This window comes from Glycine soja, chromosome 17, assembly GCF_004193775.1.
Source record: "Glycine soja cultivar W05 chromosome 17, ASM419377v2, whole genome shotgun sequence".
NCBI classification, from domain to species: domain Eukaryota; kingdom Viridiplantae; phylum Streptophyta; class Magnoliopsida; order Fabales; family Fabaceae; genus Glycine; species Glycine soja.
The window spans coordinates 407,686-547,626 of record NC_041018.1 but is presented as its reverse complement, the minus strand read 5'-3'; the positions used below and the strand labels follow the sequence as shown (position 1 = coordinate 547,626).

General features: G+C 33.1%; 17 protein-coding genes, 2 long non-coding RNA genes and 2 pseudogenes across 35 annotated transcripts in view; 17 read left to right on the top strand and 4 right to left on the bottom strand.

The window, feature by feature from the left end:
* LOC114393390 (oligopeptide transporter 3-like) overlaps window positions 1-6 on the top strand; it is a 4,317-nt gene extending 4,311 nt beyond the window's left edge. The window contains exon 6 of the mRNA XM_028354718.1: window positions 1-6. This exon is cut by the window's left edge and continues 754 nt beyond it. The gene's annotated coding sequence lies outside the window, so the exon portion shown is untranslated.
* Window positions 7-2,123: 2,117 nt separating this feature from the next.
* LOC114392442 (SNF1-related protein kinase regulatory subunit beta-2-like) lies at window positions 2,124-4,708 on the bottom strand. Its single transcript, XM_028353585.1, has 4 exons — window positions 4,361-4,708; window positions 3,951-4,129; window positions 3,713-3,875; window positions 2,124-2,734 (listed from the first exon to the last, which is right to left on the bottom strand). The coding sequence occupies exons 1-4, from the start codon at window positions 4,493-4,495 to the stop codon at window positions 2,402-2,404; spliced, it is 810 nt and encodes a 269-aa protein (XP_028209386.1). The 5' UTR covers window positions 4,496-4,708; the 3' UTR covers window positions 2,124-2,401.
* A 3,068-nt stretch (window positions 4,709-7,776) lies between these two features.
* On the bottom strand, window positions 7,777-10,106 carry LOC114392846. Its single transcript, XM_028354081.1, has 2 exons — window positions 9,791-10,106; window positions 7,777-8,321 (listed from the first exon to the last, which is right to left on the bottom strand). The coding sequence occupies exons 1-2, from the start codon at window positions 10,017-10,019 to the stop codon at window positions 8,020-8,022; spliced, it is 531 nt and encodes a 176-aa protein (XP_028209882.1). The 5' UTR covers window positions 10,020-10,106; the 3' UTR covers window positions 7,777-8,019.
* A 1,824-nt stretch (window positions 10,107-11,930) lies between these two features.
* LOC114392661 lies at window positions 11,931-14,673 on the top strand. The gene is made up of 3 exons (XR_003662359.1): window positions 11,931-12,238; window positions 12,767-12,859; window positions 13,799-14,673. It is a non-coding gene; the product is annotated as an uncharacterized LOC114392661 (long non-coding RNA).
* A 232-nt stretch (window positions 14,674-14,905) lies between these two features.
* Window positions 14,906-17,518, top strand: LOC114393451 (annotated as a pseudogene).
* An 8,206-nt stretch (window positions 17,519-25,724) lies between these two features.
* Window positions 25,725-28,085, top strand: LOC114392687 (nuclear transcription factor Y subunit B-6-like). Its single transcript, XM_028353901.1, has 2 exons — window positions 25,725-25,843; window positions 27,215-28,085. The coding sequence occupies exons 1-2, from the start codon at window positions 25,792-25,794 to the stop codon at window positions 27,841-27,843; spliced, it is 681 nt and encodes a 226-aa protein (XP_028209702.1). The 5' UTR covers window positions 25,725-25,791; the 3' UTR covers window positions 27,844-28,085.
* A 5,869-nt stretch (window positions 28,086-33,954) lies between these two features.
* LOC114392729 (sister chromatid cohesion protein PDS5 homolog A-like) lies at window positions 33,955-55,157 on the top strand. Of its 3 annotated transcripts, none has more exons than XM_028353953.1 (33): window positions 33,955-34,223; window positions 35,054-35,257; window positions 35,411-35,592; window positions 36,173-36,299; window positions 36,408-36,626; window positions 38,022-38,238; window positions 38,339-38,484; window positions 38,594-38,736; window positions 40,128-40,277; window positions 40,386-40,434; window positions 40,514-40,705; window positions 41,422-41,604; window positions 47,228-47,382; window positions 47,460-47,586; window positions 47,832-47,981; window positions 48,078-48,134; window positions 48,295-48,431; window positions 48,534-48,651; window positions 48,827-48,961; window positions 49,051-49,247; window positions 50,118-50,274; window positions 50,369-50,512; window positions 51,294-51,365; window positions 51,453-52,067; window positions 52,158-52,265; window positions 52,415-52,494; window positions 53,053-53,104; window positions 53,224-53,310; window positions 53,434-53,459; window positions 53,710-53,766; window positions 53,856-53,995; window positions 54,177-54,586; window positions 54,667-55,157. In XM_028353953.1, exons 1-33 carry the CDS (start codon window positions 34,140-34,142, stop codon window positions 54,715-54,717), a joined length of 4,971 nt encoding a protein of 1,656 aa, XP_028209754.1. In that variant the 5' UTR covers window positions 33,955-34,139; the 3' UTR covers window positions 54,718-55,157. The 3 variants fall into 3 exon arrangements, with proteins under 3 accessions (XP_028209754.1, XP_028209756.1, XP_028209753.1); XM_028353955.1 differs by having other exon boundaries at window positions 52,406-52,494; window positions 53,880-53,995; XM_028353952.1 differs by having other exon boundaries at window positions 52,406-52,494.
* Window positions 55,158-56,425: 1,268 nt separating this feature from the next.
* LOC114392731 lies at window positions 56,426-57,743 on the top strand (annotated as a pseudogene).
* An 836-nt stretch (window positions 57,744-58,579) lies between these two features.
* LOC114392730 (probable acetyl-CoA acetyltransferase, cytosolic 2) lies at window positions 58,580-63,471 on the top strand. 3 transcript variants are annotated; one of them, XM_028353957.1, is made up of 15 exons: window positions 58,580-58,770; window positions 58,860-58,929; window positions 59,110-59,208; window positions 59,298-59,471; window positions 59,568-59,673; window positions 59,958-60,096; window positions 60,491-60,568; window positions 60,660-60,725; window positions 61,307-61,392; window positions 61,614-61,713; window positions 61,794-61,904; window positions 61,976-62,017; window positions 62,169-62,255; window positions 62,442-62,527; window positions 63,137-63,471. In XM_028353957.1, exons 2-15 carry the CDS (start codon window positions 58,905-58,907, stop codon window positions 63,165-63,167), a joined length of 1,230 nt encoding a protein of 409 aa, XP_028209758.1. In that variant the 5' UTR covers window positions 58,580-58,770; window positions 58,860-58,904; the 3' UTR covers window positions 63,168-63,471. The 3 variants fall into 3 exon arrangements, with proteins under 3 accessions (XP_028209758.1, XP_028209759.1, XP_028209757.1); XM_028353958.1 differs by having other exon boundaries at window positions 58,580-58,774; XM_028353956.1 differs by having other exon boundaries at window positions 58,596-58,627.
* A 2,218-nt stretch (window positions 63,472-65,689) lies between these two features.
* On the top strand, window positions 65,690-68,381 carry LOC114393896 (WEB family protein At1g12150-like). The gene is made up of 3 exons (XM_028355379.1): window positions 65,690-65,827; window positions 66,149-66,329; window positions 66,561-68,381. The coding sequence occupies exons 2-3, from the start codon at window positions 66,177-66,179 to the stop codon at window positions 68,130-68,132; spliced, it is 1,725 nt and encodes a 574-aa protein (XP_028211180.1). The 5' UTR covers window positions 65,690-65,827; window positions 66,149-66,176; the 3' UTR covers window positions 68,133-68,381.
* A 180-nt stretch (window positions 68,382-68,561) lies between these two features.
* Window positions 68,562-73,348, bottom strand: LOC114393897 (phosphatidylinositol/phosphatidylcholine transfer protein SFH2-like). 3 transcript variants are annotated; one of them, XM_028355381.1, is made up of 12 exons: window positions 73,219-73,348; window positions 72,972-73,101; window positions 72,846-72,874; window positions 72,063-72,146; window positions 71,905-71,958; window positions 71,612-71,689; window positions 71,231-71,284; window positions 71,044-71,103; window positions 70,867-70,962; window positions 70,375-70,476; window positions 70,159-70,239; window positions 68,562-69,093 (listed from the first exon to the last, which is right to left on the bottom strand). In XM_028355381.1, the coding sequence occupies exons 2-12, from the start codon at window positions 73,024-73,026 to the stop codon at window positions 68,812-68,814; spliced, it is 975 nt and encodes a 324-aa protein (XP_028211182.1). In that variant the 5' UTR covers window positions 73,027-73,101; window positions 73,219-73,348; the 3' UTR covers window positions 68,562-68,811. The 3 variants fall into 3 exon arrangements, with proteins under 3 accessions (XP_028211182.1, XP_028211183.1, XP_028211181.1); XM_028355382.1 differs by lacking the exon at window positions 73,219-73,348 and adding an exon at window positions 72,296-72,343 and having other exon boundaries at window positions 72,972-73,211; XM_028355380.1 differs by having other exon boundaries at window positions 72,972-73,220.
* A 3,651-nt stretch (window positions 73,349-76,999) lies between these two features.
* LOC114392833 (U-box domain-containing protein 35-like) lies at window positions 77,000-78,682 on the top strand. 2 transcript variants are annotated; one of them, XM_028354063.1, is made up of 4 exons: window positions 77,000-77,347; window positions 77,805-77,929; window positions 77,998-78,140; window positions 78,222-78,682. In XM_028354063.1, exons 1-4 carry the CDS (start codon window positions 77,083-77,085, stop codon window positions 78,463-78,465), a joined length of 777 nt encoding a protein of 258 aa, XP_028209864.1. In that variant the 5' UTR covers window positions 77,000-77,082; the 3' UTR covers window positions 78,466-78,682. The 2 variants fall into 2 exon arrangements, with proteins under 2 accessions (XP_028209864.1, XP_028209865.1); XM_028354064.1 differs by having other exon boundaries at window positions 77,005-77,347; window positions 78,025-78,140.
* A 1,343-nt stretch (window positions 78,683-80,025) lies between these two features.
* LOC114392922 lies at window positions 80,026-82,826 on the top strand. Its single transcript, XR_003662420.1, has 2 exons — window positions 80,026-81,651; window positions 82,269-82,826. It is a non-coding gene; the product is annotated as an uncharacterized LOC114392922 (long non-coding RNA).
* Window positions 82,827-83,694: 868 nt separating this feature from the next.
* LOC114392054 (DEAD-box ATP-dependent RNA helicase 21-like) lies at window positions 83,695-86,320 on the top strand. Its single transcript, XM_028353091.1, has one exon. The coding sequence runs from the start codon at window positions 83,710-83,712 to the stop codon at window positions 85,969-85,971; it is 2,262 nt and encodes a 753-aa protein (XP_028208892.1). The 5' UTR covers window positions 83,695-83,709; the 3' UTR covers window positions 85,972-86,320.
* A 3,259-nt stretch (window positions 86,321-89,579) lies between these two features.
* Window positions 89,580-97,143, top strand: LOC114392015 (C2 and GRAM domain-containing protein At1g03370-like). Of its 5 annotated transcripts, XR_003662225.1 has the most exons (11): window positions 89,581-90,499; window positions 90,807-92,066; window positions 92,872-93,054; window positions 93,407-93,690; window positions 93,805-93,921; window positions 94,037-94,299; window positions 95,422-95,590; window positions 95,703-95,972; window positions 96,122-96,355; window positions 96,557-96,700; window positions 96,808-97,143. XR_003662225.1 is itself a non-coding variant. In XM_028353053.1 (10 exons), the coding sequence occupies exons 1-9, from the start codon at window positions 90,154-90,156 to the stop codon at window positions 96,311-96,313; spliced, it is 3,057 nt and encodes a 1,018-aa protein (XP_028208854.1). In that variant the 5' UTR covers window positions 89,581-90,153; the 3' UTR covers window positions 96,314-96,355; window positions 96,557-97,143. The 5 variants fall into 5 exon arrangements, 4 of the variants coding, with proteins under 4 accessions (XP_028208856.1, XP_028208855.1, XP_028208854.1 ...); XM_028353053.1 differs by having other exon boundaries at window positions 95,422-95,563; window positions 96,557-97,143; XM_028353052.1 differs by having other exon boundaries at window positions 96,557-97,143.
* A 6,893-nt stretch (window positions 97,144-104,036) lies between these two features.
* LOC114392379 (BTB/POZ domain-containing protein At5g47800-like) lies at window positions 104,037-110,418 on the top strand. 5 transcript variants are annotated; one of them, XM_028353499.1, is made up of 8 exons: window positions 104,037-104,297; window positions 104,408-104,475; window positions 106,802-107,136; window positions 107,511-107,622; window positions 107,713-107,782; window positions 107,874-108,278; window positions 108,367-109,110; window positions 109,750-110,418. In XM_028353499.1, the coding sequence occupies exons 4-8, from the start codon at window positions 107,564-107,566 to the stop codon at window positions 110,227-110,229; spliced, it is 1,758 nt and encodes a 585-aa protein (XP_028209300.1). In that variant the 5' UTR covers window positions 104,037-104,297; window positions 104,408-104,475; window positions 106,802-107,136; window positions 107,511-107,563; the 3' UTR covers window positions 110,230-110,418. The 5 variants fall into 5 exon arrangements, with proteins under 5 accessions (XP_028209300.1, XP_028209299.1, XP_028209298.1 ...); XM_028353498.1 differs by having other exon boundaries at window positions 104,389-104,475; XM_028353497.1 differs by having other exon boundaries at window positions 104,037-104,475.
* Window positions 110,419-113,450: 3,032 nt separating this feature from the next.
* On the top strand, window positions 113,451-120,311 carry LOC114391788 (calcineurin B-like protein 3). 2 transcript variants are annotated; one of them, XM_028352745.1, is made up of 10 exons: window positions 113,451-113,640; window positions 113,877-114,014; window positions 115,200-115,354; window positions 115,675-115,757; window positions 116,011-116,070; window positions 116,937-117,045; window positions 117,237-117,289; window positions 118,037-118,117; window positions 118,700-118,812; window positions 119,651-120,311. In XM_028352745.1, exons 3-10 carry the CDS (start codon window positions 115,231-115,233, stop codon window positions 119,706-119,708), a joined length of 681 nt encoding a protein of 226 aa, XP_028208546.1. In that variant the 5' UTR covers window positions 113,451-113,640; window positions 113,877-114,014; window positions 115,200-115,230; the 3' UTR covers window positions 119,709-120,311. The 2 variants fall into 2 exon arrangements, with proteins under 2 accessions (XP_028208546.1, XP_028208545.1); XM_028352744.1 differs by lacking the exon at window positions 113,877-114,014 and having other exon boundaries at window positions 113,452-113,640.
* Window positions 120,312-125,357: 5,046 nt separating this feature from the next.
* On the bottom strand, window positions 125,358-126,274 carry LOC114393919 (40S ribosomal protein S15-4-like). The gene is made up of 2 exons (XM_028355423.1): window positions 126,135-126,274; window positions 125,358-126,063 (listed from the first exon to the last, which is right to left on the bottom strand). The coding sequence occupies exons 1-2, from the start codon at window positions 126,135-126,137 to the stop codon at window positions 125,599-125,601; spliced, it is 468 nt and encodes a 155-aa protein (XP_028211224.1). The 5' UTR covers window positions 126,138-126,274; the 3' UTR covers window positions 125,358-125,598.
* A 4,911-nt stretch (window positions 126,275-131,185) lies between these two features.
* Window positions 131,186-135,604, top strand: LOC114393449 (subtilisin-like protease SBT5.4). The gene is made up of 9 exons (XM_028354808.1): window positions 131,186-131,296; window positions 131,395-131,492; window positions 131,602-131,760; window positions 132,540-132,645; window positions 132,996-133,424; window positions 133,781-134,026; window positions 134,122-134,236; window positions 134,338-134,536; window positions 134,731-135,604. Exons 1-9 carry the CDS (start codon window positions 131,202-131,204, stop codon window positions 135,267-135,269), a joined length of 1,986 nt encoding a protein of 661 aa, XP_028210609.1. The 5' UTR covers window positions 131,186-131,201; the 3' UTR covers window positions 135,270-135,604.
* A 1,090-nt stretch (window positions 135,605-136,694) lies between these two features.
* Window positions 136,695-137,075, top strand: LOC114393448. Its single transcript, XM_028354807.1, has one exon. The coding sequence runs from the start codon at window positions 136,695-136,697 to the stop codon at window positions 137,073-137,075; it is 381 nt and encodes a 126-aa protein (XP_028210608.1).
* Window positions 137,076-138,964: 1,889 nt separating this feature from the next.
* LOC114393133 (probable galacturonosyltransferase 4) overlaps window positions 138,965-139,941 on the top strand; it is a 4,909-nt gene continuing 3,932 nt past the window's right edge. The window contains exons 1-4 of the mRNA XM_028354395.1: window positions 138,965-139,246; window positions 139,318-139,474; window positions 139,605-139,681; window positions 139,803-139,866. Coding sequence (XP_028210196.1) covers window positions 139,372-139,474; window positions 139,605-139,681; window positions 139,803-139,866 — 244 coding nt within the window. The 5' untranslated portion in view covers window positions 138,965-139,246; window positions 139,318-139,371. The remainder of the gene's footprint in view (window positions 139,247-139,317; window positions 139,475-139,604; window positions 139,682-139,802; window positions 139,867-139,941) is intronic.

Here is a 139,941-nt window from a genome sequence, read left to right as displayed (position 1 = left end):
TTTTAATTTACTTTATTATTTAAATACTTTGTTTGGATAAATCAATTCAAATTTTTTTATTTTAAATTTTTTGTTTAGATAGGATAATTTAATTTCTTTCATATGTAAAATTTTAATTTTATATTTTAAATTGATGAAATTTTAATATTAAACTTTACATAAAATAAACACAATCTAATTTTGAAATATTATTTAAAAAATATTTTTAATTTCTAATAATTTATAAATACAAAATATTGATAATTTTAACTAGATGAAAGAAATTGAGATTGATGGCTGTCCAGTATTCAAATAGAGAACAACCATAATGATAATTGCTTTAAATTAATTGTTCAGCAATTCTGTAAATCACTAAATGCTTGCTTGTCTTTGTGGATGGTTTTCGTTTTTTTGCACTCTTCTTTCGATATCTCCATGATCTTTATTAGAAACTGTTTTAGACACGGAATTGCAATTTTATGGCCTTTGAATCCAATTCCAAAGGGAATAAGATGCTTGTAATATCAAATAAGATGGCGTGCCGGTGTTGTAACTCACTCCATTGAATAAGAACACATAATTGCTAGCTTTGTTTTCTTCCTTTCTCCCATCCCCACCACAAAATCAACCCTTTACCAGGTTTCACACAACGAGACCTAGGTAATAAGATAAAGAGCATATAGATATGTAATATTTGGAGGAGTATTATCATAACATTTTTAATACTCTTTCCAACACGTTCTTTTAACATTCTCATATACTAATGAAAATTTATCAAAAACCATCAAATATAAGTGAAATTCAACAAATCAATATGAAGTAAAACTCAAAAAATTATGATTTCTATTAATTTTTTTTATAATAATAATATGTTAATAGCATTTTTCTAATAAGCCGTTCTTGGAATTCGTACGTGCTACTGTTATATTGGAATACAGATCTTCTACAGTATATTAGAACAGTATTTGAAGCATTAAAACCTTTATTGAGCGATCTTAGCCTTAAATCATACAGCTAATGACACTAGATTCATTCTCTATAATATTCATAGATATAGATTGCTTTTAAAAGTTTAAGAAAATGGATTTTGATCCACGTTTAAAGAACATAAAATAAATGAAATGATACATCTATGAATATTATAGAAAATGAATTTAGTCTGATCAAGTATATGATTTAAAGCTAAAATTGACCAATAAAAGTTTTACCGTTTCAAATACTGCTATAGTCTACTGCAATAGATTTGCGCTCGTCATGCTGCAGCAGTAGGTAAGATCCTTCTCTAAACTTGCATCATTTTAGAAAATGAATATTGAAGTATTGAAGTTACCAAGGTAAGAAATATGAAGCTTAATTACACCGTACTATAAGCAAAAGCTTGCTTGGCCAAAAAAATAATAATAATAAAGAAGTAAAAGCCCAAATTTTTTCATCAGAAGAAAACTCCTTAGTACTCCATCAAACGCAAAACTTAAAGGGCTATAATTCTACTGAAGATCTCGTTGACCATTAATATTCCACTTTGTCAGTCCTCAATAAAACCCCAATTCCTTATTCTAAAAAAAATAAAAAATATCGCAATTCCTTAAACAGAAAAACCTGAGCATTGGAATAACTTGCATTCAACACTGCATAAGGTAAGCAAATGAGGACACTATAGATGTGGATTCTTAACAATTAAACAGATTTATAAGAGAGAGAGAGACACAAGAGACGAGTTACACTGGATTTTTAAATAGCAGAAAATTTGTGCATCCATCTCTCTCTAGAAAAGGAAGGGATCCATATATGGAAATTACATTAGAAGTTTCCACGGGTTTCATTCAAATTTTAGAATTTCCAGTATCAATTTTCATTTTCCAAAATTACGAAAAGCATCGACAAACAAATTCCAAAACACCCTCCCAGTAATTATCAGATTGAAAATTAAGCAGCGAGCATCATGTTATATTTATATTTAAGCTTTTATATGAAAATATAGGCGAACATGAATATGCACGTGTTAAACTTCGTGGCCAATATATTTAAAATAGAGCACCAAACCCAACCATCAGGGTACGCAGAAAATTAGAAAATAAAAAAGGGAACGGAAAAAAAATGCTAAAACAGAAAATGCATATGTGGAGGTTATCCTATCCAACAAATTGCTCTTCCAACTATATGTGATTAAAAACTGTTATAAATTATTTTTATCCTTTGAATCACCCAACCAAAATTCCTATTGAAAAGCATCACCAACTATGTAAGAATTGGAACTGAATTGTCAGATGATTGTCCATCAAGCAATGCATTATATATAATACAATCTTGACTTACTTGTAATGATACTTATGTAGCTTCTCATTTCTCTCCTATAACTATACTACGTGACGCTCTATAAACTAATAGAAGGCGTTAAAACTGTGCTCCATGTCATTTACGTTTATGGTTTACCTTGCAACGACTTGTACAGCACAACAGTGACATATTTGGCTAGAAACCGATGAGTTGTACCAAGGCCAACCACTGAAGGACTGCTCTTTCCTTTTTGTGCGTAAAGATGATTCAGCACTTCATGTCGAGGTCTTGACATAGGAGGTTGGATTTTCATATTTGTTGCAGGCACATTTAGCAGTGTCATTTGCAAGAGTGGAGGAACTAATGGTGGCTCCTTAGCATAATCTTCAGAACTAAGATATAAGTTATCATAACTCGAGTCTGGTGATTGAGGAGGCTCAAAACTAGAAATGCTTCCAATGTCTTCAGGAACATAATCCTACATATATATTAGATTAAAATAGTTACCCTCAATGTAGACATCAATGGCTTTCAGCAGTAAAATAATGCAGGCACTTAATTTTAATCATAGAGGATATTCTACAAGATTCATTAAAGGCTACCATTTACGTGTTACTTCAATGTCATGAGACTATATTTGAAAAATAAGTTGCTATATAAAAATGAAATAATTCAAATAACAATATGGAAAACTATTCTACAACTATTGCAAAAACAGATTCATGCAGATTAAAGGTAGCTATCCGATAATTAAAAAAGACTTCCACAGTTACCCAGCTACCAAGTGAAGAAAAAGTACCAAGAAGAGGCTAGAAGTAGACCGCAATTAAGGTGGGGGCTAAGAGTGGCCACAATAAGGAGGCTTTCCCACACTGTTAGCCTCCAAAAGAAATAACAAAACACGAGTTATCATCTCATCACCCCAGTTGACTTCCCTTCACAAGTCAAAATGAATGGAAAATATTCACATGGGACTACAGTTATGACAAGGCATCGGTAGTATATATTGGGACACATTGAAAAAGTATGTTCCTGAAATGAGTTTGAGATCAAATGCATCTGAAACAAAATTCTTGCATGAAGATAAGGGACATGCAGTCAAGGAGTATGAAAAGGAAGAAAATAAAAGACATCCAGCAGTCCAGGGAGAATGCTCAACCGCAGGGCAAAAAAAAATGTGAAAATGAACAAATGTTTGTACTCTTCTAAAAGGAGAGAAAAGTGCATTCAATGCCAAGTTTCTGAAAAATATTAAGGCTTTCCCTTCACAATTTAATCACACTGGATTCATATTTTTTGCACAAATCTTGCCATGTTAAGTTAATGATCCTTAACATAAGCATAATTCTTTTCCCAAAGACAAAAAAACTTCATCATATTAATATGAATTGACCATCATATATTGATTTATTTATTTATTTTGTGTTCAAAATAGGTCAATATATAAAAGAAATACCTGTAAGTCCAAGATGTTGTAAGCATCCCCAGCATCATCTTGGGCCCAAGGCGAGTCTGGAGTGTACCTCATCCGTCCATCCACAATAAATCTGTACTGGTAAACACCAGATGGCAGAACCTTCATTATTGCAAAGTCCTTCCCTGATCTCTCCAGGGGCATTCTGATGAACGAGGAATATAAGAATCTAAGAAACAGACAAAGCAGTCAGTGAAGATAAATGCTAAGGTATCCAAACCTTGTTTTCCAATTATCCCACGATCCCTCCACAGCTACTTCCTTTCCATCATAACTCCAAGTAATCACTGTTGGAATTCCTACTTCGCGGTACACATCTTCATACCCTGAAGTTGTCTCCATCCAGGAACAACTTGGAACATGCATCTCATCAGGTCTTTGTAGCGGAACCACCGGAACCTATACAAGGGAAAGGGAATTCTTGCCAATTGATGAAAACAGAGAGTCCACGAGAGAAAAGGTAGCAAAAGGGCCACATCCAATAATATATAATCAAGTGAACAAACCAGAGACCAAACAACACATCTAAATTACTCGGAAAACAAATATGAGGGGGATGGGGATTTGCATCAAATAGGTAGTGTGCGGTGTGTGAGGGCGGTGCAACATTGAATGAAATAGATACCATACCTGAGGAGCGAATATGAGGGGGAAATGGGTAGCCGTAGGAGAGGTGGGAGGAGACTGAGGCATGGCGTTCTCATCGGTTGCCCTTGCACTTGCAGAAACTTCTTCTTCTTCAGGAGTCACGTTCACATTGCCCATCCTCAACTCAAGGCAAGAGAAGAATAATGAATGAAAGGAAAAAAGTTGCAAACTTACAGAACAAGAATAAGAAGCCAAGCACTCGTCTCATTATTATTAATTAATTAATACTAATAAGAATATTCTCCGACGACTTTGGATTTGGAGGGGTGAGCATTGAGCCACACAACACCATCACCACCGCCTCGCCTCTTTTCTTCCATTCAGATGCATACATACATACGTTATTCGTACTCATTTAATGTCGTCAAAATTCTTGAATATCCTTAAAATTAAAAACAATTTTAACATATTTTGAACAACTGTAAAATATTACCATTTTATTAGTTTTGCTGACCGGAAAAAAATAAGAAATAATAATGAAAAATTATTGATTATTTAAAACCTTTTCATGAACACTTATAAATAAGAAAAGATGAAATAGTTTTTTTATAAACTATAATTTATGCATTAATTAAATTCAACTTTTCAATAATCTAACATGAGAGACTTTTTAATTTGAGTATGAATTAATTTTAATTTATCTATAGGTAACTTGTCGATCATGTCACTCATAAGTGTTTGACATAACAAGTCAAATCATTGTTGAGTAGTCCTTTCGTCACAGGTGCAGGGCCTAGCGACGGAAGACTATTATAGGATCATGATGATGATCGTGATGGTATGGCGGCACAACGTAATCTTGTTGAAGTTGGTCAAAAGAAAAAAACATAGCGAGAAAAAAAAGGTGATAATGAAAACATTTGAATAAATTAACAATGAAAGGGAAAAAAAATAAGCAAAAAGGAAACATCAGCCATTGAATAAATTAACAATGAAAAAGAGAAATAATGACCAAGGTGCCCACGCCGACAATAGAGGATGCAAGCATTATCGGGAATGGTTGGGCGTAAAGCGTCTGTAGGTGGCTTTTTAAGTTCGCCGTCAAATCCCAGGGCTCAACCCTGGACAGGCGGTGGAAACTACCAAGCTGGAGTACGATAGGGGCAGAGGAAATTTCTGGTGGAACGGTGAAATGCATAGAGATCGAAAAGAACACCAACAACGAAAACACTCTGCTGGGCCGACATTGACACCAAGAGACGAAAGCTAGGGGAGCGAATGGGATTAGATACCCCAGTAGTCCTAGTCGTAAACGATGAATACTAGGCACTGTGCGTATCGATCCGTGCAATGTTGTAACTAACACGTTAAGTATCCCGTCCGAGGAGTATATTCACAAGAATGAAACTCAAAGGAATGGACGGGGCCCGCAAGCCAAGGTGGCCCTCGCCCGTGGTCAAGGTACGATATTTGGAGAAAAGATTAAGAGAAGGAGACACATGAAAAAAAAAAATAAGTGTGAGATAATGAAAAACCAAAAAATATGAATAATATTGTATTTTTATTTTTGTTAGATATTGGACAAAAAATTATACTTTACAAATTCCTGAATATTTATACAATACATCATTTTTTATTTTAGACTATTCTTTAATTATTTTTTAAATGAAACATTAGATCAATATTTTTGCATTATACCATACTTTTTTTAAGCAAATCAAACACATCCATAAATCATTTATTTTTTAACGAATCACACGCACGTATAAAAATCTGATTGGTGAGATGCTTGACAAATAATTTGGATGATGTGTTAGTTTCTTTCGTTGATGTTGAAATTAGTTTCACGCAATTAAATTACTCCTCTTATGTATCAAATAAAAAATATGACAATAAAATTATAGATACATGCATCATGTGAATGATAAGGCTAAAACAACACACTTTAGTTTATACCTGAGGAGGAAATGTTTAAAGTTGGTATGCTCAACTCATTTTCGAAATAGACAATAGGTAGTTATTAGATGAATTCCCATCAAATAAGGAATAGAATAGTTCGGCTCCAAAAAAGAAAGAAACAGGAACTTGGAAGCATAAAGGTATCCACGACTGATTCATCAATGCAGTCTTTGAGTGACACAACGATTCCCTTTTGACTTTGTTACCCAAGACAAGATTGATAGAGGGGCCATGCTGGATCCACTAACTACGGGCCAGTCCTCTGGGTCCTTGGCATGATGATTAAATACTACATTGGGCTATATGCAGAACCATAACCTTCCTTTTTTTTCATCCCACGAGAAAGGGTTTTTCAACTTTCCACGTGGAAGAACTATGAAGCATGGGAATCTCTGAGGCAAGACATCGAACACGTAGCCGACCAATCCCACTTGTCGGTGAACCAATCTCAATCACTCCGCGAGTGCCCATTTCATTCTTTGAGTTTTGGCCAATACCGTATTACGTGCCAATTGGTTCTGACTCCTGAGACGTTAGTTTTGGATTCCCGGTTTTGTTCTTGTTCTTGTTAAAGTAATTCCTACTCAGTATGCCAACATAGCATTACATCACATTCTAGATTCAAGGGTGGTGCCAATGGTGCCTTAACTAGATTTCTTCATGGCCTTTTGAAACCTTCCCTCCAGAAATGCATTAAGGTTCATTGGCCATTACATTAAATTAAGATCAGTGGCGAGATCCTGACTGAGCTTGGTGGGCCGTTACCTCGGTCAGTCATGGGCCAGACCTCAGTCGTTGGTCCCTTGGCCTCCGTAAGATGGTCAAACCTAAAAGTCGTAGGCGATTACTCATGAATATCCACTAAAATAGAAAAGGATGTGACATTTCTTGAAAAATTCCTATTCCTGATTTCCTTGATCCTAATGGCAAGGAACAATCACCAGGATTTTGACTAAACTTCAAGAAGACAAAATTACAATATAGGTTCTAAATAGTGACTCGTGATATCTTGCTTGACAAGAGATAAGTTAAATTAGTATAGACATTTTGATCCTCGATCAATTATGTATGGTCATTTATTGAGCTACAATCTTTACTGATCATAACCAAGACTGTAGCTTGAATTTACAATATGTTAAATTCATCTGGAGGTCTTTCAACTATTTAGCAATTTTCAATTAATAGGGTCATTGAATTTATATTTATTTTTTATTTAGGTTCAACGGATAAATTTTCATAGTCTTTGGAGCCACCAGTATGAGCCAACGCTGACTTCTCAATAATTACTGTAATTCTTAGGTTGGTGCATACAATTTTTTTATGGTTGAGCTATGCGGGTCTCTCCTAAGTCTGATAACTTGCAAATATGAATGTTAGTTGAGCTACTCTACATTAAGGTGATTCTTGGTAGAGTAGACAAAAATTCTCAAGGTTTCCGTGGTGGATATTGCAAGTTGAAATAACTGGTTTGAAAAATATTAATTAAGGAACAATTCAGATAAATTCTTTCAACAAATATTCATATTATATATGTGACCAAATAATAGTGGTCTTCACACAACAATGTACGTAACAACTCACGCAAGTCTCAAATTTGAGCCGCGTATGCTTTACAAATTAAGTGATGTATATATGTATAGAAAATACTATGCAGTAATGTACGTGTACAGTGTATGTACCCATGCAACCCAATACTGTGACTATAAGCGCCATAGAAATGAGCCATGCATGGTCTTAATTAATCATATATGTTGGATCCTTATGTTTCCTGCATTGTAGGTGCGGATGCCATTCCCAAAGGAAGAGAGTGTAAGTCCCTTGTGTTTCTTGATCACATGAGCTGGCCGACAAAGTGATGCCTTAGGAATCCGATGAATTTTCACTATGCACACCTTTTCCAAGTTAGGAATAGCATGAAGGTGGGAAGGGAGGTCGATCATAAAGTCTCCAAATTCATCTGTTACACCTGTTGCTACCATTGACTTCCCCTTATTCCACTTATTATTCCTGCCATGGCTCTTGCAGTTCACACCAACAGAAGCTCCTGCATCAAATCATAAATGAAATTTCGTGTATTCAATGCATATATAACGCATCATATGATTCGTAGAATCGTAGTGTACAGAAAACTTGTAGGGGACTTAACCTTGTCAGCTTAAATGTCATATGGTTGTCTTACAATAACTTATTTTGAAACTCTTTTATTAGGTATGTTTATCCATATCATATGTTATTAACAATGTGTTATTGCTGTAAAAAAAAACAACAGTGTGTTTTTGTCCGTGATATTAACAAATAAAATGTCTCAAAAGCTAGTTGGCGGTGTTTACTTATTTTCTTTTTCTTGGAAATCAAGTGCTGGTTTGTACGTACATAAATTATTATTATTATTAGTAATAATAATAATAATAATAGATTAGTATAATAGACTTTAATTATAAGAAAAGAAGGTGTGAGAAAGCTAGGGAATGAAAAATGATTGGAATATTTTGCAAAGATCAAACGCGCAGTACTCGTAATTAATATTCATCTTTACTAACTCAATTAACTGAACTTATTTAAGGGAGCGTGTGTAGTACTATTTTCTGATATATTAATGTCTCTTTATTTCAAGGATTGATTTTGAAGATATGAGCTTCTACATTCTGCAAATTAATCTTTAGTAAGAAAATATGATTGGTTAACTCGCATGTTTATGATCTCCACATCACTAATGAAAAAAAATTTGACATAAATGAGTAAATAAAAAACCACAATATTCTCACAAAATAAGAAAATAATAATTAAATTATTATCATCATAACATAAAAATAGTGCTTATTAATTAATTTATATATATATATATATATATATATATATATATATTAATTTCCATAAACCACAACTTATTTTCCCTTGACGTACCATTATTATTATATAACGTGAGGTAAAAAAGAATTTTCCTTCCCCCACCATTTGACAGAAATTAAGGTTGGGAATCATTGTCATGGTATTTTATCTGTGGCATCAATTAATTTATTTTTTCATTTATGTTACAATCAAACACAGACAGCTGATCAATAATATGTCCAATGCGATTTAGTGAATTAGAATCAAACCTAGCTTAGCTTGTATTGTTTTTAGAAGAAGAAATTTTACCAAACAAGCTTTTGCTTGCCACCAAACAAGGAACACCAACTACCGCATATCTTCAGTTTTTTAGGCAACGATGTTTTCTTCGGGGGGTGGCCGGGGTGCAAGAATCTCTTAACCCAGCCAACTTAATTTCTAATTTATATTCATTCTTAGTTTGATATACTAAGTTCATAATTAGCAATTAACAAGCTACTTAATGAAGTTAATATGGAGAATCAGAAACTGTATATGCCCTCTAATTAATTAAACTGGTCTATTTTGCTACAACCTTATTTATATAATTATTTATAAGGCATGTAGGTTGCATTACTAAACTTGATCCTTAATTAATTAGAAGGAGCTAGAAAGAGGTATTAGTTTAGAAATCCAGATATATACCTTGTATTGGCCATGCATGAGGTTGAGGTCGGTGTGGTGCCTCACAAGTAACTGAGCCTGTAATGAGGACTGTGGAAAGCTTCTCCTCTCCATAGCCAGCAATTTGCACCACTTCATCTCTACTTGATAATAACTCCAACAAAGGGTGGTTGTCCTCTCCTTCTGCCGGAGATGCAATTAGCACCAAGATGATCACAAGGCCGTGGCAGCCGCAAAAGTAGTTCATCATCTTTAATTTGTTTATATCAACTTTTTGGCTTTACGTAAGATATGTTGAACCCCCCCTCTAGACACACGACAACACAATATAATAACTGCTACTTCCTTTGCATTTATATAGCCCAATCCATTCTACCATTGCCCTCTCAAATTTACCAAATAACAGTTTTGCCCTTATAGGTTTGACTTTGAATGTTTAGCTAACCTATCTAGCCCCCATTCATTAATCAATCAAATTTATATATCCGGACGTCAAGTAACAAATTTTCGTGTGGTAACTAACATTAGATTAGTTCAAGTAGAACCAGAGACTTGATTTTTTTAAGAAATGTCATAAAATGAAATTTTTGTATAATTAAAAGAGAACTAATTTTTTTTGATAAAAATTAATTATCAACAAATTAAACCAAATTTATCAACAACAAATATTAATTATATTATTAGTTAGAGTTAAAATTAATTAAATAAACGGAAGAAAGATAAATGGTACTGTAATAAAGACTTTATTGTTGCCTCAATAGTTCTTGTCAATTTTTTTCAATCATTTCCACTTTCATCGAGCATAACGCTGCATATATACATATATCTTCTGCACTGATAGAAATAGGTAATGAAATTCCTCAATGCTTGATATTAAGATGGGAAGCATGGATTGGACAAAAGGAATGCAACGAGAGAAAGAAGAAGTTGGAAGTTAGAAAGGGAAGTTAAAGTATTAGGTTGGTGGCCTACTTTAATCGCTACGTATATATATTCAAGTCTTCGTTAATAAAATTAGTTTAAGAGCAGACAAAGCTTTAAGCAAGGACACGCTTATAACATAATCTTGGTGGCATAACTTTGAGCCTCTGTGTTTATATATTTGATGTATTTTTTCAAGCCTGTCCCAACTATATTATCTCTTCATATCGTAGCAATTCACAATTTTTGTCTAGCTACTTCAACGTAGTCAGTCCCCAACCCCATCTTCCCCCCGCCCAAAGGAAATTAAAAATTAGAGTGGCTGGTGAAATTATTTATTTTAACCACATCAATAAATATTGACCTTCCCAATTGTGACAAAAGTCATCCAACACCTCCTTTGGCGAAATACTAATAAATAGCATGATATACAACTTTACCAATCTAATTCACCTTGTGAATTGAAGACGTTAAGTTGGTAAAACTCAAATGTTGATCATAATTTTAATATTTTGACAGATATTATCGATTTATCATAAATCAGTGAATTAAACAGATTATATTGATCATTAGATTGATCATATGATCAATTCAATATAAGCCGATGTAATCTAATTAGATTTGTGATTGAACTAGTTATTGACTCAAATTACTCAAAAAGACATTACTTTATTGTTGTAATGTGGTTGTTGATTTGTTTTTGTTTTTTTATATTACTTATTCAATTTGTTGTGTTTAAAAAATTTCTATGTTTCATTATTTTAGTTACTTGATATTGTGATTATGTTTATAAGTAGTGTTTTTTTTAGGATTTTTTTAATATAGGTATAAAATTTTCATATTTATTTCCATTAATTTAATCATTGATCTAGTAAATCACTATCCTAATAGGATCGATCATCGTATCAATTTTTAAAGCTATGATACTAACATTCGTTTCCTTAAAATTTGAAGACTTCAACTAGTAATGTCGTATACCAACATGAAAGGTAGTATTACCTCAAATTCAAATAGTAGTTAATATAAATGGTGGATGAGATATTTCCCTCGGAAAACACAATTAAGTCCATTAAAAGTTATTTCATTTTAAAATAATTATTTTTTAAATAAGTCCTTACTCCTTATAACAAATCCTATTCTATTGAAGAATTTCTATGGAACAATTTTTCTTGTAACTAGAACACAAAATTCTGGATTGGTGAAACCTTTGGGTGTTTAAGCTCACCCTTCAATAGGATTGGTGGAACCTCATCCTTCAAGCTTCAATTTGGTACGGCAAGAGTTACTCTTTTTATTAACGCCGTTAAGACTCCGTTGGGAGCAGTTTGCATTGGTTTAACAGCTGTCAAAATTTCTGTGTCAAGGAATTATTGGATTGGACCACAGAAGATGTGATAGTCCAGGAGCAGGGGAATAGTTTCTCTATTGAAGCGGGAAGACCGAAAGATCATAAAATGAACAAACGGCATACATATAACATAAAAATCACCTCCTTCAGCAAGCGTGATCTCGCTCTCTCTTCCTTTTTCACCTATGGCTCGAAACAAGGTACAATTTTTACTTCATTTCTTGATATCCTTTTGCATTTCTCAACTTTAGTTATCTGGGTTTAGAATTATACTTCAAATTTACACTTTTTCCGGGAAACCCCATTTAGAATGTGCCCGAACTAAAATGATATCAGAGTACAACTTTTTTGTGCCTCAAAACTATCTTCCTGTAGCATGCACTTGCTGCTTATATATATTATACAATAAAAATAGAAGCTTTGATTTTCTGAACGTGGCAAATCCTCCACGGCACACATTTTCGAATAGGCATTCCATCCAAGAGTAGAACATAACCTGGAAATATTTAATAGCAAACCCACTTGGCAGCAAACCTTTGGGGAAACAAGATGAAAGCCACCTACGCCCACCACCAAATGTCAAGATTAAAAAACTGATTTTGAGAAAATAATTGCTTATTTGCTTATTTGTTATCATCTTTCTTTTTATTATTCTAATTTTTATTACTTCTAAATGCATAAATTTTTATTTGTTTTTTATTGTCACAACTAAATTATGGAAAAAAAAGGAAGCGTTGCTTTTGCTGCTTGATGTGGGCCCATCCATGCATTCTGTTCTTCATGTAATTGAGAGAGTCTGCTCCATGTTTGTACAAAAGAAGGTATTGGTCATTCCCACTCTCTTTTCTATTTTGTTTTTGTTATTTCAATATCGTATGCTTGACTTTGTTAGTTGATAGCTTCAATAACATTCACTTTAATCCTTACTATGCAATGAATCATGTTGACTTGGTGTTTATTGGTTTCGTTAGTAATTGTGTTGTCATCAGATTACCAAGTTTTCCTTGCACTAAAAATGGTAACTATCTGTAATGCAGAAACGGGGAGCAAGAACTAAGAAACTATCGCATCTTCCTTGATTTTCTTGTGCTTCTTTTGTGTTTCATTTTCATTCTAAATTGAATATTTGTCCTAATGGCTACCCAGAGTTTTTTCATTTTGATTTCCTTAGTGTCACTGGAAAAATCCTGCCTGGACTGTTATTTGTTTTCTTTAATTCTGTCATTTTCCTGTGATGGAATTTGATTAAGGGTACCAACATGTTGTGGTTTTGAAAAATACTAAAGTTGTGGATGAAGATACTGTTGAGGCTTTACAACAACTGCCTCGACGAACAATTAGCGGTGATTGTATCGATAAAGTTATTGGTTTTATATTATGCTAGTTTTTACTTGTTAATTGTTATCTTCTTCTGTTTTAATATTTTGTCAAAATATTATATGATTTTGAGTTTTGCCCTGCATTAAAATATTAGCACGTTTGCTTGCTTCTGGCAAAAAGTATTTTCTTTTGCAAGTTCTTTACTTTCAGACTATAATATCTCAGATATTTGTGTTTCTGGTTACACGGTATTACTTAAATTACTTAATGCCATTGATTTTTCATTTTAGTTCTTTTATTTTCCTTTTCTAATACTTAGCCATATATCTCTAATTGTGTTTCCTTTTACACTGTTTGATATAGTTTTTAGCTTTTTAGTTTCTAATAATTAGCTATATATCTCATGTTTACCCTTTTCTGTATACCTTGTGTTATGACAGGAACAAACCAGCAACAATACAGACAGCAAGCAGGCACAAGTGACATTATGCAGCAAGCAGACAGGGTGCTTGACACGAATCAGAGGCCTAAAAGGAAAACCACTAAGCCTCAGCACCTCAAGGATTTTGTATAAACAATCCTTGCAAAGCGTGCTGAGCTGGCAAGACCTTATTGGCCACAGAAACATAGACTGTCTGCCATTTATCTTTTTTCTGTTATGGTTTATTCCTTTTCTGTTGTTGAAGATTCCACTAAGGCCGGTAGTGCCATTCTTGTTAGAAATCTGTTAGAACCTTTTGTCTCTGTAAGTAGCTGCAGTGCCTATAAGAATGAATGATGTATCGTGATGAAGCAAGCAGAAAATAAAACTTCCCTTTCTTACCTTCTTCTCTGGAGGTTCCTAGACCTCGAATGCTAGGAATTACTAAATTGTTCTTGTTTTTATCCCTGATCATATCACCTTGACTTTGATGTTAGTTCTTGATGTTGTCATTGTTGGCGTGGATATGTTAATAAAAAAATTTGGAATGACAAACAAGGGAAAGAAACGTCTCTGTCTTATTACAAATGCCCTATGTCCATCAAAAGAATCTGATGAAGGAACAAAGGAAGAGCAAGTTACCACCATTGCCAAACAAATGACTGCCCATGGTATGAAAATGGAAAGTATAATTCTGAGAGGAAAGTTCAGTATGGCTGCCTATTGGTATGAAAATGAACGCTTGTTAGATATTTTTTCAAAGGAAACATCAACAAGATTGTCGTGTGTGGAGAATCCAGTTTCTTTGTTTGGTGCTCTTAAAACAAGAAATATAACTCCAGCTGCAGTTTTCAAAGGGGATCTTGAATTCAGTCCAAAACTGAGGATTAAGGTGAGATATCTGTATATAAATAAATTTAATTTCCAGCCCATGATGAATAAACTTTCTAAATGTCATTAATATTCATTTATCCTATGATAAGCCATGTCATTTTGCTTGTTTTTCATTTTCATTGTCATATTAATCAATTTGATATTTAACGTCTTATGTCATCTTACAAACTATTTTTCTACTGTAAATGATTATCAAATATGAAATGCTCCAATTTTGAGTTGTCCATGTACCATGACACTCCAAGGTGACTGTGGAGGAGCATAACCAATGTTTTCTCTTGCATCTGCATCTCAATATTTAACATCATATTTCTTTTAATTTTATGTTAGAATAATGAATATAATTTGTTTGGGAGTTATGTATATCATGATTTGTGCACTGAATTTACAATTGAAGATTACTTGTTTTCTGTGACTTTATTTTTCTTTCTTCTCCGTCTGGCAAGTAGGTGCTGCATGCAAGTGGGTTATTTATCCAATTTGTCTTTTAAATAAAACGTTCTTAGTAAAAAAAAATGTATTTCGTTTTCATGAAAATGTTAAATGATAATCAGGTAAAACAGCAGAAGACAAATTTCCAAGTCTGAAGAAATATTCTGATAAGGCTCCTCCAAATGATAAATATGCTAAACATGAAGTCAAAGTAGAATAAGTACAGGAGTTCTGAAGACCCTGACAAAGTTGTCCCCCCACACCAAAGAACTAAAGGCTATCCTTATGGATCTCAAATAGTTCCCATATCCTCTATGAGTGGGATGCTATTAAATTCAAACCGGAAAAGGGTGTGAAACTTTTGGGATTTACTGATTCTTCTAATGTATTTAGGTAAGATAGTATTTGCTTTAAAAGAATATATTTGATTCTAATTTTTAATGGAGATTTCCTGACTATTTGTTCCTGTCTGAAAATGAAATGTGCATTAAAGGCACCATCACATGAAGGATGTATATGTTTTCCTACCTGCATCTGGAAATACAAAAGCCATGCTTGCACTTTCTGCAGTAGCAAGGGCTATGAAGCAAATGAACAAGGTCGCAATAGTACGTTGTGTTTGGAGATGGGAACAAGCGAATGTTTTCATTGGGGTCTTAACACCCAATTTATCCGTTAGAGAAAATATTGTAGGTTTTTCTGTCTCTGCTTCTTGTATTTTTGTATTGGTTTGCTCTTCATTTTTATTTATTTCTTGCTTCTCTGATTATGCTGTGCAGCCTGATTCATTTTACTTAAATGTACTTCCTTTTGCTGAGGATTTGTGAGAGTTTCAATTCCCTTCACTAATTTCCCAGCATCGTGGCAGCCAAATGGATTACAGCTAGAGGCTGCAGCTAACTTGATAAAAACGCTTGATCTTGCTCCACATGGGCAACATGGTGTTTTGCTACCTGACTTTACTTCAAATCCAGTGTTAGAGGTACTTGTTTCTTTTTTCTTCTGTTTTTTCTCTCAAGGATTTGAAGTTTTAACTTTGACTTGGGATTTTTTTTAACTCAAAAAAGATAATCTTAAGATAAAATCAAACATAGGATCCAGATTTCTTCTCTCCAAATCCAGATTTTTTTCTCTCCAAATCCAATGGAGATTTTTTTAACTCAAAAAAGATAATCTTAAGATAAAATAAAAAATAGGATCCAGATTTCTTCTGTTTTTTCTCTCCAAATCCAATGGAGAATTTTTCAACTTTGACTTGGGATTTTTCTCTCAAGGTTGAAGTTTCAACCTTTTCAGTGCTTTTATTGTCATCTTGAGCTGAAATTAAAGGATCCAGATGCGGCAGTACCTCCTGTTGATAACACACTCAAGAAAATTACAGAGCCTGATCATGCTGACTTGCTTTTGCGAAAGAAATCTGCAATAGACTCATTTTGTAGCTCTTTTGAGCTAAAAGGAAATCCCTTGGTAAGAATGTGTGTGTTTTGCTCCTTTTTGTTACAAACAAACATCGATTATGATCTACAATACATTTGAAATATCTTGCTGTAGAAAAAGTCAAGGTGCTTATTTGGATGAAAGAGATATTTTTCAAATGATCAAGAGGTTATGGGAGCTCAACCAGCCAATCTCATTGAGAAAATCGGGGATCTGACTCCTGTCCAAGATTTTGAAGCCTTGTTTTCACGCAGGGATAGTCCAGATTGGGTAGAAAAAGCAATTAATGAAACGAAAAAGAAAATATTTGATCTGGTGGGGTACTCCCACGAAGGCGATAACTATCCTAAAGCACTGGAATGTTTAGTTGTGCTTCGCAAGGGTTGCATCCTTGAGCAGGCAACCATCTCCCATATTCCGGCACATAAAAGATGCTTAGGATTTTCCTTGTTCAACCTTTAATTTATTTGCTATCACTCTTTGAATTTCTTTTTTTTATCGGCCTTGGCTTTTTAACTTGTTATATTAACAATTCTTTTTGTCTGTGAAGGAACCAAAACAGTTCAATGATTTCCTTAAACATCTATGTAATTTCTGTCAAGAGAAAAATCTTCATAGTTTCTGTAAATATTTTGCTTCTAAGGAACTTACCTTGATCTCCAAAACAGAAGCTGTTGACATGTTTTTGTATTATCACTTTTCTCATTATTCAATTCATATGAATGTTTTTTCTTATTTATTTGATCATAATTTGTTACTTGGTTTCTTTATACAGTGAAGTTACTGATGACGAAGCCACAAGTTTCTTGATGACGAAGCTGTTGATTGATTCCTTCACTACATGTGCTGAAATATCTGAGAGCTTCATTTTTTTTGACTCAGTAATGAGTATGAACAACTGTTTTGGAAAAAAAAAATATTGTAACTCATTGTAAATATTATTTGTACTCACCTTAGATTCTGGCACTTGATTTCATTTGTGAGAAATCAGAATTTGCAAGCTTGAATTCATCAAGCTTGCACTATAGTTTGGGATATGATGTCAAAACCATACTGTAGAAATATAAGGCAGTTATATAAATCTCTTAAATCTTAAAGCTTGTTGCAATGATTGTTCACATGATAACTAATATTCTTATTTAGGAGAAGTGCTAGGAAGACACTGGTGTTTAAAAGATTGTGCTAGAAAATGTGTTGATAACACTCTTCTCTTATTTAGATATATAATTAAAGCAATGTTATCATTAATTCTAATTAAATTCATTAGTTAATGAATTAAAAAAAATATTATTAATGCACTTCATAATTTTTTGATGTGTGCTGAAAATGAATAGACAGTCACGAAGACATAAGATAAAATAACTTTTGTGGAGTGATTACGACTAGACAGGATCCAAGATAACATTTGAAAAGAAAATAGTGTCTCGGGTTTGTCTTTTTGGGATCTCTTCATTAGAATTACTGGGTTGCGTCAGGTCTCCTGCACAAACCCTGACCCTTTAATTTAAATTGGAGAAGTGGCCAACAGTTGAACCCTAACTCTTTCTTAGCTTTCTTTGATCTAAGTTGTCAAGCCAGAGAGAAAGTCAGTCTTAATTTTAATTTGTTGCCTGCTTGGTGTTTGATTGATTGAATTTAGCTGCTTGAATCTTCATTTTTCTGTCATTGGGTTTGATTTGGTTTCAATTAAATTGTTTGGTTGAGTTGAAATAATTCTTTATTTTTGCAACCAGATTTTTGTATTGGATCATTAGACGTGTCAGTCCCTAATGGTTTTAGAATAAGAAAGTTTACCAATTCAGGCTTAAGAAACTTGTTTCTGGCTCAGTCTTTTACTCAAATTCTACTAATGTAAATTTTGTTGACTTACCTAATGTAGATCCGCGTTGTTCACACCATAAATCAAATAATAATTTGTTAGGATTGAATCCTTTCTAACTGTGTAAATCTTTGTCGAAGCCTTACAAAGATTTGCACATCTTTAGGCCTCCAACATTCAAGTAAAGATAGTTCTTGTTCTCAAAGAAGTTCGATGTAATGGATACAGGAGTAAATCCGAAATATTGTCCATCAATCTTTGCCAAGTAGATATCATTGGTGTACTTCAGAAGCTCAAACATTTCCATAAATGTTTGGGCTGCATATTCGTCGAAGGGCATCCACTGTGGCAGAGAACAATATCAAGAATCAATATGTGCATTTAGGTATAATGATTTTACATTTCCCCAAGATCGTTCTTGTAAGATATTAAATTTATTGCCAAACTTGCATGGGTTAAAGTAAAGTAATCTCAGAAAAAGAAAGTTCCAAATGCACAATAATGAAAGGAATAAGAGATCCAAATTATGGTTTTATGATCCTTAAATATCTAGCATTCAACATTTTAAACGACAAATGAAGAACACTCGTACATTTGCAACCTCTATCTCTACCTCTTGTATTTGAATGCTAAAAGAAAGAGGGCGCAACAGACACACAAATAATAGATCTGACTTCTCAAAGAAAGACATGTGACTTTGTCTGTTCAACAGATATTCAAATAACATTACAAAGGAACTCCAATTATCTAAATTTTAAACTCGACAATAATAAATAAATAAATGAAAGTTCCTAAATTTTCCAACAACTAACAATTAAATGTGTAATATATACATAAGTACCACATAGAGATTACTTACTATTGTTTCTTATTTGACCTCTCTCACTGTTGCTACACAAATATATCTTGTAGGTTGAATAAGTAGAATACATACACATAAAATAACTTCCTAAACTATAATTGCGAAAGATATTCAAACATTTACCTACTCAACAATTCCATTAGAGTGTGTTTGGATGAAAAAATTTAAAATTCTAAGAAATTTTAAATTCTAAGAATTTCAAATACTTCAATTGAAATTCTTTTATTTTTAAAATTGTGTTCGAATAAAAAAAATTATGAGAATGAAAAAAATGAATGAAAAAAAAAAAGAAAAGATATGATTGGTGTGCTAGTTATACGTGTTCCTCTATGTTCACACCTATGTTCACGCCTGATCGATATTTTAGGAGCTCAGACAGTATTTCTTGAAGAAAACTGTAAGAAGAAAATTTCAATTTTTCATTTTTAAAAGGAAATTAAAATTCAAGATTTTTAATTGTTTAAAATTCTGTTTTAAAATTTTAAAATTTTAAATTCTTCGTAAAATGCATCCAAACGCACTCTTAGGAAATTTTTAAATATTTACTAATGTATACAATTTTTTTTAAATATTTACTAATGTATACAATTTTTTGTTTTTAGTTAAAGTATGTTATTAGAAAGCTATACCATTAGTATATTTTAAGATAACTTATTACTTAGTAAAATACTCCAATAAAAAAATAAGTAACATTAACAAATTTCTCTCTCAATATATATAATAACAAATGAATCTTTAACAAAATCCAGGACATATTTGTCTAGTTAGTTCTAAATCATTCAACATAAATCTAAACACGCATTAAAAGTCTTTAAAAACTAAATACCGGTGATTATGGGATTTGTTTTGCGAAAACAAAATAAGCACACCTAGTTATCAAAGAGCCACTTCCATTCATCATTCTAGTTCTCCTGGAGATTATAGAGGATATGAATAATTGTAATTGTTATTGATCTGATGCAGTCACACAATGTACATAAATAGATGTGTTTGTAACAGAAAGACAAGCTGCTGACAACTAGACGATTACAAAACAAAATGATAAGTTAACTACAAAGTGAATGATAAGCTAACAACTAGATGACTACAAGATAATAGCAGAAAGATAAATGCTCTGTTGTTCCATTTGTTTTCATACCATACATATTACTTGGATTCTCTTACTCTTTCATTTCACACCCAAAATTCAATACACAAACCTCTTTTCCACTAAAACAATGAGAAGTAAAAAAAAAATCTTGTAATTTTATCTAAATTCGTTTCATTGGTTAAGTCAACCTATGTCTATAACAAAATGTCATTCATATAATTAGGACAAATTATGCGAGTAATTTGTGTTTTTATTTTTTGTTAATCTTTGATTCACTTTAATTACTGTATTTTAGGAGTGCGATGATGATATTGTGTCAACAATCACACAAGCCCTACACGCGAACATCTGAAATGGTATGAAGCTGCAATTAATATTTTATAAAATAAAATTGAAAAAAGAGAGTAAAATAAACGAACATAACACCAAGAGGTTGGATTTGATCATACAGTTCTCCCAAAAAAAATATTTCAATATAGAAATGGGGGATTTCAAAAGATGATATTACAATAGCTTTCTTACATTGGTTTTCCTTGCAATATAGAACAAGAAAAGACCTAAAACCTCCAAATTATCATTTGCCAAATACGTCATTCAAGCTTTATTATGAGAAAATCATCAACCGATTGCGCCATTTCACCAAATGAAAAGTGCGAGATAAAGTGAATAAAGGATAATAAAAGTAGGGATGGAGCAAATCCACAGAAGTGAGAAAACTGAAGGTTCTGGCGCCACATAATAAGGGAATATCAGAATTAATGACACTAGGAGCATAAGTATCAGCCCAATTGCAATCCTCCTGCAATCGACCAAGTTGCAAATTGTCATTCTATCAGATAAAGTGTTCACGCCGTTCTTGCTCATATGATTCCTTGTCACTGAATTTATAGACATTATTATCTGAAAACTAAAGAGTACACTCAAAATCATGGGTCTAACTTAATTGGTTATGTGAGTATTATAATTTTTTTTTTATTTTTAATTCCTACATATTAAAAAAAACTCAGAATCTGAATTTAATTAAGAAAACAAAGGTAAAAATTAGAAAAAAATATTTTTCTTTCCAAAAGTGCAATATACTATTTGGGTAAGAGAGCCTTTAATTAAATAGGCTTAAATTCACTTATTGCACATTTGTGCAATTTTAGTTTCTCAAAAAAATTTCATTCCACATTTGATGTGTCATATTTTTTAAATTTAACAATTTTGATCCACTTTGATTGTGTTGTCATATTTTTTAACAAAAATAATTAACATCACACATTAGTTGTGATGTGACATTAACATACTCACATATCAGTTTAAGTATATGTTGTTGATGTGACATTAATAATATGCTACATGATTATTTTCTTTATGTACAACATGTTGTTAGTATCACATCAACATATGTGTTAAATTGTCATATAATATATCATGTCAACATGTTAATGTTACATCATCACTAATATGACAATAATAATTTTAATTAAAAATTTGACACCATATTAAGAGACGGTCAAATTTGCTAAACTTTGCAAGCATGGAAAACTAAATGTGCAATATAATTTTTTGAAAGATCAAAAATGCACAATCATAGGGTAAGGACTAAAAGTATATTTAAGTCAATTAAATAAGTTACCTCAATGCAACTATATGCTTCACATATATTATGTGGGACTTTGATTTTTAAACACCTAAAATTTGATACTCACCTTACATGTTTTGATATTTTATTCTTTGCTTTCACATTATATTACTTATAATATTTTTGTATTTTGTTTCCTATTTCTTTCTCTTATGTCTGTATAAGTTACTCTACCAAAAATGTATCTACAAAACAAATTTTATTTTATTCCATGAGGATGTGGTAACAAAAATAATTTTAAATACATGTATTTATTTATTTATTGTTTAGCTAGATCTTTTGGTTTTATCAAATAGATAATAAATGGTGTATATTATATGGTAAGACAAAACTAAAAAAATAAAAAATAAAAAACTCACATTAATGAATAAGGCTATATATTTAATAAAGAGAAAAAGAATTATATTTTGACATTGTAAAAAGTTTTACACTGTCATCCAAATACAGTCCATCATACATGATAAGAATGATGACTTTTATGATAACTACTTTAAAAATTATACAAACGATGATTTATAGTTGGATGATGGTGTAAAACTATTTTATACTATCAGTACATACTCATTAAACTCTTTGATAAAACTAGATAAAAAAAATTATCTGAAAACTGAAAACTAAAAATATAATTAGAAAACTCCAAAGTTTGTTAATAGTTGAAATATGGTATATGAAAATTATTAAACTAACTTATTAAATTATAAGTGTTTGATAAATTTGTCTATTGAAACAACCGATAAAGGTAGAATAACATTAGTAGACATGCTTATAAGATGATTTTATATAAAAATTATTTATTTTATTGATAAAATCTTGTGATTTTTCTTCTTTTCACACAATAAATATTATGCAACCAAGCGAGTATTTATTTAGGATTTTTTTCTTCTAAATTGACATTTATTATGAAATGGAGGGAGTATTAAATATTAAATAGTAGTTATTGGAAAATTATTTTTTTTCTTCTAAATTGACATTTATTATGAAATGGAGGGAGTATTAAATATTAAATAGTAGTTATTGGAAAATTATTTTTTTTCTTCTAAATTGACATTTATTATGAAATGGAGGGAGTATTGAATATTAAATAGTAGTTATTGGAAAATTACTTAAAGAATACAATATTAAATACCTTTTTAGATTCTTATTAAATTATTTTATTTCTTACATACATTTAATATTTAAACACTGAACTATAGAAGGAAATCATTAATATATAAAACATGGTGTATATTTTGTTTAGGTAACATGTGAAAAATAAATTAATACTCCCTCTCTTTGCATTCCTTTTTATATGTCTTTTAAGATTTTTATGTTAAAACTAGGAAAAATATAATATTTTTTATTTTAATAAAATATTTGAGGTTTTCTATTTTATTCTTTTTCATTTCTACTTCAAAATAAATATATATGCATAAATTAATTAAATATTAGGTGAAAAGTAAGGGTATATTTGATAATTAATGTTGTCTATAAATTAAAAAAACATATAAATGGAAAAAAATTAAAAAATTTGACAATTAGAAAGAATCGATGATACTAATTAATTAGTTTGGTGTTAAATATCTATCGACTTTGTCGATTAATAAATTTAAGTTGATTTTTTTCTCATAACTATATTTTTTCATCTACAAAATTTCAACATGTGATGATAAATATTTATAATGTTCCAAAGATTAGATTTATCTAAAAGAGCAACCGAGCAACCGGCTGAGGTCTTACATTGTCTCCATCAACAACATTAATGTAAAATTGTTATTTAATTAAACATGGTAATAAAATTTATTGGTAGGTATTTTTTATATGATTATTTTAGGTGAATCAACTCATTTATTTCGTGTACATATAGACTCACCAAAAAGTGAGTCAAGTTAGATTAATTCACCTTTTAAGGAATCACAATAGATTGGATTGGACCACTTTAAACCCTCTAATATATAAGATTGTAATATGCTATTATTTCTTACCAAATAATGATTTTTATAAAGCTCTCACAAAAATAATAAATAAAATACATAGATACACTAAAACATTTCCACCAAGCTCCATTTTTTCATAACACTTTTTTGTTTCTTTTTAGAAAAATCTTTAAAAAATTTGTCTTAGTCCCTTTTTCACAAGAATTTTGTTAAATTGTTTTTAACAAAATAAGTCCTTATAATTTTATTTTGGTCAATAAATAATAAATGCGAAAATTTAATTTTTCATACTGTATCTTGATGAGAACAAAAGAAGATAAACTTCAACCGCCTCTTCCATTCAATTTACCTCTTCATAAACTGTCATTACTTAAGTGAAGGTGCACTGATTAGTTATTTAACTAGATAAAAGAGAATTATAAAGAAAAATAATTCAATTAATTTTATGGGTAATTGTTAAAAATTATATAAATTATTAACAAATTTAATATTAATGAAAAAATTCATTAATTCTTGTAAACTTGTCGAATGGATTCATTAAGTATCCACTATGAAAAGCATTATTTACATCAATTTGTTCAAGCCGCAAGTGAGAATAGATGTTAAAAATATGTTTCTAGTCCTTCAAAAAGTAAAGATGACACCATGTACTGGTTGATCGACCCAACACATTGGACCAAATGGTCAAAACAGGTCTCAGGCCATGTCCAATTCATATTCTCGTGGAGTGTGCTTTTTTAGGTTTAAATGAATTTATCTAAAATAAAAAATATTCTATATAAAAATGAAAAATAAATAAATTCAAAAGGCAAAACATTCAGTTGAAAAAAAAAACAAAAATTTATTCATCCTGTTTATGAAAGTTCAACTTGTGTATGGATTTAAATAAAATAAAAACTCTCTGTGATTTAGCAAGCAGGGATGTGGAGTTGAGTTGTAAGTGGAGAAGCAAAGCAAAACAATTAAGTTTGAGAAATGTGGGTCTGGGACTTGAAAAAAAAAAGGGATGAAGGCCCACGAACGATAATAAACTAATAATATTACTAATTTACTATATTATTATTAGTGCATCTTTTATTTTATAATTATATATTGGACTAACCAGTAACCAGGCCACTAGGCTAGGCTAAACGGATAGGAGCAAAAAAGATCAGCCTTTATTGGAACTATATTTTGTAGAATCCAACCCAGTTCTAATTATGGATTGATAAGATCAGTCCATCGATTCTGATCCATATTGTCATCTCTATTTAAAATAAAAGCATGTTCAACACAAAAGATACAAATGAATGTCTTCTATAAATACGTCCACCACCCCACTAATGAATTTCCAAATATAGCCAAAGTCCCTATATTGGTATATTTTATCATTGTCCAAAAATTAATTTGAAGATTTTTTTTAATATGTGAGGAATAATTTAGTGTATTTGTAATACTTGAAGGGTCATTTTTTATAATTTGTTTACTATAAAAGTAGTTCATTTAAAGTATTAAATATCTATCAACTTAATTCTTAAGTTGATATATTTTATCAACGTTAAAGAATTAATTTGGAGAATTTTTCAATATTTAAAGGACTATTTAGTATAATTTTCAATACTTTAAGGATAATTTATATAATAAATAATGAATTTGATTTATATTTGAGTTGAGAACAAAAGATTAGCCGTTCATTTGCCAAAATTGATGAGGCCTAACTAAGATCTAAAGGGTAATGTGACAGAGGAAGGAAACAACCTACGGGTGTCGGTCTTGTCATTTAACGGATGTCTAATTGTCTGTTGACCGGCTATTGCCCATTTCGGTGTTCCTCGTTTACATCGCCCCCGTTGACACGTTGTTCCCAAAATTTAAGCACTATAAATCTCGACACTTGCCAAGTACTCCAACGCCTACTTCATCTCTCTTATAATCACACACACACCTACCTTAATAGCTATGGAAACTGGAGGCTTTCACGGCTACCGCAAGCTCCCCAACACCACCGCTGGTAAACCATATAGTATTACATTAAAATAACCATACTAATAGATACTATATGTTATACCTTAACATTCTTTTTTATGTTTTTTTTTTCATCTATTCAATTTTTCTTTTAACTCTATATACGACTTGACTCGTGCTGGATATACATTACTAATATACTTCTGAAATATATCAATGTATATTTAATACCATACTATATATAGTAGCTGTCTCGGTGATTCTACCATGCATGCAACCTATTCATCTCTTCAGTCTTCACTTTTTCTTGTCAATTCCACTGAACCCTGATGTCATTTGGTGGAATCAGTTCTTTCATTAATTTCTAACATTTAATTTGCCGATCTCTTTCTTCTGCGCAAAATCTGATATCCTCCTTATCATATATATATAGCTTTTGAACTTGTAAGCTATATACTAGCACTATAGTTCTTTTCCGCAGATGATTTTATTTTCTTGATCCGTTTCCCTATTATAAGGCCTAATCTGAGTGTGAGGTGTGAGGTGTCTCTTCCACCCTACCTAGGTGGTTTCAGTAAAGCGCATAAGGTGAAATGAAGATGATGACAATAGTGGGTTATGGCTTTATATTTTAGAGTGGAACAAGTGGCACGCATGCATGCATGCAGTTACTGACTTGTGAGTTACAAGTGTCATCCATGCATTCTCCAAACATCAAATCAGAATACAAGGATCTGTCTCCACTACAAACCTTTTCATCTTCTTGTCTTCTTATTATACCCTCCTTCCCGGCCCTGGTGCGTTGGAGGGACATATATGTACATGAATTATGCAGTTCGAAGAATAAATATTACTGAACAAGCCCTAAGTTCTAACTCTTTTTGAAGGGTTTTTTTTTAAAAAAAAGGTGACATCTAGTATTGAGTGTGGATGAATTATATAATTTTTTATTCAAATAAACGTTTGTCCACATGAGGAGTACTCTCGATCTGATTGTTGAGTTACGATAATTTGAAGCAGAGAAAATGAGTGTGGACCATGTTGGTGCGTTACATGCAGGCAGCCCCGGGCCTTTGAAATGCGTTTCAAACTGACGAATGCATGAAAACAAAAAATAAAGGCATGAAAAAGAGGACCGTGGTCTGTCCCCTTTAATATTAATGTTATGACTTGAGAGCTGTTTTTTTGTCCTTTTCCCCATACATACTAGTATTACTCTTATCAAGAAAGCAAGCAGGGCAAGTTGAAGGTCTCAAGTCTCAGTACGTTTCACACCGGCCTTCAATTCAAGTGTATCCGCTAACTTTACCTATCCCTCCAGTCCACCACCACCACCACCACCGATTCATTTTCAGTTAGTTTTTTCGATAGTAAATTAAAAAAGTAGTATTATATATAGCCTGAACGTTTTTGACAGGGTTGAAGCTGTCAGTGTCAGACATGAACATGAGGCAGCAGGTAGCATCATCAGATCACAGTGCAGCCACAGGAGAGGAGAACGAATGCACGGTGAGGGAGCAAGACAGGTTCATGCCAATCGCCAACGTGATTAGGATCATGCGCAAGATTCTCCCTCCACACGCAAAAATCTCGGACGATGCAAAAGAAACAATCCAAGAGTGCGTGTCTGAGTACATCAGCTTCATCACAGGTGAGGCGAACGAGCGTTGCCAGAGGGAGCAGCGGAAGACCATAACCGCAGAGGACGTGCTTTGGGCCATGAGCAAGCTTGGATTCGACGACTACATCGAACCGTTGACCATGTACCTTCACCGCTACCGTGAACTTGAGGGTGACCGCACCTCTATGAGGGGTGAACCACTCGGGAAGAGGACTGTGGAATACGCCACGCTTGGTGTTGCTACTGCTTTTGTGCCTCCACCCTATCATCACCACAATGGGTACTTTGGTGCTGCCATGCCCATGGGGACTTACGTTAGGGAAGCGCCACCAAATACAGCCTCCTCCCATCACCACCACCACCACCACCACCACCATGCTCGTGGAATCTCCAATGCTCATGAACCAAATGCTCGCTCCATATAAAATTATATAATTATGACTAGGATTCAGAACAAGACTTGATGATGATTAGCTTAACTCTCAGTAATTGGTGCTAGAGTACTACTGTTGTTGAGGATACTTTATTTTATAATTAAGGGCTGGGAAGGGAGTTAGTATATTCCTAATCCTAACTATGTGCATCTTTAATTTATGAAATCACTTTGTTTTAACCTTTGATGATTTCGATTTTCTTGTGTTTAATTAAATTGCTTTGATGAATGTTATGTTGTTCTAGTGATGATAAGACCTGCTATTTTTGTTTATGCCTAAAGGCACTATTGATCAAAATTAGAGAAATTATCATTTAATAAGTGTTAAGTTCCATGTTAATTTCAGTCCACTAAATAAAAAATTTGCGGCTAAAAAGACAAAAAAAAAAAAAAAAAACCAGTAAAAAGCTCCACCTTAAACTCACGATCTTTCGCTTACGAAGCTAACGCACCACCACTATGCTATGGAAGCTCCACCTTGAAATTTTTTGACAATCAATTAAAAAGTTGGATTGTATACCGTACACAAAAACTTGCAAAGGGTAGGTTTTTGCGTAATTAAAGACCTAAATTTTTATTCTTTGACTAGCTCGACAGTTTTTTGTATTTTTTTTAAATTCATTTTTTAAAAAACATTATTGATTAAATTAAAAAGTTACTTCCAATATTTGAAATTATTATTTCATCTTAATATTTATACAAAATAATAATTCTACGTTTTAATTCCTGCCAAAAGTTGTCTGTAGTTTCAACCCTTTGTTCATAAAATGTTTTATAAATGATATTATATTTTTTATGTGGAGACTAAATAAAAAAATGCATTCTTAAATTTAATATATAGTTTTTTGAATAAGAGCTAAGATGAAGTATAATATTTTGAAAACCTTTGGTAAAAAAATTATGAAGATCTAGATATAAATTTTCAAATAAGAACAAAACAAAAAATATTAGTAATTTAAGAACAAAAATCCAATTTAACTAAAAATATTTTATAAAACATGAATTAAATATATATATATATATATATATATATATATATATATTAATTCTACTATCATTGTTATGGTGTGAGGTTGGTTGAAGGCATTGACCAATTAGTTGACTTGACTTAAGAAATGAAATCCTTGAAATTCGTTGGACTCTCTTCTTTTGTTGGTAATTAATGAAGGAACTATAAGTATGTGATCAGTGGAGGCAAGCAGCAATTTAATGTCACTGATCTTTCAGTGAAATAGTACACAACATTTCCCACCCTATCTTGCAGTTACAGCTTGCAGGTCCTTCATATTTTCCTACTCAATTGTCCACTTATGGAGCCCTTGAGCAGGGCATTGCGTCTTCCATTTACGGCATATATATAACAATAATATAATCTACAGGTTCGGTTATTTGAAGGGGGAAAAACTCCAATGGTTAATTAGCAATAAAGAACGATTAATTAGTTTTTTTTCCTAAAAAAATAACTATCAAAGTTTAATAGAAGAAATTTGAATGATTTATTAGCACAAAATGAATCAAAAACCATTGCGCTGGACCAATTGGCATGGACAGATTTAATCGAAGAAATTAATATTTGATAACATGATGAATCAAAGTTTAATTTTATATCCGAAGAGGTATTCATATATTTAATATGAGATCATATTAAAATATTTATCTATAATGTGTCTAATTAAAATAATTATCTTTATGAGTCTATAAATAAGAAGTTGGAATGTGTATTATATGCTATTCAGTCATTTTATGATCATGGTTGATTAAATCCCTTAAAAACTCGAATTGTAATACAACTATACTTATGTATTCTAGTTTATCTTTTTAATAAAGTTCTTCGATTTTATTTGATTAATTGTATCTTTCTATTGCTTTCATTTCTATATTGGATTTGATCACTCTAATTATTAATTAATTGTGTGTTAGTGACAATTTTTTCGTAATTAACTAACCTATAGGATGATAGGGTTCATAAAGTTTGCATGACCAAATTTGACAATATGAATCCCCTTTTTACACTCTGTTATTCATCATTATCCTAAATTAAATTCCAAATGATTAATGCAAGATTGATTTTGGGAGAGAGTATTTACAGACCTTGACCATAGGCTAATAACTAAAATAAGAGGTATTAGACAATTAATTAATAACGGGGAGTTCTTAATTAAAAAAAGAATTAAGACAAAAATGGTACATGTGAAACAATAATCCAAGTCGCTTTTATTCATAAGTACCTCTTTTTTGAAATTATTGTTTGTCTTTAATTTTATTTTCTGAATGCAAATACAAACAATCTCCAACTCAAGATAAAAACTCAAAATTATTTAGTTTATGTGATTTAAATTATTTGAAAATACAACTAATCTCTAGGATTGATATATATCTAGACTTTCGAGTTTATTATTGATACTATATATGTACTTGCTCTTAACGATTACATATTTTGTGCATCAGTCTACAATTTACAAAGTTGACGTTGTTAAATCTTTTGTTAATGTGACTAATAATGTGTATTTTTTTTTTACCATTCTAGAAATATGATTTATGACTATTTTAAATTTGCAGTATTTAAATTAATAAGTAATATTTTAAATTATGTGTTGTGAAGGTTTTAAACTCTCAAAATCCTAAAAAGCAAAACTATAAAATGACAACTTGTTTTCTATTAAAACTCAATTCTATTTTTCAATCTTCATCGTTCAAACCTCAACAACCTCCATCAATCTTCTTGTTTGCGTTTTCTCTTGCTCCTCCAATTTCACTCACCTTTTCTTTTTTCATTCTCGCTCTACCCTTCTCAGGTGGTCATTGCCACCACCACCATGACAATGTAGTTATTTTTTGTTTTCTTTATGCTCGTCTTTGTTTCTCTCTATCACCCGCTTTATATCTTGCTTGGCACTCTTACCTTTCTTCATCTTTCTCACTCATATTCCCTTTCTCTATTTTCCATGTTCCTTGTCACATTGACGTGGATGGGGTTTCAACTTGCATTTTTCTTTTTCCGACTAATGTATGATGACCTGTGACTGGAATACGTGAACATGGTATTTGATTTTGCTTTACTAGATTTTGGGGTTTAACATCATCACATAAATTAGTTTACAACATTATTCTTTAATCTAAATTTTGGGATTTAAAACTACCATAATTATGTTTTAGAATCCTAAAAAAGAACATTGTTAGCCATGTTGACATATTTTTAATAATGTCAATTATGATAACCAAAATATCTATTTCAGTATTAAAGGATTAAATAAGGAATAAAAAATCAAGAGACACAAAAATATATTTAAGTGTTCGGTGTGAATCAATTGAATATAATAATTATGTTAAATGACAACTTGCTTGGGTTATACTTAAGGAAATATAAATCTTGTGGTGAATACCTAACAAAAGTTGATTCTTGTTTAGCTAGATATTTATAAATCCTTAATAATCCTCCTAAAGGATTGAGTCTTGCCCTCAGTATCTATGTTATAGACATTTAAGGTGTGTTTGATTTGTTAAGAAGACAGGATAATCAGACTAACATTGAAATAAGTAATTGAATCACAAGATAACTTTTGTGTATTGTACAATAATTATCGATAAAATATTTAAATAAATTAACAATTTATGCCAACTGTCAAGGTGGTCCTCCCTCGCGACCAAGATACCATATTTGAAGAGGGGGACACATGCAAAAAAGAAAAAAAAAGGTATAAGATAATAAAAAGTCAAAAAATAAGAATAGTATTGTATGTTTATTTTTGTTAGATATAAAACAGTTTGTACAAGTTAATGAATTACAAATTTTTTGGATATTTGTGTAATCTATTATTCTTTATTATGTACTTTTTCTTTATTATATTTTGAATTAAACTTTAGATAAATATTTCTGTATTGTTCATATCCTTATTTTTTAGAGAATCAAGTACATTGGCATGTGTTTGTGTATGCTTAAAGATAACACAGTGAAAAAGCAAAAATCAAGTTGCTTTGACGTTCTTGCATTGGAACGTTAAATCTTTCTGTTGAACGTGGTTTTAACGTGTATTTAAATGCAACCTTAGTTTTCGTGTTTGTAATTATTTTTCTTTATTTTTTTCATTTATTAACTTTTCTTTGTCTATATATAAAAAACATATTATATTATTTATCAAATCTATTATTATTTTTCTTTAAATTTCTCTTTTTTCTCATAAAAAATGTACATTTAACAATTTTCAAGAACGTTGGAACAGGAATACAACATTACCGATTCACATAAAGGTAAAAATTATAATACGAAGGAAAAATATCAACGAACCTACTAATCAAACATCTTGCACAAGTAACTCTTGGAATTGGATTATGCTTCATAATACGCCTTTGATATTTTTTTTCCATACGGTATATAATTTTAAATAAAGAAGGAGTACTTAATTTGTTTGTGAAGTGATGAAATGCATTGTGTCAGAACTGATGCCACATCACACGATCAACCAATGCAAATAAAGGATCTACTAGAGTAGTGTCAGTATACTCAGTTGATTAAAAATAATTTTTTATATGTTTTTTTAGTTCTGACGAAATATGAAACTTGATTTTAGTGACTTTTTTTTAATTTTAATTTTATAAATCTAAAAACTTTGAAAAATAATTTATTAATATTTACTGATGTCATGACATACATTTAAACATACTATCTCATAACAACTGCATAATATACTTACTATGTAATCACAAAACGATGATAGTGACCATCAAAAAAATATATATGAGAATTAATTTGAGCAATTTTTTTAAACGTTGAAACAAATATTTATTTATCTTATATATATAAGTAAAATTTACTTAAACCTTTAAGAGCCATTGATCAAAATTTTAATTTTATAATAACTGCTGATATAATTTAATCATGATGCATATCAAAATTTTAATTTTATAATAGTTATTGATATGATTAAATGTGATTTAATATTAATGAAAAATTATTAATTTTTAAAACTTAATATTATATATATATATATAATTATGAATTTAATATTTTTTGATTTATTATTTTTATTAAATAGAAATAAAGATAGCTAAACAAATAAGAGATCATGTAAGTGTTTCAAAATAGTATTCATTTTCACTTTTTCATTGACATTGTTTATGCCTCTACTGCTCTCACTCCTCTCATCAACAATAATAATAATAATATACAACCTTAATAAATACACTAAACTTTAGCATTCAATTTATGATACAAGTTAATCAATTTAAATCTTCAATAATATCATACAATAAAATTAATATTTTTAAAATTATTTTAAACATTATTTTAAAATAGTTAACAACAATATCCATTTAATAAAAAAATATAGTTTTCAACAAATTTAAAACAAATTTTTACTTTGCTGATAAATAATTTTAAAAATTACTACATAATAACATTAGATCATTAATCAATAAAATAAACAGAAAATTTTAATAATTACATAATATTATATATTCATATTTATTATGTTAATTTTTTTAATTATTATGATATAAGAAAAATAGACATAAAAATGAAAAATAAATGTTTAATAATATTTTTTCCCATATTCGTATTGATTATGTGAATGAGATGATATATAAGTGTGAAATTTTATAAAATCATTTATTTATGATTATGATCTATAAAATTAGATTCATATCTTTCAGAGTTAATTATTTTATTTAAATGTTAATACATTTCAAATATATAATTCATAAGAAAATATTTGATATGTAGTATTTTTTAATCATAACCTCATGAAAAAATTGATAGCATGTTTAATTTAAAAAATATACATAATACTTAAAGATTCAATTTACAAAGAATTGGTTATAATAAATTATAGACTGATAACAGTCTTCCAACAATATTTTATAATACATGAGTTTAACAATTATTTAAAAATAATAATAAAATTATATTTATTATTTTTATTTTAAATTTATACATTTCACATATCTATTACATAATTTTTTTTATAAATATTATTACATGACTATTATTATAAAAAAAAAAGTGACGATAAGGGTGCGATGCGAGAGAGATTAGAAAAAGTAATTAATTAAATAATAAAATTACTGTATGTAAAAAAAAAAAAAAAGAGATGGAGGATTTTGGAGTTAAGTTCGGTTCGGTGTTGGAAAATCGGAAGGCGAGTGGCTGAGTGAACAGAAGAAAACATAAACATCGGAGCGGAGCTAAAACCAAAACCCTCTTTTCTTTTCTCCTCTCTTCCGCTTCTTCTAAGTCCGTCCGTCCATGAAGAAAGAGCAGTGAAACAACACCGTCTAATCCAGCGAGGAATTATGGCTCACTTGCAACTGAAGGAGCTGGGATCCAAGCTCCAGACCCTTCCTACCTCCAAAGACGCTCTCGTCAAGCTCTTGAAGGTTTTGCATTTTAATTCCCCAATTCTCCTCATTTTTTTTTTGCCTTTTCCAATTGAAGATTTTGTTTTCTCTTCTCGTGTTGCTGGTTACTTTCCGTTTGGTCGCTGCCGAGTCGCTAACAGGAACTAAAGGAAAATAGAGTCGCAATTTCTCTCTTCAGCTGATTTGTGTTTTTAGGAAAATATTTTTTTTTTTAGCTCAAGTGCCTTCAGTTTGGTGGCCTTTGCTTCCGCCGATTTTTTTGCTTCTTATGTTCGTTCTTTGATTGAGAAGAACAATTAATAGATTTACTATGTTTGAGGTGAGAGATATTTTTGTTGATTTGGATGAGAATCTATTTAGTTAGGTCAAATTTTGAATGCTCGCTGAATTTGTGTGCTGCTAACATAGGAGAAGCTGTTAACCTGGGCGTTTAATTATCTTGTGCAGTAGTTTATTAATAATAAGTTGTCTATACTTTGGATAATGATAATACTGATAAAAATAACTTGTCATTTACTCTTCTTCTTTCCTATTTTGCAACATTCATGCCTGTGATTTAGAATTGAATGGAATGAAAGGAAAGAAGTTGAAATAGGAAGGAAGAAGTGTAATTGAGGGATTGTAATATTCATTTTTATATGCATGGGAGATTGAAGGGGTTGTTTACTTGAGTTGGATTATGAGATCAACTGGAAAGATTTTTAGTAAAAAAAGGTGAAGAGAGAAAATATAGGTTCAAATACTACTTCATGTTTCATGGATCTAGTCGTAGTTTGTTATAAAGCTACCAGGCTTTTAGTTTGGTAATTACTAATCCACCCCACCCCTCAATATTTTTCCATATGCAGCAAGCCACCACGTGCCTTGCAGAGTTGGACCAGTCACCTTTGACCTCAACATTGGAGTCAATGAAGCCATTTTTTAATGCAATTGTTAAGCCAGAATTGCTGAAGCACCAAGATAGGGATGTCAAGCTTCTAGTTGCAACGTGTGCTTGTGAGATAACTCGGATCACGGCACCTGAAGCTCCCTACAGTGATGAAATTCTAAAGGTTCATTTCATTTACTTAGATTATCTAACTATAGTTCATGTTCTTTTTTACTGATTAAAAATACAATCATTTTGCTTTGTTTCAACCACAAAAAAGTTGGGAACATAATTTATGATTATCCTTTGTCCTGATCTTTGTTAGACATCCTTGCAGGATATCTTTCAGTTGATTGTTGGTACTTTTCGTGGTCTAAGTGATACCAATGGTCCATCCTTTGGCCGGAGAGTTGTCATATTAGAGACTCTTGCGAGATATAGATCATGTGTTGTGATGTTGGATCTTGAATGCGATGATCTAGTGAATGAAATGTTCCGAATTTTCTTTGCAGTTGTCAGGTTTGTTTATCATGACTTCTTTATTTATTGAATTATGAGATGTGTATGCAAAGATCACAAACTAGATAATTTGTAGTATTTTTTTTTTCTGGATACTTTTTTCTCTTTTAGCCGACCTCACTTAGCGGGATAAGGCTTTGATCCTTTTTTCTCCTGTCATAAAAAAAATAATGAGAAATGAATTAAAGATTATGAGACAAAGTATACATCTTTGTGTCCTTGGAATGCGATGTTTTGATAGGCAAGTAAGTGAGCGTCTTGCTATATAAACCGATCATCTAGTTGGATAAGGCTTGATTGTTGTTTTTGTTGAAGCTTTAAAGTGTTAGACACTGAGGTGAGAATTAAGAAGATATGACTAACCATCTCTTCTGTGTCAGATTTTCTATGTTTGTTCCCGTTGGTCCTAACAATGTCTTGCTATATAAACAGTCCACCTAGTTGGATAAGGCTTGATTGCTGTTGTTTTTGTTGAAACTTAAAAGTGTTAGACTTGTTCATTTCTTGTATGTCAGATTTTCTATGTTTATTCTTTTTTGGTACTAACGATGGTGCCTATATATTTTTGTTTCATGCTTAGAGATGATCATTCTGAAAGTGTTCTGTCATCCATGCAAACTATAATGGTGGTTCTCTTAGAAGAGAGTGAAGATGTCCGTGAGGATATTTTATCTATTCTACTGTCTAAATTAGGTTGTGAAAAAAAAGTAAGTATTTTTTTCATAAATTCATTTTCCTGTTAAATGCAGATAACTGATTCTCTTGCTGCTCTAATATTATTCAAGAAACTTGATGATGTAAGATTTTAATTACAGGGTGTTAATATGGCTTCGAGGAGGCTTGCTATGAATGTCATACAACAATGTGTAGGAAAACTTGAACCCATCATTAAACAATTTTTACTATCATTAATGTCTGGAGATAGCAAGCCGGTGAACAGTCAAGTAGAATACCATGGAATTATCTATGATCTGTATTGCTGTGCTCCTCAGATCCTGTCTGGAGTTCTCCCTTATGTGACTGGAGAGCTACTGGTAATTAGTACTTTAATGTTCTTTCCTGACTGATGTTAGAGTGATAGATACTGGTTCTGAGAATTGGAACTACTATGAGAAAGAAAAAAGAATTTTATTGGTATTTGTAACATGGATTGTATGTTTGATCATTGATAATACAAAATTATACTTAAACATACATCACATATATGCATAAAGCAGCACAAATAACAAAAATCACTGATAAATCACAAAATTTAACTACTAGTAATCTTAAATTGAAAATTCATACCCATAAGTTTACATATAAATCATAAGTACATAAAGTACTAAAAGACAGAGAATAGAGAGATAGTGATGAGATAATCTTCGATGCCGAAATCAGAACACAAGGCAGAGATGCAAATGACCCAAATTGGAAACCAAGGAAGAGACCAGAATGCAGTTGCAGATTGCTGAAATCAGCACACAAGGCAGAGATGCAGAAGGCCAGACTGCAGTCTCAGATGGCTGAAATAAGCCCACAAGGCAGAGGTGCAGATGGCTGAAGTCAGAACCCAGGGCATGGATCGGAATGCAGGTGGCTGAATTCAGAACAGAGAAGGCCAAAGTCAGAATTCAGAATGCACAAAGAGAAGACAGAGAGTAGAGAGATGCCCAGAGTCAGAATTCGCAAACAGAAGGCAGAGAGTGGAGAGAAAGAACAAGGAGTGAGAGGGTGGGGGAGATTTGAGAGTGCAAAGAGGGAGAGACCATGATAGTAGGGCATGAACGAGGCAATCATAAGATTAGGGTTGTTTTGCGAAATTGAGATGCAAAACCTGACCTGTAAAACCAGTTGCAATAAGCTAAATTTGCTTGCAAAAGATTGCTGATCCCACAATCCTAAAAAGATCAGTAATTTCACTCTGGTCCCACAATCCTTAAAAAGTGCAAGATCAGCAATTTTACGATCTTACTCATGATTTTTTGACAATATTGCACAAAATGACGTGATTTGAAGTGTGAAATCTGGTGTGGTGTGGCAGCCACTCTATGAAAAAATGCAACACTATGGCTTACCCATAGCTGTCTCCAGCCACATTACAGTATATGCTGCCATAGGTTGCGTACTATTAATAAATATGCTGGCTAGGTCTAACTAACTGGGCCCGTCCTTATTTCTCCTGTTGTACACGTTCCTAATTGGGAGTTGGATGCTAACATTGATGGCTCATGTCTTTTTGAGCAGTGCCATTTATTTCCATCATAATAACCTTATTGCTATGATAACGATTTTTTCAGGTTGAATTTATATGTTATACTTTGTGGAGGTTGAGTTTTGTAATGTATGAAGTTGTATTAAAGTCACTTTGGCATTTTTATTCCTCATTTTTTTGTTCACGGGTTTAGCAAAATAGTCTGGATTCTCACTTTTAATTTGGAAATTTGTAGACTGACCAGCTGGAAATCCGTTTGAAAGCTATGAACTTGGTTGGTGACATAATTTCTCTTCCTGGATCTTCCATTCCCGAAGCATTTCAGCCTATATTTTCAGAATTTTTGAAGAGGTTGACTGATAGAGTTGTTGACGTTCGCATGTCTGTCCTTGAGCATGTAAAGAACTGTCTGCTGTTAAATCCTTTCAGAGCTGAAGCTCCTCAAATAATATGTGAGTGCATTAAACACTTGTTCATCCAGTCAGTCTAAAGTTTCTTTGTTGCCTTTTGTTGTTGTCCTTTATCTGCTAATTTTAATTGAATCAAACTTAGCTGCCCTTTGTGAACGGCTGCTGGATTTTGATGAAAATGTTCGAAAGCAAGTTGTGGCTGTTATCTGCGATGTGGCATGTCATGCCCTAAATGCTGTTCCACTTGAAACTGTGAAACTTGTTGCAGAACGGCTTCGTGATAAATCTGTATGTATTGTATACCTCTAAATTTTTGTTTTTGTTTCTATATCTTAATTAACTGATTGATAATTTTAACTACAATATCTCAATTCATCTTTTTGCTTTGCATTTGTAGCTACTTGTTAAAAAGTATGCAATGGAGAGATTAACTGAAGTGTATAGAGTTGCTTGTGAGAAGAGCAGCGACACTGTCAATCCTAATGAATTCAACTGGATTCCTGGGAAGATCCTTAGATGTTTTTATGACAAAGATTTCCGGTGATACACTTGTGCTATATTCTTTATCACCTTTGCCCTTGTTTGCATCATGATCATCTTATTCTTTAATGTTGTTTTTTGTGTTGACAGTAAAGTAAGGACTGACCCCTTCTTTTGAAACCTTAGTTTAGTAGCCAACAAGCGGAAACACTTGTTTAGCAAATTGATTTGACCTATTTTCTAAAAGAAATGAATTATTTGTATTGCATAAACTAAAATATTTATTCAATCCAACTAAGGCTATGTACTGTAAAGTTTCATTACCCCAGATTCTAGTAGAAAATTGAGAAGTTTTATCACCTGAGATGACTACCCAATAATTATCAAACCAAGTGAAATGTATATGTTAGTATTAATTTATCATTTTTTCTATATAAGCAAATTTTTATTTAGAGAAAGCAGAGAAAATAATTAACATTTTAAATAATCATCCAACCACAGATTCCTATTTTTTTAGGGCAGAGTTATGTTTATATATGTTTGAAATATATTTTTGGTCCTTATACATGACTCAATTTCAAACTGGTTCCTATATGATTTTTTTTCTTTTAAAATTAGTCCCATACATACAATTGTTTTCAATCAGGTGGTCACCCTGTATGTTGTTATAATACTGTTGGAGTTGCAATATGATTATAGGGAACAAATTGAAAATGATTCTTACGTATAGTCACCAGAATATATAATCTAGTCCCAATATATAAAATTCAACGATTGCACCTAAATTGAAACCCTTTGTCATATAGGGACCAATTTAAAAATAAGTGTCTCGTATGGGATTCAAAAATCTATTTTTTATAACCTTTTATTTGTCATGCTGGTCATCATAATATTTATTTAGTGTATTCCACCCATCCCCAAATTTGAGCTTGGATCTCAAATACACAAACAAGTATATTTTAGTATAAAACCTTATTACTGTGAGTGTAAAATTGGTAAATCATTAGAAGAGTGTGACCCCATTTTAGTAGTAGTGATTTATGAAAACCAAACTTTTGTAATGGTTTCGCTAAGCATGATTGGATGATAGTATACATAAAGTTTAATATATATTCTGTATTTTCATATTTTGATTATATTATGGATTTTATTTATTTTTGTATAATACTCATTAAAAAATATTATGCCTTTCAAGAAAAGATCTTATGATTCTTAAAATCCGTGCTGCACAGAATACCTAAGGTCAGTCTATTTTAGTGTTACATAAGGTCAATAATTTCCATGTTGTAGTTTGTTGCCGTGGTTTTTTTTTTTGTCAATACTCAATAGCATAACTTGTTCCAGTTTCTGCATGCTTTTTCAAGTACAAATTGGTTTTTCTATTGTGGTTTTTTGACAGCATTAGAGTTGTTCTAATCAATGGTGTTTCTCTATTTTGTTTCTTTTTGCAGATCTGATATAATTGAATCTGTTCTATGTGGGTCCTTGTTTCCTGTAGAATTTTCAATCAGTGATATTGTTAAACATTGGATTGGGATTTTCTCTGGATTTGATAAAGTGGAGGTAAAGGCTCTTGAAAAGATACTGGAGCAGAAACAAAGGTAAGCTTGATTGATTTCTGTCATGGGCTGATGGCTTATTCAACTCTGGTGTCTCAACATCTGTGAGCAATAAAAGTTTCCCTTTTAACTAAACCTCTTTGGTAGCAGGTTACAACAAGAGATGCAGAAGTATCTGTCTTTGAGGAAGATGAGTCAGGTATTTGACATCGGAGATTGGAGTGAAAATCTAAAGGAAATTTGATGAGAAAAAGTAATTGATTCTCATTTAAATGCAGGATAAAGATATTCCCGAGGTCCAAAAGAAGATTGTTTTCTGTTTCAGAGTAATGTCCCGTTCATTTGCTGACCCCATAAAAGCTGAAGAGAGTTTCCAGATTCTGGATCAATTAAAAGATGCTAATATCTGGAAGATTTTGACAAATCTTGTTGATCCAAATACTAGCCTCCATCAAGCTCGGGCCTATCGGGTAAAATTACCAGTAGCTGATAGATATGTTATTGGGGGTACTTATTTGGGAAATCATGGTTACAGACTGTATGTGCATCAATCTTTGAAGATATGAGAACTAAAACTTTGAACTTGATGCTCAATTCCTGTGATATATATCACTTGTTAACTTGCCATGAATTTGGGTGACCATTTTCTCCATGAATATGTTTGATTTCAATTCTTTTCTGGCACTGTCATTAATTGCTACCCTTGATTGTACTGCCAATAGACTATGACCTTTATTTGTTTTTACTTTTTTGGCTATCAATCTGATTAATTATTCATTCACTCTGCCTGTGGGTACTAGCCATGGTCAACATAGTAATCTAGTGCTAACCTGCATTACATAATGCATATTGTTTTTAACCTAATCTTCTTTAAACACAAACAGTTTAATGGGATTCAGAATTTGATGTTGATACGTCTGTCTATGTATCTTCTTTCCTGAAGCCATTATGAACATTTCTTATAAGTGAACTGCAAACATTCAATACCATAATTCCAAGATATTTACTTTTAGGCGCCTATGGTAAGGAGCAACATCACAAGTTTCAACATTTAAAAGATAATCTCATTGTTATGATTCTGAGAAACATTGTCTTATTTTTTATTCTCTCGTAGAGAAAGAAAGAAGCTGTAGCTTGTAGTTTGTTCTTTACTGATTTTACCTATTTATTTATTTTTTGTTTGCAGGATGATTTGCTTAAAATACTTGGAGAAAAACATCGTCTCTATGAGTTTCTGAATACCTTCTCTGTGAAGTGCTCTTATTTGCTTTTTAACAAGGAGCATGTAAAAACAATTCTTTTAGAAATAATAGCTCAAAAATCTGCAGAAAATGCTCAGCGTACACAATCTTGCTTGAATATGTTGGTGGTAAGAACATCTCATTTGGCTTTGTTTTTTTGCTCTGTTATTTAACATTTGTCTATGAATTATAAACAAATACTTCACAGCTTTTGCTTATAATAATTGCAAAGCAAGAATTTATGTCTTTGCTTGATGCTGGTTTATTAGAGTATGTACTTGTACAACTGTGAAAACAGTTTTGTAAAATGATTGTTAACAGCACCTCTCTAGTGTTAGATAGCAGATTCTGTGTCTGACTGTCTGTACGAGCTGTTAGCTTTGCTAACTGTACCTCACTAATATTAAGAAGTCAGAGTCTGATAGTGTTAGTTTAGAAGAGTCAGAGGTCTATATATATCTCTGTTGTAACAAACTCTAACTAACTTTTTAGATCACAATAATATCAGTTACATTTTTCTTTGGTTTTCTCTCTTCCTCTCAGTTTCTCGAATATGATATCTAGAGCCATTTTTTCATAATCATCGTCCTTTCGCAAGTTCCAGATCTGTGCATCCATGGCTTCTGCTCCTTTGAATTTCGTTTCTTAGTCGTTCCCAAACTCTATCGTCGAGAAACTTGATGACTCAAACTATTTCCACTAGCACTCATGTAGAACTAGTTATCAAGTCGCACAAGTTGCAGCGTTTCGTTGTTAATCCCATCATTTCGCCTCGCTATCTCACAGAGGATAATCGAATTGCTGATCGCGTGAATCCTGAGTATGAGGCTTGGGAGGTTCAGGATCAAACACTCCTCGTTTGTCTTCAATCTACTCTCTCAAAATCAGTTTTGTCGCGCGCTGTTGGCTTGAATCACTCCTATCAAGTTTGGGAGAAGGATTCATGAGTACTTTAGTCTTCATACAAAGTCCTGTGCTCGACAGCTTCGCACTACAATGCGTGCGGTTACACTTGACGGCAAATCAATCGATGAGTATTTGCGTAAAATCAAAAGATATGTTGATGAACTCACTAGCGTTGGAGTTCCTGCTCGTCATGAGGAGTAAGTCGATGCACTTCTCGAAGGACTATTGTCAGATTATGCGCTGTTAATCTCTGTAATTGAGAGTAAGAAGTGCACTCCATCCATCCCTGATATTGAAGCTCTACTCTATGGTCATGAAACTCATCTTACTCGCTACAATAAAGATGCACAGGTGATATCCGTCCTTGAACTACACTTAAGGCTATTCACACCAAAATTCGTATAAAACTGGTGATTCTGGTGGTTCTCAGAGTTCATATGGCCATGGCGATAGTCACGGTGGTTTTCCTGACCGAGGTGTTGGACGTGGTGGTGGTGGCTTCGGTAGAGGATGTGGTGGAGGTTGATTTGCCAACTTTTAGGGTCAAATCTGTCTTAAATATGGACACACTGCCAATGTTTGTCACTTTAGGTCTGATATGAGTTTTCAGTCCCATGAGTCACACACCTTTGATCCTACCACATTACAACCAATTCCCTACTCCACTGGTTCAACTAGAGCCTCCAATACTTGGATTAATCCTAATTCCAAGGCTGCTGTTCCAGCCCCCAATCAACCCAGCGTTATGCTCACAAATTCTTCCTCTCATGGGAGTGGTCCTGTTGGCTCTACTTGGATTCTAGACTCTGGAGTCAGCTTTCATGTAACTGGTGAATCATAAAATATTAAACAATTCACTCATTTTGATGGACTTGATCAGATTTTCATATGCAATGGTGAAGGGTTTAAGTATCTCTAGTGCTGGTTCCTCTTCTTTTGTGTCCTCTAATGATGATGCCATAACATTTAAACTTAACAAATTATTACATGTTCCTTCAATTTTGAAAAAATTGTTAAGTGTGAGTCAATTTGCTAAAGATAACTTTGTTTTATTTGAATTTCATCCTCACTTGTGTCTTGTGAAATCTCAGGAGACCAATAAAGTCCTTTTTCAAGGAGTTGTTGGTGCTGATGGTCTTTACTCCTTTCATAATCTCAAGCTTCAAGACAACTCTCCTCTGCTGTTGTCTACCTCAACTTCAGTTTCAAATACTGGCCTCACTAGTTCAGCTACTGTTGTTAATAACTCTAGTGTAGTTTCCAATTCTTTTGTTTCTTCCTCTAGTACTGCTAACCTTTGGCATGCTAGGTTAGGTCACCCTAATGGTCATGTAATGAAACTTGTCTTCAATCATTGTAACATTTCTCCATAAAATAAAAATTTCACAGGTTTTTGTTCTTCCTGCTGTATGGGAAAATCTCAGAGATTACCATTTCGCACTTTTGTTTCTGTTTACTCCCCTTTGGAGAGCTTATTTTCACATATTTATGGGGACCTTCTCATTTGACTTTATATGTTGGTCATAAATATTATGTCTCTTTTATTGATGCTTTCTCCAGGTACACTTGGATATTTCCAAGGCTGAAACTATTTCTGTTTTTCAAGCTTTCAAGTCTATGGTTGAACTGCAACTTAACACTAAAATCAAGAGTATTCAATCTGATTGGGGGGTGAATACAAACTTTTCTCTACTCTCTTAACCTCTTATGGCATCTCTCGCAGACTAATTTGTCCCCACAGTCATCACCAAAATGGTGTGGTTGAAAGAAAATACAGACATATAGTTGACTTGGGCCTTACATTGTTGTATCATGCTTCTTTACCCTTACAGTTTTGGGATTATGCTTTTACTACAACTGTCTATCTGATTAGCAGACTTCCTACTGCTTCCCTCAACTTTGCCATTCCTTTTGTTACACTTTTTAATAAGGATCTTGATTATCTTTTTCTTAAAACCTTTGGTTGTACCGATTTTCCCTTGGTGAGACCTTACCATACACACAAACTAAATTTTCGATCTTAGGAATGCTTATTTTTGGGGTATTCCTCTTCCCACAAAGGTTACAAATGTTTGTCCTCATCTGGCAGAATCTACATTTCCAAAGATTTTTTGTTTAATGAATTAAGGTTCCCTATTCTGACCTGTTTCCCTCTTCTTCTAACCCCATTAAGAATCTTGATTCCTACTTCAGCCTTAATCCCACCCTATCTCCACCTTCTGTTACTCCTACTCCTCAAAACTTTCAACTGTCTCTCTCTCATTCTCCTTCTGTACCTCTTGTTCCCCATGGGTTTTCCCCTATTCCAACTCATTCCCCCACAACCTCTATTTCTGTGCCTCATCCATCCACTTCCTCTGAACCTATCTCTATTCAACCTTGAATTTTTAAAGTCCACTACCTCCTGTGCATCCACTTCAGAGTTTGTTTCAGCACCTAATTCTATACCAGTTAATACACACCCTATGCAAACAAGGTCCAAATCTGAAATTCACAATCCTAGACTACATCCTTCTTTATTTCTTACCCATTCTGAGCCCAAAACTGTGAAACAAGCTCTTGAAAATGCAGATTGGCTTGCTGCTATGCAGCAAGAGTATGATGCTTTGCTGAAAATTAAAACTTGGGACTTAGTTCCCTTACCTCCTAATAGACAGGCCATTGGGTGTAAATGGATTTTCAGGGTAAAAGAAAATGCTGATGGTTCCATCAACAGGTTCAAAGCAAGATTGGTAGCCAAGGGGTTTCATCAAATTCATGGATTTGATTTTCATGAGACATTTTCTCGTGTGGTCAAGCCTGTCACCATTCGAATTGTTCTCACCCTTGCTCTGTCACATGGGTGGAAATTGTTTCAGCTTGATGTGAATAATGCTTTTCTAAATGGGTTTCTTGAAGAATCTGTTTTTATGATACAACCCCTTGGTTTTGAAGTTGCAAATAAGTCTCTACTCTGCAAGCTCAACAAAGCTCTCTATGGCTTGAAACAAGCTCCAAGGCAATGGTTTGACAGGCTGAAATCTACGCTGCTGTAGTTTGGATTTGTTGGGAGCAAGTGTGATTCTTCCCTTTTCATCTACAGGCAACAAGTGCATATTGTCTACCTTTTAGTCTATGTGGATGATATCATCATCACAGGTCCCTCTGCTTCTCTAATTCAGCAGCTCACAAACAAACTACACACTGCATTCTCTCTCAAGCAACTTAGTCATTTGGATTATTTTTTGGGTCTAGAGATCAAGTATCTGTCCAATGACTCCATACTGATGACTCAAACTAAATATATTCATGATTTACTTCACAAAACTCACATGGCTGAGGCTCATTCTATTCTTCTCCCATGGTCTCTAATTGCAAGTTATCTTGACATGGTGCTGATATCTTTCATGATCTAACTCTATACAAGTCTGTAGTTGGTGCCTTACAACATGATACCCTTACTAGACCGTAATTAGCTTTGCTATCAATAAAGTTTGTCAATTTATGGCTGCCCCTCTAGACTCTTACTGGGCAGTGGTGAAAAGAATCTTAAGGTACCTCAAGGGCACTTTGTTTCATGGCCTACTCCTTCAGCCTAATTCTATTACGAAGCCCTTGGTTCTTCGTGCATTCTGTGATGCTGACTGGGCATCCGATGTGGATGACAGGCTCTCCACTTCAGCAGCTGCTATATTTCTTGGTCCAAACTTAATATCTTGGTGGTCTGGCAAACACAGTCACTGCCAGGTCCAGTACTGAAGCAAAGTATCACAGTTTAGCTCAAACTTCCACTGAGTTAACTTGGATTCACGCTTTCCCAATAGAGTTACAAGTTCCATTTACTACTCCTGTAATCTTTTGTGATAACCAGAGTGCTGTGTCTATTGCTCACAATCCTGTGTTTCACAGTCGTACAAAGCACATGGAAATTGATGTCTTCTTCGTAAGAGAAAAGATTCTGGCCAAGCAGCTTTCCATTGTGCATATTCCAGTTCTGGATTAGTGGGCTGATGTACTGACAAAGCCTCTTTCTGCAGCAAGGTTTGAAGTTCTCAGAGGCAAACTCAATGTGAAGAGTGTTTCTTCTGAAAACTCTTCCCCTTGAGTTTGAGAGGGGTATTAGAGTATGTAGTTGTACAACTGTGAAAACAGTTTTGTAGAATGATTGTCAGGGCTGTTAGCTTTTACTAACAACACCTCTCTAGTGTTAGATAGCAGATTATGTGTTTGTACAAGCTGTTAGCTTTGCTAACTGTACCTCACTGATATTAAGAAATCAGAGTCTGTTAGTGTTAGTTTAGAAGAGTCAGAGGTCTATATATATCTTTGTTGTAACAAACTCTAACTGACTTTTCAGATCACAATAATATCAGTTACATTTTTCTCTGGTTTTCTCTCTTTCTTCATCTCAGTTTCTCGAATATGGCTAATTGGAATTGTGAGCTCAGAGTGATTGTGTCTGTCAAGTGCAAATCATTCCACATGCTTAAGTTGTTAGGAGAATGCCTAGCAATTGTGCAAGCCCTTCAAGCTCAGTGTGCACAAAGCTCAAACCTGGCACTACAGTGGGGTGAAATTTAATTTAATGTGACTACTAGGATTGAACTCTTGACCTTGGAGAGGTTTTGATACAATGCCATAGAACCAGTTCATCCTAATTGTTTAAGCTGATAGGAGAGGGCCCAAGAATGGTTTTCATTAAGTGTCATGTGTTATGTTGCTTTTTATTTTTTAATATCTCACTCCAATAATTTAATGTTATTTAATTCTGTTATGAAACAGTGGTATGTTTTGAGTCACTTTGGACATGATAATTAAGAATACTAGAATAATAATTTTAACTTCGGGTTGACTTGTAAATTGCAGATAGTTGCTCGTTTCAGTCCATTGCTCCTTCGTGGCAGTGAGGAGGAGCTGGTGAATTTACTGAAAGATGATAATGATACAATTCAGGAAGGTGTTCTAAATGTTTTAGCAAAGGCTGGTGGTACTATTCGTGAACAACTTGCAGTCACATCAAGGTGCTACTATTAAAATTGTTAACCTTTTAAATGCATTTTCTTGTACAATTTTCTTACCATTTCCTTGTGTCATACAGTTCTGTAGACCTTATATTGGAGAGACTATGTTTAGAAGGCAGTCGGAGGCAGGCAAAGTATGCTGTCCATGCACTGGCTGCAATAACTAAGGATGATGGCCTCAAGTCTCTCTCTGTCCTATACAAGGTTTCATCTGGTTGATTAATTTATTTTAAGCACACAATTTATTATTCTGATTTTTGTCAGAGGATGAGCCTTGGTGTGATGGTAATGTTACTGCCTTGTGACCTGGAGGTCTCGGGTTCAAATCCTGGAGATAGCCTCTCTGCTTTCAGTGATAAAGCTGCCTATGTCTACTCTCCAAACCCCACTAGATGGGAGCCTTGTGCATTTTGTTGCCTTCATTCTGATTCTTGTCACCTTATTTGCAGAAACTTGTAGATATGCTGGAAGATAAAACACATCTGCCTGCAGTACTTCAGTCTCTGGGGTGTATTGCGCAGACAGCAATGCCTGTCTATGAAACCAGAGAGAATGAAATTGTAGAATTTATACTAAACAAGATTCTAAAAACTGATAGTGTAAGCCTTTCAAATCCGTTTTGAATGGTGTGTTTGTTTTTGAAATAAGCATGAAAATAATTGATTTTCATCTAAACGTGTGCCTTGCTGTTTCAGAAAGAAGATAACATGAAAACTTCTTGGGATGATAAAAGTGATCTTTGTATGTTGAAGGTTAGTAGGAAGAATAGTCAACTCTGTTTAAGATTCTTTTGGTTATATATTTGTTCTGTAATTTGATAGATAAGAAAATGCTTGTAAGTTGGCTTCTTTTATTACATCTTATTCTCTCTATTTCTCTCTGCCCCCTCTTCTTTTTCTTTCTTTACTGCAGATATATGGCATTAAAGCATTTGTGAAGAGCTACTTGCCAGTCAAAGATGCTCATATTCGTCCAAATATTGACAGTCTTCTGGATATCCTTAGGAATATTTTATTGTATGGTGAAATATCGAAGGATCTAAAATCAAGGTATATATATAAGCTTCAGAGTTACATACTAATTAATTAATTTAAAATTTAAAATTGGACCATGGGTTTAAATACTATGTACTCATTTATGCTTACTTGCAGTTCAGTTGATATGGCCCATTTGAAGCTTGCTTCTGCAAAGGCAGTTCTTCGTTTGTCTAGACTTTGGGATCACAAGATACCTGTTGATCTTTTTCACTTAACTTTAAGGGTGTCTGAGGTGGGCTGTGTCTTCTGGTTACTTAATTTCCTGTTGAGTATTTATTGGTTTTTCATTGCATTATTTTCAAGATAAAAGACTACTTCTATTCATATTTAAAGGGAGGAATTAATTTGTTAAAATTTTCATTTAAATGTGTGAATAACTGCTTCTCATGGCCTTTTGAGTTTTGCAGATTAGTTTTCCTCAAGCTAAGAAGATTTTCTTGAGTAAAATTCACCAATATATCAAAGACCGCCTTTTGGATGCCAAATATGGGTGTGCTTTCTTATTCAACATATTTGGATCCAAGCCAGATGAGTTTGCAGAGGTAAGTTGTTGATTCATTGTCTTTTTCACAATTGTAAATTTTCTTTGCTTTGTCATCAAAATTGTGTTTTTGTGATTCTGTTAATGCAGGATAAACAGAACCTCTTTGACATTATTCAAATGTACCACCAGTTGAAGGCACGGCAACTTTCTGTGCAGTCAGATGCAAATTCCTTGATCACTTACCCTGAATATATTCTTCCATACCTAGTTCATGCTCTTGCTCACAATTCATGTCCCAATGTTGATGATTGCAAGGATGTTGGAGCATATGATGATATATACCGGTACCATCTTACCCACACAAGACATCTCTATGCTGAATACAATGATGCATTATTTGGATACTCTTTAAATAGTGTGTGAAAAGCGATGCTAGAATCTTCTCTGGACAACAGTCTTGAGTTCATTTGGGATTGAGCAGTTCTTCTAGCTTCTGTGGTGTTTAGCTAGTGATCTTTTTAGGAAAGTGTCTTTGGAAGATTGAGAGATGGGCACGCTGTGTTGCGCATGTTTCTTGGTCTTTTTTTTTTATTCTTTGTGATGTCTTTTATGCTAATGCTTTTGTTATCCTCTTACCTTTTTATGTTTCTCTTCTCTTAATAAATTCTTTGTTTATAACAATGGGCGTGAAAAGATTCAAAAGAGAGACCTAGGAGAGAAGGGATGGAGGAGCTTTAGTTTACTTTTGGTAATTCATAAATGTTAGTGTTATGTCTAATGATTTTATGACATTTTAATGTATGAAATGCTAATATTTGAATATCTGCAATTTAAATTTGAAAGATATGAAGAATGCCACATGCTTATTAAATTGAGGCCTTCTAAAAAGTTTGCCTTTATGTACTTAACTGCACTGTATTATTTCACGTAATGTGGTAAGCTTTTAAGAATCTTGGTTTGGTGCCACAGTAAGCTTATAATATAACCTGTCTGAACACATTTTTAAAGGTTCCAAACTTTTTCTTATATTATTTGGATTTGATGCCTACATGTATCTGTTTGTTGTACTTCTCAAATACGTGTTTATGATGCTGATTTGAAATTTGAATGAGGAATGCAACCAGTCTGATGCCTACAAATTTATCAAACCTCAAAATGTAAAAGGTTGGAAATGCTCATTGTTTTTGAATTTATATTTTGTTCTGAATTTTCAGGCAGTTGCACCTAATACTGTCAATGCTACTGCAAAGAGAAGAAGATGCTAAGTCAGAATTAACTACTGACAAAGAGAAGGAACTTATATCTACTATCACTTCTATCTTTCTGAGTATCAAGCATTCTGAAGACATGGTTGACACATCAAAGTCAAAGGTTGGAATTAATTTTTTTCCCGACATGTTAAAAATTGCAAAAGTTAAAGTGATAAGTGACTGTATTCTTACATCTGTTATCAATGAATGTCCAGAATTCTCATGCATTATGTGAGCTTGGTTTAGCAATTACCAAACGCTTAGTGCAGAAGGATGTTGATTTGCAAGGATTGTCCCATTTGGTTTCTCTACCTCCATTGCTATACAAAGCATCTGAGAAGGAAGGAGATGACACTTTGGTATGCTCCTTATTTTTGGTCAAATTTTGTAGTTCCTTCCAGTATGCTATCTATTCTTGTTCATACTCTGTGCAAAGTGATTTTCCAACTGAGACTGTTTTGTAACAGTGGAGTTGCTTGCATTATTAACTTTATATACTCATTTTATATCTCGTTTGATCATTTTAAATTTATGCACCTTAAGTTGTAGACTTGATATTTTGACTCAACACTAGGTATTTGATTAATTAAATTTGCATGATGCTTGAATTTCATCATATAGACTTGGGTGATTTTGTTGCAGGAAAAAACATTTCCTTCCAATTATGCATCTTCTTCCTATTGCTTGATTGATGTGATTAGGGTGGTTTTGTTTAGGCTCTTTTCTGAATGAGAAATGATACTTGCACAACAAATTGTACAGCAAAAAGAGACAAAGAGAGAAAAGACAGAGAAGTTTGAAATGTAATAAATAAATAAATGATGGGATTGAGAGAAATAGACACAAAAAATGATGTTGAATAAATTTTATGAATTATTGTATGTGTATCACATCTCTTTCTGAACAGGCAATGAAGTTGGATTCTTTCATGAATATTGACACAATTTAATGACACTACCTCCCCTACAAGTAAAATCTAGTCTACTCTGACTAACCTAAGAGCAAAGCTCAGTTAATGAAGTTGTCTTTTCCTTGAATCAGATAAACAGTATTATTATCTTTTAACATCTATTAGATCTTGGATTACTTCTAATTACAAATAAAAATAGTTCTTGTTAATGCCTCTGAAATATATGGCAGGTAACTGAAGTTAAAAGCTGGTTGGCTGATGAAAGTTCCTTGATCCACTTTGAATCTCTTGAACTAGAAATGGTATGTTCAATGCAGTGGGAAAGTTACATGACAGCTTTCATTGTTTTTTAAATCTTGAACTGCAAGATCATGCTCTTTTTATGTCAGGTTCAATCCCAATCAGCAGAGGATGAAGCTTCTAAGGAAGATGAAAAAGATGGAAATGAAATACCTTTGCGAAAGATGCTAAAGAACATAAAATCTCAGGGAACCAGTGGCAAAAAGGTGAAAAGGAATAAGTCTGTGCCAGCTGAAACAAAAAAGGCTGAAAATGATTTTGACATCTTAAATATGGTCAGAGAAATTAATGTGGATAACTTGGAGACCCCCACTAATTTTGAACCAAGTAATGGCCATGACCATTCTTTGAGTAAGAAGGAGCTGAAGGATCCAGAGTCTGCAACAGGCAAAAAGAGAAAAGCTAGAGAAACAACACCTGCTCCAGTGCCTAAACGTAGGCGGTCTTCTTCTGCTCATGGAAAATTGAGATTATCGACTAGTATATCAAAGGCATCTCGAAGAGTTTCAGGAGAAGACTCCCCTCAACCCAAATTACTGCTTGATGAAGAAGTTAACCCTGATGCAGATAGCAAAACCATGCAGAGAAAAATGGTCAAAGGAAGTGAGAAAGATTTGTCATTATCCTCATTAAAACGAAAAGTTAAGGGTTCTGACAGTTACCATAATGATGAGTTGAACAAACATGATGAACTTGACATGATGGTACAATCTTACTGTCAAGTATATTCTAATGTATTATCTAATAGATCAATGTCGTAGACTTCTGCTTATTATTTTTTGACTGTGTTACAGAGTCCTGATAGTACACAACTAAGTGATAAGACTGTAGGAAACAATAACAAGTCTTCCACAGGATCCGCTAAAAAGGGGAAAAGAAAAAGTATTTCAGGATTGGCTAAGGTAAGCTCTCTTTACTAGCCTTCTAGTCATCACATGTGGATCTTTTATGCTCCCCCAACCCCCTTTCCCTACCCGCCTTGTCTATGTTATAATTTGTGTTTGTGCAAATCCCTTGGAACACATAGTTTGATTTCATTTAGTATGTGCAGTGCATGACAAAAGAAGGTGAAATTGATACTGAAGATCTAATTGGCTGCAGAATTAAAGTTTGGTGGCCTACAGATAAGAAGTAAGTGCTAATGATAAATTTTATAGAGATCAGTTGCTGAAGCAAAATAAGTTAGTTCTGGTCATTATTAGGGAGCGCATGAAAAATATAGAAGCCTTATTTGAATAAACTTCTCTATAAGCACTTATAGGAGAAGAAAATAAGAAAAAAAATGAAATAAGCTCCCATAAGCTAATTTGTAAAAGCTTTCTCATATTAGCTTCTCTAAAAGCTGACTTTTAACTTGTGCATGAGTTAATTTTAGCTTATGTGAGAAGCTTATTTCATGTTTCCTTCTTATTTTCTTCTACTATAAAGTGTTTATAGAAAAGTTTATCCAAACATGGCCTTAAATTAAAGGTTTTTGTGCACAATTTTGAAGATGACTTCCCTTGCAAATTCAGCTGCTCCTTTTTGATGCTGCTTTCTTATATTTCTTTGTTTTTCATGCCTCCATCTGTTTACATTCTATGTGGCTCTTCATCTGACATGCTTTCTGTATGCCTTCTAAAGTCATTATTTTATTCTCTTGCCTTCTCAGAATTTCTAATTGAAGTTCTAATGTTTGATTCTCTGTAGATTTTATGGAGGCACCATTAAGTCCTATGACCCTTTGAAAGGGAAGCATGTGGTAAGCTGAATGATGCTGAACTTGCCCATAGAATTTTATACAAAGTTTTTCTTCCTGCTATCTATTAACTATTACTTATAATCGTGAAACAATTTTACTGTTGTCATGTCATGTGGAAGATATTATATGATGATGGAGACGTAGAAATACTCCGTTTAGAAAAGGAGCGCTGGGAGCTTATTGACAAGGGCCGCAAATCTATCAAGGTCTCTGGTTTTCTTTACTGCTCTTCCTTTCTCTGAAATATTTCTACATTTTCTATTCCAAATAAAATATCTGTTACCATTAAAAACTGAATATCTGATGCATTTTTTTTAATTTCTTTCCAGAAGTTAAAACTCTCTTCACTTGAAGCGTAAGTATATCCTTGGCATGCTGCTTTTTATTTTAGTTGTACCTGAGTGATTATATGTTTTCCTATAAATATAATAAGAAAATGGTTATACACACTAACATTTAGAAGACCAAAAAGTCGGATTGAATACATGTTATCTGCTTTAGGGGAATTGTCTATATAGTAGTTTATTAACATGGTCTTATACCCCATTGAGTGTGTGGTCTGCATTTTATGTACTGATTTTCTTGTTTACTTTCATGCTTTGTAGTACTGGGCAAAAGCATAAAGGTTCAAGTGGCTCACAAAGTAAAAGGGCAAAAAAAATGTGAGTGGAGGAATCTGAGATCCTTATTGCACATCTGTGATTTTGCTTTATGTTCTATTTATTATAATTTGTATAATTTTGCCTTATAGAATCAATGGTAAACAATCTCCCAGCAAACCTGTGAAACGTGCATCAAAAAATAAGTTGCATCAAGAGGATACCAAAGAGGCTTCAAATATATCAAATCCTGAAGAGACCACAACCTCTAAAGCGGATGAAATGTACTCAGGTAATATATCTTAAAAGACATTATATGGTTGAATGTTAAATTTGCTAATTTTCTTTGGAAATGAATATTATACCTTTAATATCTCTACTGCACTTACTTGCGGTTACTATGCTTCCTCATTGTGTTAAGACTTGTGCTCATTTGTTTCCTTGTGTCTTTTTATACAAATTTTCTTTTCTAGGTGGATCAGATGAGGAATTGAATGGAGGATTCAATGAAATCACAACAAAGGAGAAGAAATCTAACAAAAACACAAAATCAGTTTCCAGAGGAAAGAGGCTAAAGAAAGAGAAAAACTTTCATTATAGAAAAGAAACAAATGAAGAGAAGCAGGATTATAGTGAAAGGCTTTCTGAAGATAGAGAAAGTGTCCCACAAGGTAGTTCTGAAGAGAAAGAAGTGGATGAATCAAGTGGAGCTTTGAGGGAAAATATTAATGGAGAAGAAGAATCTGATTCTGAAGGGCATCATGATAACAGCGATGCTGGCAGTAATCCTAGAGAAATGGAGAAATCACATCTAGAGCCATCAAAAAGTCCCCATGATGATGACAACAAAACAATCCCTGAGATTTCTGATGACGTGCCTCTGGTAAACAACTCAGCCGTTGCATCACTCATGTTATTTTAGTACTTGTTCTAAGTTGATCATTTAATATTTGATTGATGCAGAGTAAATGGAAGTGTAGGACGGGGAAGAAAAGCTCAGGGAAAGAACAATGAGCAGTTTAGCTATTGTTATTTGTCTGTCAAGAATGCAGCGGAGTTGATGCTGTGGTACAAGTACAGGTGTTAGCGTGAAGATGACTGCCAAATTGGAGATCTTTAGTTATTGACACACTAATAAATATGCTTAGCATGTCATGTAGCCACCCTGTAGAGTATAAAATAACAGCAGTCATCCCCACGTTTATAAGGAGAAAATGTAGACACTTTTGGGTTCTTTAGGACTATATTTCTGTTAAATGACCTTTCATTAGTTCAGGGATAGGTTTAGCATATGATTTATGTAGGTGTCGTTCATCCTTTCAAGACAATTGGTATAATTGAGTTGGGCAATTAACAATGTGTACAGTTATACGTGGGCATAATTGCATTTGTATCTTTAGGACTTTAGCATATTTGTACTTCACCGGTTACAATTGAAAAAGGCGACTTTACCATCCTGTGCTTAATTTATATTAAATCAGTTACACTAAAAACGGTGAAGAGTGCAAAATGTGTTTGGTAAATCGCCTAAAGTTTATGTCCTTGAGCAAGTTTTATTATCCAGAGTCTTTGAAAAGAATTGAGTAGATTATCCCAAGACAAGTTGGCGTGTGTTAGATTGAGGAATCACTTGGGACTGCATGGTTGGAAGAAAGGAAATAAGGGATAAATAGGATGAATGTAAATAAGGATGGTGAATGGAAAAAAGCTAGAAATATAGAAAATAAAACATAAAATAATTTTATATTGGTAATCAATTGAAAGTCATAATTGGTATGAATTTTAAGATACTTAGTTAAAAAGTTAATAAATTTATGATATGATTTGTTATTGAATTAATATTATTTTACACTCGTTACGTAGTTTCTCGGTCATGTGGTGGTGTGGAATACCAACACTTGGCAAGTTTGATAATTAAACTCTTTGAAACAAGGCTCTCACATCACAGCGAGGGTACACGTTTCTTTCAAAGTCAAGTTTTAGTGATAAATTAAATTGAGCAGGTGAATTAAATGATTATTATTATAAATACAAGACCAAAAAATTCAAACAGTTGTAAACTTGGGTCGTCATTATAAAATTTTCCTTAATATGAGTTGAATGGTAAAAAGCAATAAGAAATGACGTGTGTCACGTGATTTGAATGTATAATGAAAGAGCGTTGTCAGATTCAGCGAGCACACGTTGATTTGGATATTTTAGTCTGGTCAACGGTCAATCCTGTCGTTTTTGTAATTGTTACCTGCAGCAGTCGGTGGACGAGGAAATTCCGTTGCCATTAAATTTGAGTGCTGAGTCAGATGAACATTTAACTAACAGCAACACCTATTCTTCTCCACCAATACCATCACCATCCCTTCCCTTAGTTGTCTCCTTTTTATTGTAATCTATCTCCAAAAAAGCCCTTTTTAATTTCCTAAGATCATCATCACTTCACTTGGCACTTGCTCCTAACATTCACTTGAGTTAAATCTATCCTCGGTATTCACTGGCTTGCCACTCTTTTCTCACTTTTTAAGTTATAAATATATTTACATGAAAAATCTCAAAGTTTCTTTCGTTTAGTTTATGTTATTGTTTGGTAGGCATGCTAATTTAACTTAATTTATTGCTTTTCTCAACATGTTCCTTTCTTTAAAAGTGTTTTAGTCTCTATCTCAGCTGCATGTTTTTTTGTTGTGGTGTTGTTGTTTATTAGATATTTGTCATGTTTTTAGCAGTATAATGGACGAACAATTGAGGATACTAAAAGTCATTGTTGTGCAAGGCAAAAAATTAGTGATCCGGGATTCAAGAGCAGTGACCCTTATGTTGTTGTCAAGCTGGGGAATCAGGTAACTTGGGTTTACATTTCAGTTTTGCCTTGTATCTTTTTTATGTCAACATTATGTAGCGTTTTTAAAACATCTGAACGTTGAAATGATTCACCAATTATCATGTATATCAGACCGCAAAGACCAGGGTCATTCATTGTTGCTTGAATCCTGTCTGGAATGAAGAGCTGAATTTCACTGTGACAGAACCTTTGGGAGTTCTGAATTTGGTGAGTTTCCTCTTATTTATTTGCATTTATAAATATACACTTTTATTTGTTGGCGATTCATTTTGCGTTTTGAAAAAAAAAGAGCTTGAGATTGAAAATTTAGGACTTGTTAGTAACAGGTCAGAGTCAGACCTCTACATATTTTCTTCTAAGTATCAATATGATAACCTAATAAGTAAAATGGTAAACAATAAGGGTGTAGTAATTAACTCACCACTTGTATCTTTGTGAGTTTGGCCACATTCAATTTGCAGCCAAAGATAAACATTACCACATTACTAACCGGTTTAGTGGTATATATCTCCTCCCAGACAATTTACATGCATTTTATTATAATATATTGATAAGTTTTGTGGCGAAATATTTGAAATGGTGAGTTTAATTAGGTTGTAATTAAGTTGGTTTTCGGATAGGAAGTATTTGATAAAGATTTTTTGAAGGCTGATGACAAGATGGGAAATAGTTATCTGAACCTTCAACCATTAAACTCTGCAGCCAGATTAAGAGATATTTTAAAGGTGTCTTCTGGTGAGACAACATTGAGGAAGGTGACACCGGACAGTGAAAACTGTCTTGCTGGTGAAAGCAGTATCAATTGTGTTAATGACGTAGTGCTACAAAATGTTTGGTTAAGGCTTCGTGGGGTCGAGTCTGGGGAGCTATAACTTACCATCAAGTTAATCACTTCTGCTGCTGCTTCAAATTAGTGCACAATTGTTGTTGAGCTCCTCATAGATACCAATTCCAATGCAATTTTGTAGTTAATTAGTTGGTGATGTGCTTGATCTCAAAGCCACTTGAAGCTGTATATTCAAATGAAAATGTTTTTGATTCATGGCTTCTTCTAAGTTGTGTTGTGTTTGTCTATCCTTGTGTTTGAGATTTCAGAATTTGGTGATTTGTACTTAATGAAATAGAAATATGAATTTTCATGAAAGTCGTATCTTTTGGGGCCAATATCATTAGGCTTGTAAGATACGGGTGTCTTTTGTCGCAATTAGAATCAATCCAACTTTCCAATGTAAGCCAAAAACATTTCTGGACTAGACCTGGTTAAGAGACCAAGTATATTACGGGTCAAATTGGCTAACACAAGCGTCCACCTTTTTGTTTTTAAGATTTGACATTTTAAGCTTAGAATTTTATGGATTAGAAATATAAAAAAAAAACTTAAATTTTCAAGCTTTTAAATCCAACTTCAACTTTTTAAGCTTATTTTGTCACTTTTCTCAAACCCAAAGAAACGAGACTAATATTCACTCTCTAAAAAAAAAAGAAACAAGACCAATAAAATAAGTAGTCAATTTAAAATGATAACTTAAATTGTTGTAAAACATAAAATTTGGGATGCTTCAACTCATTAATAATTATAAAATTGTCATCTTTGTTTAGTTTTTAAAAAGTAATTATAAAAAATGAAAAGCTAAGATAATAAAAAGTGAAAAATATTATTAATAAAACGAACTAATTAATAACAATCTATTTGAAAAAATAATTTGTTTACCAAAAGCAATGTGATCATTATAGCAGAAGAATTTTAATTTTATATGTCATCGTCTAAATATTATTAAAAATATTAAATTAATTTTAGTTCATTTTGGGTAAAGTTTTCTTAAGAAAGTAATTATATTTATTTTTAGATTCAAAATTTTATTTTATTCAAAGTGAATTAATCCAAACACACTATCCATTTCCAAAGAAAAATATGTGATTAATTAAAATAGTATTTTTTAATTAAAGCTTTAAGAACTAGTTTGGTATTTTTGGACTAGAGAAAAGAACTTGTCCGTACTAATCCTAAAGGATATATACATTACATTCGGAAGTGATTAGGATTAGAAGGACGCATTGCATCGCATGCAAAAGACAGGACTAGACAAGGTGAAGATGGGCAAGTGGGTCCCTCCCTTAACACCACACCATACCATGTTTAGTTTTCCAACCAAAAACGTTGCCTTTGATTTCTTTTCTCTTTAGCTGCTTCTTTTGTCTCTCCAAACTAACATCCAGATTGCTCTGTTACTGTGAGTGAGTTGGGTTTTTGTTGTTATATAATTATAAAACTAAAACTGCATCATCCTTTTTCATATCATATTCTTTCTGTTGTTTTCAGATCAAAAGGCCTTCTTTCCTCATTTCGGACGCACGCTCCCCATCCATGTCTACTTGTGTAAAATCCCGAGGTATTTCTTTCAATCATCATGCCATGCCTTCTCTTCAAATTTACGTCCTTAGCTTGATGATGAATTTATTATGTATTCTGTGGTCAGGTGTGAAAATAATGGACCACCTTTGGTGAAGTGGACACATATATAATTGATAAGAATACTTAATCTCTCTCTCTATGTGTTTTTTGGGTACAGATGTTTGTATTGTTGGTGTTGCACGGACGCCAATAGGTGGTTTACTTGGCACCCTATCATCTCTTTCTGCCACAGAGTTAGGCTCAATTGCTATTAAGAGTAAATCACCATTACTAAGCTATTTTCCTGTTTCTTTCTTAAAAGGATCAGTCAGCAAATATTTATGGAAAATTCTTGCTCATCTGCAGCTGCTCTCAAGAGAGCAAATGTTGATCCATCACTCGTGCAAGAGGTGTTTTTTGGGAATGTTCTTAGTGCCAATTTAGGGCAGGCTCCTGCCAGACAGGCTGCATTAGGTGCAGGAATTCCTACATCTGTAATCTGCACTACTATTAACAAGGTCTGTGCATCAGGGATGAAAGGTATGTTCTTTTTTTGTTGTTGTTGATTTGGAAGGGTATTCCAGTATTCCCACTTAAATATATGAATTTTAATTGGAAGGGTCCTTTTCATTGCAGCTACCATGCTTGCAGCACTCACCATACAATTCGGTCTCAATGATGTTGTTGTGGCTGGTGGTATGGAAAGCATGTCAAATGCACCTAAGTACATTGCGGAGGCCAGGTTCGCTTTTCTTTCATGAATTGTTGATACTTAATACTTGGGCTTTCCGATAAAAGATAACGTTTTTTAAATCTGACAAAATCTGCTGCAGATAGTGGGAAGACTTTATTTTAGCTGCCATGCTGAAATCATGTTTCTTGTGGTGTTTCAGTAAATAGTCTATGCCACCTAACTGTAGTTATAAGTGCTTAAACATTGGATGAAATCCCACTATCATTACTTTTTTTTGGTTAGTTATTGATGTTGAGTATCTCCATATTCTGCATATATTGTGTCTAAAACAGGAAAGGGTCTCGGTATGGACATGATACCATCATTGATGGTATGGTCAAAGATGGCCTTTGGGATGTCTATAATAACTTCGGCATGGGAGTATGTGCCGAACTATGTGCAGATCAGCATGTCATAACAAGAGATGAGCAGGTAGTGTTCCTTGGTGAACAGCCTATTAAAATTTTGTAATACATTTCATTCTTGTTCATTGTTTCACTGTCCTTGAACTGCTTCGATTACCTTAATTCAACATCACAATTGCAGCCTGTCTATGTAGTGGAGGGTGCCATGTTCCTTCCCACCACTATCCTGTTTTTAGTTGTTATTTGAAAACAGGACCATTGTTGTGCTGATATATTTCCTAATCTTGATATGACAATTGTACCTTCTTGTCCCATGACATTATTCCTCCTTCTCAAACATTTTTTTGGGCAACACGGTGGAGCCAAGCTCAAAGAATGTTTTGTTTTTGATTCCTTCTAATCATTAGTTGAATCTAGGATTCATAATTTTGTTCTGCTCTGCAATGTATGTTGTTTTTCAGGACTCTTATGCCATTCGAAGCTTTGAGAGAGGAATATCTGCTCAAAATGCTGGTCATTTTGCTTGGGAGATAGTTCCGGTGTGAATATGATTCCTGCCTATATCAAAATGTTGATAACTTATGCAGTGATGTTGATTTGGTTTTCAATTAACACTTTTTGTGCATGCAGGTTGAAGTTTCCACTGGAAGAGGGAGGGCTTCCAAAATTGTTGATAAAGATGAAGGCCTGGGGAAGGTAAATAGATTAATTTGCAAATGCTTTAATTAATCTAAATGGACCATCTAGTCTGTAGTGCATACTAATAGAATTTAGGTTTACTTTTTTATTCTGTGTGTGTGTGTGTATGTGTGAGACAGGACGTGTGTGTGTGTATAGTATATGGACCAGAGTTACCAAGAAATATATTTTTTTAAAGGTCCTGCTATCATTTTTTTTACCTTTTACTTATAGAACTACAGAAATTTGTCACCAAATTGAATCAAGTTCTGTATATGTGAGTTTTTGTATTTCTTTTGTTGTCTTATTAGAGGCTAGGGGATGTTTATCTGTTAATATTTATTTATTGGTTTCATTGTCAACCATTGTTTGCATTTAGCATTCCATGATTTCCAAGTTTCTTGTTATATTGAATATGGAAACCAAATTGAGCTAATACATTCAAATAACTGTTGATGGTTGTGTATGATATACTTGTCATTTTGGAAGTTCATAACTTTAGAAGCCTTCAACTGAAATCTTATATGAAACTTGCTTCATTTGGAATATGGTGGGAACTCCTACATTTTGTTTAATATTTTTTGTGTTCATGTATCCAGTTTGATGCTGCAAAGTTAAGGAAGCTTAGACCAAGCTTTAAAGAGGTCGGGGGTTCTGTGACTGCTGGCAATGCTTCTAGCATAAGGTCCTTCCTTCTCTTTGTCTCTCCTCATATGTGTGTCTTTGCATACATGGTATACATATAGTAACACATGTATTCCTTGATGCCCATGTGAATTCTGTGAGGGTTGTCTCGTCTCATTGCAAGAAGTTTGCTAATAAATTAATACTTATGCCTTGCAATAGTTATGGTTCTAAACTGCATGCTCTTCTGCTGATAATGGATTGGTTTATTGGCTTGACTAGTGATGGTGCTGCTGCATTAGTGCTAGTGAGCGAAGAGAAGGCACGTGAGCTTGGATTGCATGTAATTGCAAAGATAAAAGGATATGGGGATGCAGCTAAGGTGTTTTGACAAGTTAATGTTAACATGTTTAGGTCTTGATCAATATTAGCATTTAGAGCTAAAGCAGAAGTGTTTTGCAGGCGCCTGAATTATTTACAACTGCTCCTTCCCTTGCAATACCAAAAGCTATATCAAATGCTGGTCTTGATGCTTCTCAAATAGATTATTATGAAATAAATGAAGCTTTTTCGGTAAGGAATACAGCACATATTTTGCTCATTCAAGTGAATATGCTAATTGTGTTCCACCTTCTTCAATGCAGGTTGTAGCTCTTGCAAATCAGAAGCTTCTTGGTCTTGATCCTGTGAGTGTTTAAGTGCCTCTGCTCCTTGGCTCTTTTTGTATAACATGCCATTTTTTGGCTGTTCTAGCTGCTTCAGCATTTTGGTTCCTCCATTCTGCCCTGGTATAGTGGCTTAATAATAGATAATTTATGTACTTCCTATCAAATGCAGGAAAAAGTTAACGCGCACGGTGGAGCTGTGTCATTGGGGCATCCCTTGGGTTGCAGTGGAGCTCGCATCTTAGTTACATTATTAGGGGTAACATGTGACCTTGGTTCTTTATATTTCATTTTCTTTCACCCTTGGCACACATTCTTATAGTTCTCTAGTTAGTATTCTGTAAGCCATGCAGCTGTTATCCATTACATTTTATAATTCTTGCTTGATTGCTACACTTTCCAGATTTTTGTGATCTGTGGATATCTTAGCCAAGTTGTATTACAGGTATTGAGGCAGAAGAGAGGGAAGTATGGTGTTGCCGCCATCTGCAATGGGGGAGGAGGAGCATCTGCTCTTGTTCTTGAGCTCATGTAAGCCTTTTTAATTTGGTCAGCCATTGTTCAGTTCTAATAGTTTACAGTGTAGTTAATCCTGCTTGAACAATATGAGATCAGGTCCTTATTCTGGGGATGTCTACTTATTTCATTGTAGCTTAGAAAGTTCTCATTAATTAATTAATTAATTGTTGTTGCCACGGAATTAGTTTGGGGGATGTCGAAGATTAATGCTCAATAAATGTAGTTAGACATCATGTCTCCCAATAGTTGAAAATCATTGTCCCCTGTAGGCTATTGCTTGTTATTTTGAAGAATAATAGTCATAATGTAAATCAGTAAATATGAACAGTACGATATGACTGCATTATCTTTATTCTTTTAACAATAACATTTAACAGTAGTTGGCTCATGAAGTATGCTTTGTTTACATTAATTTATATTTGTGGATATCTTTACATTCTTTGTTTACAGACTTTTGTATATAAACTGTCAATTAGATACCTAAAATCGAACTCATTTGGCAGGTTGGAAACCTGAATCTTATATAATTTTAGAAAATAAATGTGTTTTTTCTTTCTTTCTTTTTCCTGCTACATCCTGTTTTTCCAACCCCCAAATGATTGAGGTTTTTGCATTTTGCAGGCCGGTTGCTGTGGGACGTTCTTTATTATGACAAAGATCTCCTTACATCATACTACTTTGCAACACTTGTACTTTTTTTTTTTTAAATAACAAAACATGTAATAAGTTTAGTCATCAACAAAGTTTGAATGGTACTGGATTCGGTCTCTTTAAGCAAAGTCTCGATAAGTCTTGTGGATGAAAAAAAATGTGATTTTGAGAAAATATCAATCAAATTTTTTGATGGAGATTAGTTATCAACAAAATTGATAGATGTTCCACACTAATACCATGGTGGCAAAAAAAATTGTAATCTGTTCGGTCAAAGGAAAAAAATGATCTTTAGTAAAGCTCCACCTGCTATGATTGTTTGATGTTGTGTCTCTTTACTTTCATATTTTTTTGTATGAATTTGTTGGTGTGAATTTTGCGTCTGTTCAGCGGTAGCAACGGATTAACCACAGATGATTCTCTCCTAGCAATTGATTTGAGGGAGGCTTTTGTCCTTCAATTGGGTTCCTAATTCACTTAAAAGAACTTCCTAGCAATTGTGAAATTGATTTTCTATGCTAAATTACTATAAAAATTAAAAACAAATGCTTGATTAGGGACCTTTTTACATTAGAAATTTAAATATTTAAAGGGACTTGTTCCCAAAGAAAAGATAAATAATCGTTGTTAGTAAAGTTAGACATGTGTGTATTTCATAAATTTCAATAATTAATGACATTAATGTCAATTAGATGAAAAGAGTAACATTGACTTGATTTAAAAAATTAGAGGACTAATATTTTTTAATAATAGGGACAAAATTGGTTAAATTAAATAAAAAGAGGATCTAAAGGAGTAATTTAGTCTAAAAAAACGTGTTGGGTTATATTTTTATAAAATTTAATTAGAATGCACTGAAATATAATTCTCTTGCACTATTATTTAATGTCAAAATTGATAATATTGTTGATTTTTGTAACAATTATATTAAAAACTATATTTAAAGTTATTTTTAATTCATTAACAATCTGAACATCTTTACTTCTTTTTTTTTTGGTACAATAAAAAACTTTACTATGACAATACATAAAGATTGAATTCTATTTAATAACCCATTTTTTTAAATGAACCAATTTCATGTAAATTGTGACATAAAAAATTAGTTACTGAATAAGGCCACTTTATTCTAAAGAGTGACACGTAGGCAGGTTAATATATGAATTGAGATGCTTAATTCATCTTAAAATACTTGCTATTTTAAAAAATATAATTATTTTTCTGGATATTTCACCTAAATGCCTAAATATATTTACAATTATATTTTAATTCTTTTGACAATGATATTTTTATTAAGAATAAAGTATAATTTTGGCTACTCACTTAAATTTTTTATTTCAATTTAGTATCGTAAGTTTAAAAAGTTTCTATTAGATTAAGTTGATACTTCCATTAGTTTATCACACTAATTTAGTCAATTTGATGATATGTGACAAATTTTAAGAGATGTCAAGTCCATGTTTGTCAAGTTGGTCAAAATGAGCATTGTAAGTAAAAAAAAATAATTATTGAACAATCATTTTAGTCTAACAAGAGAATTTAAAGACCAAAAGTGGAATATTTTAAACTTAGGAGACTAATGTTATGTTGTACAAGATATTTCAATTAGTTTTAAGTTTTTTTTTTACTTATCGAAAAACTTGTATGATTGTTCGATAAACAAGCTTTTTCAGTAGTTTTTAGTATTTTTTTTAGAATACTACTTGAATTAACATTTTAGAATTTTTCTAAAACGTTATATTCTACTTTTTTATATTTTCTTTCATTTTTATCCTCAATATATTTATTCATTCCTTATTATCTTTTTAAAATAAATTATGATTTTATTATTTTTTATCATTTTACACTTTTCAACTACTTTAATAATTAATTTTACTAAATACTTACCGTTTGATAAATTAACTTTCATTTTTCAACTATCAGATAATTTTTTAACTTCCAGCTAACTTTTCATAATTTTGCCAAACATAACTTAAGTTGAAACAAAAAATTTAGATAAAAGAAGAAAATTATGTTTTAGCTTTTTATTAAATATAATAATTTTGTTTATTGTATTTCTATAATTAGAATTTTCTTAAAATATATATATTATCTTATAAAACAAAATAATGAGACAGAAAGAATATAACTTAAAAAATCTTGGGATTAATTCTTAGTAACAATTAGAGGAACAAATCAAATTAGCTATGTTTGTGCTGTCTTTAATAACAGAGATAAGATCCACAAGATTTACCGTTGATCATATCCATAGTCCTAATAAAGTTAGATAATGAGACAGCAATTAGCCAACATCTTGAGTTGCACGTAACAGACCCTTGGTTAAGGTGTTTGTTTCCGCATATACCCCAATCCTTACACAATAAAAGGTCATTTTTGTATTTGACCACCCTGTTTGGTTGGTATATACTGTAAGCCCCACCACAAACCTTTCTGTCCCTTGAGCTAAAATAGAATAACTAATTCTACATCCCAGCACATTTAACCAACCAAAATCTGGGATGTTCTTTTCACAAAGACCCCTGAACTTTCTAATGTCAAAAGTTGGACTCAAGGAACCTATGCTTTCATCAGGGTTCTTTTGAGTTCCAACACCTTTGCTTTGGAAATTGATTCCACCTGATCAAGTGAAAGAGATTCTTCAGGCTTCATCTTTGTTTTTTTCACGTAAGAACATTGCTCTCCGGTTTTGTAACTTAAAATATTACCATAATTTTCGTTGAGTTTAACATGTACCCTTCATTGGTGCCAATAACATGTAGTGAGTGCTATTCAAATTTATAATGTGGTACGATACAATCATTAACTTAAAATATTAAGTTGTGCTTTCGATTTACAGAAAATTTATAATGTGGTACGATACAATCATTAATATCAGAGCTGGCAACATTAGAAAGTTTAAATATTCTGCAGTTTCATATACCCATATCAAGAGTTGTCTTGCAGCTTAATTCATAGAATTCAATCTCATTGCAATTTATCTTGCAGACAATTTTTCCAATTTAGAGCAAAGAAAATGAATGGCCACAAAAAGTTGAATTCTCCAAGGGGAGAGGTTGGAGAGATAGACACTAGGGCACCATTCCAATCTGTCAAAGCTGCTGTTAGTTTATTTGGCGAAGTAGCCATCACTAGAGACAGATTTTCTGTCAAGAGAAGATCATCAGAGGTATGCATCAAATATTACATACCATTTTTTTCCTAAAAAAGATATCCTAGGATCAGGATAGAGGAGAAACTACTGCATGGTCCGATACCACCACATATCTATGGTTCCTGATCAATTTCTACATGACACATAATCGAGATTTTAATTTATGAGAAAGTTAATAGAATTCAGTTGCTTGAGACATTTTTGTCATGGAAAATGATTTTCATGCTTTTTCTTCATAATTTGCAGAATGTATTTGAAAAGGAGACGCAGCTTATCTTGGCCCAAAAGGAATTAAACAAGATAAAGAAACAGGTGGATAATGCTGAGGCCATCAAAGCCAAAGCACTTTCTGAGCTTGAGAATGCCAAGGAGATCCTTCAGAGTTTGACAAGCAAGCTGGCCAACGTGAGAGAATGCAAACAATCTGCAATGCAAGCAGCTGAATTGGTGAGGAACCAGAGCAAGCGATTTGAAAAGACACTATCGCTAAAAGCCGTGGGATATGAAGCTTGGAGAAAAGAACTAGAACATGCAAGAAAAGCGTACACTACGACTATAACTGAACTAGATTCTTCCAAGCAAGAACTCACCAAAATAAGGCAGGATTTTGATGCAGTTTTGGAGGCAAAGCTGGCAGCACTCCAAGCAGCAGGAGAGGCTCAGCATTCAGCAAAATTAAACTCGGAAAGAATCAGTGAACTCTCAAATGAAATTGCAACCATGAAAGCATCAATTGAACAAGTGAGACTTGTCTCTGAACAATCCCAAGAAGAAAGTGAAGCCCAACTTGTTGGTTATTACAAAACTGCCAAGGAAGAAGCACAGAAAAACTTGGAGTCCTTAAAGAATGAATACGACACTGAACTAATGCAAAGTCTAGATGCCAAACTTGCTCAAACAAGTGCTGAGATTGAGTTTCTTCAAGAGCAGATTAAGAAGCTGCATGCTTCTAAGATGGATTCTGTGAGGCTTCTAACTTCAGAGCTTAAAGAAGCCACAAAGACACTTGAGGAGGTTGCTGAAGAAAAGAACTCCCTTAAGAAACTGGTGTTTTCTCTTAGGACAGAATTAAAGCAAGTTAAGAAGGAGCAAGATGAAGTGAAGGAGAAGGGACATATAGCAGAAGCTCTTGCTGCTAACCTCACTGGTAAACTACAAGGGAGCATGAGAGATGCAAGGCCTAAGCCAGGCACTGTTGATGACTTAGAAGCAAATATGTTCTATGTGCAGAGTGCGAAGATTCGGAAGCTACAATTGGAAACTGAAGGTGCAATAAGAGAAGCAGAAGAGACGAGGAGAAAAGTTCAAGAGCTGAAGCAAGAAGTTGAAAAATCAAGGGCTGTGGCTGAAGAAGCAGAGGAAAAACTTGAGCTCGTTCTGGTGGAGGTTAAAGAGGCAAAAGCAGCAGAACAAAGAGCCGTTAAAGAGATGAAGATTTTGTCTGAAGTGGGTAGAGTCCCGTACTCAAAATTCAATGGCAAGATCAAGATGTCAAATGAAGAGTTTGAGGCACTGAGAGCAAAGGCCAAGGAGTGTGAGGATTTGGTTGAAAAGAAAGAGGCAATTGTGATGGCAGAGCTGCAGGAAATCTATGCAAGAAAGAATGAAGTGGACAGAAAGGTGGAAACTAATCTGAAGGCAATTGAGGAAACAAAGGCTGCAGAGGAGACGGCTTTGTGGAGTGCAGAGATGGCAGATTCTGCAAAAGTGGCAATTGAAAGTGAACTGAGGAGGTGGCATCAACAACAACAAAAGGTGATACCAGGTGCTGCTTCTCAGAAATTGGAGCATTCTGCAGCACCAATCTTGACCATCTAGAATAAAAGTCAAATCTAGTAGATATAGATGGGAAAGGAAATAACTTGGTTATTGTGTTGCCTTTCTGCCTTTATCTTGGAAGATGGGCCATCACTTATGTATCATCAACTCTTCCAGTACGCTTGGAAACTGTGTTGATGTTTCCATCTTTCAAAAACAAATGGAATGTGCAAATGCAATTTCTCATTGTCAACAACCTGCTTTTTTTCTGGTTCCTAGGCCCCTTAATAAACAACTTTCTGGCTCTTGTATATTCCAAGTAGCTGTTCTTTATGCACAATCACGCAAAGCTGAACAAGGTTTTCAAGTACAGGACATAAAGCATACGATATTTCTCTTATGCCATTCAACAATGCTTTAACATAAATTATAATATTATATTTGAACTGGTAGAGAAAATCAAGAAATATCAAGACCAAACATGCAAAAGATCAGGAAACACAAGGATAAAATATTATATTTAGCATTGATCTCTTGCATTGTGATACGATGTAAAGCTGGGATTTGCATTAAGTTGACTACCCCTTAATTTCTCTTTTAACATACATAAACAATGCTAACTAATTCTGCCGAATCCTGATAGAAGTAATTCTAATGTGGAGTCTTCTTCCTACATTGGTTGTACTAAGCAAAAGATCTCTGATTTTAAGGTCTCAACAGTAGATCCTAAAAGAACGTATTAGACATCATTTCCGTTCTCAAACTTGTGTAACTCCGACTCTATAGTCTTGGCAATCTCAACTTCATCATCTGGAGGTACTGGAAAATCTACATGAAACGATCCCTGCTTGATGGGTTCAACAGCTTCACGGAGTCTGGCTTGCTGCTTGATGTGGTTGTAGAGCCCTTGATGGAAGGGATGATCCAAGGAATAGCAATTTTCACTACCACTCTCAGAATGTCTGGATGATCCAGAACCTTCTCTTCTACAGAAATGTGGTAGAGACGAGTAATCCATGATCTGCACACCAAATTTAATTTGTTAAAGTCATTAATACAAAGTAAAAATAGATAATAGGTACCATAGAGTTGGCCTTCAATTTTTCAAAAGAACTATCATGAGCATACTAAAAGGAATGAAAATAAAAAGTGGTTACTCACTAAAGAAAATGATTTTGATTAAATCCATCAATAGAAGTACAACTAATATTATGCAAAAAATGCTTATAAAATTTTAGGAAACTTAAACAAGAATAAATCTGTTATGAAGTGACTAGTATTTTCTTTTAAAAACATTTTGATAGGTACAAAAACAATTTTAATTAAATGCATATATAAGATGAAAATAATACAAACATTAAATCCAAGAGTAGATTTTGTGAAAAATTCATCCTATAAAATATTATATAAAAAAGATTGAATTGTATACAGACAACTTGCATTACAGATCCACAGACTATCACTCTCCCCTAATTTTCTGTTATGTACTCCAATTCTGGAATATGCAATAATTTTATTTCTACGATTTTTAACTGCTGTTGGTGTTTCTAGTGATTAATAGCCATGTCTTGGAAGTTTGAAACATTTTGCAACTAGTTTCAGAGGCACCGTGAAGTGCAACTGGGTAATGAGGGTAAGGGGCTTTATTGCAATGTAAAGTGCATGCATGTGGTAGAAAGTAATGGCAGAGTTTTAAAGATAAGTTTATGGCACCACTGTCTCTTATCTGAGGCAAAAAATTGCACACATTTCATCTCTGTGCTGTTCTGCTAATGGCTTTTGTAAATGGGTCTCTTGTCTGGTAAGCAACCACTTAGTTTCGTTTTCCTAATGCACTTTTTCTGTTTGTGATTTTGTATTGCATTCTTTATTGTTACCTTTAAAAGGAAAAGCTATCCTCTAATTTTGTGATGCTCTCTCCAATTGTTAAATAAGTAGGTGCTCCTGGAGTATATGTTACCCACGACTGAGATCGATCATAATAATTGGCAATTTTTTTCTTCATCATGGCATAATTTCAATTGTTGGGGTATGCACTTGAGGAGTCTTGTTCAAAAGACATGAGGACAAAAAACAAAAAACTTACAGTCAACAGCTCATCTCGTCCACAACCTGGTAACACCTGTATTTTTCTTCTTGTCCTCTCTTGTAAAAGTGGCTTCACAACCTGCTAACGCTGAGTGTTTAAACATCATGCTGAGGTCTCAATAGGAACTCAACTGAAACTGCTATATTAAATAAAAAATATCATACAGGAAGCAAAATCATAAGGCAATATTTTTTTATGGTAGAAATTTCTCACCTTCCAACAAGCTGAAAATATGTATGGAGCATTTACAATGTAATAAGTATTTGTCTTCTCAGGGTAGTTCAGATCATCAATGGATGATATAATAGTTAACAACTGCATCAGCACGAGCAAATTTAATGATATATATATAACAGATGCAGAAGAATTGAACATTTTCTGCTTTAAGTTTGGTTTCGTGTAGCAATAACAGTAAATGTTTGACCTAAATGACAAATTGGAGAACAACTTTCAATCTTGTGTATGTTTGTACTTCTTTCAGACATGCTACATTTTTTTTTTGGTGAAATAGTTTACTACTGATCATGATATGTTAATGATAATTTCCAAATGATCTCACACATGTTCACTATATCAACCTTATACATCCATATTGTTTACCATTCAAATTTAACTTTTAAGAACGGATTATCTATACATTCAATTCACAATTAATCATGGTATGGCAATGCTGCGGATCAAATAGCAGTATGAACAAAAAAGTACCTTAATCTGATTCAGGGCTGATAACTTCAGACCAGTCATGTCTAAGACCTTTATACAAGTGGTAATAGGTCGCCCTTGCTTCTCTGATGCAGAAGGCTACAGACATATATGGGTCAAAACAGAAGGCCAACAAAGCTCAAATGGTTAATGAAGAAGACTCTAAAGACTAATACTCACCAAGACTATACGCTCACGATATTCATTAATTTGAATGTGTGACTGCACATAATAATGGACCTACAAACATAAAAACACCCAAAAAAAATGCCAGAACGATCTCAGAACACATAGCTTAAGAAAAACAAACAGATAGTGCTTCACAGAGGCAACATCCGTTTTCATTTTTTCCAATAATTAAACTTACAGATGCTTTGTCAAATGTGCTAAGCCCAACACCAATTGCAAAGACAGGCAGACCCTGAAAAGGCAGAACAAGAAGAATAAAAAATTTTAAAAAATGAAAAAAAAAATCCAAGTCCTATCATATTAATCAATATCATTAAAAATGCACATGGTCATAAAGCCTAAGTTGCATTTTCTGATGAACAAACACTTTGAAATAAAGCAAGAATAAAAATTTTTAAAAAATGAAAAAAAATCCAAGTCCTATCATATTAATCAATGTCATTAAAAATGCACATGGTCATAAATCCTAAGTTACATTTTCTGATGAACAAACACTTTCAATTAAAGCACAACTATGATGAAATGGAACGAGGAAAAGATTATGTTTGAGAATGAGCACCTCTCTTGAGTAACCTGATAATCCTATGAGTTGTGAATCACGCACCGCTCTGTATAAATCAGCAGGAACAATTGGTTTCTGAAAAACGAATCACCAAACAGACATACTTGATGTTATAAATCACCAACTTCAAAATTTACTGCTAATGCTCTAATAAGATACATTATGCTGTCATTATTTTCAAAATAACAGACGATAAAGAATATAACGGAGCAAGTCTCTCAATTATAGACAAGAAGCGAACTTAAATTGATAAAGAAATCATGCAAGGGATCAGCATCATAAAAACTTACAGATAATATATTGTCAATCTCATTTTGCACCCTCCAATTTAAACAATCAACCAACTGAAACATAATACTGACGTCAGGTACACTATGTTGCATATAGTGGAGAACTATTTGCAAGCAAAATGTTCAACCAAAGGACACTTCCACCATATATATCTTACCATTTTCTGTGCCTTGTAAGGATCCCAGTCCCTTGCTTTTAGAAACCGCATTAAAGTTGCAGTGACAAATCCTTGATGAACATTCTGGCAATTAAAGTTACGAAATTCCAAAGGAGGAAAAAGGAGAAGCTATTAGTTTTGTAGAATCAAAATGCCAAAAAATAGTTTGTATCCACATTAATAAAGTATTCAAAATTTAGGGCAGGAAGAGTTATAAGTTGGCAAATGCTAACCCATGATCTTATAGGCAGTGCTATTTTATCCTTTTAGTTCCTTAACCACTGCCATAAGACATAAGGGCACTGGTTAGCAAGACCCTCATTAGTTTTCTAGTTAAGTACTCGTTAATTGATTACTAAAAATTCCTAGTTTTCATCAAACCTCATAAGATATAGTTGGGTAATTATCTTTAATTATTAAATTTATAGCACTCCGCAAAACAGAAAGAAGTTACTAGTGATGAGGAGTACTTTACAAAATAGGTGAAAGCGTGAAACACAAGTTAGATTATATAGTTGAAAGAATCTGAGAAAGAGAATTGAAATCATCAGATCTCATTTGGGAGACATTACGTGTCAAATATCCAGCAACAGTGGAAGTTGGGAGTCAATAAAAACCAAGATTTAGGAGCAGTATAAAAAATCCATTGAAGGTTTCTGATTGGGCGGCCCGGAACCCAACCCAACCCGTACCATACATAATAGATCAAAGTAGCCAAATGAAGGAGAGAGAAAGTAAGAGTTGAGTCAAAGATAGAGATCAATGAAAATGCAAAATGCTAACCTGAAACGTTGTTCGCAAAGGCTCCTCAACTACCATTGTTGCAGATTCAAAACAAGAAACAAAAATAATTAAAAACTGAGAGAGAGAGAGAGAGAGAGAGAGAGAGAGAGAGAGAGAAAGAAAGACCTTGGTCAATGAATGCCTGGAACTGCTTGATGGCATCCTGGGAACCAACCCCCATTTCTTGTTCTTCTTAAACTCTCAACTTCACTTTCCTTTCTTTTCAGTGTTACTTCAAATGTGAAACACACCACACCTTGAAGCAAAACAAAAGCAAGAGGTTTAAAGATATAGCAAACAAGAACAACTAATAGAAAGAAAGACCATAAATGAAGATTCAACAAAGGCGGGCCTATCACCAAGTTCTTCCTACCTACAATTTCCACCCTTTCTTTCTCTTTTTAAATTCCATTTTCTCCTAATTATATTAACCTCCGATACTTTTTTACTTTTTCATTTTTATTATTAATCAGATCAGTTGAGAATAGATTGGAAATAATTATAAAAAAAAGGCAAAAATGGAAGCTTCACTGTTCAGAATCTAATGAGAAATTGAAAGTTGAGATACCCAACCCCACAATTTCCAAACAGTGAAAAAAAGCTTTTTTATTTTTTGAGAATTTATTGTTAGATTCTTTGTCTGTTTTTGGTAAGACGTTATTATATTAGTTAGTTACAATTGCAATTATAGTATAATTGTTGACAAGTCATTGCACCGTTGATTTCAGGGACCCACTGCCTCGATCTGTTTTCAGCCGTTAAATTTTAGATTTCATTGTTTTGGTTGAGTGCATCTTTCTTGTGTGTGTGTGTGTGTGAACATGGAATATACTTGTTAACTCCGACTCCGATAAATAAAAATTTCATATTAATAGAAAAAATTAAAATTTTAGATGTTCGTCTTGGCCCACTCAGTTAAGGCCTAAGTTATTGACGATCTTTTAAATCTATAACATTAATTGTTTTTTATTTTACATATTAACTTTTTAAATCTTAACCATTTGTACTCAAAATTAATAATAAGAATCTAACTTGATTGGTTAAACAAAGCATATGAGTATTATAAATCATTTAGTATTGTATTTAATTTTTATGAATAAAGAAAAATATTCTAATTTTTCATTTTTATATTATATTTTTTGTTTCTCTATAAATTTCAACTATTTATATTTTTAAATTAACTATCCTTCAATCTACTTTTACTATACATTAAACTATGACAAAATAAAATTGAGAATGACTTATTATTTTTTCAATATTCATGTCATTTATAACTATATATGCTTATCAATTATCATGCTCTTTTTCAAATGTAAATTCTTTTGAATTAATTATACATATTTTAATTATTTTAAAACATTTTTACAATTCAATATAAATTAATTATTCGTTTTTATATAATGAAACTCTCTGCAAGTATTACTTTTATAGTTATATTTTAAAATTTTTAAAAAATAGTCTAAAGCATGTTTTCCTTTTTAGTTAAAGAAAAAAAACACATGACTTCAAACGTCATTTTCAGGGGATAAAAAATATAACAAGTTAAAGGCCTTTTCCTAGCTATGAGTCGTCTTCTAATATGTTGATGCAAATTGGATGCTTGCTCGACCTCCAACAATAGCATGAGTTGGCTAGTAAAGAATAAATGATTGTATGATCAAGCCCCACCAACCCCAATCGAGTGACTTGTTTAGAATCGTGCACAAATTAACAACACGGAAAAAAAAAAAAAAAGTGGTGGGAAAAAAGAAAAAAAGAAAAAGGGTTATAGTACGCATGCACCTAAAAAGAAAAGGCCAACTAAAAGCACGTTATAAGATAGCTCTACACCATCTAACACTGCCTTTATTTTTACGGAAAACTCTCTTTTTTTGTGGCGAAAGCGAATGAATTCTTTACATATATACTTAATAAATTTTAATTTATGAAAATAAAAAAAATTACACAACTAAAATTTTCATACGTGTAAAACTTCAGGTCACACGAAACAATCAATTCCGACGGGTTTTTCTATATTTGAAATACTTATTAGAGAGTGCTTAGTTTTATGGCTTTTATCTAAAAAACAAATTTATATTGAGTTGAAAGATTTACACTAAATTTTATAACAAAACTATTTTAAAACAGAAACATCTATACATAAATCATTTTAATTTTTTTTTTATAATTTTTCATTTAAAATTAATTTGTAAACGTTGATCTAATCACGCACTTATTCATCAATGAAATCTTACTTTCAACCATACACCTCAAGAGAAGGTAACTAGTGCACAGATGGGCAGGTAAATCGTCTTCCTCGGCTTGCTGGACGAATTAGAAGCTGACACTCGTGGTTTAGCTTTTCCTAGACTGTAGCTGCTTGTCTGTTTTCTTTTGTTCTCGGGGAGTATTCTGAATGATAAAACAACATAAAAATCACGCACTTATTACCAATAAAAACGCACACACACATGCGCATGCAATTAATTTGTAAACGTTGATATAGTCACGCACTTATTAATTTGTGTGCATGCACACTTATTATCTTGAATTCCTTTAAGATTAGTGTGTGTGCGCGTGTGTATACCCTTTAAACCTTTTAACATGTGTTCTTCTCATAGGTTTACATCATTAATCTGATTTAGGCTTAACCTTAGGTGTCTTCTCTTGCCCCACGCAGATTACGATCACTGAGTGTCTGTTCATGAACTAATGAAAAAATGGGTACCCTATGGCTCCAAGACACTTTAAGGAGAGGTATGTATAAGACATATATGACATTCCGTGGTGACGTTTTGCACTACTTTCTAAGCTTATTAGCAGCAGGCTAAAGACCAAATGTCATGTAGGAGCTAGAGAATTCTCCGTGTCATTGCCAAACTTCAAACCGAAAATTTTAATACTTGCATGTTGAAAAAAAATAAAGAACTTAACTTTAATGTTTAATTATAATTATGTTGAAAAAATATTAACAAATTAATAGTAACTGCTATATATAAAAATAAATTTTAATTATAGTTTATGATAGTTTTAGTATATATGTTACTAATTGCAAGTTTTATAGAATTACTTAAAATTTAATATACGGAATCAGTTGATTGTCTTATATTACGATTTTAAAAATATTAACAAAAGAAGATAAACTTGTCGATGTCAAAACCTGGGTCTGGTCTTGACTGTTGTAACAGAAGTGCCGGCCTATCCACGATGTTGGATCAATTCATGACCGAGTCAAAGAAAAACAAAGTCAAATAAGAGCCGATATTAAGTGGGAAATCAGAAACTTCAAACAAAACAAATGACAAAATTTGTATTCATTCACATTATATTTTGCACTTTCAGCTGTGCCCAAACATTGACACATCCAAAGGAAATAATTAAGGGACAATTTAGGACGTAGAAAATTACGTCAACAGTGAAGCTATTATCTTTAGCCTCCGCATCATTCTTTGAATTGACCTCAAAATTAATATGCATTGTAAATACCATTCTAGACGCAGTTCATGGTTTTTGGGATGAGAGGAAACGATGCACTTGAATAATTTCAAGAAAGATTTGTTGGCATACGGATCCAACGACTACGAACATTTTTATACGGAGCCAACAACTATAATTAAAAGTATATATCGGTAAGAAACGATGCACTCAAATTTATAATATACCGAGAGATTTTTTTGGTCAAATTTTACAAATATAATAATGAAATATATATTTTTTTATAAAAAAAACGCCTTGTGTGATTTGGCAAGATTAAAAAAAGAAGTCAAAGTTAATGTTTCCAATTAGAGAAAACCAAGACATAACAGCAAAAAGTGTACGTTCTGCGAGATCGCCAAATAAAGGTAAAAAGTAAAAAAAAAAAAAATGCATTTCCTTCCTTCCTTCAAATCATACAAAACAAACCTTCCTTTGAGACGCATGCATGATGCTGCTAGGAGTCTCTCTCATAACGCGTTTCTTTCATACTTTGGAATAAAACTTCAAATATTATTATCTTAATATATTTGAACTCATTAAAGGAAGAGAGTGTGACTGTCTACCGGCCCACTCTTGAGTTCATAGCTAAAGAAGGTACGTAGAAAACTCTGACTTTCTCGCTTCATTTTTTATTCCCTTAATAATTCAACAACATGCATGTGATGGCATGTGATGTGATGCACGTAATTAAATTCCTCTCTCTTCTCTTTTAATTAAATTAACCCAACTTCTAATTTGTCGACCTTCAATTATTAATAGTATACTGTGTACGTATTTGTCGATGGACATGGACGGGCATAGAAGCAGCGGCACCGGCACCGGCGTGTGTGAGATAGAAGAAGTGGACGAGAATTCGAACGAGAGGCAACTCCATGATGATGATGATGATGATGAAGAAGAGTACTGTGTTTATGTAGCAGTGGGTAAGAGCGACACAAGCATGGACGCTCTCTCATGGGCTCTCAACAACTTTGTTGCTCAATCACCATCTACCATCATTTATCTCATTCATGTTTTCCCTCAGATCAACCACATTCCAAATCCATGTAACTTCATTATATAACTATTTCTTCTTTTTTCACTCTTTATTTCTTGGTGCAACTTGGTCAAACCCAGTACCTACCTATATATGTATGAGGTTCAAGTTGTGGGTTGCAAGATGAATTGAACTAATTGATGTTTGATTGCTAACTTGCTTTTCTGTTTTTTTTTTCCTTCATCATTTTGCTTTCTTTACTTCAAACCAAGCATCTATTTTTAGTGTCAAATGTCATCTTGGACAAGGTGGCCAAACCAAGTAGAATGATCAAAGAACATACGTACTTTTTTTAGATTTGCCCCGTTTATATCAACAAAACGGGGGGAAAAAAAGTTCAGAATTTGAATGAAATTGTTACTTCCAAGTTGATTTCAAATGTAATTTCTTATTAACATATGTACCAACCAGTCCATATGGATCTAATTTGAATCCGTGTCTTGCCACTCTTTCTTGTGTGCTTGCAGTGGGAATAGGAATGATTCCAAGGAATCAAGTGAGTGCTGAGCAGGTGGAGAGTTATATTGACCAAGAAAGAGGCAAGAGGAGAGAGCTCCTTCAGAAATTCCTACAATCATGCTCTACTTCCAAGGTACTAATAATACATTATATAAATCTAATGGAATTATCAAACCCTTAATTAGTTATTCAATTCCATAGATAAAACAACAAAATTATTCAGAACAGGTTAAGGTAGACACCATCCTGATTGAGAGTGACTCAGTTGCAAAGGCTATCCTCGACCTGATTCCCATTCTTCAAATAAAAAGGCTAGTGATTGGAGCCAACAAACTTCATCTAAGGTACATTACATAATCTGACCGTATCAGTAGGCTTAATTATATTAATTATAAGCATTTCATTAATATTTGAGAACTGAACAGAAAATCAAAATCAAGGAGAGGGAAAGGCATAGCCGATCAGATACTGCAGAATGCACCACAAAGTTGCAAGGTGAGAATTATATGTGAAAAGAAGGAAGTAAATGAGCAGATGATGTCATTGTCACCCTTCCCACAGCCGCTTGCCACTTGCACCTCTGCTAATGATGCTTCTATAACCAGTAAAAAAGAAGATCATCAAAACGATTTGGTTTCATGTATTTGTTTCATACCCAAGTTTAAATGATTACAGTGTACATGTGTGGTTGTATAGCAGCAAAGGACAAAGGGTATAGATGTATAGCTCAGTCAAGTTCTTTGACTCGTAATGTAGCTCATCATGAATAATTTTAATAGTGGAGATGAAAATTTAGTTTGCAAATTAATGCCAGTCGTGAATCATATTGTATTATAAACTCCGAAGTTGGGTCCACTATTTATGAAAATAGGGGAATTGAGCGCCATTGAACTTTTTCACTTTTATATATTGTAACATTTTGTGGAAAAGAGTAAGTTAACTTTATATATATAAGTGTTGTCGAGTATTGTTATAAAATTAATAAAAGAAATTTTTTATTAAGATACATAAAATTATGTTATATATAATTTTTTTAGTATTTTTATATATCTCAAGATTTAAAATACAACTTTTGGATTTTTATGATATGTCACGTTATTATTATCACACAATGAATATGTATACTTTGGAAGGAAATTTGAATATATGTTTACACCTCAATGTAATATAGAGAAACAAATGAGAGAAAAATAAATCCGCTTTTGACTGGACTTTTTCTCAAATATATTTGAGATATATAAAATTGTATAACGAGAATAAATTTTATACCAAGTCAAATGGGAATAAGACTCTATCATTGAGTATATATTACGAGAGAAGTCCAGCGTTTTAGACATTCTTCACATCAAAAGTCTAATAACAAATATCTATTATTATAGTTAAAATAACATAATGCTAACTTTTGGTAATCGCTAGTTTTTAATAATCAAATAATATTAATATTAATAATCAACACAACATTAATTAACAAAAATCCTAACAGGACAGTTCTTAGAAAAACCGGATAATAGAGAAAAAGACTTGAAGAAGGAGGAAGCTTGGGGGAAGATTACCTGTCTATCCCTTGTGTAGGTACAGATATGTTTTTCTCCATCCCTGTCAAATATGAATTTTCTGTGTATGTATAGGTATGGCGTTTTCCTTGACAAAATATTGTTTGCGTGTGATCTTTTCCGTGTACTCCATTTTTCATTAATGTTGTTATCTTGGTTACGTCAAGATGAACGGAAAATTCTGTTATTATTGTAATGTTAATAAAATAGTTAATTTAATGTTAAAATATCGTTTTAGTGTTACGTAATCCCCCTCAACCCTACCCTTTTTTAAATGATAGCGAACGCATCGAACAAAAAGTATTGTTCATAGCATGTGATTTGACTTTATTGGAGGTGTGTATCCCTGGATACCTGACGACAAAAGGCATATTCGTCCATGGTTCTTGCTTAACTGTGAATATACAATATACGCATGGATGCACGACTTTTCTGAATAATTCAAAGTGAGAACGCGTTTTAAGGTGAAATAGGTAATTTTCAAACATGATTTATATGTTAAGTTTGTTTCCGTCTATTCCTTTCTTCAAAACAATATCCTGAGAATTGTATTAATATTTTTACAATTAAATATTAAGATAAAATCTCAATCGAGTTAATTTTGAAGGGACAGCTTGAAAACGAATAATAAAGAATACAATTTCGACAATTTACTGCATCACCGATGAAGAACAAAAAAATATCGTTGGATTTATTAATTAAAAAATTAAGCGGTTGTGATGGTTTAATTGTTATGGATTGAAAGAGTCCTTGCAAATTTACACCTTGACCCCAAGTTCCTCTCTCCACCAGCATTTCCTCCTCTTGCACTTTTTTGCTTTTTCTCTCTCTGCATAAACAGAGAAGCGTTACAGCGGTACCTCAACATACCGAACATGTTCTAGCATCGACGATAGCGTATCTGGCTTGGCACGCGGCGCAGAAGGAGAGAGTGAAACGGCATTTGATTTCTTATTTAATTTGATGTTGAGCTTGCTTTTGTTGGTTCGTTCGTGATGGAAGTGGGGAGTGAAGTATGTCTCCAAGGGCATCGCATAAAGAGTGTGGAGGGGTGGGATCAATTTTCAAATATAAAAAAATAGTGATAACAAGTGTAGATTTCAATTGCCACTTTTATGAATAGAACAAGTTTAAAATCGTCCCTCACGGTCACGGGTGTAGCACTAAAGCAGAAACTTGACCCTAGAACGCGTTTCAAAGTGAACGGAGTCTAAGGTGTGAGATTAAAAGATATTTCGCAGGTTGTGAAACAAAAAATAAATTGCTTTTAATTGTTAGATTTATTAATAAATGGATGAGATTGATTCCTCAATTTTCTTCCTTCCCATTTTATCCTTGTACCTTTCTATCTTCCTTCCCCTCTTCTCTATCAAAACGAAAAAACTCAACCGTCGACCATTCTGGCTGGTCTTTTCAACACGGATCATCGTGCGCTGCGATTGCCGTCCACCCCCTTCATCTCGTCTTGACACCTCATTCCAACCAAATCCAAGGGCGAACGAAATCATATCACCATCGCTTGCCAAAAAAAAAAATGTTTTGCTTGCATACCGTGTGTAAAATGTTTTGCTTGCGCACGATAGACTGTGTCTTCAAAGTGAGTGTTACTTAATAGCTGTTGGTCAGTTGGTCAGTGTTGTGGGTGTTAGTGAAGAATACCTTATAAAGGACCAACAGGGGTGAAACTATTTTGTTGAGTAAAAATACAAGTAATATTAGTGTAGTGTGTATATAAAAATCTAGTCTTTTTTCTTTCATTCGAGTAATGTACGTTGTATATTCCAGTCAACCTAGACACTTACGAGCCACGGTATTACAATATAACCAACGTGTACACTATATTTTATCAAATACAGTCTATTTATCCTTTCATTTGTTATTCTGGCTTCTAGTTTGGTCCAAATTAGTTGGAAATAAAATCGGAGAAAGCAAACAACATCATGTAATCAACAAGGTCATGGGAAATGGAGCACGATGAGTGCATCAGTTGTGGCGGTTTTATTGGGTTCAAGAGAAACCAAAGTGATAGGAGATTCAGATTCAGAGGAGTTGTTTGAGATAAATCTGAAGAAGCCTTTGGATGCAATATTAAGAGAAGACTGCGAGAGCATTCTGTTCTCTCTTGATATTGACAACGGCGTCGGCAATGATGGTGGTGATGATGTTGTTTATGTGGCAGTAGGCAACGATGGAGATTCGAGCACGGAGGCTCTTTCATGGGCCTCGAAGCACGCCATGACACCCTCTGCCACCGTTTGAATCGTACACGTTTTTCCTCAAGTCAAGCTCATTCCAAGTCCATGTACGTAATTAATTATTAACTCTTCATTTTCTACTCCTAGATGCCCATAATCAAATAAGTCCCTTTCCGGCCGTATCAAATGGGTTACTACTTACCAACGGAATTGCTTCAAAACTTCTAGCTAGTTGAAGAGTTTTGTCTCCCTATAACTTATGTTTGAATTCTTATTAAGACTTGTTTTCACACGTAATATCCAATCATATCTTTAACAGAATTATCTCCAATAATACTTGTGAAAAAAAAAAATTGATTACTCTGCTTATTACTTGTTAGTCCCTAACTAAGACTCACTCTCTAATATGTGAAATATGTCATAACCAAATTTCTTTCCAACTGTAAGTTGTTTAATGCAATGTAGTGGGAAAAATTCCAAGGAGCCACGTAAATCTAGAGAATGTTAACATGCACTTGACACAAGAGAAAGGCAAGAGAAAATTGCTCCTTCAAAAGTTCATTGATCTCTGCGTTGATTCGAAAGTAAAGAAATCCTTGCTTGGAAAACGTAACATATAAAATGAGCTCTTTAGGATATACTAGGCTTTTTATGAATTGATTGAAGATAGATTTTGATGATCAGTGACCTTAATTAATTACTATATATATGTAATATGGAACAGGTTAAGGTGGAGATGAAGCTCATTGAAGGTGACAATGCTGCCAGAGCCATCGTGGACCTTGTCGAAAATCTTAATATAAGGAAATTGGTTATTGGAATTACTCAATCTAATTTAAGGAACCGTGTCCGCGATCCATATATGTGACACTAAATTCATAGTAACAGCATTTAACTTCTAATTGTTTTATTTTTATTTTTTGGATGAGTAGAAAATCTGGGTCTAGAAGTCAAAATTCCATAGCGGCCAAGGTATTAAAAACTGCACAGGGTAGCTGTGACATAAAAATCATATGCGAAGGAAGAGAAGTGATCGACCAGATGATGAGTGATTGCACTTCACCACGCTCCGGCTCCATGGACGTCAAAGGGAGTTCGAGAGTTTCACAGCAAAAAAATGAATCCCGTGGATTTGTCCTTTTAAGCATTTTATGTCCAGTTTATGGTTATTTAGGTCCATCACCAGGATGAGATGAGTAAATATATGCATAAGAAGCACCCAAGGAAAAATCATATACTAACTGAAAAATGATGTTAGTAATTAATCTTGTTTTCATTATTATATTAGTATAGCTTCTCTTTAAAAAATATATATTAGTATAAATATTGTAGATTTTCCTTTATATCGTATGATCTATGCATTATTATATCAATGAAATTGTAGATTTACCTTAATATTGTATTATTAACAATATCTATCATATATATACCCATGGTGTATGCCAATTTTTTATATCAATGAAATTATCTAATACGTACTATGATGCATTACTCTACCGTGTCACGTACCATAAATTCATATATATACCCATGGTGTATGCCAATTTTTTATATCATTAAGAATGAGTCTATCCATTAAACTGTGGTAGGCCATTCGAACTTTGGAAAATATTTTGCTTTAAAATTTTTTGTCACTATAACATCTTGGTTTGTGAGAACTTCAATCTTACTTCCCTAGCATAGATAAATTAAAAACATGCAGATGACAAAATCCTAAACCACCATGTTCCTTCTTAATGGTGAGTTTCTCCTTATTCAACCAGTAAATTTTCTTTGAATTGTTATTGTTAGAATCCCATTAAAACGAGTTCATCATATTGTGCTCCACTTATGTATTATCAAATAATTAAAATTAACATTAAAATAAAAATATCTTTGAATCATCAATTAATTTGAATTTAAAAATATAAATATTAGTATTTGGAAATTTTCAATCATGATTGATTATTATAATTAGAATAATCACCTTAATTTGAATTAGAAAATATAATTATATTACTAGTTAGAATGTTGTAATGAGGATTGGTTACCATAAACATAAAGTTAATATAATAGTCCATTTATGTGAATTGGGCCTTGGGCAGGCCGAATATGTGAGAAAGCTGGGCTTGCCCTTACCTGAGTTTGAAGAAAAGGAAATAAATAAGTGTGAGGGAAAGAAATAGATGCAGCAGTGGCGGAGGTTGAATAGAAGTGTCTGGAATCCAATCCGAAGTGGTTTGGTGTTTGCGCGTTCACTCCTCTCTCCTCCCCTCCTGCAATTACCCAAGCGATCTCTCTCTCTCTCTCTCTCTCTGTTTCATATCATGAAACGCTCAAACGACGACGTCGCTGCCCCCGTCCCCGCCTCAACCTCCAAGCCAGTGTTCCTAACCAAAGCCCAACGCGAGCAATTGGCTCTCCAGCGCCGCCAGGAAGAAGTCGCCGACCAGAAGCGCCGCCAGGAGCAGCTCCTCTCCCGCAACCACTCCTCCGATCCCAAACCCTCCTCCGACCGCGACAGAGACAGAGAAAGAGACCGAGACCACCACCGAGACCGGGACCGCGATCGTGACAGAGACAGAGAACGCGAGCGCGAGAGGGCCCGCGATCGGGATCGCGAAGCCGAACGGCGCAACAGAGAGAGGGAGCGCGAAGAGGAGAGCCGGGCCCGCGAACGCGCCCGGTTGGAGAAACTCGCGGAGCGTGAGCGCGAGAAGGAGCTTGAGTCCATCAAGGAGCAGTACCTGGGCTCGAAAAAGCCGAAGAAGCGCGTCATCAAGCCCAGCGAGAAGTTCCGTTTCTCCTTCGACTGGGAGAACACCGAGGACACCTCGCGCGACATGAACTCCCTTTACCAGAACCCGCACGAGGCCCAGCTCCTCTTCGGCCGCGGGTTCCGCGCGGGCATGGACCGCCGCGAGCAGAAGAAGCTCGCCGCCAAGAACGAGAAGGACATGCGAGACCAAATCCGGAAGAAAGACGGCCTGGAGGAGAGGCCCGAGGAGGCCGACGCCCAGCGCCGCAAGGAGGCTGCCGCCGACCTATACGACACCTTCGACATGCGCGTTGACCGGCACTGGAGCGAGAAGAAGCTGGAAGAGATGACAGAGAGGGATTGGCGTATCTTCAGAGAAGACTATAACATCTCCTACAAGGGTTCCAAGATTCCTCGTCCTATGAGGAGCTGGAATGAGAGCAAATTGACCAACGAGCTTCTGAAGGCGGTTGAGAAGGCTGGCTATAAAACCCCTTCTCCTATTCAGATGGCTGCCATTCCACTTGGTTTGCAGCAGCGTGATGTCATTGGCATTGCCGAGACCGGTTCCGGTAAAACCGCCGCCTTTGTGCTTCCCATGCTGAGTTACATCACCCGCCTTCCTCCCATAAGCGAAGACAACGAGGCTGAGGGTCCCTATGCTGTTGTCATGGCCCCCACTCGCGAGCTCGCGCAGCAGATTGAGGATGAGACTGTCAAGTTTGCTCAGTATTTGGGCATCAAGGTCGTCTCCATTGTTGGTGGACAGTCCATTGAGGAGCAAGGGTTTAAGATTAGGCAGGGCTGTGAGATTGTCATTGCCACTCCTGGACGTTTGATTGATTGTTTGGAGCGCCGCTATGCTGTGCTCAACCAGTGCAACTATGTTGTTCTTGATGAGGCCGATCGTATGATTGACATGGGGTTTGAGCCCCAGGTGATGGGTGTCCTCGATGCCATGCCTTCCAGCAATCTCAAACCGGAGAATGAGGATGAGGAGCTTGACGAGAAGAAGATTTACCGCACCACCTATATGTTCAGCGCCACCATGCCACCTGCTGTGGAGAGGCTTGCTAGGAAATATTTGAGGAACCCTGTTGTGGTCACCATTGGCACTGCTGGAAAGGCAACTGATTTGATCAGCCAGCATGTGATCATGATGAAGGAGGCCGAGAAGTTTTCCAAGCTTCATAGGTTGCTTGATGAGCTTAACGACAAGACTGCAATTGTGTTTGTTAACACCAAGAAGAATGCGGATCATGTTGCCAAGAATTTGGATAAGGATGGGTATCGCGTGACTACTTTGCACGGAGGGAAGTCGCAGGAGCAGAGGGAGATCAGTCTTGAAGGGTTTAGGACCAAGAGATATAATGTTCTTGTTGCTACTGATGTTGCTGGACGTGGGATTGACATACCTGATGTGGCTCATGTCATCAACTATGATATGCCTGGGAATATTGAAATGTACACTCACCGGATTGGGCGTACTGGTCGTGCAGGAAAGACGGGTGTGGCTACCACATTCTTGACTCTTCACGACTCTGATGTCTTCTATGACCTCAAGCAGATGCTTATTCAAAGTAACAGTCCTGTTCCACCTGAACTGGCAAGGCACGAAGCTTCAAAATTCAAGCCAGGAACTATTCCAGACAGACCACCTAGACGAAATGACACTGTTTTTGCGCATTAGACAGATTTTTTTTTTGAGCTAGCCACTTCTTTAGAAGGCATCAACTATTCAACTTTGCAGGTCATATCAAGTTTTCTGGTGTAATGAACATTTTGCCAGTGAGGCCCTAGCAGCCTAATCTGCTTCTTGTGGTTATATGGTCCTGTATAAAATTTAATTACAGCAGCTCTTCTATTCTGGTATTGTTCGTTGTCCTTGCTTGTATTCTTCTTAGCTAGAGTTACTACTATTCTGCTTATTAATTATTTCTAACAGGAATTGATAGTTGTAGATGAGGATATTTGATTAATTTTGTCATTTGGCTTTGAGGTTTCTCATCTTATGCTACAATGATTGTCTTTTCTGATTATCTTTCTTGCTTTATCCATGCTGTCACTTGTTTGATACTTTGATTAATGTTTTGGTTGTTGCTTAAGACTTAAAATAGTTTCTGAAAAATTGTTCAGCTGATGTCAAATTGAAGGTTGAATGGGACCATTTGTCAAATGTTGCTTCAGTTTTGGTTAGTTTCAGTTTCATTGTCGGTGCTGTAACCTCAGCCTATGTATTACTACTGCAGTCTTGTACCAGTGTACCTTGTATAGAGTAACTCATACACAATTTTTTTTATTCATTAACATGTAAAATGCTTTACAAATATCAGTCTATTTTAGCTATCAGCACCTTCTGTCTTAGTCAGTTACTAGTTAGGCATATACATAGACATTTCTTAGGCTACCATCTGTCTTAAATATAAAGGTGATGGGGAAATGATGGATGCAAGTTGCATTAAGTTAATGCAATATGGCTATGTTTGATACTGCATCTGTATGATGATAGTATTGATGGCTGCAGATGCTATGCTAGTTTGTTAGTTAGGAATTGGAATACAATGATTGCATGATCAGAGATGTAATCATAGAATCATGATGTATAAAATCTTGGAATTTAGATTATTAAGCTAAATTGGACAACAATAATCTCGGCATGCAGTATCTTTTTTGCTTAAAGCACAATGCATTTTTACTCAAGTTTAAGATAGAGAACTGCCAGGGTCAGGAAGTTTTAGTCAAAGGCGCCAAAAAACAGTTGCCTTACTAAGGAAAGACATTAACATTATTAAAGAAACCAGTAAACTATTTTACTACTTTGCACTGATCTTCCATATAAATCTACTCAAGCAAACAATTCGTAATAATAAAAGATATTCAATTAACAAAACAAAACAATTCGTTATTCTTTTAAAGTTTGATTGTTGACTCCTTTAGCACGGCAGATTAATAGCTGGTTAGGCTTTAAGAATTTTTTTCTTAACTGGCATTACTAAGGTGCTAAAGCCGAACCTCAACTTGAACTAGAAAGGTGTTCCTAAGGTGCCAAGATGTGCTGTGCTGATCCTTTTTTGGTGTCCTGTTTCAACGCCATAGGCACACCCCTTTCGGTGCCTTTGACTGCACTGGTCAAGTATAGTCTGGTTTCCTCACGGCTGTATTAAGTTATCTATTATATTGTTGATTAACTTTGGATGATTTGGTGTATACTTTCATATCATTACTTTATATATCTGCCTTGTTGATTTTAATAAAATCCCTGCTCATTACTAATTTGCTTTATTGTAATATCTTCTTTTTTCCAACTTTACCCTTTTCCGTATTATTTAACTTGCTGTATGCGGAATCTTTTTAGTTAAGCAACTTAAGCTAGCCTCCTGAAATATGTATAGAGTATTCGGCATCAATTAGATTTACACACACTTGAAGGTTTGTGAGATTGCACAAACTTTCCATATTTTTTCCATGTCTTCATTAACCTCCTCAATTTGTTACCTTTTATGTACTCTTATTGTTTAAAAACATTATACCATGTTCTTCTATATATAAAAAAGTTATTGTAAATGTTAGAAATGCAAGAATATTTTGTGCAATCTGGCAAAATCTCACGAAGTGATGCTATAATTTACTCAATTTTCTATTAACTCAATAAGGAGTTGTCTCTAATTGTTGTCTTATTCCAATATGAACTCAAGGCTTTGTTTGGGACATTATTTATTTATTTATTTAAATGAATGCTCTTTGGAAGGACTTAAAATTCGATTCTTTTAGAGTTTAATAAAATTTTGATAAAATTAATTATAAATTGTTGAACGTAATTTATTTAATGATTTTTTTTTCTGGTGTATGGTATTTTTTAAAAACTTATTTAAACACAACTTAGATCACAATTTTCCAAAATTAAATTGTCAAAATACTTTCTTTACGTGAATGGCATCTTTAACAAAGCTGGTTTTTAGAACAGATCATTATAATCAGTTTTATTTGAAACTAATGAACACTGCTCGAATAATTAATTCTATGCTGTCATTAATTTTTGCATTAAATTATTTATGGTGTCTACAATTTGTAGTATTCTTCAGTGCATTATATACTTGCACAATTCAGTTTTTTTTTTAGAAAATAGGTGTACTGTAATTTTTTATTATTAAAAGTGAGATAATTTATAATATTTATTTATAATATTATAATTATAATATTTATGTTATAAATTTATAATATTATAATTAAAAATATAAATTTATAACTATAAATATATATAAATGATATAATCTATAATTTATAATGTAAATACTATAACATTATAATGCTATAAATTTATAGCATAAATATTAAAATAAATTATATTAAAGTGACGTGGTAAAGAAATGAGAAAAAAACAGGGCAAATGGACATGAAAGACAAAAATGATTGTACGAAAAAATATATTAAATTATAAGTGTTATTTATTAAATATTTTTATATTTAGTGAATAAATTTATTGTTTATAATACATGTTAAATAAGTAAAATGATTTAGTGGCTTATGGGACGAAGGAGAAAGAAATGAATTTGGATTCTAGTCTAATTTTTACATTGTATTAACATTAAACTTATTTTATAAATTATAAATCACTTTGATACATCATTAAACTTAGTTTAATTGGCCTTAGCATAAAAATGTGATGTCATGATTAACTAACAATAATAGAAGGATTATATATTAAAGATTGAAAATTATAATTTAACCAAAAAAAATATTAACCGTCTCTTTTTTTCCATTTTGAGAAAATAACCTAAATATATAAGACCCAACATTTTTTAATTTTTTTCTCCCCATTTTTTAAGAAACCAAAAAAAAGGAAAAAAAAAGAATTTTGATATCTTGTAGTGCATTTCTTCCTATCCCTTTCTCACATTTCAAACAGGAAATTAAAGAAAACACAAGCTAAAAAAAATAAAATTGAACCAATCACACTCTTAGTAAAATTTAGTTAAATTCTATTTTTTAGACAAGTTAAATTCTTAAGTTTTTTATTACATGTAACGTCTATTTTATGCTTGTGCACAAAACAAAGTATTCCTTAGTAAGTGTCGTTCCCAAGCAAGAGGATATGTCAGAAAGGTGAGCTGGCATAGCCATTGGGTAAAATAAAACAAGACCCACTCTCAATTTCATAACCATGACATATTGACATCTATTAATAAAATATATTGTTGACCACTCTGAGTATGCAACTTTCGTAGGATTTCTTTAATAATAAAATATATAGCATGGCGTAACATTAACATAGTAGATTTGATGATTGCAAGGTCAAATAGCAAAATGGGAAAGAAAGAAAAACACAGAAAAGGCAAAGGGATAGGGAGAGAGAGTCTGTTATTAATGCTTCAACTTCAACCCACGATTCCGCCTCTCCCTCCTTCTCTAATTTTGATATTCAAAATTTCCATTAATCAATATTCTTTCTTTATTTCCGACCCTTCAATTGATTTTGTGTCTTTTTGGGGTTTGTGTCCCCTGTCACCCACTCTTAAAATTCACCGCTTTTTTTCCCACTTATTTTTTTTCCCTTGCCATGCTGACGGGTGATGGCCCAAATTTTCTGCACTTTTCCAAACCGTCAGCGATGAATTTGTAACATAAAAATGAATTGAACTCTGAATTTCTCTTTTCTTTTTATTTTTCTGCAGAATCACTATTATTTGTACATGCTTCTGTCAGATTTTTTTGGTTAATTTTTCCTCTGGGTTTTGCAAATCCAATTGTTCCTTTTTTGTTTGACCCTAGATAATCTTCTCCTTCTGCATGCACTACATTGCCCTTTTGAAAGATCTTTCTGGGTTGCGCTGTGCTGAAGAAAAAGTTGACTTTTTTTTGCTATAATTAAAAAATGAAGCTCGTGGTTCGTGTGATTGAGGCAAAAAACTTGGCAACGTCGGATTCCAATGGGTTAAGTGATTTGTACGTGCGGGTACAGTTGGGAAAACAAAAGTTCAAGACCAAAGTGGTTAAAAGTTTGAATCCAACGTGGGATGAACAATTTGCTTTTTGGGTTGACGATCTTAAAGATTCACTTGTTATCTCTGTGATGGATGAAGATAAGTTCTTTAATTATGACTATGTGGGAAGGCTTAAGGTGCCTATTTCACTTGTTTTTGAAGAGGAAATTAAATCCCTTGGCACTGCTTGGTATTTTTTGAAATCCAAAAACAAGAAGTGCAAGAACAAGCAATGTGGTATATTGTACTTCTCAACTGAACTCTCCACAAAGTTATCCAATTGTTTTGGGCATTTTTTTTATTTATTTATTTTTACATCTCCCTCCTCCTCTCAGTTTGCTAGGTTGTTTATTTTATTATGTTAAATTCATGTTTTTTTTATATTGCTTTCATGCTAATGTAGACGATTGATCACGAAATATAAATGTCATTTTGTCCAGTTTGAAGGACCATCTGCATCAAATTCTTTTAGAAAATATTGTGCTCATGTGAGGATCATGCTATTGAACTTAAAATGTGACAATTGCTTTCCTTTTCTGGACAGGTGAGATTCATTTGAGTATATTCATTTACCAAAATAATTCCTCTGGGGAGTTAAATGACATTGGTGAACAGTTATTACCTCCAAGAAAATGTCCTGATGCAGTTACCACTTCTCCTTCAATGTCTTCCACTGGCTTTTCAAACTTGTTTTCTCCTGTAAGGGAAGAAACTACATCTTGCAGTTCTAAGGAGGAGAAATCTTGTACACAACAAAAATCATTTACTGACCGAATTGCTCAAATTTTTAATAAAGGTTCTGATGTGTCTTCAATGTCACTCAGCAGAAGTATTGACTTAGACCAATCTGTAACAAACAAAGCTGTAGTTGGTGAGATCAAGATTGAGGAAGATCAGTCGTCTAATGAGACTTTCGAAGAAACTATGAAAGAAATACAGTCTGCAGATCAAGGAAGTGAAATTCCTAACAATTTATTGGGAGGAGTGCTTATTGATCAATTATATATTGTTGCACCAGAAGACTTGAATGTATTACTATTTTCACCTGATTCTAATTTTCCCAAGTCATTATCTGATGAACAGGGTATTACAGAACTGCAAATTTGTCCTTGGAAGTTAGAGAATGGCGGGGAGACATTGAAAAGATCACTTACTTACATCAAGGCTGCCACTAAATTAATTAAGGCTGTCAAAGCCTATGAGGACCAGACATATTTAAAAGCTGATGGGAAGAAATTTGCTGTTTTGGCCAGTGTCAGCACCCCAGATGTTATGTATGGCAGCACCTTTAGGGTAGAAGTACTTTATGTGATCACACCTGGACCAGAGTTGCCATCAGGGGAACAGTGTTCGCGTCTGGTGATATCTTGGCAAATGAACTTTTTACAGAGCACCATGATGAAAGGAATGATAGAAAGTGGAGCTCGGCAAGGTATGAAGGACAGCTTTGATCAGTATGCCAGTTTGTTATGTCAGACTGTAAAGGCAGTTGTCTCAAAGGATCTTGGTTCTAGTAAGGAACAAGCTTTGGCAACATTACGGCCAGAGCCCCAGTCAATCTTGAAGCTGGCAGGGCAGTATTTAGCTAACTTTACAGTCTTCACAACATTCTTAATGGTATCATACGTGCTTGTCCATATTTGGCTGGCAGCACCTGGCACAATTCAAGGGCTTGAGTTTGTTTGGTTTGACTTACCAGATTCTATTGGTGAATTTGTTGTGTGTATTGCCTTGGTTCTTCAAGGTGAAAGAGTGTTGGGTTTAATCTCACGCTTCATGCAGGCCAGAGCCAGAGCACGAAAGGGTAATCCCTTAGTTGCCTTTATTTTTTTAATGATCCTTTAATTTCAGAATTTGCTTAATTTTTAGCACTCATCTGACTGGGGTGTATATCTCAGATCAAATGAAAATTCTTGTCTTTTTCTACTGGTCAAAGAATAATTCCTTAAGATAGATAAACAAAATAAGTTGGGGAACAACAGAACCTCCTAAGAAAAACAGAAAGAAAGAAAAAAGGCAAGTCAAATTGCAGCAAGGAGTAATATTTAGTTAGCTCTAAAGAAATTTCGATATCCTATGTGTGTGAGTCTGTCAAGGAATGCCTTTTGAAAAAAACCATGAACTAAAATGCATTAGGAAACTTTTACTCTTTCCAATAAAAGATGGGAAGCAAAAAATCACTTGTTAAATAGCCACATTTACACTCTGTCCAAATAAATAATTGAAACGTACAAAACTGAATTAGATAAAGCCTTGTACTTCTGATTGAGAAAGCTTGTGTACATCAGTTTGCAAGTAGTAACAGGGTATGCGAGTTAATGTAATTCCTGTTTTTATTGTTAAACTTATATCCTTTTCTTTGTATAAAGAACGCAATATGAGCCTGACAAATGCTAAGGTTGGGGACCTGGAAATTTTCATTCAGTTACATTTTATTTGAATTAATTGATTTTGCTTCTTTTTTTTTATCACCCGACCTGTTGTTTCTTTTTTTGTGGGGAAGCCATGAATTTTTTCTGTTGTGTTTCTTAATTATTTGGCCCTTTACTTTATTTAGTGTCTATATATGCCTTTGCTGATATAACTTTTTTGGGGTACTCCAATATTAGGTAGTGATCATGGAATTAAGGCACAAGGAGAAGGATGGATGCTAACTGTGGCCTTAATTGAAGGAAGCAATTTAGCTACTGTTGATTCTAGTGCATTCTGTGATCCATATGTGGTGTTTAGTTGCAATGGGAAAACAAGAACCAGCTCAATTAAGTTCAAGAAATCTGATGCTTTATGGAATGGTGAATATAGTTGAAATCCGATAGTTTATCATTAATCTGAACCTCCAGTGATCTAACACACAAGTCTAATTTTCCCCTACATGTGATCTGGACTATTGTGAGCCAGTTTGTTTAAACTTAAGAAAAGCGTTTTTTTAAAAATCGTATTTTTAAGAATTAGAAAGGATTTGCTTCTTTAAAAAAAAGCAGAAAACTGCCTATTTTAAGAAAGCAGTCTAGACAAACACATCAAAAAGTAGAAAATTGAATTTTTTTTTATTAAAAAAAGTTGCTTTGTTTAAAAAATGAGCTTAAACAAACAGGCCAACTATGATAAAGTATTTTCTGTTGAGAAAATTGTCTCTCTTTACAGAAATATTTGAATTTGATGCGATGGATGACCCTCCTTCTGTGCTGGATGTGGAAGTTTATGATTTTGATGGACCCTGTGATGGAGCTGCATCTCTCGGACATGTTGAAATCAATTTCCTTAAAACAAACATCTCAGATCTTGCTGATATATGGGTTTCTCTTGAAGGAAAGTTGGCTTTGGCATGTCATTCTAAGTTGCACTTGAAAATTTTCTTGAACAACACTAGAGGTGGGGATGTTGTAAAACACTACATAAGTAAAATGGAGAAAGAGGTGGGGACGAAGGTAAGGATCCATCTATGTTGTCAGGCATTTGTTTTTATGTTTAATTTTTTTTTCTACTTCTGTTTTATCACCCTTTTTTGCCTTCTTTTTCTTTTTCTATTTACAAAATTGTAGATTAATTTGCGGTCTCCTCAAACAAATTCAGCCTTTCAGAAACTCTTTGGGCTTCCACCTGAGGAATTTCTCATCAATGACTTCACCTGTCATTTGAAAAGAAAAATGCCCCTGCAGGTGTGGTTGGTCTGTGATGTGGTTTTAAAGCCACGGTCAAGTTCTATTTTGATTTTAACTGGCTCATGTTTCTTTTGTATTATCTCATTAAGTTGCTGCCAATTGTTCTTGGTAGGGCCGCCTATTTGTTTCAGCAAGAATAATTGGATTTCATGCAAATTTGTTTGGACATAAGACAAAATTCTTTTTCCTTTGGGAGGACATTGAGGACGTCCAAATCATTCCACCTACATTTTCATCGATGGGCAGTCCGATAATTGTCATAACTCTTTGGCCAGGAAGAGGTGTGGATGCAAGGCATGGTGCAAAAACTCAAGATGAGGAAGGCAGACTGAAATTCCGTTTCCAGTCCTTTGTGTCTTTCAATGTTGCAAACAGGTACACTGGGGACATTTTATGTTATCTTACAGGCTTGCTTCTTCTATATGCTTATTTGCATATCTGCAACACCACCGTAACTTCTTTGTATTTTATTTTTCTGGTCTGTTTTACGTATTTTTCTTTACCTTAGTAATTTTTAGGTCTATTACTTCACCAGCATCATTTTGAATTTAATCGGTGAGGCTGTTTCTGCTGGAAATTATAAGAGTCAATGCACTAGGTAATAGTATATGTATCACATGATAAGATGCATTTAGTGTTCGTGGGAATTAGTATTTATGAAGTTGGGCTGAATTAATATTAACCTAGATGGATTTCATGTTCTCTTGAATAAGAAAGCATTCTCATTCTGAATTCTCTAAAACATTTTGTTCTATTTGTCTCCTTCTCTCCCCCTCTAAATTCAACAGTTTTGATTGTGAATTTATGTTAAAGATGCCAGTATTGACAATTCATAATTGCAACTCTTTTGATCAATTCCTATCTTGGTGTTCTAAAGAAAACTGCTAGCTTTCATTTATATTTTCCTTTGTTGTAAATTATATGTACTGGAGGAACACAAAAGTTTTTTACTTCATAGATTAGTTGGTAACTAAATTGATATCCAATTGTAATTTTGTGGAACTAGAAAATAAAATGTGAAAGTGATTTGCTTAATGTGCTTATGTGTTTAAAAAACTAATGTAGAAAAACTATGCTAATTTATGATTTTTTGTTTCATTACCCAGTCATACAATATCAAGTTACTTACTAATGGACGAAGAAGAAAAACTATGCTAATTTATGATTTTTTGTTTCATGTTTATCAAGCTTTGGTTTTGCAATTGTTTGTGTAATGCTTTGTTATGAGTATGAGTATCTGACAATGTTTTCTTCAATCATGTTTGTTTGTCATTTTTTTAAACTAATGTAGTTGTTTTTCAACTGCCACTACTCTTCCAACTAGATTTTGTGTGAAATGTTTTGACCACCTAAAAAAATGCCTTTGTTTTTGGAGGCTTGGTCATCCAAGTTGTCATAAGATGCTTCCACAAATTAGCTGTGAAATTAATGGTGACAAACTACATTATAAAAGATATCCTATTTTACAAGTCTAAAACTATTCTGGTGCTGATATAGGACTATCATGGCTCTCTGGAAGGCCAGATCCTTGAGTCCCGAGCAAAAGGTCAAGTTAGTTGAAGAAGACTCTGAAACTAAAAGCCTTAGAAGCGAGGAGAGTGGGTCGTTCATTGGCCTTGGTGATGTCAGCATGTCTGAGGTTCATTCTTGTGCCCTTTCAGTTCCTGTAATCTCTCTCTCCCTCTCAGAAAATTAATGGTTCCTTATTCAATTTTTTTGTTCAACCAGACTGATGCTTGTGTTTGATTATAGTTTTTTTTATCTTTTAATTAATTTAGGCCAGTTTTTTTATGGAGCTATTTAGTGGGGGTGAGTTGGATCGTATGTTCATGGAAAAATCTGGTTGTGTTAATTATTCTTATACCCCTTGGGTGTCTGAGAACAGTGATGTATATGAGAGGGCAATATATTACAAATTTGAGAAGCGAATTTCACGTTATAGAGTTGAAGTAACGAGCACCCAGCAAAGATCTCTTTTGGAAGGAAAGGGTTGGCTGTTGAAAGAGGTTAAGAACTTCCATGGAGTTCCCCTTGGTGACTTTTTCAATGTAAGCAAGTCAAATTTAGCTTGTTCCTAGGTTTTCTATGGTCTATTTGTTATATCTTTATTTTTTATGCTTTCCCATTTTTGTCATCTTACTGTTAGTGTTTGTCTTCTGTACCATTAACTTGTGTGTCTTCTAACAATGTTCTACAGCTGCACCTTCACTATCTAATTGAGGATTTGTCCCCAAAGGCAAATAGTTGTAAAGTACAGGTATTGTTCGGAACTGAATGGCTGAAATGTACGAAACATCAGAAAAGGATTACAAAGAACATACTAAAAAATCTGCAAGAACGTTTGAAGCTGACATTCAGTCTGGTTGAGAAGGAGTTTTTGTCTAAATAAAGAATGAATCATACTGAATATGACCTCGTTCAATTTGGGAAGGTATCTGATATTCTCACAACACTATTACAATATAGATTTTGCATGTGTTTTCGAGCATTCCTTTAACATTTCATCTAAGTAAAAAAGTTTCTCAAATTCTTAGTGTTTTTTAGAATACTTTTTTTCTTGAATATCATTCAAGAAAATTTGGGATTACCTAGTATTCCACCGATCAGTAAACTAAAATTCAATACTACACAGTTCTTTCAGAACAAATATTATCCCCATTCTTCAGCTCGGACTGGAATACGATGGCCTCTGAGTAAAGTCCATGTGATTGTGCTAAATATCAGTGGAGCAGGCCTGCTAGTGATGTAATCTAAGTGTGAACTCTGGATCTGACTGGTAGATTTTACTTTTCTTTTCAATGGTGATAAAATCACTGGTAAATGATGCTGAAACTGGTTTAGCTATGATGCTGATTTGCTAGCAAATTTTGTTCTTCAAACCAGATTACTGATTGGAGAGAGAGATATTACTGATCGTTCAGTTGTAAATGATTGATTAGACTGTGCGGAAGATACTCAGATTGCATCAGCAGTTGCTACTAGCAGTCCAAATTTGGGTTTGTTGTATATTGCCACTCTTCAGCTGATAAGTTGGCATCTTCTTAACGATTAACTAACAAGATCCTGTATCATGTGTCATGGCTACTGTTGTCTTTGCTTCCAAGGTATGGTTGACAAAAATGTTAACTCAGTCATTGTAAGAGAAGAAGTTTTGATTGTTGTAAACAATTTTGGGGCCTGATTACTTCATAAAGTATATATATCACATTTCCTCGTAAACTGTTTTTTAAAAGCACAATATGAGATAGGCCTACCACTTGGGTGAATTGCACCTATCAGCTTAGAAATGGGAGTTGCTATTGACCCCTACCACCGTTTAAAAATTCCAAAATTATCCTTCCCAAAATGCACAATAAAATTACAATTCTATTATACTAGAGGAGAGGATGTGCGAAAAACATTGTACAATGAAATCACAATTCTGTTGTGTAATATACAATGGAATCGTGATTTCATTGTATTTGTTTTGCATCTCTACTAGTGCAGCGGAATCATATTCCATTGTGCATTTGAATTTGTGGAAAAAGTGCACAACTAAAGGGGAAGGTGCAAATACAACATGTATAATAAAAGTATGTTTCTATTATACAGCGTACAATGGAATCACATTTTCATTGTGTAACAAATTTTGTTATGCAATAAAATCATGATCCCATTATATTTATGAAAAAGGAGAAAAAAAATACCTCAACAGTAAAGACCTATGTGAGTGAAAAGAGAGAAAGAGGAAATGAACGAAGAGAGAGGAAAAAGATAAAAGGAATGAAGAAAGGGAAGAAGAGAGTATTTTTGGTGGTGTGGGGAAAGGTATTTTGATATTTATTCTTGGCTTGGTAGGGATTAAGAGCAATTTTGTAAGGGCCCATAGTAGTCCCCCTTAGAAATGTGTCTCCTTAATTACAAGATAAGTCTTTCAAAAAAAATATGGTATGCTTTACGTTGATAGAATTGGATGTATCTTGTAGTACTATTATATCGAGAAAACTAAATACTTATAGTCAACTTCGAAACTAAAACAAGAAGGGGGGTAGAATTGCAAAACAAGGGGTAATCTTTTCTAAAAAAATTATATGTTGAACTTGATCAATACTTATATAATTTACAATAGTTAATAGCTATTTCTTTTACTAATATTAGTTAGTTATTAGGAGATGAACTTAATCAACACAGATCACAATCAAACTAACTTGGTAGCTGAATCCAAAAACTACTAACAGCATAACCGTGAAAGAGTTTCTATTGGTCGGCCATTCACCAAAAGCAATAATTGAATGTCTCATTAATTACGGGTTTGCATTTGTATAAGAAATTTTTACAGAATTGGATTATATAGGATAGGGTAGGATGATGATTAAGCTGAGGAGCTATTTTAGGACAGTACCTTTTGGATATTGGATTAAAAATACTCCATGTATAAAATTTAAAACTGAATATCACCGAGTCACGTGGGGACTTCAAGGGGAAATAACCTACTATCATCCCTTGATTAAATTTAGAGTATTTTAAGAATAGTGGATAGTTACTACATTCATCCCTATAACAACAAATAAAAATAGCATATCTACTCACTACGAGTTCAGGGAAATTTAGAAAAGTATTCCATGCATGATTGGAAGATGTATCTGCCGATTGGTTCCCCAAGTTGTGTTTGCTTCCTCTGCAGCAACCTGCAAGATCCATTAGAATCTCATCATGGTGAAAACTTTCGTAAAAAAGTGATTTTTTTTTTATCATGGTTTGTACTGGACCAAACCTGCTAGTATGATTGCTAATACCATAAAGTCTAGCTTTGTTTTTTATTATACAACGTTAGTTTAATTAATACATAAAGATCCAATTTAACAATAAATTATATACATAGAATTTAACGTCTTTTCATTAAAAAACGAGTACTTAGAGTGTGTTTGAGAATGATATTTTAAAAGTGAGTTGAGATTAATTACTTTTGTTTGGATGGTAAAGTCAATTTTGAAATGTATATATAATTATATTTTGTGATCAGTCTCACACCAAAAATCATTTTGATTCAACGAAAAAGTTATAATTATACACTTCACTAAAATAAATGTAACCTATTGCAGAATTGATTTTGAGAAGTTAAAATTTGCTGATCTACTTTGTGTATATTTGGGTGAGTGTTTTTTTATTATTATTTTGGTGTTTAATAGTGAGTTATATAAAAGGGTACTGTACAACTTTTTTCCTCAATTCTATATCTCTGCCTTCAGATCTGACTTTTGCTTCAAGCTGTCGGATATGAGCCTGGAGTGGCTGGTTATCATCAAAATGTTTCACCACATCTAATGTATTACAAGCAGAGAATCATGATCTATATATTTTGTTTTCACTTGTGTTATTTTCTGTTTCATTGCTGAAGAATTTATTTAGAAAAGCAAATTCAAATACACAATCATACAAATCATAATCACCAATGGAATAATTATCATCCATTCCTAAAACAAAATACTTTTAATAGCTTTTCTTATTTGTAATTTTTATTTATTTAATTATATTTTTTTATCTAAGAACTTAGTAGAAATGAACAATATGGTTGAAAATATATTATATATACACCCAAAGCTCATTGACATCTCGGGCTCAATGCAGTACTGTGTTTATTTCAATTTGGTTTTGTATAAATTGGCATGCATTGTCGATGAGAATTTATATATAATGATTAGTTTAAACTATAATTGCCAAAAAGTAGGCATAATCAGCTATTCTTAAGTTTTCATACTTATTGGATGTGACACTATATACTTTTTTTTACCTGGACCAAAAATAAAAGATATTTTTCGCAAATAGTGTCCGTAAAAGGTTGAGCCTCTATCCTTTTTAAAAGCATAATTCATTTAACACTGTGTCTAGATCTCTATAAATTATAGACGTTTTCATTAAAGTAGATTTGCAGAAGATTTATTTCTGTCAAATAAAATGGTGTAAAATATAAGAGAAATATTCTCAACATATTTATAAAAGAGACATGGAATATAATTTTTTTTATATAATCATAACTCATGTGATAAATTTATTAAATTTTAAAATAATTATTTTAAAATTATTTTAATAGTACATAAACATTAAACTCTATACATTAAATAATATGTATACATACATATGATTTTTTATTTTTAGTTCTTTGGATGTCTTTTTTTTAATAAAAAAAACAACCAAACCGTTTCATGACAATTTTTATTATTTCTCGGTATAAAAATGAAAGACAAATATTATAAATTTACAATAACTCATACTTTTTCTTTTTAACTAAGCTAGACACTTTGATGAGCACCCTTACTTTAGTTTGTCTCTCTGAAATCACTTAGTATATATGCTTCTCGGCCAGTATCTTGAAATACATGGGGATATCACGAAAAGTGATTTGAAATTAAGAACAAAACGTGGTTAGCTTTATAAATAGGAGCTCAACGGAATAAGTAGGATATGAAATATTATTTGGTCCTTGTTTGTAAAATAATACACAATATCTGACAAAGTTGTAAGTGCAGGATATGCAACAAGATTCTTGAACTAGGGAACCAAATAGGACCAATGCATTCAATGAAGCCCATTAGTCAAACAATTTCTTGGGGAAGAGCTTAACTTGACTGCTCAGACGTGGAATGGTAGTAGCTAGTAGGTCCAATGCGATGGAGTATGAATTGACTACGCCCATTTTCAAGCAAATTAAAGGATTTTCCAACCCATACTTATTACGCACTGGTACTGGATTCCCATATACACACCCTCATGTCTTTGGCATTATTCATCATGTCTAGACCAATTTATGTTTCATGCTTGCACCATGTCTTCCAAATATTGCTCAAAAGCCACGCATGACCATCATTCATACGTGCTTTCTTAAATGTCAAGTTTTCAACTCCCACTTCACTAACCCAGACATAATCATAACTAATTAACCACTTTTGTAACAAATTTTCCTCCTTACGATAAACACACATGCTTCCTTATCAAAGGCAATAATTTACGTGTAAATAATAGCTAGCCTCTTTACCATTATTCTTCTTTTACTGTATGCTGGTATTTATATTGTGACACAAAATTTACTGCAATTTGATAAATAAAAAAATGTTTTTAATCACTTAATTATTTAAGATTTTTGTTTTTAGTCCATCAGCTAAGTGTTAACCATCCCCATGCAAACTATTTTTCGGTTTGGTGTTTAGTTGTTGACATCAAGTTCTTTCCCTAAATGATGATGTGAGGATTGATTTGTGGTAAATTATTTTCTCACATTAAAAATCATCAGAAATTACTTGGTAAAAATATTTAAAATGTCTAGAACCATTTCTGGGGACTTTTAACCGCCAGAAAATGTTTGCGTGACTTGTTTGAAAAATACTCTTGGATCTGTGCCTCTTTGCATGACCCAAAACCCAGATCTGAAAAATTATAATTTCCACCACCCTCATTGCCGCTTACCGACATGGGTCAGCCTCAAGCCACCGGCACCGGACCACGACGAAAACTTAAAAAACGAAGAACGAAACCAAAACCCTCCAAATTCTGTACAAGTTCGTGCTCTTCCAAAAACGTTTTAAAATTTCAGATTTGGGAGGGCTTCGTGCAATACTTCCGCACTCGTCAATGTCCGGCGAGGCCAACGACGGCGGCGCCAGCAAGGCTACCGTAACAGGGTATCGTCTGGGGATTTTACGCTAGTTCAAAACTTCTGAAGCGGATGCAATTATATGAATGAAGGTTTGCGGACTCATGTTGCGTAATCCATTTGTGTTAAAATAAGATTGCATTTGTGAATGAATGTACTGGAACTTATTTTAATTGTACGCATTTGCACGTTTATTAGTTGTGGATCTAATGTGTAAATATCTAACCGCTAAAAAAATTTAATTGCCACAAATCAACCACCACATCATCATTTTAACAGAAAAATTTGGTGCAGAGACTAAAATCAAACGGAAAAATAATTTGTGGACGAAGACTAATCAATATTTAGTTGGGAGATTAAAAACAAAAACTTTAAATAGTTGAGAGATTAAAAATATATTTATCAAAAAACATGTATTGGTAAGCTAGGGCGCATCCAGTAGCTTCAAGAAAAGTAAGTTAGGTGTAGTGACTCGCTACCTTTTAAACTAGCAACAAAAAAAATGGTGACGAGTCATTTCCTTTGCCCTACTTAAATAGCTTCTGCCTTCTTTTTAAGTCACTTCGATACAATTCCACAATCTAAATTGGATTGAAAACTATATATATCTATATATATATATATATATAATTCTTTCTCTCTTCTGAATTCCTCGTACAAAAAAATAACTAATTTATTTATTTAAGAAATTAAAGTGTGAGGAGGAGGAGGCAATTTATATATGACAAATTATGATAATTAATGGATACGCATGCATCATGTTGTGATACGTTGATAATTTTCAGTTTTATTAAATTAACATTAAAAATATTAATTAAGCCTCGATCATCGGTTTTAATATATCTTACTAAAGCATCAATTGATGTAACAAAAAGTTCCAAGTTTCCCTTTCTCAAAGACATGATAAGGTAATCAACGGATTTAAAACCTGCGGGTAGGAAGATTTTCCCGGGCATAAATTAAGAAATCTAACCAAGAAAAAAAGTGAATAATGTGAGACAGCTAGTTGATTGAGTATTAACTTAAAAAAAGTCTGCGTCGTATTACATCAAAAGTTGGGCAGTTTCTTTCATCCCTTTAAAATTAAAAATAATGCATATATATCCACAGCATGACTCAATAAATATATCACGAATAAAAATATATTTAGAAAGTTTACCTTTTATAAACTTTTATCATCATGCAAGGGGAGATATGGCTGATGATCGAACAAGGTTAAGACGCAAAAAAGCACATCAATTAAAGTTCTGCACACAGAATGAACAATATGTATTGGCATTGATCGGACTGTACGTCAGAAGACGACTATCTTCACGTAAAGACACATGGTCGGCTTCACTTTTTTCCCTCCTTTTTAAAGATTAGTTCGGATACTCAAAATAAAAACAAAAATCTAATTAAGAAACCCGAAAGAAAATGATGATAAAGATCTCTATGATCATGATCATGTTATTGAGATCATGATGCTCATCATGCCCATCGTCATCTCCTTGTCATAGCATCATTTTGGTAGGACCACTAAGGAAATTAATTGCTTTGAACTTATTTTACATATACATGTAGATATATAGACACATGATGAGTTATTTATGTACATTTGTTTCTAGGTGTTTAAGATTGACACCACTATATATATACCAAACCCATTGTTTTTATCTTCCTAGCTAGCAGCTTATATCTTATAAGGCTATTAATCATTAATAGTTAGGACATCTTGGTTGAGGCAAAGGGATTGAACGGATTGGTGGGGTTGCTTGCGAGTGACAGAGAATCATCTGGGTCCCCAAAGGGTTAGCAAGACGATTGACGCACGAGTGAATGAACAGGAACTTAGAGACGAAGGGTACACGCATGAGGGATTAAGCAAAATGAAAGGGTGACACGGACGATAAAGAGAAGTGATTGTCTGTGTTTGGCCTCCAAAACAACCAACACACAAGTCAGACCAATCCCATCAGGAAGACATAACCAACTGCATAGGGCACGACACCTGGCCAACATGCATATAAACCATTGGACTAATAGAAGAAGAATATTACCCCATATGATATAATTGACAAATAATCATATTTGACCCGACTCAATTCTCGGATCAATGTATATAAAATAACATTAATTAAACTAGATAAACTCTCTTAACATATCTTAATATTTTAAGGAAGTAGTTTTTAACTCTCATTTCGAAGATAAAATAGAAGAATATCCCAAGGATTAGTGGGGGGAAGCGTGATGAGGAATGCATAGAGGATCTTTATCTATGAAGAGACTTTGGCCCCACACAAGCTTCTTTTCAATTAGTATAGGAGCACTCCAAAGTCATAGCCCACTTGCACTGCATGCTTTTAGTAATTCAATCATAGAGCACCAATTTTTAAGCTGTTGGGTGAAGAAGGAAAAGACACTGCTTCCTCCTATTTTATTTTTTTTTTCATTTTTTCCCCATGTCTTTTTTCCCCCTCTTCTATTCCATTCTATTTACTATTCAATGAATTTATCATGGCATGCTTTTGATACATTACCATGTTGACTAACCCCAACGAACCACTCCTTCTCTCTCCCTGCTGTACCCCGTAACACTTGGTTAGGAGACATTGTGGTACACATTTTTCTTAAGTTGGTGTCTCCCTGGCTGTTTCTAAACGAAGCATAAGTTACAGACACACCCTATTCTCTCTTTCTCTCTCTCTGAGGATTACTTGCATAACACTACTGCTAAAGCACTCAACTTTCAGCTTCGCATGTTCATGTACGTTGGTGCTAGACCACTGTATCTCTCTAGCTTCAGTTTGATTACTGATTCTGTTTCATCTACTTTCTTCAATTTGTACACACTACAGCTACTTTTAAACTATGCAGCCTTTTCAATTGTAAAGCTTTTTCTGCTTCCCAAGATTCAATCAGTAACACCAATAATATAGAAACAGGTATGTTCTCTTCTTGCTTCACTCCTCGAAACATTTCCAAATCCTTTCTTAATTTGGTGTTTGATTTAGTTTTTTATTCTGTTAGTGTAGAGTATGTAGAGTATAGACTATAGTATAGAGAGAAAATATATATGCGATAGGGTATAAGTTATTAAGTTAAAGCATTAGGTTTTGACTTATCACTCCTTAACCAATAAAAAGCTTAAAGTTGCTTTTTCATTTTGTTTTAAAGATGAAGAATACTTTTGCCCGAGGGTAATAAGAATTTATGAAAAAGGAACACACTGTAGGTTCTGCTTAAAAACTTACAAAAGAAAAGGGACAAAAGTAAATGATAAAAACCTTCTAGTGGGGGTGACAGAGGGTAACTGGCAGAGAATTTATCAATTCCAGAAGAAGAGAATGTCCACATAATTGGCTAAACACCTTATTGAATGCCATCAAAGATTATAAAAATAGATTACATTGATTCAGCATAGAGTAAAGTTAGCTTAACCATACACTTTTCTGAATTTTAGTGTTCATGGAATTGGGATCTGAGAATTGCCTATATGAAAAAGGTGCCTTGGCTAGGCTTCGAATGCAATCTTATTTGAAAGAAAAACATGAATGATTTCTCATTCTCTATCTAGTTGAAAGCAATAAGTGCCATGCCATGTTACAAAAACTGGTATTTTACTTTTTGCTTTACCACCATTTGTCTGTCAAAGCACAGACCATCCTGCATGTCAGATTTTAACCAATGATGTGTGGGAACAGCCTACCGCTAATACCATAATTTAATTTATAAAAAATGATTTTAGATTCTCCTTCCCCTATTTATGATTATACAATTTTGGTTTCTCATATTTTAATGGTGCTAATTGGATCTTCAAGTTTTCTTTCATTTATAATCATGTCTTTCCATCCCAATTTCATCTCATGTTTAACTCATTAGTTTTTTCAAAATGGAAAGACATTACTTTGTTTGTTTATTTTTGTCATAAAAATAATAATTTACCAACAAGTATTATCAATTAAATCAATACAGTTAGAGAACTCTTTATTATGAAATTGTAATTCAAATATTATGTGATTTTTAGCTGGAATACTTAGTTACTATTATGTCATGTCCAGTTTGTGACATGCATTAAATATTTAGATGAAATCAAAACGAACAAACGTATAATCATAATATTTGAGGATTAAGAATATAATTGAGTATTTTTTTTTAAATAATTCAAAATTTGAATCAAATCTCAAACAAAACTTGAATGGCTGGATAGCTTTATGAAATGAAGCTGTACTGTACTCTTTCAGTAATTCGTGACTAAAATTGAAAAGAAAAGAGAAACAAATTGAAGAAAGGAGAAAAGGTTGGCTTCCACCTTTCTTGATTCCTATATGCTTAATGGGGAATAAGATAATTGAGATGACCACAGCAGTGGACCACTCTGGGCCTATTATAGGTTTAAACTGAAAAAAGAAGAAGAGTACATTGGTTAATATATCAAAATTCTCTAGAGACACGGCGAAAGTGACTTATCAAAGTAGCCACACAAGAAATTATCAGTATTATTTGCCTTCGGTTAGGAAGTTTTTGGTAAGATTAGTTTTTAGCCCGGTGCATCACTTTCTCTCGGATTTTCATATCATTGTCTGGACAAAGCCACGTATCTTTATATATATGGAATCAAAAGTATATCTTCTATAGAGATTGGTTGGGTGTGTATTAGTACATATCTGTTTCGGATTTAATTATATACATATACTTTAGAGCCACTGTAATGTAAAAGCTCGAATCATTTATGTTGGCTCACCTAACACTTAATTCCCAACTTCCAAACATGGCATAAACATGCTTTACCACTATCCATTCTCTGGCCAAGACCCAACCGCCAAGGTAATCATATATGTTTATGCATGCTCAGTGCATTTTCTGCCGTGGTGCTGCTTCTTTCTCCATTTGCTATTATTATTAAGTTGTGTGGGGTTGGATGAGTATTCAATACCCAAAATATATGCTACTGGCTCCATTCTACTTAAAAGTATTCTTTGAGTCTTTCTCTGACACAAATTTAAAGAAATTATTACTGTAGCTAGCTAGGAATCAAGTCATATATGCAAGGATATTATGGCAAGAGTCAACGTTTTAACATATAATTAATAATTATAAGTAGCACTTTCCCAAATTTCAGCTCCCTTTTACTATTTTATTCTATAATTTTGGGGCAAAAACTGTATCGTTAATTCGTCATTATCGTATTCGTATGAGTAACTTAAGAATATCTGCCAACGTTTACAAAATTTTCATGTTGTTCAGTTTGTGTTACATGTCATGTGTCAGGAACTGCAGAGGAGGCGGAAAAATCTGAAGCCTGATGTTAGTCAGTGAGAGTATTCGGCATTCGCAAGACTTTTGGTAAACTTCACCTACAACTCTATTATACTTCAATGAATAGAGAGAAACGGAGGTGCATGCCATTTTGCAAGAACTCTCTAAGCACTTGTTATTCTCGGCGGATGTCGGCATAAACTGGAATTTGGTGGTTTATTTATTTATTTTCTTTAATATGTGGAGAGGACATCATCTTCAATGAATTGAAGGGCTTTCAGGATTGTATATAAAAATCAATGAGGTTGGAAGTGGCAGAACTTTGGCAAAATTTATTAGAACTTGAGGTAAAGTCTTGTTGCAAAATTCTCTTTCTGCTTTTTTAAGAGGATTTTTCTCATACATAACCGACACAGCGACCAGGACAGGATATCATGTCATATTCTTCCACCTTCATGTATAGTGATTTCTGATTTCCTTGTCTTTCCTTCATCCCTTTGCTTGAAATGAAGAAATCTAAGTTGGTGCTTCCGTATTTTGCTGTTTCATGGTCATGCATCATGACAACCCTTTGGATTTAGTTCTGAGAGGGTTACACTTACATCAATGCCTTCTGTTCTCTCTCTCTCTCTCTCTCTCTCTATATATATATATATATATGACTTTATGAGATTGAGATCTATTGTAGTGTCGTTCAAGGTGTAGTCTTCTGAACTTGCAGGTTAAGTAGAGGTTTTTTTCTTGACGATTTGGTATTCATAACAACAAATAAAAATGAAGTTCATGAAACTTGGAACAAAGGCAGATACTTTCTACACTGAACAAGCTACCAGGTATTTTGCACTTTGCAGCAACCTTTTGGTGAAAAAATCTACATACAACAACCTTTTTACAAATTAACATGTATTCTCCTAATAATGCAGGACTCTGATATCAGAGATAGCTGCAGACCTTGTGATACAAATCAATGATATTACTTATCTGTTACACAAGGTATTGGGATTTGAATGAAAATGCTGTTGTGTGTGTGAAAAGATAAATCAAAATTTAATCATTGGTTCATCTATAATTCTGCTCTTTTTAGCTGCAGTTTCCGCTTCTTCCAAAATGTGGCCTCCTACAAAGGCTTTGCTATGACACAAGTGATTCCGAGAGTGTCTCTCTAGAGCTTCATGATATACCAGGAGGAGAAGATGCTTTTGAACTCTGTGCCAAGTTTTGTTACGGAATCGCAATCAACATAAGTGCTCATAACTTTGTATCCGCTCTCTGTGCAGCCAAGTTCCTTAGAATGAACGATTCCATTGAGAAGGGAAACTTGGTAGGCAAACTTGAGTCTTTCTTCAACTCATGCATTCTTGAAGGTTGGAAGGATTCCATTGCAACGCTTCAAACTACTGCTACGTTGCCAGAGTGGTCTGAGAACCTTGGTATTGTCAGAAAGTGCATTGATTCAATTATTGAGAAAATTCTCACACCCCCGCCACAGGTCAAGACCTCAGATCCATCAAACTTTCTCACGTTTGTGACTTTTTTAATGTTAATTTTTTTAGCTCATAAACGATGATTCTGTGCAGGTCAAATGGTCCTACACCTACACCAGGCCAGGTTACACAAAAAAACAACACCATTCTGTGCCAAAGGATTGGTGGACGGAGGATGTTTCTGATCTTGACATAGATCTTTTCAGGTGCATAATCATGGCTATTAGATCAACCTATGTGCTCCCTCCGCAGCTTATTGGAGAAGCTTTGCATGTCTATGCCTGCCGGTGGCTACCGGGCCTCACGAAGCTCAAAAGTTCTGGCAGTTCAGCGTCTCAAACAGAAGAATCTAATAAGGAGAAAAACCGAAAAATTCTTGAAACAATCGTGAGCATGATTCCTGCAGATAGAGGGTCTGTTTCGGTTGGCTTCTTGTTTAGGCTTCTCAGCATTTCAATTCACCTTGGTGTCTCTTCGGTGACCAAAACAGAACTAATAAGAAGAGCAAGCTTACAGTTTGAAGAGGCAACAGTGAGTGACCTACTTTACCCTTCAAAATCCTCTTCTGACCAGAACTATTATGATACAGAGTTGGTTCTAGCAGTGTTGGAAACTTTCTTGAAGCTTTGGAAAAGAATGTCCCCTGGGGCTGTGGATAACAGCTACTTTTTGAGATCAATCAGAAATGTTGGCAAGCTCATCGATTCCTATCTTCAAGTGGTCGCAAGGGATGACAACATGCAGGTATCAAAGTTTGTGTCTCTTGCTGAAACTGTGCCCAGTATTGCCCGGGAAGATCATGATGATCTCTACCAAGCAATTAACATCTATCTTAAGGTAAAGTACCCGTATAACACCTGCAGTCACTTGTTTAGTTTTCGTCGTCCCTTGCTTTAATGCTGGAAAATTTTACGTGAAAAAAAAATCAAGTATTAGGATTACTTCCCTTAATATATTTTTTGTTTAACAAAAATAAAATTATGTATAAATATTATAACTCTATGTTAGAGTATAAAGTGCGAGCGATGAACTCCATGGTAGATTAATGCCTAAAGTTTTGAATTGGATGTGGTGCCAATTTGGTTAATATAGTTGGCCTGTGATCTTAGACAAAGATCTCTCAAAGGCAACAACATATTATGAGGAAGAGACTCACTTGAGAGAGATAGTTAGAATACAACTACAAATAAAAAAATATTGAATAACATATAAGTAAAAAAGACTAACAAGTTTACTTGTGTAGTTAATTTGTACCCTTATGTATGTAACAGTATCATATATTTTACTAACATTTAATTAGCTAAAAGTACATACTGTTTTTGTATACTTAAAACAAAAATATTGTGTAGTACATTGTATCATATTATTTAGCTTATTATGTTCCAAAGACTATACCAAGGGAAGCCAATTCAGTGGCCAGTTTTTATTATTCTTTGGTTTATCTTTATATGTGATTTTAGTTATTTGCATGAACAGGTACATACTGACCTGAGCAAGGCAGACAAGAAGCGTCTGTGTGGGATTCTAGACTGCCAAAGATTGTCACCAGAAGTGCGTGCCCATGCAGTAAAAAACGAGCTTCTGCCATTAAGAACCGTAGTGCAACTTCTCTATTTTGAACAAGACAAAGGCTCTAAGGCAACCACAAGTCACAAACTGCCAAAGCCACATGAGATACTTCTGGGAGCAAAACATAGACCAGCTACAACTAACGAAGAATTCAACGGAGAAGAAATTAGAGAAAGGGTCCACCACAAAACTAAAAGATCAGATGGTAAGTTGTTGGCATTGGACTTGGAAAAAAAGATGGTTATAAAAGGAGACATTGAGGAGACACGGTCTGAGAAAGCCAGGGGAATCAAAGATGCAAGTAGTTCAAGCGGCAAGGTGGACTTGGATCCCAAAAAAATCATTAGAAGGACAAGAAGTAAATCAGAACATGGCGTCAAAAAGTAACATTCAGATCACCATAATAACAATAATAATAATCTTTGGAGAATTCCTCCAAAATCACTGTCTGCAATTTGTAACTTCAATTCTTATTATTTCTTTCTTACCGTGTCATAAATGTAACCAAGCAATGTATAAATCCTTTGTACTATCTCTTTCCCTGAAGAGTTGTATGTAGGGAATTTTTTTTTTTTACATCCTTTTGTTTGATAAAGAGAGACAAAGAGAGATCATGTGTATTAAAAAATGTCTTTCTTATTTTATTATTAAAAAAGGATAAAAAAGTTATATAAAATATAAAAGTAATACAATATAAAATATCATTGTCTGTTTAACCAAGAGGTCAATGTTACAAATGCACTTGAATTTTCAGGCTCTTTTGCAACTTCCAGCCCGTTTGAAAAATCTATGTAGGGAAATCACTATTATACCCGTCGCCTGTGGGACCCAAAAGTGAGTGAAAAAAAAAAAAAATAGCAAAGAGAGGGACGTATTGAGGTTGGTAAAGTAAAATTCATATTTTTTATATGAGAAAGATAGCTTATACATATCTGGATGGTAAAGGAAATCAACATTGACTATAACTAATTTTAATTACTAACTGCAATTACCAAAAAGTTAAATTAACGAATAGGTGTCTGAACTATTTAAGATTTTTTAATTAGATATCTAAAATAAATAATTTTAATTGAGTCCTTAATCTTATACAATTTTTGTAATTGATTTCTGGGATTAATTTAAAACGGCTTGAAACCCTCAGAAATAGATAATTTGTGACTATTTTACAAATTTTAAGGATCCAATTATAATTTTTTTTACATAGGAACTTAATTAATAAAGGCTCCCAATTAGTTCAAGGTTAATTTAACCTATTAAAGATTAACTCTAGCATAATTAATGTTGTGTTTGATACGCATTAAGCTATAGAATAATGAAAACAACATAAGAAAAAGATGCCAATTAAAAGATAATTTTTTTTTCTTGTATATCATTTGATGAATAATAGATAACACAAATAAAATAATATAAAGTTTATTAAAAATATTTTTAAAAATTTTATTTGTTCATTTTTATAATATTTTTTTAATTTATTTTTTGCATTAATTATTTTTTATGCAAATACCCTTAACTACTTTACAATAAATGTTATATTTTTTAAAAAATGTATTATCTCTCTTATGTGAATTGGATAAAAAGATCGACACATTAATTAATTAAAGTAATTAAGTAAAAAGATATTATGATTCCTAATAAATTTAATAGTAATTTTGGTAAAATAACAAAAAATTATTAACAAATTTAATACCCATCCACTAACTTTATTAACCAACTTTCAGATTTTAAATTAGTTAAAAGAATTTTATATTTAAGGATGAATGAAATATAAATAATACTCCCTCTGATTTCTCTTATAAGAAAATAATAATAATTTTACCTTTATTAAAAAAGTTAGTTAATTTCATTAAATTGTTTTATTTACAATTGAAAAATAAATATTTTTTCTAAAAAGATAGTTTCATTAAATAAAATAAAAATAATTAAGTTGTATTTATATTTGAGAACAAAAAATTAAAGTTTTTTTGGTATAAAAGAGAACAAAGGGAATATATTACATGTATATATATATATATAATATTATAAATGTATAATATTATTTATAATATTTATGGTATATTAAAATGTACAATAATATATAGTATTTCATATATGCATATAATATTTATTGCTAATTTAACGTGTGTTTAGAAAAAAAAATATTTTTTTTAAACGGAAATAAAATAAAATAGAGATTAGAATAAAAAAAATCAATATGTTTTCCTTTTTTAAAAAAGCTGGCATCTCATTATTACAGTTATGAATTTATAGAGAAAGAAAGAGTGGAGAAGAAACATTTGTCTCCTGTATCACAATTTTTAACAAATTAAACCGACCCTTAAGTCGGGAAGTTAATGTGCATAATTCTGAGCTTGCGAATGAAAGATTGAAACTGGGGGATTGGAAGATCTTTGTTAAACACATCAACTAATTGGTGTTTGCTCTGACATGAACTAGTTTGATAGTGTTGGCAGCAACTAATTCTTGGATGAAGTGATGATCAACATCTTGATTACGACATTACAAGATAGAAAAATTAAGAAGCAGAAATCAGTATATTTTAAATTAAAATGAGACAACAAGCGCTGAAGCCGTAAGATCTCACCTGTGAAAAAAAATTAACGTGCTTTAACATTTATTGCTTGTATGAATAAAAACTCTTTGATAAATTTTTATTATCTCAAATAAAGATTATAATTTTTATGAACAAACTTGTAAAATAATTTTTGAGTAATGTATCATTCTATACTATAAATTAAAGTTTTCATAAAATAGCGAAAATGTTTAAAATGAGACGTGCATAAGGTAGATGTTTAAAAGAGAATGCATATCCTGGTGAAGAATCTGGTCCCATTCCGCATTCTGTGCTTCGATCTTCAGCCAACGTCGACATTCCAGAGACCAGTTCATGCGATGAGGTCATCATTAATTACCTCAACAATCATTTCGACACTCTTCGATAGCACACTCAAACAGCTTATAAGCTTTAACTAACTTTAAGCTAATTGTGTAATCCATTTTAAATTATAAATTTTGAATAAGAAAAAAAAAAGAAATTGTTTCTAATTTATAATTAATTTTTAAGTTAAATTTATTTGGGATAATGTTTTTTTGTTAGATCGATAATTTTTTATCGTGAATTTTACTTCTAATTTATTATTACAATAAAAACATTCAAATACAAATGTCTAATACTTAAAGTGACTTTTCATCAAAATAAAATTTGTAAAATTAATTTCGAATTCGTTCAAAATGTTATCCCAAATACACAATATATAGTTTTATTAATAAAATTACTACGCATATTCTTATTCTTATAATACAAATATTTACATAAAATTAAATTTAAAAAATCATAATTAGTTATGTTTTAAAAAACTTAAAATTATTTTATTGTTAACACTAAAAATGTAACATTTAAAGGAATAGAAATATATTTATCTAAATCTAAAATTAATTTTTGAGGAAGGAATAGTTGCAAGCTAAACATGAAAATGGAGGCATGGGAAGGTTGGTGCATTTCTCCCCTCCCTCTTGAAACATGAAATATGGTTCTTTCAATCTAATTAATTATTGTCATTTATGCCATTCTTTCCATAAATATAAATATAATAATTAATTCAGTCAGTTTTGTTATTTTGGGTTGGACAGAACAATCACAGGATTGTTCATTTTTGCAGCCATTTCAGCGTATAAAAACCAAAAACCCACCCACCTTGCATGTTTGCTTGTTCCTAAATTACAATTTTCAAAGCCAGACAGACAAACATGTCCGAGAATATTGAGTCCAATTCTCCTTCGCTTTCCCTCTTTATCTGAAAGGTAAACCCCACTTCTCCATTTCTATACCTCTCACCTCAATTCTTTTCAAGTTCCGTTTTATTATTATTATTTAATTACTCTCCGTAGATCTATTCATGAATCCCTAATTTTTAATTTTGTTGTGTATTAATCAATAATCAATGGTGATGTATCTGTTTATCGTTGTACGACCAGTATGCTGTTTAAATTAAATCTTTTTCATTGCCATGTTTTTGCCTTGCTTGTTGCATGTCCAGCTATAAGTCCCATGTTTTGTGTGAAAGAGTGTGCGACTGTCGCTGAATTCTGTGCTCTGCTGTTGAAACTGTGGTTTTCGATTTCCTGGTTTTGGAAGTGATCACTTGGCTAATCTATTCGATTGGGAGATTAAATTCGTGAGGCTTCTCTCCCATATCTCGTTTCTGCTTTCCGTGGTTGAGGATGAATCTGTTTTGTTGCCTCTGGTGTAGAATCATACTTGAATTGCTAAAAAATTTGTAGTAGTGGCACACATATTACTGTTGAACTCTTTTCTTTAGAGGGTATAAATACTTTCCTTCCGCACACTGCATGGAAATTTTAGGTGGAGGATGGAATGCTCGGTCTATTTAGGTTTGGTATTGAATTTTAATTGAATCGTTAAGTTCCCTGGTAAAGTGTGGTAACAACAAAAAGTTGATGTTTTGTTATAGATTTTGAAACATTATGTATGCAACGTGTTTTCTTATACATCAATTTATTGTTCCATGGAATATCATATTTACTTCCTGTTGTTGATGGAGAGACTATTGAATCTGTGAAGATTAAAGCAATGTGATGACAAAGGTGGCTGGCTTGCATTAATTATTGCTGAAGTGCAATGTCACTGGGATAGCTGACAATGTTATTAATGCCAGCCATTTCCGCAAATACATGCTTCTAGTTATGCTAATTTCATAAGCATTTGTGGTACTACATTATCCTTAGTTTCTTCTCAGACAGGAAACAGTTGGATTCCTTGAACTAGATAAAGTTGTATCCAAATCTTTTTCTATGCCTCTTGTCCTGAGCTGAATAGCAACAAATATGTTTCAAAGGAAATGAGAAATAAAAGGTTTTCATCCATTAAATTGTGTTGGCTTCAAAACATAGATTGAAAATGTTTCTATCTGTTGTCACCACGGGCTTGAATCTGTTTATTGCCGGTGGTTTTGCTTGTCAAACATTGTGTTAAATCAAGCATAAGTTCAGGCTTGGTTATCTGCAATTTTCTCAGGAAAAATAGTAGTCATTTGTGTGTTGCTCCCTTTTCTTGTTTGCACCATCATTATAGGTATGTTTGCACATGAAGATGTATGCATAAAACTTAATTGACTTGCACTCATTTTCTTTTATATGTTGATAAATCTCTCAAAGTGTTATATCAATTGCAGTAGTAGACTCAAAATGATTGCCTTACATTTAACATGTCACTTGATTTATCAATTTGAGTTCTATGTTTCGCATACTTGTTTTCTTTATCAATGACTAAAGTCAAAAGAAAAAAAAATCTATACATTTACACATTTAATTAGTTTACCTTCTTTCCTCCTGGATTTCAGGTATGGAGTGTTTTGACTTCTGGAAGAGATAATGGTGCAGTGCCTAGACGGATTAAAGCATTTGTGTGCTGCTCTGGTAAATTGTTGTGATGCCGATTCGTCAAAGCAACCTACAGGTTTAGAAAATCCAGAAGTTCTTGCAAGAGAAACAGTGTGTATGTCATATCTCTAATTTCTTTCTATCATCTGAACGGCAAATGAAGCTCACTTCAACATTACCATTTTATTTCCTTTCAATTCCTTTTAGTGGCTATAATAACTGTTGAAAGCCATTGAAGACTTAGATAACAGTTAGATGGCAATGAACCTGTACATTCTTATTGTTCAGATATCTAGGCTCTTGTTAAGAATTGATTCACTATTATAGAATATTCATCTGTTTTTTCTCTCAATTTTCTTCTTTTGTCAAAAGCATAAAAAATTGGAAAGAAATATTAACAAAATAAGATATTTATGTGTTTTATTGTTGATGCAGTTAGTGTAAGTGAGATTGAAGCGCTGTATGAATTGTTCAAGAAGATCAGCAGTGCAGTGATTGATGACGGACTAATTAATAAGGTTTTTTTATATCATCTTTTGCTCTGTCCTTCTATCAGTTTGTGTTATGAACTTGTGATATTTGTATTTTCAACATTTCTGGACTGTGACATTTTTCCTAGTATATCCTTTTAATCATATCTTTACAAGTGTGTTATGTTTTATGTAAAATTCAGAACTCACAACACTTTATATTGTTTATGGCATTGGTTGTTTGTAGATCTAAACATTGACTTTTTGTTTGTTTTGATGGTTTCCTGATTTTACATGGCAGGAAGAATTTCAGTTGGCATTGTTCAAGACGAACAAGAAAGAGAGCTTATTTGCAGATAGGGTACATAGAACATTAACTTCTTGTTTTTCTTTTTCCAACTGTTTTTTACATTTCCACCCTGAGGAAAAAGAAACAACAATATAAAAATAAAAACTTCGTACCCCATTGCCCAGAGGCTCTTCGCTATGCGAAGGTATGGGGGAGGGATATTGTACGCAGCCTTACCCTTGCATATGCAAAGAGACTGTTTCCGGATTCGAACCCATGACCAACAAGTCACCAAGGCACAACTTTACCGCTGCACCAGGGCTCGCCCTCAAACAACAATATAAAAATATTGGCTTAAATATGTTTTTGATCCCTTGACTCAAATTTGGGCCACTTTTGTTTTTGGTCTCCCAAATTTAAATGTGTTTTCTTAGTCCCTCTTGACTGATTTTTTGCGGTTTGGATGCACAATTTGTAGCAGTTTTTTTACCGGAAGAGAGACTAAAAAGAACATTTATTTAAATTGAGGGACTAAAAAACGCAAATTTAAATTTGAGGGACAAAAACAAAAGTGACTTAAATTTGAGGGACCAAAAACACATTTAAGCCAAAAATATTTGTATGCATTGTTTTTATGAAAACGCCATAACTGTGGATATTATTTTCAATTTCCACAGTAAAATTAATTTTTCAACTACCTTTGTTTTCATTATTATAATCTGTTTGATGTGTTTTACATGTAACTATGTTACTATATGGGCTAACAAATGTGGCATTTTATACCATTATGGCATTTATCTTTGATTTGTGAATGCGGATGGCTCTTTTTGCGTAATATTTATGATCTGATTACTTAAGAGTTAGTTGTATGCCATATACATATGATGTGAACCTTAGAATTTTTATTTGTCCTGTTCATGATTTTGTACTGTTTGTAGGTGTTTGACTTGTTTGATACAAAGCACAACGGGATACTTGATTTTGAAGAGTTTGCACGAGCTCTCTCTGTCTTTCATCCCAATGCACCAATTGATGATAAGATTGAGTGTAAGAATGACAAATGTTTAGAAGACTTTAGCTATGTGGTCTACTTTTTTATCTGGGTTTTGAATAGGAAGAGCATTTATTGGAGAGGGAGCTAGATCATGTTTTGTTTCTGTAGTTTATTTATTTCCTTAATGCATTAGTTATTAATAGTAATGCATATGTTGGGCATTTCCAACTTTTCTTTTTTGCAGTCTCATTCCAATTGTATGATCTCAAACAGCAAGGTTTTATTGAAAGGCAGGAGGTAATTTTCTTTTCTTGTGATGTTGAATAAATTAAGTTTTGTCCACCCACCATGTGGACTACTTTCTTTTACTTTGTTTGGGTCTCCTGACATTCAATGAGGGATAGAGTTATATGTTAGTAACTTGAATCAGCCTTAACTTACATAATTTGTTTTTCTAACCCCACTGCATATGTATTTTTAATACTTTCGTGGTCCAATGCCCTGTATTGAAAACCAGTCTAGCTGAAGGGTTTTCAAAGTTTGATTGGCCATCTTTATCTAAAGGCCAAGGCTATAACACTGGGAGAAACAAAGGGTTGAATTATAGGTGATATATTGTTCAGGAATTAAACAACTTTATCATTGTTTCTGGTAATATTTAGGTACATGACCTTATTTTGGAACAGAATTTGACAAATTGTTCTTATCAGTTACTGATGTGAGAACTGAGAACAACCTAGATGAAATTGTAAATTAAATTATTATACCTGAGTTAAAATTACCATTTTTTTTATCTTCTAGCTTTAACATTGGAAGTTATGCATTCTCAAAATTTATGCATTACTTTTATTTTTTCTTTTTCCTCTTTAAAACTTGAGTATCTTCCTAGAATTTAACTGCAAATGAATTTAAAACCATGTTTTAGAATTGTAGAGCAAAAAATTGTTTCTTTCCTCGAAATCTGTTCGATACGCTGATATATGTTTCTTATAGCAGCATATATTTGATAATATACATTGATGATTGATGTCATTTGTGTAATAGGTAAAACAAATGGTAGTGGCCACTCTAGCCGAATCTGGCATGAATCTTTCAGATGATGTGATCGAAAGTATTATTGACAAGGTGCTTCATTTATCTGATAACTTAATTGCATATCAAATTTTATGTTCATTACTAGACTGTATAATTGAAGCATTTTATAAGCACTTTTTTTCTTCTTTTCTTTTTTGCTTGTTTTCTATTTTTTCGTGTTAGAATAAGTATAAAATTTATTATTTATATTTTGTCTCTTGAAAGTCTGTAGAAGTAAAAGCAATATTATGAAGCATGTCAATTAAATGCAAAGCATGCATACTTTGGAAAACTGCTGTTTAATTTTTGTAAGTAATTTAAGTACACATGTTCTGTTTGCTGGTGCATGTTCATCCTTCATCAGTTCATTGTATCTCACTTTAGTTATTAATTTCGACAGCTGTGTGTACTCTATGTGAATAATGTGATGTTTTCCTCATATTTGGTCCGAAGTTGCTACTTAATTTCTCTGCTAAATATAGTAAACCTTTTTTCAGCCTTATTCTTGTGAAAATCACAGGTTACCAGAGTTTTGTGTGTGTTGAGTTGATAATGATGACATTGGTACATAAAATCATTCTTGTGCTACTATTATCTTCTCTGTATGTCACTGATAGTTCTTGAGTTATTTAGACATTTGAGGAAGCTGATACCAAACATGATGGGAAGATTGACAAGGAAGAATGGCGAAACCTTGTCTTGCGGCATCCATCCCTTCTGAAAAATATGACTCTTCAATATCTCAAGTGAGTTTCTTTCCATTACTAACCACTATTTGGATTTTGAAATTATCTTGCGAGGGAAATGTAACCAAGCTTATTTGAATGTGTTAAAATGAATCATAATGTTATTAAGGCAAATGTTAACCACTAACCCAAGGCACTAGTAAAAGCATGAAAAATGTTTTTTTTATTACTTTTTTTTATCCTACTATGATTTCATTGCATTCCCAATGCGATTTTCAATAAATAAATAAATAAATTCTATTATTGATTTTTTAGCCAGTGCCTCTGGGCTGAATTGATTACGTTACTAATATTTTTATAGCAAAAGTTTCAAATCCTTACCAATTCAAATGTTTTTAAAACTAGTTGATAATACTATTATAAAGAAAATGAAATTATAATAAAATGGAAATGTTATTCTTCCCTTATCTCTTATTCTCAACACTTCTCATAATTGCATGTGCGTATTGTTTGCCACTTTCAAGTTGGTAATGAAAAAGAAAGAAACCTAGCGTATTTCTTGGGAAATAAAAACTGTAACTAGAAGTTTGGAAGCTGCTTGCTAATATATAGTATCATTAAAAGAATAATTAAAAAAAAGCAAAATATGTACACATACATGCCCATGACCTATGTGGACTATGTATGTAAAATTGTAAACTTTATGGTTCATTAATATTCATATTAAAAGTTTGTTTAAATGGTAGCTATTTGGATTTTGGCACTAATACAATTACCTTTTAATTTATTTTGTCCTGGATAACATTTCTAATATGTCTATGTATTATACTTCTCAGGGACTATTTTATTTTATCAAGCTCTAGAATCTAACATCTGACTTAAATTGTTTCCTTGGCAGAGATATCACCACTACATTTCCCAGTTTTGTTTTTCACTCACAAGTTGATGATACTTGAGGCAAACTACAGCATCCATGTCAGTTTCAGTGTTCTTGACTGGGAATGGTCTTCGATTGACTTGTGAATGATGACCGGGTTCTATGTGAAGGATTCGGTACGGGGTGGATATGGAGTTTATTTATATTTTCATTACAAGTAGAACTTTGTCTTCCCGTTTTTGGATGGATGAGGTTTGTAGATTGAACAAATGGGTTTGATTATTTATTTATTTGCTTCATTTGAGAATAAAAGGGGGAACAAAATAGAATATTCAGGCATTTCAGCATTAGCACTTTGGAATTAATTTTGGTGAGAAATATGTTTACCATAAGTCTTGTGCAATGGCTTCAGCAATCTGTGAAGAGTTCTTTGAGCACATGCCCTGGGTTGAGAATTGCTGCTCCAAAAAACTTAAGTGCATGTCAGTTGTTGTGCTTAAAGCCAACTCTAGCTTTCCTCCTTGACAGAAAGATAATGCCCCTCTCTATCCAATTTATTTCACTCTTATATTTGCCATTATTTTTGGCTAGGCTATTGATGATTAAAAATCAATTAGCAGCGTATGTTTTCTTGTAATTACATTTTTTTGCAAGGGTATGTATTTGAGAAATTAATTGAAAACAATATTTTATGAGTGCCTAAAATCACACGGAGGATTTATTTAATTATATGCCACGAAGAAATGTTCAAATGTGATGATGGTGGGAGAAGTGTAAAAGGTAAATCTCAGTTTTAAAAATCGACCTGGCAATTGAACCACGGATGACTAGTGGCTGGGACCTAAAAACAAAATGTTTGAAATTTATAGGAATGATTCTAGAAAAAAAAATAAGGAGAAAAAAAAACCCAATTATAGAGATAAATATATATATAAGTTTAAATTTTATTTTGTTTGAATTTATAACATTAACTTTGTAATTAAAGTCATATATATGACTATTAGACAAATTTTATTTTATTTATTACATGAAATAAAATATATATATATATATATATATATATATATATTTTTTTTAAATAATAATGTTTCAATTTTAATAAGATTTAAATAATTTAGTATTTTATTTTATCTATTCATTATTAATATGTGGTGAATTTAAAGTATTTCAAATCCATATCCTTTGATTATTGGTTACTAAATTAAACTACTCGCAGGATTATATCAAACTTAAGTTCAAGCTAAACAAAAATGGCTTATATTTAAGATTTTTTATTTTTATACCGATATTTATTATATAAGATCTTTTTCACATTTTCATTGTAAGAATAAATATAATCTATAAAAATTAAGGAATTTAATTTAATATTAAACAGTTAACAGTTTTAAATGAATAAGTTTTTTAAAATAATCTATAAAAATATACTTCGTATTAGTTAAAAATGATTAGGTTTATTTAATCATTTTGTCAAACAAGGTTTATTTAATATCTAAAACATATTAAATTACCTAATTAAAATATTGTATGGAATTCATGAATTATTTGGATAAAAAATTTCAAAATAAAATGTTGAGTCTAGAAAATCAAGACATATCTCAAGATTAAAAAAAACCACTTATACAATCAACAAGGTCCTCCCAAAAAAAAAATTACCAAAGAAAAATAACTAGTAGAATTCGCACTTATTGATTATCATACAATTTACTTGGTTGTAAAGTAGTGTCGTTTGATCGTTTCAAATTTTCCTTTTGCGTGCGTGCTGATGGTGATGAGGAAAATAAAATAAGAATAGTTAGTAACAAGAAATTAAAGAGTTAGTATAATTTATTTATTTTTGGACAGCAAAGAGTTAGTAAGATCAGTTATAGTAGAAGTTTAGAAATTAATTATAAAGATTAACTTAGAGGAGAAATTTATTTGGAGTTTAGATGTAGAATAAATAAAGTCTACACATTTTAATTTGTAGATTTGTAGTAATTAAGCAAGATAAAAAAAAAAAAAACAAACAAACAAACAATACGAGATGTTATGCTTTTATTTTAAAAATGTCATCACAGATGCCTCATTCCCTACCTTGGCAGGTTTGGTGAAAAAGAAAGTATAGGGATAGAAGGTTGTTCATTTACTGGAAAGCACACTTGAATAAAATCATGAGAGCAAAGATTTGACTTTTTTAGAAAAATTATAGGATGAATAGTAATTTTTTTACAGAAATTTTATTCGAATATTATTATGCAATCAGTTTTTTAAAATTATGAAATCAATAATAATTTTTTATTTTTTAAAAGATATTTTATCTAAATAGTTAACTAATTTTTAGTTATTATATAATCAGTTTTTATTTTTTTGGAATTTGTTAAACTCTATTTTTTCTTGTAATTAAAGTTTTTTTAAAATCTTATATAAGCATTTGTCTTTGGACTCACTCGTTATAATTTTAAAATTTTAGAAACACACAATAACAGGAGGTAGAGCCACAACATTAGGAGACAAACACGGAAAGACACATTGTATGGTAAGAAAGAAAGGTATTTCTAATTTTTCATATTTTATAATTGATGTTCACAAATATATGCATCAGCAAGGTCTCACTAGTGAGGAATGGTTGATTTGGAAGAGAAGAAACAAAGCTGATAACATTGGAAGGGTCAAAGTAGATGTATTTGCGTTAACCCTCTCTGTTCTGGCTTCTTTTTAGACACCTGTAATATACTGTACTACTTGATAATGTTCATTCGCATTTCATTTCATTTTTTTATCTATCCAATCATCTCTCTTCCAAATTATTTTTCATTACTATTCACGGTCAGCCCGAATTCACACCTTTCTTATTTTACTTTGTAGACTCCCATTTAGAATTCAGGAGGATTGAAAGATTTTTTTTTCACATTTATGGATCATGACCCATAGTTGACCGTTCATATTTTTGCCAAGATATTAAAAATTAGTTACATTAGTTAAATAGTTACGTTATATATTAAGTTTATATTATTAAAATACAATAATTAAATATATTACTAATTACTTAAAAAAATTACAAAATAAAAAGGAAAAATACTGTTTATGATTCGGGTTTGGGGTTATCAAATTCTAAACAGGAGTCAGCAAAAAGAAATAAATGGGATTGGGTATAGTAAATGGGGGTGTAAATAATAAATATGGGTCTGCAAGAAAAAAAAACAAAGGAAAAAGTAGAAGTTGTGTTAGGACCACGAATTCTAAAAGTAATCTGCAAAAAGTATTTTAAAAAGTGCGAATTTAGGAAGGAGACCCAAATTCTCACTTAATAATAATGAGGGATAATTATATTAATAATTTGAGGGTAGGAATAGTTGGGTAGATAAAAAAAATCAATTTCATTCTAAGTTCATCAATTATAAATAAGTATGCTGGTTTCTATAACAATTATTAAAATATTGACTTAATTGAAAATCAACAAAATGTACAAATTCTCAAAATCATATATGAAAATATTTTAAACAGGTATGTGGGGTGAAAATTTCTACATTAATAACACATGAAACTTAAATTCTTATGTATTTTTTCATGTATGTAGAGTATTTTATATAAATCAATATGCAGATTTAGACTAAAATATTTTTACAGTGTATGAAAAGGTATAGTTGCTTTTATTTTTAGTTATTGTGAAAAAAATCATTTTCGATCATTGCAACAATATGTTTTAATATGGTCAATGTTGTTGATAGATGTGGGGAAAGAGAGCCCAAAAATGACACTAGATTATAGGCTATGTAGTGGAAAGTTTCTTTTATATTTTTTTTACTTTTTATCGTTATTCCCTTGTTACTTATGTAAATAAAAAAAAAACTAATTACTAATTTTATTTTCTTCGGTTGGTTGTGGATAGATGATACTTTGCCTGTCGGCTGTAGATAGTAACCACTAATATCTGCAGTATTTTGTACAATACGAACTTACTCTTCATTTTTTTTATCCTTCAATAGTAGCTATGACAAATATCATCATAGACTCATACCTGAACTCATTCCAAATATGACCAGGATCAGGGTGCTTGAATTTTGTCTGATTACTAAAGTCGGGGACGGAGACACTAATACTGCCTTCAACCCGTCTCCGAACCGCTCCCTGAATATGATATGAATTTATTAGGGATGTTTGATTTAATTATTTTTTATTTTTGTTTTTATTTTCACGGAAAATAGAAAACAATTATAAAAATACGTTTGATTGAATTTTTGAAAATATTTTCAGTAAAAATATTTTTTCAAATAAACCAAAAACGAAAAATAATAAAATCTCGTTTTGAATTAAAATCAAGAACCTCATTTTGAATAAAATAAAAAATAAAAATGCAGTAACAAGAAATATAATTTTAAACCAATCTAAAAATATATTTCCTTTTGAAAACGTATTTTTAATATTTTTATTTCTTGAAAACAAAAAAAAGTCAAACCAAATATGTTTTTAAAATTCTAATCTTTTGAAAATGAAAACAATTTTCAGAAAATGAAAACAAGAAATGAAAACAGAAAATGAAAATGCAAACTTAACACACCCTTAAATTACCCATATATAAAGAAAACATAGTCGTTGTGTGTCTATTCATTCACTTTTTCTTTCTCCTTTGCTGGATGCTGAAGACGTAAGGAAAATAGGATTCACAGCAAACACTGTTGGAACTTGGGTAGGAGGCATTCTCCAGAGCCGTCGTAGGAGAGCACCTCAAGATCAATGCAGAATGCGATTGTTGCCACGCCAGAAGGAAAGGGAATGAATAGCAAGAGTTTCAATCAATGGACTCCACTATACCGAAAACAACTGGGTCGGAAAACACAATGGGGGATGAGATAGGCACCTATTATCTACCACAGCATATTCACCAGTTCACACACATCTTATTTCTCTCCTGCCCCCGTGTCGTTAGTTAGTAATTAACAATTTCTGCTTTCTTTTTTCACCAAATAAGTTTCAAGCTTAGATTGTTCTTTAAAATCACAAATGCCAAATATAAGGTTTCCCTTTCGTGGCCCTTCATATTCTGATTTTCATTCTTCATTATTCCGCTCACAATAAAAATATTGGTAAACACGAATTCTAGTGTTTGTTTATCCATGGTCACTTTCTTAACCACCAGATCGTGCCTAAGTCAAATCCTTGGATTGGCATTCAAGGTACTTTAAAACAGAAATACACGTTGTGTTACTATCTCTAATAAACTACTCAGTCAAATTATATCTCAGATAAAAAGTCACCAAATAGTGAAAATCTTACTTTTTAGCCGCGTTTCAATTGATACATAAATAATGAATCTATGAAAAAGTGAAAATGTACACATTGATATCTAAATGTTCTTCACTAAGAATACACACCACACGAACATTTGAAATATCAAGGGACAATATAGTGGTTTTTTTTTCTCAAGGGCTAAATTGGGTTGAGTAATCTTTTTCATACATGGAACTGAATATTTAACATAAAAGGAAATGACTACTTTCCATCTCGCGCATATAGACCACGGGTAAATTTACTAATAGTTAAAAACGTTCAAAGTTATTATTGGTTGGTAGTTGCTAGAATTACATTACTTTCACTAAGCATGCATCACAGGTGCTGATAATTAAATCAAAACAATTACTATCTACCAAAACCCGTATAGAGAATGTTAGTATTTCTAGCTAGTAGCTACCATGACACGAATGGAGGTGTATAAAATTGCGTTCAAATTCTCTGAATCCAGCGGGGCCAGTCATCCAAATAAGTTTGCATTCATCCATTAACGCATTCACAAACCCAAGTAGAAAAAAGACTACTTGGACAAATATTGATGCATAAATCTCCCATGCTTAAAATGAACAAGTTATCGAAGTTGACAAAATCAAAAACTAAATAAAATGTTGATACTATGGAATCAAGTCATGATAGACAGACAAGTGAAAAATAAAATGCTTAAATAAAAAGAAAATCTGACAAGAGTTTCGGTAAGGTTTTCACTTGAGAGGAATGAACCTGGAAGAGTGAGTGGCACCAATACCAGGCCTACCATGCTTGACGGGTTTGTATGAAATAGAGAATTCAGCGAGATAATGGCCAATCATCTCGGGTTTGATTTCAACCTGATTGAAAGTCTTGCCGTTGTAGACTCCAATGATGCTACCAATCATCTCAGGCACAATAATCATGTTGCGGAGATGGGTGCGCACTGGTTCTGGCTTCTCACCTGCTGGTGCTTCCCTTTTAGCTTTGCGGAGCTTCTTAATCAAGGCCATGGGCTTCCTCGTCAGACCTCTCTGGAACCTTCTACGTGCACGCGCACTGAACATCTTCACCAGTTCGTCGGTGGACATGTCCAGAAGCGCGTCCAGATCCACGCCCCTGAAGCTGAATTTCTTGAACGTTCTCTTCTTCGGCTGCGCTGCCCCTGCCGCTGCCGCCGCATCAACCTCAACGTCTGCCTGCAAAATGCATATTCAACATTCATAAACAACAAATAGGTCTCACTCTCGTCGGAGAAAGGAGAACTCACCATTCTCGCCGGCTGCTAGGGTTTTGGCTTCGAACAACAAAATGAACAAACAATAGAAAGCACTGACAAAGGCAGGCAAATCACCTTGACCTCTTATGCTGTAACCCTAGAAGAACAAGCTCACCTTTGATGGGCTCCCAGTTCTACGTTTATTGGGCTTCCATATCCTTTACTACCCCAAAAGCCCATTCAAATTTTATTAATATTATTGGATGGGAGTTACTCCTTTTAGCATGCAAATTGCCCTTCACTTCTACCAAAGGGTTTAAAATGTAAAATAGAATTATGATTTTAATTTTATATAATTTTTGCACCTCTTTATTATAATGGAATCATAATTTTATTGTACACTTCAATAATAGAATCACAATTCTATTGTATATCTTTTGCTAAATTATAATTTTGGTCCTCTTGTTTTTATAAAATTTTAATTTTGGTCCCCTTGAAATATTGTTGTAACATTTGGTCCTCCTAATATTCAAACTTTGTGATTTTGTTTATTTTGTTAATTTCTAACATTGACCGTTATAGTTGATTATCGGTTAGATGACATAACATATTTAAAATGACTTTATTAAAATAAAACAAAAAAAAGGAAATCTAAAAAAATAGAGGGAAGAAGGGGTCTCCAGACTTTCTTTAATTTTTTAATTATTTTTTACTTAATTTAATAAAATAATTATCATATTTATGTTTTAATAAACTCATTTTAAATGTGTCATGTCATTTAATAGACTGTCAACTATAACATTCAATGCTTGAAATTAAGTGAATGATCAAAATTTCAAATATTGAACTAAGAGGACCAAATTTTGTAATAAAATTTTAGGAGAACCAAAATCAAAAAAATTTGAAAAGAAGGGGAACAAAATTAAAATTTAACCTATATTTTTCATCTCAAATATAGCGAGAGAAACACATTTTCAATGTATAAAAAGGGTGCAGAAAATTACATCATACATTCAAAATAGGAACACATCACTATTGTGTAATTTTTCCGCACCCCTTCTTATACATCAGATTTTCGTTGGGTATTTTTCATGAAAATATAATTAGAGATTTAAGTTACATTTTTTAACTTAAATTAATTTTCATACAAGTTATATTAATGATGACGTACATTGCCTTTTTAATAGTAATAAAATTAATTGTTACCTAAATTATCTTTTTATTTAAATTTAAATTAATGATGAATTGATCTACTTAAGATTAACAAAGGTAATTATTATAATAATTAAATTGACTATCTTTATAAACGATAACTTGTATCCAATTAATTTAATTTAGTTTAAAAATATATATCAAGTTCTATTAAAAATAGTAAATTATATCACAATTATTTTGATTACTTTATAAGATATAACTTGCATTTATAATTAATAAAAAAAATTATAAAAACAAAACTCACAACGGAAATACGATTTTGTTATATTTTTTAACAATAAAAGATACACAATGAAATCGTATTTTCGTTGTACATTATTTTTTGTTTTAAAAATACAAAAGAAAAATATGATTTTGTTGTATATTTCAAAAAACATGACAACATAAATCATATTTTCGTTGTGTATTCTTTTTCTAGGTGATTTAAATTTTTGTAGGAATTAAGAAAAATGTTTGTAGGGACCAATAGTAATTTTCTTATTGGATTATTTATTTTTGTTATGTTCACTAATATAATATGATAAACTAAGAAAATTAATCTATTAAGAGAAAAATAAACATATGATTGGGTGAGTTTATCATTGATATATCATAACATATCATTTTTATATAAAAAAAATCCTCTAGGGCTTAAATCCAAAATATATAGTCCATTATAATTATCCACAAGTAGCCGAATAAAATAATATTTTTACTTTAATTTTTATTAAAAAATCAAACTAATATTTATAAAAATTTATTTTTTTATTTTGTTAGTTTATTTAGTTTCCATAAAATACTCATTTCCCATTAAATATTTAAATAATATATTTTTACCCCCTATATTTTGTCGCAAGAACTAATTCAAAATGAATCAAATATCATAGGTATTAAAAATAGATATATTATAGAAATTAAAACAAAATAATAAAAATTAAAAATTAAATCATCATTTTGAAAATTAAACATGATTTCAATCCCTTAGTCAACATAATAAGGAATTAAAAACTTAACTTATAAAAAATATTAGGCACTCAGCAAAAAAAAAATATTAGGCTAAAATATAATTTTTGTCCCCCTTTTATCCATGACTTTAGTTTTTTTAATTGAGACATTTTGTCTCCCATTTTTAAAAATCCACAATTTTAGTCCATATTTTTTAATTGAGATATTTTGTCCCCTACTTTTAAAAATTTGATATTTTAGTCCCCTTGAGTAATTTCAAGCTCGTTGACTATGTACTTTTTAATTATTATTTTTTATAAATTAAGTTATTTAGTAATTAAATAATTGAAAAATAGTTGTGATGTAGATAATAAACAAACATGTGTAAATGAACGTTTACAAATTATATAGATTGACGTTTGAAATTTGTCACAATGATTAAAATTTTAAATTTTTTAAAGTTAGAGACGAAATGTCTCAATTAAACAATGAGGGACTAAAAATACAAAGTTTTTAAAATGGAAGGATGAAATATCTCAATTAAAAAATGGAACTTTGGGAGGACTAAAAGCATGAATTTGTAAAAAATAGTTGACAAAAATTATATTTTAGCCAAATATTATATTATTTTATTAGGCTCTCCTTGGTAAAGTTACAAGTCATTAAACTATCAAAGTATGAGCTACATCATCATTTACTGTTATTGTTGTCTATGATTCTAATTATAAGACTTATTCAACTAATATATGTCTTTTGAAAAATTTTAATCACACTAAATTTGTCAATTATTTATATTATTATTCAAAAATTATATTTTTCTTATCTCTATATCCACTTAATTATTTTTTTTATTAATATTTGAGGAGAGAATAATATAGGAAAAAATAACTAATGCATTTATAAATTAAAAAATATTCTTATAAAAAGGGACAAACAAAATTCTAAAATAATCTTATAATTAAGGACAAACAAAGTACTTGATAGCAACGAGTCAAATTTTTAATAGAAATAAATACAAGACCATAAACACTAAAAATATTGTTTAGAGACTAAAATAAAAAATTAAAGAAAAAATATTAAACCTTTTATTTTTACTCCCTGTCATTTTTTTTTACATGAGCTAATCTGAAAATGAATTGAATATTATAGGTATTAAAAGAATAAACTAGGGACCAAACATAGTAACAAGAATTAAAAATATTTAATTACTCTAAATATTTAATTAAAAATATTAAACCTTTTATTTTTACTGCCTGTCATTCTTATAGTCATACAAATTTTATCTTTGTCTCTATTTTTTTTATAAAAAAAACCTTTGGTCATCATACATAATATTTTTAGTTTCTTTAAGTTTCTCTAAATGATTATATATATATATATATATATATGCATGGAGTCATGGGTATTTAGTTCACAACACAACACATATATGCATGACAAGACAGAGTTCATTATAATATGATTATTCTCTTCTACTATGGCATCTTTCTTCACATCACAGCACAGGCATTGTAATGTGTAATGGTACAGGCACGTAACACAGGCCGAAAGAAGAAAAGAATAGAGAAAACACAACTAGTTAATAATATCTCAATTATAGGATAGGAGAGGCATGAATGATGGTGTGGTTGCCGGTTGGAGAGGGCTTCTGCCATATGGGGCCAGACCAGACTTAGCTAGCTTACTGTCGTCAAACTCACTCAACCCCAGACCCAGTTCATAACTAGTTTGCTTTGGCAGAGAATGTTTCACAAATTAGTTTAATTGAATTGATTGAACCTACGGGGAGCTCATTGGGGGGTCATGGTCACGATCATTAGTTAGTTGTTTTTTAGCATGTTTTTCTGTGCAAAATCCCGCATGTTGTAATTTCTGATTCAATCAATGTGTACACTTTATTCATTTCTTTATTAGCCGGGATCATGCAAATCATTGACATATATAATCTGTAAATTATACCAACATATTTCATGACATGACCGTAAAGCAAAATCAATCTTCTTTTTGTGTATTATGTTGGTTTAGGTGGAAAAGATTTTTTTATTTAAAAAAAGAAGACACAAAAAGAGAGCCTCTCGAGGTTTGTGCATCAGCATGGCTGACTATATACACCCGCAGCAGCTTAAAAATAAAATAAAAATGAAAAAAAAGAAAAGAAAAGTAAACTCGTTATGTATAAGCTGCTGCATCAGCAGCAGAGGGAGTACAACTGTACATGCTGAATAGTTGTCTTAATACCTCTTCCATAGCAGGAGAATTCTCTGCATTTGTACTAGTTGTTTTAAAATAGTTATCTCTTCCTGATTTCTTGATATATTCCTTAAACGGTTTGTTTAGCCACTATATATCTTTGCTTAAAATCCCTTATCTTAATTGAATTATGATCATGATGAGATTTCCATCTTTTGCGGCATTTTGTTCAGCCTGTGACTCATCCTTTCACTTATTAATAAGAGCTTTGTTGCGAGTTACCTTTTCACTTCAAACCCCTCCCCAAAAGCCCTTTTTCCAGAGCAGCAGGGGAAAGAGCTTGATAACTTGTTACTCTTTCTCTACTTCACTCACCTTCACTTCTCTCTCTTCTCTCTCTCTCTTTTTTTTATTTTTATTCACGTTTGTGCATTCTCTTTTGATTAAAGAGGACTGAGCCTGTCACCTTTAAAGCAATTAATATTTTGGTGAAAGCTTAGTTAGCAGAATGTGGTCTGGAAAGCATTCAATTTTCCTCTTACTCTCCCTCATTCTTCTCTTTTCTGTGCTCCATGCACCTGCTTTTGCGATAAAAAAGGTTAGCTTTATGTCACTGTTATCTCTCTCACTTAAACAGTTTTGTTGCTTATCATTTTTTGTGCAAGCCCACTCACTCCATTCTATCAAGTTTTCCTATTTTTGCTTTTGTGCAATCGTTTAAAGTTTTAACTGACTAATGGGTCAATTTCTTTCTTTTTCTTTTAAAAAAAAAAGTCTTACATAGTGTACATGGGATCACAAGAGCATGGTGAAGAAGTCACAGATGCTGCTTTTGATCGAGTTGCAGAAACTCATCGTGAGTTCGTTCAATCCTATGTGGGAAGGTACACACTAATAGAGAAAGGGAAACTTGCATTTCACTCCCTATTTATTTTGTTGGTTCATACTCCTTTGAATTAACGTTGTGTGTATTGTAATGCAGTCCTCAGAAAGCGAAAGAAGCAATAATATACTCTTACACAAGGCACATCAATGGCTTTGCTGCCATGCTGGAAGAGGAAGAGGCTGCTGATATTGCAAGTAAGAATACCACACACACACAAAAAAAACATTGTTCTCTTCTCAGCATGAGGAATGAAATTCCAACCTTAACAAAGTTACTGTTGTGTGTGTGATGCTGAACATCCAGACGTTGTGTCAGTTTTCTTAAACAAAGGAAGAAAATTACACACTACTCATTCGTGGGAATTCATGGACCTGGAAATGAATGATGGGGTAATTCCCTCTGATTCACTGTTTAGAAAGGCCAGATATGGTGAAGATACTATTATTGCCAATTTTGACACTGGTAATTTTGCTCCCTTGCTTCTGCTATTGTAAATTTTCGCCCTTTCCCGAGCCCCAACTACCTTAGCTAGCTAGGTCACTCATGTATTATAATCATTACTATTATTAGAAGATTATGTCTGGGGATTAGAATGTGTTGTGGTATCACACATTCACAAAGCAGGCATTCCTTACGTATCAAGGGTTAAAATTTTGAAAGGTCCTGTTTCCTATGATCTGTTCGCTCTTTCTTGTGTGCTGCTGACTGATAAAAGTACCGTAACTTTCTCTGTTGTCTATCATTGTGCCATTGCCACATGCATTCTTTTTTATTTTTTTAGAAAAAATATAGGAAAATGTGCAATCACTATCCACTTGTCAAAAGTATCATCTGTCTTGTTTGCAGCCGTGGAAATCACTTTGGCGTGGACCCTTTTCATGTGTGACAAATCGCGGGCGTCCCATTATGTTTTTTCATTATCCCATTTCAAATAGCACTTTTTTGTGCCATTTTTTTTTTGTTAATATAGCTTTCTAACTAACTACGTTTCAATAATTTCACGCTCTGTTATTTCTCATACATAATGTTGGTGGGATACGACATTAACCCAAATATAGTACCTAAACAAATTTCGTACTGTTCCATCAAAACTACTCAATTCTTCCTTTCCTTGTCTTTTCCCTTCCTACCTTTTCTTTTATCACATCCAATGTTCCATATCCTGTGTGCATAAATTATGTACAAGTAACATTTCTGTTAATTATTGTTTTCATAAAGTTTGACTAAAATTAGTATTGTAGGTGTATGGCCTGAATCCCCGAGCTTTAGTGATGAGGGGATGGGACCCATACCATCAAGGTGGAAAGGAACTTGTCAACATGATCACACCGGCTTCCCTTGCAACAGGTGATCAAGTTCTTTTTTTTCACTTATTTTATCAATTTCCACCACATTTTCCCTATTTATACGGTCTATATCCGAGATTATAAATAAAGATTATGAATAGTTTAGCTGTATTTAGATTTTCTCTGCAAATATACTGCCAATTCAACTTTATGTCTCGTGCAAAAAAGAAAAGAAAATATTAGCACTGTTTTCATTTTGCCATTTCTGTCTTTTTGGTGCTGTCAGGCTCAAACTAAAATTTTGAAACTGTTAATAGATTCCATCTCTCATGCTCTAATTGTATGTTAATATAATATAATTAATTAATGCGACAAAAATGTCAAATACCAAAACAAAAATGTGTGAAAAATACAAAAAAAAAAACTGGCTTTTGTTAATGTCCTTCAAGTAAGAAAAATGCAGAGAGAAGATAGAAATATCAGCTGCAAATGCTGCAGTTGTTTCTTAAGCGCAAAATCTAACCGTACACTGAGCACAGCACGAGACTATGAGGGTCATGGATCTCACACACTATCAACAATAGGAGGAAGCTTTGTTCCTGGGGCAAATGTGTTTGGCTTGGGAAATGGAACTGCCGAAGGTGGATCTCCTAGGGCTCGGGTTGCTACTTACAAGGTGTGCTGGCCACCAATTGATGGCAATGAGTGCTTTGATGCTGATATCATGGCAGCCTTTGACATGGCCATACATGATGGTGTTGATGTTCTTTCCCTCTCTGCTTTTGAACTCCACAATGGACAGCACTTCAAGGTTTTATTTTATTTGTGTTATTCATCATAACAACTGAAATATCATCTGTTAATTTTCTCATCATCCCCAGGAATTACTTTACTCACTTTAGAGGGGAGCTAATTCCATTCTTTCAGAATATCCTTTGTCCAATTTTTTCTTTTCTCAGTTACATTTTCTGTTAGATTTCATCTTAAAACTAATTGACACTAAGTAAAGTTGTCCAATAGATATATAAGCTGCACCCCAAAGATTGAGGCAGACGATGTGGGACTTCCTAACAGAAAACGCGTAAGAACTGCTTTCAAACATCCTATTTAGCACACATGTGTAAAAGATTTCCAATGATTTATCGTATTAAAAGTACAACATGGTGTAATTAACATGCTTGTCCTTGTGCATGTAGTACTCTCTGTATGCGAGGAACAATTGACCCTGAGAAGGCGAGGGGCAAAATATTAGTTTGCCTTAGAGGTGTCACTGCAAGAGTGGAAAAGAGCCTGGTTGCTTTGAAGGCTGGTGCAGCAGGGATGATTCTTTGTAATGACGAGCTTAGTGGTAATGAGCTTATTGCTGATCCTCATCTCCTGCCTGCATCACAAATTAATTATGAAGATGGTCTAGCTGTCTATGCCTACATGAATTCAACCAAGTAACTAACTCTTCAACCATTATTAACTCTCTTCTTTCTTAATGTAGTGTCTTGATAGTTAACCTAATAACATAAATATATTGATCATGTAATAGGAATCCGCTAGGATATATTGATCCTCCCAAGACCAAGTTGCAGATAAAGCCTGCTCCATCCATGGCAGCTTTCTCCTCTAGAGGGCCCAACATAGTCACACCAGAGATCCTCAAGGTTTACCCATTCTTCCATTATGGCAACTCATGAGTCACTTTCAAATAATCCATTGTAACTTGTGGCTTTAGATTAATAATATTCACAACATCTTTTTCCAGCCTGATGTCACTGCTCCCGGTGTGAACATTATTGCTGCCTACTCAGAAGGGGTTAGCCCAACAGATATGGACTTTGATAAGCGCAGGGTTCCTTTTATCACCATGTCTTGTCCTCATGTGGCTGGAGTTGTTGGCCTTCTCAAGACTCTCCACCCTGACTGGAGTCCAACAGTTATTAAATCTGCATTACTGACAACTGGTAATTAAGAGCATTATTACAATATTATTTATGTGTTTCCTAGTTTTTTTTTTCCTTTTCTCTTTAGGACAAGAGATTTCTATTGTGTTGTTTTTCAATCAAAATACAAAGTGTTGTAATACTAAAAGTACTACTTATCTAAGTTTTGTCCTTTATTTTGTTGTGGCATATCTGACATCAATTTAATGTTTCAGCTAGAACAAGGGACAACACTGGTAAGCCAATGCTTGATGGGGGGAACAATGCTAACGCAACGCCATTTGCCTATGGATCTGGCCACATCAGACCAAACCGTGCCATGGATCCCGGGTTGGTGTATGACTTAACCAACAATGATTACCTAAACTTTCTTTGTGTCTCTGGCTATAACCATAGTCAGATAGAGATGTTCTCTGGTGCTCATTATCGTTGTCCCGATATAATAAACATCCTGGATTTTAACTACCCTACAATAACAATACCAAAACTCTACGGCTCAGTTAGTTTGACACGGAGGGTGAAAAATGTTGGGTCACCAGGCACTTATACTGCAAGACTCAAAGTACCAGTAGGTCTTTCCATATCTGTGGAACCTAATGTGTTAAAATTTGACAACATTGGTGAAGAGAAGAGCTTTAAGCTGACAGTGGAAGTTACAAGACCAGGTGTGGCTACTACATTTGGAGGTATAACATGGTCAGATGGCAAACATCAAGTGAGGAGTCAAATTGTAGTTGGGGGAGTTAGAGGGTAGATCATCATCAACTGATACACATTATTAGGATGACATCTTTTTTTCTTTTTCTGGTTTATATTATTGGGAGATCGGGAAAAGGGAAATGCATAACTTGGAATTGTTGGTTTCGTCATTTTCTGTTGATTAGTTACTCTAACTTGGAAGAACTGCAATTTGTGAATTTGAGAACAAAATAAAAAAAAAAATTGTAACAAACAAATGTTCATTCATTGTTTAGTGTCACTCGAACTTCTCATGCATGTCATACATAGACTTGTGTTATTGAGCTGTAAATGGCTTCATTGTATTTTATCATCTGTTCAGAAAGAGTAAGTACCAATTTTGGTTTGCATAGAAATTAATCTAGATAGTTTGAAGGGAACAAGGAGAACTAGATCGAATATATAGTTGTCTTTGATACGACTAATGATTTGTATAAAATAGTTCCATTTCCTTTCTATCCTTGGAAAAGTAGGATTGACATAAAACAAACACACTCTTGCCAGAGACCATAGTAAGTGGGCATTTCCAAATGCTGCCTCATTTGATAGTTGAGTGGTCCCATTGAGGTTTCTCTTCTGTGATAGATTATGGACCATAGACTCATTGTAAGGCAAAAAGAAAAAAATCCCAAAATGGCTACCACAAGTCGAGTATAAACAGCATGTATCTCAAGCCAGCGCTTGCTGAATAACGACCTCAGTAGTTAGTTACGGGAAAAAATTAAGAGAAACAACTCCAAAAAGAAAACAAAAAGTGGGGTGGGGTGGCTACAAAACATCATCTTCCGTGATTAGGAACGGAGAGTTAAATAAATAAATAAACCCCCTTCATTGTGGTGGCCAAAATTAGAGACGCAAAAGAAGGAGCCAACAACACCTATCTCAAATTACTTTTCTTGGTATTTGAATTTTTAGGCCACGGGGGAAGGGTGGATGGCATGAAATAAAATGTGTGACAGTGCATGTGTTTGTGCCATGAGTTGAGAGAGAGAGAGAGACGGTTTCTGCTTAATATGGCGTGACGTGTGTGAAACCATTACCATTTTCTAATCATTCTACATTAGCATACGTTACCACCCACCGATCGATACATAGAAAATAGATATACCTATGTACCTACCTAGGTTCCTCGCTCTCTCCCTTGGCCTCCTCAAGACTCGTCTAAAGGTACCCAAACTCCATTACTCTTAGGATCATCATGTTTTTACATAATCGTTCTGAAACACTTGAATCAAACATTTCTATTATAAATCGCATTCTTGCAATTAATGTTGATTGAATCTAAAAAGATGGCAAAATGCATGCATGTTTCAATTAAATTAATGATCGATCTTGCAATGCTATATATAATATAATATAACTGGATAGTGTATACCAATTAATTAAGTTGTTTGTAAATGTTGCAGTGACACAGAACGCTATCTGGGTATATTATTTACAAATGGAGAAGCAGAAGATGAAGAGAGCAAGAGAAGGAGATGATGAAACTCAGAACGCAAAGAAAAGAGATGCGTGTGGCATGAAGGACGTGAAAAAGGAGGAGGGTTGTTCTTCGGAGGCACTTGGGGTATTTGATTTCCCTTGGCTGAAAGATGGTGTCACGTCTAAATCAGAGGACTACTTGTTGGATTTTGAAGACAATTTCTCGTCATTGCTAGAACAAGAAGACTCTTCCTTTCAAGCTGCAACTGCAAGTATTCATTTCTCGTCAGAAGCAAAGTTGGAGAATCTTGCATGGCAGCCATTTGAAAGTGATGTGTTAGAGCTTGAAGCTGATGATGTGGATTGCATTTGGACCTCTCTGCTCAAACAGCCTCTCTGACCACACCAGCAGCAACTATATATATTCAGTATAATTGTTTGATGTTAATAGTTCATCTTAGATGGAGTTCACAACAAGGTAAATTGGAGTTAGGTGTAAAATACTAAAATATTCAATATTAGTCCCAGATTATCTTCTTTCTGTTCCATTATAATTTAAACCCTTTTCCTTTCTGCATGGCTCTTAATGCCATGATCACCCATTTTGTCCAAATTAAATTACATGGACATATATGATCAACTAAATCTAGAGCTGATCTCGTAGCCAAATACATACATATATAAACCCTGTTAATATTCTGTAAAAGAAGAGAACGGTTATATAAAATCCATATTTTACTTCACAACCGCTGTCTAGTGTGAAAAGGCATTGACTTTACAATTACAGCTCATCCACTCCTGACTCCACCACTTGCTTGAAAGAAGTATGGTTTATGGTGCAATCAATCTCTACGAGCCCAATTGCAAAACAGCAGTTAGTGATGCATACTGTCAAATTGGTTTTCATCCAAAGTATGCTGCTACCGCTCCATCAAATTCTTTACACTCTTTCTTCTTGTTATTTTATTGCAAATGAGTTTGTCTATAAATAATTGGCTTAGGCACTGAGATCATGCAAAGAGTAAAGTAGGATTTATTGGGATAAATTTCTCTATAAAGAGGAAAACCTAAAAAAAAAATTGAATTTTTCGTATAGGTTAAAATTAATTTATGTACATCAATTAGTGTAAAATAGAGTAAAGTAGTGAATTTATGTCGTTGCAAGAAGGTGATGAGTACTTCCATTTGTAAAAATTGTCTATATTTTAGTAAAACACATGGCTTAATGGTAATCATATGTCGTGTTAATGGTAACCAAATGCGACAAGACAAATAAGAATGCAAATGCAACATGATTTGTATGATTATATTTGAATGATTTAAGAATAATTTTTTAAGAGTTGTACTATTTTTTAATTAATTAATATCATTTTATTGATTTATTGATTTTACACGTAAGCATAATTTTAGTAATCACATTCAAATTCAAAATTGATTAAAAATATTCAAACAACATATATGCAAAATCATTTTTTTATATCTATTATTTAAAGAAAAATCACATTGCTTTGAACTCTGTTATAGCCATAATTGATTTTACAAAATCACATTAATGTTTTCTAATCACATAATGACCTTTTGACTACCTTTGAAATGGAGTAGTAAGAACAATATATCTGCATTACTCGCCAAATTATAGGTCAATAGGGCATATATATTACTACCTTGAATACACAATATTTGAACTTCCAAATTCTTTGAATACAAATTGATGTTATGGTCGCATATATTTTTTTTATGGATAAATATTAATTTGATAGTTTTTTTAGGAGTACCAATTAGAAAATTTAGATATGTGATCTCTCATTTTTCTCTTCTCCCTTCATCCTTCTGCAAATCACTGGATCAGTTTTTGTTGTTGACACATATCACATCCTTGAATCTATTAATTAGGACATTGTGAATCTCTCATTCTCATCAACTAGCACTTGGAGATCAATCCTTAAATTTTTTTCCTTGATGTATCACCAAAGTGGTGGATTTGATATGCTCTGTCTTTATTCTAGTTTCTAATAATATTCTAATCCCAATGTACACAGAGCTATAAGTGAGTATAAGTTGTGAAGTTCGGAAGACGCCAATGAGGCGTGTGTGTGGATTGCCTTATTTGGGCAAGGGCAGCCTCACGTGAACTAAACACGTTCATCCGTGCGATCATTAATAGAAAATCAAAGGAATAAGAATATAATTAATAAAATCTATTTCGGGTTTTAAGCATGCATGCATTATTCACCATTCAGTGTGGGTTTTTCAATTTAAGGCTTATCCAGGAATGAAAAAAGTTGACGTTAGCAAATAAATGACACTACAAAAACACACACACACACAGAGACTGCAGCCAAACAAATCCATTCATTCATTATCTTAGTTAAGTGTATTAATTTTTGGTGCTATAATGATCTTCATCTCTCTCTCCTCTGTCTTCATCAATCCTCGTTGCTTTATTTGAGGCCACATTATACGCATCTCTCCCTCTCTCTCCTTACCACCCAAAATGCGTCTTCCTCGCCAGCTCAATTTACGTGATTCAGATTCGCTTCTTCCTCTCCCTTTTCTACAATTCTCAGATTTGTAAGTGGGTCGGTTTTTCTGCTTAAAAAGTCTCTTTCGGTCTGAAATTTCTTTGTTTTTTGGCGTGTCAGTGCCCTATGAGATAGAATCTGCGCGAGAAAGCGACAGCAATCATTGCAGTAGAGATGGTGGTTACCAGAAATATTGTGTTGTTGCTGCTTTCTATTACTTTTGTTGCTCCAATTGTGCTCTTCACTGATCGTCTTGGCACCTTCAAATACCCCTTTGGTGTGTTTCTCTTCATTTGCTAACTGATTGGAAAATGCTTTGTTTAATAAATAAATGTTCCTAATCTTGTATTCTTTTGCAATGACCTAAATTCTTTTACTTTGGATTGTCTTTTGTATGCACGTTGCAGCTGAGCAGGAGTTTATTGAAGCTGTAACTGCTTTTGTGAGTGCAGCTGACTCTGGCCATTTGAATCTCCTGCCCCAGGTAAAGTTTCCATCTTTCCTTTTCCTTTTACCTCATTACACGTGCACATGCCTCTGAAGATTTTTGTTTTCCTTTTATACGGGTGAACTAAATCCTTGATAATTTCTCATTTTGGAAACAGGAATCTTTACCAATCGGGCTTGTTTATACGGAGGACACTTCAAACACAGAGAATTTGCTTCATGGTATTTTGTTTAGCAATATTTTGTTTCCTCCCCTTCTCTGCTGGGGTTCTGTTTCTTGTATTCTAATTGTCTGGT

Excerpts from the sequence above, each read along its gene's own strand:
- LOC114392442 (XM_028353585.1), bottom strand. The coding sequence starts at position 4,495 with ATGGGCAATGTGAACGTGACTCCTGAAGAAGAAGAAGTTTCTGCAAGT. Across the intron at positions 3,876-3,950 it reads TGGGATAATTGGAAAACAAG|AATGCCCCTGGAGAGATCAG; the intron begins GTTTGGATACCT and ends CTCGTTCATCAG. Across the intron at positions 2,735-3,712 it reads ACAACATCTTGGACTTACAG|GATTATGTTCCTGAAGACAT; the intron begins GTATTTCTTTTA and ends ATATATATGTAG.
- LOC114392846 (XM_028354081.1), bottom strand. The coding sequence starts at position 10,019 with ATGATGAACTACTTTTGCGGCTGCCACGGCCTTGTGATCATCTTGGTG. Across the intron at positions 8,322-9,790 it reads TCATGCATGGCCAATACAAG|GAGCTTCTGTTGGTGTGAAC; the intron begins GTATATATCTGG and ends GATTTGATGCAG.
- LOC114392687 (XM_028353901.1), top strand. The coding sequence starts at position 25,792 with ATGGAAACTGGAGGCTTTCACGGCTACCGCAAGCTCCCCAACACCACC. Across the intron at positions 25,844-27,214 it reads GCTCCCCAACACCACCGCTG|GGTTGAAGCTGTCAGTGTCA; the intron begins GTAAACCATATA and ends CGTTTTTGACAG.
- LOC114392729 (XM_028353952.1), top strand. The coding sequence starts at position 34,140 with ATGGCTCACTTGCAACTGAAGGAGCTGGGATCCAAGCTCCAGACCCTT. Across the intron at positions 50,275-50,368 it reads TTGACACATCAAAGTCAAAG|AATTCTCATGCATTATGTGA; the intron begins GTTGGAATTAAT and ends ATGAATGTCCAG. Across the intron at positions 54,587-54,666 it reads TTTCTGATGACGTGCCTCTG|AGTAAATGGAAGTGTAGGAC; the intron begins GTAAACAACTCA and ends TGATTGATGCAG.
- LOC114392730 (XM_028353956.1), top strand. The coding sequence starts at position 58,604 with ATGCAAAAGACAGGACTAGACAAG. Across the intron at positions 60,097-60,490 it reads TCATAACAAGAGATGAGCAG|GACTCTTATGCCATTCGAAG; the intron begins GTAGTGTTCCTT and ends GTTGTTTTTCAG. Across the intron at positions 61,714-61,793 it reads GATATGGGGATGCAGCTAAG|GCGCCTGAATTATTTACAAC; the intron begins GTGTTTTGACAA and ends AGTGTTTTGCAG.
- LOC114393896 (XM_028355379.1), top strand. The coding sequence starts at position 66,177 with ATGAATGGCCACAAAAAGTTGAATTCTCCAAGGGGAGAGGTTGGAGAG. Across the intron at positions 66,330-66,560 it reads TCAAGAGAAGATCATCAGAG|AATGTATTTGAAAAGGAGAC; the intron begins GTATGCATCAAA and ends CATAATTTGCAG.
- LOC114393897 (XM_028355381.1), bottom strand. The coding sequence starts at position 73,026 with ATGGGGGTTGGTTCCCAGGATGCCATCAAGCAGTTCCAGGCATTCATT. Across the intron at positions 71,690-71,904 it reads AGATTGACAATATATTATCT|AAACCAATTGTTCCTGCTGA; the intron begins GTAAGTTTTTAT and ends TTCGTTTTTCAG. Across the intron at positions 71,285-71,611 it reads TATCAGGTTACTCAAGAGAG|GGTCTGCCTGTCTTTGCAAT; the intron begins GTGCTCATTCTC and ends CTGCCTTTTCAG.
- LOC114392833 (XM_028354063.1), top strand. The coding sequence starts at position 77,083 with ATGGACATGGACGGGCATAGAAGCAGCGGCACCGGCACCGGCGTGTGT. Across the intron at positions 77,348-77,804 it reads CAACCACATTCCAAATCCAT|TGGGAATAGGAATGATTCCA; the intron begins GTAACTTCATTA and ends GTGTGCTTGCAG. Across the intron at positions 77,930-77,997 it reads AATCATGCTCTACTTCCAAG|ATAAAACAACAAAATTATTC; the intron begins GTACTAATAATA and ends TCAATTCCATAG.
- LOC114392054 (XM_028353091.1), top strand. The coding sequence starts at position 83,710 with ATGCAGCAGTGGCGGAGGTTGAATAGAAGTGTCTGGAATCCAATCCGA.
- LOC114392015 (XM_028353052.1), top strand. The coding sequence starts at position 90,154 with ATGAAGCTCGTGGTTCGTGTGATTGAGGCAAAAAACTTGGCAACGTCG. Across the intron at positions 93,922-94,036 it reads AAAGAAAAATGCCCCTGCAG|GGCCGCCTATTTGTTTCAGC; the intron begins GTGTGGTTGGTC and ends TGTTCTTGGTAG. Across the intron at positions 95,973-96,121 it reads CCCTTGGTGACTTTTTCAAT|CTGCACCTTCACTATCTAAT; the intron begins GTAAGCAAGTCA and ends AATGTTCTACAG.
- LOC114392379 (XM_028353499.1), top strand. The coding sequence starts at position 107,564 with ATGAAGTTCATGAAACTTGGAACAAAGGCAGATACTTTCTACACTGAA. Across the intron at positions 107,783-107,873 it reads TTACTTATCTGTTACACAAG|CTGCAGTTTCCGCTTCTTCC; the intron begins GTATTGGGATTT and ends TGCTCTTTTTAG. Across the intron at positions 108,279-108,366 it reads TTCTCACACCCCCGCCACAG|GTCAAATGGTCCTACACCTA; the intron begins GTCAAGACCTCA and ends GATTCTGTGCAG.
- LOC114391788 (XM_028352745.1), top strand. The coding sequence starts at position 115,231 with ATGGTGCAGTGCCTAGACGGATTAAAGCATTTGTGTGCTGCTCTGGTA. Across the intron at positions 116,071-116,936 it reads AGAGCTTATTTGCAGATAGG|GTGTTTGACTTGTTTGATAC; the intron begins GTACATAGAACA and ends TACTGTTTGTAG. Across the intron at positions 117,290-118,036 it reads GTTTTATTGAAAGGCAGGAG|GTAAAACAAATGGTAGTGGC; the intron begins GTAATTTTCTTT and ends TTTGTGTAATAG.
- LOC114393449 (XM_028354808.1), top strand. The coding sequence starts at position 131,202 with ATGGGATCACAAGAGCATGGTGAAGAAGTCACAGATGCTGCTTTTGAT. Across the intron at positions 133,425-133,780 it reads TATTTGTGTTATTCATCATA|TACTCTCTGTATGCGAGGAA; the intron begins ACAACTGAAATA and ends TTGTGCATGTAG. Across the intron at positions 134,537-134,730 it reads ATCTGCATTACTGACAACTG|CTAGAACAAGGGACAACACT; the intron begins GTAATTAAGAGC and ends TTAATGTTTCAG.
- LOC114393448 (XM_028354807.1), top strand. The coding sequence starts at position 136,695 with ATGGAGAAGCAGAAGATGAAGAGAGCAAGAGAAGGAGATGATGAAACT.